Source organism: Corapipo altera, unplaced genomic scaffold (assembly GCF_003945725.1).
Source record: "Corapipo altera isolate COAL_440 unplaced genomic scaffold, ASM394572v1 23, whole genome shotgun sequence".
Lineage (NCBI taxonomy): Eukaryota > Metazoa > Chordata > Aves > Passeriformes > Pipridae > Corapipo > Corapipo altera.
Window position 1 is genome coordinate 23,062,566 of NW_020884878.1, and position 144,179 is coordinate 23,206,744.

The 144,179-nt window shown below is 36.2% G+C and overlaps 2 protein-coding genes across 4 annotated transcripts; both read right to left on the reverse strand.

Moving 5' to 3' along the window:
- Positions 1-344: 344 nt before the first annotated feature.
- Positions 345-52,897, reverse strand: SCFD1 (sec1 family domain containing 1). Of its 3 annotated transcripts, none has more exons than XM_027638099.1 (25): positions 52,801-52,897; positions 47,431-47,501; positions 46,521-46,609; positions 45,444-45,534; positions 44,507-44,629; positions 43,343-43,430; positions 40,438-40,527; positions 39,269-39,324; positions 38,216-38,301; positions 36,371-36,470; positions 33,019-33,158; positions 31,972-32,062; positions 31,547-31,620; positions 29,965-30,046; positions 22,441-22,537; positions 18,595-18,662; positions 17,646-17,725; positions 17,009-17,071; positions 15,946-16,021; positions 13,753-13,806; positions 9,037-9,089; positions 6,516-6,549; positions 5,496-5,561; positions 1,487-1,555; positions 345-547 (listed from the first exon to the last, which is right to left on the reverse strand). In XM_027638099.1, the coding sequence occupies exons 1-25, from the start codon at positions 52,829-52,831 to the stop codon at positions 524-526; spliced, it is 1,896 nt and encodes a 631-aa protein (XP_027493900.1). In that variant the 5' UTR covers positions 52,832-52,897; the 3' UTR covers positions 345-523. The 3 variants fall into 3 exon arrangements, with proteins under 3 accessions (XP_027493900.1, XP_027493899.1, XP_027493901.1); XM_027638098.1 differs by having other exon boundaries at positions 18,595-18,665; XM_027638100.1 differs by lacking the exon at positions 52,801-52,897 and adding an exon at positions 52,233-52,450 and having other exon boundaries at positions 18,595-18,665.
- Positions 52,898-53,483: 586 nt separating this feature from the next.
- Positions 53,484-75,570, reverse strand: G2E3 (G2/M-phase specific E3 ubiquitin protein ligase). Its single transcript, XM_027638101.1, has 16 exons — positions 75,361-75,570; positions 74,397-74,456; positions 72,790-72,887; positions 70,732-70,833; positions 68,770-68,894; positions 67,072-67,237; positions 66,329-66,435; positions 65,219-65,335; positions 63,682-63,806; positions 63,444-63,576; positions 62,686-62,811; positions 60,891-61,201; positions 60,060-60,241; positions 59,733-59,905; positions 57,236-57,435; positions 53,484-56,669 (listed from the first exon to the last, which is right to left on the reverse strand). Exons 1-16 carry the CDS (start codon positions 75,383-75,385, stop codon positions 56,437-56,439), a joined length of 2,283 nt encoding a protein of 760 aa, XP_027493902.1. The 5' UTR covers positions 75,386-75,570; the 3' UTR covers positions 53,484-56,436.
- Positions 75,571-144,179: the final 68,609 nt, after the last annotated feature.

Consider the following 144,179-nt stretch of genomic DNA (forward strand, 5'->3'; position numbering starts at 1 on the left):
CACCAAACAAAGACTGCACAAATCTAAGGACTTTGATTAAAATAAAAGGGTAAGAACTAGAAGAAGTAGTTCTCTAGCACTAAGGCTGTTTGTCTGTGGCCCTAAAAGGTAGTTTCGTCCTTTTCAATTTTGTTAAATAAAGATATTCTGGCTCCGAGAAGAACATATCTTTGAATATCTCAGATTTGACCTTCTCTTGAAACTATTGCCCTATTTACTGTATCAGAAACTTATACATAAGACCTTAAAAATGCCATGCTTTTCAGCCATCTCTGTCATATACCATAGCTAATACTGCATTTAAAATTTAATAATGTAAAACTGATCCCCACCAAAAATATATCAGGTTTTAAGGTTTATTTCAGAAATGCTGATATACACTGTATTAATTACACATTTTTTTAAAAGTTATCATATTAGTGAAACGGGTTTAAGTTTTAATATAATGACAAAATTAAAGATATGAAGATATCTGAATGTGGTAACAATTCTGTTGTCACACTGCCATCCAGGTGTTTCAGTCTTATTTCTGGCCAAGCTGGGACAGCTAAACATGAAGAGACAGAAAATCATTAGGTTGCTGGTCTTATTCTTTCAAACTAATATCCAGTTCATACAGTAAATATTTCTGTCCTATAAGCTTTGTTTGTCTCTGACAACCAAAAGTATGCTGTTAATAGAATATTTAATGCATACCCTCAGAGGAGAGGATCTGAGCTTCAAATCTTCAGATTTGAATAAATCTCAGAGGTAAAGGTACAGTGTACACAGTCAAGACAACAAAAATGTTAATTAAGCTGAACGAGGAGTTAAAAGCTGTTAAGTACCATTTGCCTCCTTCAAGTGCAACAAAAATTAATTTAATTCTTTAAAGTGTAGTTTTGAATAACAACTTATTCTCATCTTAGTAGAACATAAAACCATAGGTGGTGACAGCTACTGAAGGGCTGCTATTTGCTGACTACCATGAATAATTTTTATTTTGTATTTATAATGGAATGAGGCATAGAGAAGTAATGGTGATGATGATGTTTAAAAACACTAAAATACAGATTTTAGTATAGGTATGGACAACAAGCTTACACTGGGCCAGCATTTATATACATACACACACATATTTATAAACCAGGACAAAGGTTTAAAGATCTTCTAACTGTTGCAAGAACAGCCTGAACATGTTATTTGTGAATGTATCAAGAACTAACTCAATTTTTTTCACTAGGATTTCTAAAAAGGCAATTATGAACTTGTTCTCCTGCATTACCTGTGAACTCACATTCACAACACAGTCTTCAAAAGCTAATTAAAAATAATGGCTTCAAACTCCCACTTCAAGTAAACAAAATGGTTAACAAGAATATGTATTAATCCTTCACAAATTAGTTTTTTTTTTTTATTTAAAATCCATGGAGAGATGTAGAGTTATATAAGTCAATACACAGTTAAAGAAGTAATAAATATTACAGAGGTTATCAAAGTTATCTACCTGTTTTATAAACTGTGTAGCATTAAAAAGTTCGCTGCAGCCATACAGGACATGTTTGCCTTGTTTACCCTAAAAAAGAAAAATCCATAAGAAATAAAGTGTTTAACAGAGAGCAAAAGTGGCTTAAACTAATTATATACTAAAAGAACCCAGTAAAATCTTGATGATGTTGAAGTCTTACACTTTTGGCTGGAAAACGAATAGTTGCTCCACTGCAGGAAAAAAACCTGTAAATAAACTGAAGTGGAAAATAAAGGACCAGAGGCAGAAAGTGGAAAAATGGGACATCTTATACATTTAAACTCACTAGAATTCAAAGCTCTCTGACGTGTCTATGAATGGTTTCGGGAAGCTAATAACCTTAACTTGAGTAAAGCCTTACTCCCCAAAATAACTGGGCGATTTGTTAAGAATAGTGCCAACATATTTACTGTTTCTTTTGGGTTAAAGCCTGAAAACTTCCACCTGTAGTTTATTTCCATATGATAATGATATTAAAACAGCACCTTTTTTTTTAGAGGAATTCTGAAACAAAATGTTAAGTTCCCTCAGATGCATAATAAACTTAGTTTGCAGTTTAAGAGTATTCTCTAGATATAGTATGGCTACCTAAGCGCAATGTTACCATTTGGGAAGTGAAAATTAGTTTAAGTTATACATAGTTTCAGACTGAGTTTACTTCCAGTGTTGGGCTAATAACTCCCTGAGTCTTCAAAGTTCTAGCACAGGCTTGAGAAATCTGTTTCACTGTTAAATTATTTTGCCTTTTCCCATATTAGTTAGGTAAAATGTACCTATTAAAGAGCAAAATAGGAATAATTGACAAAATGACTGTTTCACATAAACTGCTAATTGTGCCATTTCAGCAGAAAGTAAGAAGCAGATTTAAACAGTCCTTAGCTGGTGGGGATGCCTATTGGGGAGATGGTAATCCTGGTTCAAGTTCCCATCTTTATTGAGTGTTTTGTAGTAATAAGCTGTTCTTGTTGCTGAGCAGGATCTTGAGCTTTCATCTTCAGACGTTTCAGGCCATTCTTTCAAATCTTGATATCTGTGTTCTAAACCAGTATTTTGACAGATTCCCCTTTCCATACTGTGATTAAGAACATTTGCTTCTGCCTTGTACTAAAATTTTAAACTATACAAATAACTGTGAAATGAGACTGTTGCCTTTCAGGCAGCTCTAAGAAACATGAAGGTACACTTCCAGTTTGTCACACTCTAAAAGTGTAATTTTAAATATGTGTATGTAATTCATGTTCATTTCTTAGTTTATTCAAACAGAGCAATATCTGTAAATAATGATTGGAGCCAAGTTGAAACTGCTTTATGTCTAAAAAACCCCAAACCTCAGTACTCTTCAAAGTCCAGTATTTCTTAATGACTGAAAAAGTATGATTGATTTAAATTTCTTGTGATTGGAACAGATTAATAAGTAGTACTTTTCTAACCATCTACAAAAGGAAATGAAAGGATATGCTACATTCTTTTGTACAAAACAGTATGCTAGCCTTCCCTTGGAGGCTTCCTATGGATTGCAATTCTGGTAACATGGTTTCAGCAAGAACTGATCTTGGCCAATATATTTATTTTAAGGTACAATCTGCCTTAATGACATTATAAATATTTGCTTTTTGATATTGTGAGATAGTCCATTCTAGCACTGAACTGCAAATAATTGGATTTGAGTGTTCCTCTTAATTCTTGAACAAAAAAACCCTCAGAATGTCAAAGATGAATGAACATTGCTTCCTGTTTTAGAAAGTTTTAAAATACTTTCTCTGTGCTTTCAGATGCAAACTGGCAAAACAGATAGTGCTTAGAAAAATAAAACAGTGAATAAAATCTCTGTGGTATCTGCTTGCAAGAACATGTTGATTTTTCTCAAGCAAGAGTTGTTGATTTTTCTCTTTTTTTTTAATCTGGAGGAAGACTGATTAAATATGAGAATAACTAATAAGCTAAATACATCTGTTGAAACTATAGATGCTGGAAGTGCACCACATGGAAAAGCAAATTGTATTGGAAAAGCCTGTAAGAGTCACCTGGGAGAGGCACCCAAGTCTCTAGGTGGTGGGAGGTAGAATTAAGGTTTTCATTAATCTTGTCTTCTGAAGAGCAAATGGCTAAGTGGAATAAAGGTGAAGGAGTCTTTCCCCTTGGGAGGTCATCTCCCACTGCTCACGTACACCGTCTGATTGGAGAAACGTACAGCAACCTTCAGCTGTGACAACTGTTCACAGGTTCCAGGAGAAGAAAAAGTATGTTCAACTTCTGACTCTCCATAAGATCTAACATTACCATTCATGTAGTTTTCAGTTCCTTCTGTATTCTCCCTCTGTTTATCAAATGACTTCCTGTTTGCCCCCTTATTTCTCAGAAACTTCAGCTTCCTGTCACTTTGTATGAAGTGCCGAGTGCTTAACTTGTCATCTTACAAATGCCCTGTATATACACGTACACAGCAAACCTCAGTTCTGTCAGTATGCAGCTATAATCAATGAAGTGTAGTAGCCTCTAGGGAATTCAGAGATTTTTTTTTAGTAAGAAGTAACAAATATACACCACAAATACACACGTTGCTGGGCATCTTTTGAATTGGTATGCTACTGAAGTGGCTTTGGGTAAACTAAGGAGTAAGCTAAACGTTTGACAACGCACTTTGCTACAGGCAGATGCCTCACTGAATTAGTTATCAAGGATGGTGATAAGTCTAAATGACTTTAATTTACATTCCTCTTCTATACTTTCCCCTATCTAGACCATCTTTGTTCCAAAATGGCTGCCTGTTAGAGGGGAAAACTCAGCACACGTGTTCTGACTTTTCATTCTTCATGATTTACCTGGACATAAAGCCCTCATGTGCTTGTTTTTTGGAAGAAGTGTTTTTCAGTGACTAATGCTCCATATTTATTCTTTTGTGTGAAAAGCCTCAATCCAGTCTACCACAGGACAGGACAATTGTACCATGAATAAGGTTAGGATCAGAAGAAAAGAATGGTATGCTGCTGGTCTTAAATAATTTTTTACCTTCTTCAAAATTTTACTAAGATTCCTTTTGTATTTTTTTTATTCCTGGAAAGTGCTGGAATACCATCCCCGCTCCCCAGGAACTGTAATGATTTAGTTACTTTTCTCCATCCACTAATTTTGTGTTCTGCTAGACTGGTCATCTGGAATCAGAGAAATCAGATCTGTTACACAGTTGGTTATGTATTTTCTTCTTTGTGCGTATCTTATGATTTCGACACAGAATTAAATGATGCAGTGTAACAAGAATCAGCTTCCATTAACTCAGGAGTGAAAACTTTTAAATGTGGGTAAGTAATAAGTGCTTAGATATTGACGCCAATCTGATATTTGCTTTGACAGATAGCATAGCATTTGTACTATGTTGGCTTTTGAAACCTTTACACTCAAGCAAGATTGTCATAAAATAAGATACTGTAATCTGCAGGTTGTATTTTGAACTGACTCCACATTCCTAAACTGCATACAAAAAAGCACTGTGGTATCTCTTTTGTAATATTTATGAAAACTAAAGAATCCTGAGCAGTTCCTTACTTTCAAGGTTACGATATGCTACAGCTGCTTTATTTAAGAACAGCAAATGAAAACTAGTAACAGGACTCTAAAACAGTATGAACAGCCAAACTGACAGCATTTAATGTATCAGTACAGAAGACAGGTTAATTCACTTAGCTACATCTGCTACAGTTTTCAACCATGCTGGTGTGTATGAAGACAAAATAAAGAAGAATGCATATTATTTACTCAATTCCAAAGTGCAACAGAGCAAAATAGCAGAAACAGGTCTTTCTTGGTCTGAATTAGTAATCCACAATTTCTACTGATTTCTTACGTACTTTTTTCCCAGACTCTGTATAAAATAAGGATTTTAAGGCTAATTTCATAGACTTGATCTTCCAAATGCTAAATATTACAGAAAACCTGCTATGACTGGTTTCTATCAGCAAGTTATGCACTACAACCAAAGAAGTACACATACCTTTATGTAGTCAATAAGATTTTGATATTCAATATAGTTGCCTCCTCCAACTATGAACACTATGGCCTAAAAGGCAACACATACATTATCAGAGTCTGCAATGAAATTCTCATAATTTCAGTAGTAAAATAGCAAATCATTAAATCCAAAACAGAAATAATCACAATTTTCTATTAAGAACTACTTGAAACATACATGGTTTCAACACATTACTTTTTTTGTGCTTTCCCTCCCCACTTACTACTGGTAATAATCTATAATATTATAGGTAAAGGCCATCAGTATTTTCTGGGCTACGCTTAAAAGAGAACAATTAATGACTAGACAAAGGAGACTTAATAGTTGTATTATTATTACTGACATTTTTGCTATGACCATCTGTTAGCCATGTATATGACACCACATGGTATTTCTTTTGTTCTGGAGGATAATTAGAACATTTGAGGAGAAATCTGAGACATCTGTATGTCTTTGCCAAGGCAAAGATTTTGCTTATGAAACTTGGTAGTCAGGTCAGGTAAGTAAGACTTCCACTATTTGCAAATATTTATGTTGAAAAATACTGAAAGTTACAGGTATTTGTATGAAATGACAACATTAATTATTTTGCTTCTTTCCTTTAATTGCAGAGACTGTTTAAAATAGTCACGTATATCAGTGCTGTTTAAGGCTGGACAGAAGATTAAATCTAGAGAGCATTCTCAAGATTTGGTATAAAAATGGGGTTTTAAATTGCTCAGTACCCAATTAGGATATTAGTAAGTCCTTGTATTACCTTCAGAAGAATTTGCTGGATTTTTTTTTCTCCAGTATTAGATCATGCTTACACAGTTCTTTGAAGATGAAAAGCCTTCTTCAGAATAACAGCTAATTATAATTAATACTAGATATAATTAGTTTTAAATGCTTTTTTTGCAAACAAGACCTCTCATTTTCTTAATCATGATTATCAAAAATGACTGGTACTTCAGGATGTATTTATTTTTAACACATTGAAAAAATAATTCCTATGTGACTTACCTCCTGGAATGGATTTTTATTTCTTGGAACTGAGCTATAAAAAAACCACACAAAAACATACAGCTCAAATTTTATTAGACATGAATATAAATATGCAAAATAAGTAATATACACATCACGTTTATGAAATACTATATAATATTAGACAAAAGTATAAAATAGAACAATAATTGCCTTTGTGCATTCATCCTCCAAGTATGTTATTTAAATTATGTGTTAGAGAAAATCATTCATTCTACAGGACTGAATACATGAGTAAATAGGAGTTTTACTTCGTCACTTTTAAGGTTGCTGTTTGAATCATAAGCTTTATGACAACAACTCTTCCAGAGTTTAAAAGCTCTAACTTATGGTGCTGTTACCTAGGACCAAATACTATGAGTAAAAAATGTCACCAGCATTAGCACAGTTCATGGCACTTAGAAATCCTGCCTACTGGAATCTTAACCAGGTAAGCCAGTCAGTTTGCAGTGGCTGGATATAGCTTCAAAATCTCAAAAACTACTCTAGGCAGGAGGTATGTAGGATTAGAATTATTTAGGGAGGAAAAGGTAAGTTACAGTTTGGTGGTACACACTCTTCCTCTCCATTTGAATTCACAGGCAGGTAGCACGGACAGTGGGAGAAACCTTGCACCTTCAGGAGGAAGGGGAAAGCGAAGAAAAGGCTATGAAGGGTCAGTCTGCCCTCCTGCCCTTTGCTCACACGCTACCAACTACCTTCCTATCTGTAGCCCCAGGCATTCAAATACATCTTATGTTCTAACACAGATTAAAAGCATTACATTTTCCCCTTCAACTTACCTTTTCTCTTATTCCAAGAAGTTTTCTCTGAGAGACCAACAAAAATTGACTCAACACAGATTCCAGTGTACCAGAAAAAGAGGTTTTAAAAGGGAATGGCTATGTCTAATATGTTGCTTTGTCCGTCATGAATATTGCAGACTCCCCATAAGCAGAAGTGTTACCCCAATGCTCTCTTTTAAATATGATATAGCAAATCCACATACATTTTGTGTCATCCTTTCAGAGGACAAGGCCTGTTTATATTTGACATAGGCTTTACACAGGATATAAAGATACTCTTTAGCTAAGACTGAATTACAGGAATGCAGTTCCTACTCTATTTAAAACATAATAGATAGCAATGCCAATATTTTTTAAAATAGGACTAGATTAGAAAATAAAATTAGTCACTTCTTAATATTGTCCCATTAATTATACTATTTGATTTCACTATTTTAAACAAGTTATACTTTATCATGCCAGCTAACCTATGTTTTTTATCATCTACATAAATATTTGAAGTGAGAATTAGACAAACCCCTATATGGTTATATTAAGAGTTTTGCTGTCATGCTCAAATATGATTTAAGGAATATAACTTCAGTTTATGCACAAAACCCAAAAAAACCCCCAAACCAGAAATTAAAAGCTTTTCCCTGCGATGACTATTACAGCTACACAGAATGGCACATTTATGAACTGCTGTAAATGCTTATTTTTACATTGTTTAGAGCAACATAAGAATTATATGGAGTGGGTAAAAAAGCATATGTACATGAGAAAAACTCTTTGGCTTTAGTGAAACAAATCTTTGCACTTTTGCACAAAATCCACCAGAAGTGCTATAAAAGCATTACAAAACAATGAAAGTTAAAATTAAAACATAAAATACTAGTGATTTTCTTCTCTGATGCTTTCAAAATCTGCTTATCTTTGAAACTACATAATCTGCAATACTTTTCAATAAAACTTACATATTATCTGAAATTTATTTATTACTTTCCATTTTTCATGAACAGATGAAGCAAGTAAATAAAACCAAGCCTGGACCTACTTTTATCCACATTTGTCCCGTAATAAACTCCTGCAACTAAATGAGTTGATGATTGTTTTCCCACAGGTTTGATGAAAATTATTTTTAGAAGGTATATTAAAATAAAGTATCTTCTCTGTTTCTAGGATATTAGATTAGGTGCAATCTATCATCCAGTTATTGATCAAAGATACAAAGCAAAAGATAAAAATGTATAAACTTCTAGTGTAATTCCTCTTCCTCTCTTTTACTGGTAAAATAAACTATATCCAAATCTCCCTTCATATGCACATGAACATAAAATGTGCACCTACCCACACAAAAGCAAATGCAGTCAACTTTTATTGGGTTGTTTTTCAAACAGTGGAAAACCACAAAGTTTCAGAGAAACCAAGCAGTACAACTATGAATAACTCTAACATTTATTATTGCTAAATACTAGTACAAATTCCCATGACTGAACTGATGTACATGTTAGCAGCATGTTCAGTCACTGGAACAAAGATTTTTTTTTTGCAGTGTTACAAGATATATCTGGTTGATCCAAGTTCCCATTGTGAATTCCTTCAACACCAACTGTCTTGACTTAGAATCAATGACTAAAATTAATTACTTGTAGTCAGCAAGTAAAATAAAACCAGATTTCTTAAGTTAGCCTTTTCACAGAGTACAAGGAAAGAAGTAAAACTCACAGTAAACTCACCTGTCACTGCCTCGTAGCATCTTGGGGTCAAAATATCGGTAGTCATCTGTCTCCTATTAAAAAGTATGTTTTTATCTCAAAAGTTTGGCATTTTTCGCTTGTATCTATTATGTTAAACATAGTTCAAACCAACACAATTTCCCATCACATAATTCAAAATTAATTGTGGTGTCCACAAATATTTATAAAGTTTGGACGTAACTGAACCAATACAGAATAAACAGCAGTGAGAAGCGGTAAGGGTACTATTAAGCTTTTTATTTCTGGTTCATCTAAAATTGACTATCACACACTTTCCAAAAAATACACTGGTTGCATAATAAATCCCAAGAGAAAGGCAGTATGCTGAAAGAAAAATTACGGTGTTATCAGCTTTATAGGAACACCACACGGTTAGTTATAAATGCTAAAATTTTCCAGCTTACAGAGATTTGCTATTGTTTTAACATTATAAAACAAAACACTTCTGTGGCAATGAATGCTAAATACAAGACAGATCAAAATCTGCTACTGTTATGTAACTTATCCTTCTCATTTCATGATTTATGACTACTATTAAACCAAAATTAAGCTCTTGAAGAAGAAATGTGTTCCACAAGCACTTGAAAAGTCTGTCTAAACTATACAAAAAAATTTTTTTCTTCACACAAAACACTGAGGCACTTCCAATATTTTTATTGGCAACAAGCAGGATTTTTACCAATTATAATGGACGAAAAACAAAACTTCTTAGTAACTCCTTTTGACAACTACTTGGCTTTCTGCTGTTTCTGCACTACATTTTCATCCAGGTACTCTGCGGACAAACTGTATGCACAGCTACAGCTGAGTTCACCTGGGTGCATACATGCAAAGACCTCTGTTTTGATGATTCTGTACTACAGAAAAAATACTTCTTGAGTAGTAGACAGATTATCTGGGGAATTTACTAGAGTCAAAGCATAACTACCTCTAATACTAAAAAATACTTAATATACATGTGGTTACACACACAGAAAATAAATCTATTTTATATTAAGAACTTTCATGTAGTTACATAAAATAACTCTCTTATCCTGAAGTTTGGCTTTTAAAAAAAATTAATTTAGATCTAATTTCACACTGAACCTCTGTAAAAAGCGTTTATATGCTCCACCGGCAATTTCAACTACATTTGTAGTCTGCTGGCAGTCATGATTTTGGCAGCTTTATACATAAAGGTGATATAATGACTTTGGAGTAATGAGAGAGCTGGGAATAGACAGAGATTAATAAACTAAAACTGAGAGGTATTTCAGAAACATTTACCTGGGGTAAAGAACTGCACTTTCTCTGCTTGTTAGAATGAATTACAGATTGATGCCAGAACTAAAAATCAGAGTTAATACACATATTACAAACATTTATTCCTGAATGTATTACTCCTGTGTTTTTTCACTGTCGGCTTGTATAAGTAGACACATGAAAAGTGGTTAAGAAATCGAAATGTTATAAATTAGTTTATTTTTTTGCTGTTGTTTAAATACACCATTCCTGTTGAAATCAGTTCTGAGGGTACAGAGAAAAGAAACTCTATTTGATTTTATTTGCTTTAAGAAACAGCTAGTTTGCCAACAAAAACAACTGTATAGCTGTTTCCTTACACACAACTGAATTTGTGTCTTCCTGAAACAATTCAAGAAGAAAATGCATACTTTTGAGATTATAAACTTAATTGTCAAGATTTCAAATTAAAATGGAAAAAATCCCATGGAAATGTCATTAACTCTCAGTATGTATTTGTTTTTCTGCAGAATCTAAGATGACTAATTTGGATTAAGGAAACCCTCTATTTTTAGAATTTTATTTTGTAATGCATGAAAGGTAATCCTAAAATATATCCCAAATTTGAAAGATACCATATACACTAAAAGGGATGGTATTAACCAAAATGCAGTTTCATTAATATAGATCACAAATAAGATCTATCTAACTCTTAAGTCAATACAAATGTACATACTGTATTCACTGAAGCTAAACCCCTTTGTAAAGCTTTACTTATCAAAGATTGTCCTAACTCAATAATCAAATCATTTTGTAGAAGATACTTAAAAGAACCTCGATAATTCTATAGTACATGAGGGTCATTTTCATACCTATGGGTTAAAATTCGTGTATACTTGACAATGAGATTTTTTTTGTTTTGTTTTAGGAAGATTTAAGGTTTTAATCAATCTATTAAGGGACACCAAAACAAAGCAAGTGTGTTAGTAGATTTATGAACAGAATATTCCTTTGTGAAAACATTATCTTAAAAGCAATTCCTTAAAAACCTGCTTTGACCAACAAATATTATTATTTTAAACCCCCCCCAAGTAACGGATTACTTTAAGGTCATCAAGGAATGCTTCTGAATAAGTATTTAAAGAAAAAAATGTAACTATAGTTAATCTACACAAATTAAAAAAAAATTACAAGATGGTATTATTGCCCATAAGAACTGTTCTAGTTGTTCCTGCTTCTGAAAAACTTGGAAAACACAGGTATAGACTTATGTGTCCTTGCTGGTAAGCTTGTCCTTGTGAGACAAAAGAAATAGCAGGGACAAGTAACTCACAAAGTGATTTACAGACAACCTTACAGAGTTTTGCATAGGGTATCATTCTAAATAGGTTTAAGATTTCAACTGATAATATTTGTGAATGTTTGTGGTACAAGTCGTACATTTTATATATTTACTTTATTGTTGCAGTTCATATCTAGAAATTAATTTAAATTATTTATGTTCATTGTAATAATTGTTTGACTTTTCAATAATCTGCTCTAATCTTGCATCACAACTTTTATTCATACACTGATCACTGTGGTTAATAAGATTTAATGAACCATAATAGAGATTTTTTTCTGTGTTGTAAAAATATTAAATCACGAGGGCTTTTTTTTCCCCTGCCTTTGTATTTTGCCTGCAGTGCAATAGTTTTCTATTCTGGGGAATAGAAAGAGACTCCAAACATCAGAAGATAAACACAGAAGCCGCCACAATGGTGTACATCTACGCATTGACTTTTCCAGATACAATTTCACTTCTGTTCACGGTACAGCAAATCTAAATATATTCCACAATGACTCTCTGGTTTGCTTCTGTTAGCTGAAATTTACTCCAAAACTTGCTGTCAATTTTCCTGCAGGCTACGAAAAGCATTTTTTAGGGCTTGCCTGTTCTCCTATGACTTGAAAAGTAGGACTCCCTGTTTCAGGCCATGAATATCAGTCTCTGACATGCCAGTGGAACATGAAGCTGCTGACTGACAGACTGGCTCAATGACTGCGTTTTTAAGTCAGAAGATCACTATTTTTTCCAAATTATCAAAGTGGTGCTGGCTGTTTTCTACTACTGTGGCAATATCAAGTCAGAACCCCCACCCTATATGACTTGTAAATTTTTCCAAATCAACTCCTAAACTTGTAGCCTAAGGAAGCTAGTGTTTATTTTGAAAAAAATTGTTTTGTTTTTCACCTATTTGTAAGTTTTCTGTAGTTTTAATTTCAGCTTTCTGTGGTAAGTGTTCTGGGTGACATCTACTGGTTGACTAGCTAAAATTAGCTCTGTACATGTTTTGCAACTCTTGCAAATAGGAACAACAATCCACTAACACTGAAAACAGTGTCAGTTCCTTTGTTTGTTAAGAGAAAGCAAATTATCACTTAAGAACCATGACGCATATCATCAATGAAGTACAGTTTAAGAGAATAAAGGACTACTTGCATGTTGATAATTTTCATGTTTTACCATTATTTTTCTCCCTTTATATATAGTTAATACCTGAAGGTGAAAGTGGACTAAGAATGTTTCGAATCTACTAACAAGTGTGAGATATTATAATTATACAATTATAATATATATAATACATATAAATATATAATATATAATATAATGTCTGATGCTGATGTCATTAAATGAGGGAGATTGATATGATGTGGCAAACACATTAAAGCTTTCTAAATAACTTTTAACAGGTGATTTTTTCAGGACAAGTATGTGAACAGGTTGGTCCTATGTAAGAGTTTTGCAGGAACTAAATACACGGCAAGAAAAATGACTGCATTGATTATATACTAGGCATAACCAGACACAGGGCTATTTTTAGATGTAAATTCTAGCAAATGCCTTGACGATCTAGCTAACACATAAGCATTTCAGAAGTTTGTAATATATAAATTTCAAATAGTCTGCGTAAATTTTCACAGAAACAAGCCAAAAAGAGGACTTTTCCCGACAACAGCCATCTCTGCTTGCAAACAGAATGACTGAATCAGTAGTAAAATATTTTTCTCTATATAGCACAGTTTAAAGATGTGGGAAATGAAATTTTCTCTAATATGCCTCTTTGTAACTACTTTACTTATGAAATTGTGCTCTTTTAAAAAGAATCACCTTGATGCAAAGAAAATTTCAACCCACAGCTTAACACAGAAATTTAGGAGCAAGAGAAGCTCAGTACAGCAGAAGAGTAATAGAAGCTCAGACCAGGAAAAAATACTAGTTCCAATGAGACACAATAAATTATCATTGTTTAGAAACAGTTTCAATAAAAAAAGTCTTAGTAAATAGTTATGAAAATGGTTCTATTCTTGAAACACAGCATGATTTGATTTAACTGCATTATCATGAAAAAAATTAGCCCCGTTATATTATATATCCCAGCCTCAAGATTTCATTTGTTCCACCTCTCTCCGTATGAATGCAGTTGTACTCACAGGGTTTGACTTCATCTCCATGAGACTGTCCAAAATGCGTGTGACTGGTAGATTCTGTAAAACATAATGTGAAGTTAATGGAATGCTGAAATGCTTCCTAAGAACTATTTGCAGGCACACTACTATTTATGGAAGAGTTTACAGAGCATTTGAAATAGTAATTTAAACATTTTCCCTCTTATATTTTGTAAAGGTTAAGCATATTTATCATCACCTAAATTACTCTTCTATACAGAAAATGCAAACATCTGAGGTGCATCTAGCCAGAAGATGAACGTAAAGTACAAAAAAAGTGTGAAGATGGGAACAGAACTGTATTTGCAGACGTGATCACACATGAACTTTTATTAAAAAAATTCTTTGCAGTTAAAGGAAAGAATTTTAAAGCTGAAGATGATAATTAAGGGTGTGATTCTAAGCAAGAACTAATGTTGTCAAAGAAATGGATAAAAAAAGCAACCCTGGCAACAAATGTTTGGATGAACTGCAAAGGAATAAAGTGAGGCGAGATTCAAGACCACTGTTCCGTATTTAAGATGGGAAATTTTAGCTTGGACAAAAGATGTGAAGTATTAAACAGTCAAACTATTTCAGTTATAATAAACTGAGGGTGAGTTTACATAGCAACAGAATTGGAAATGTGTCTTGTTGACAGAATATATCAAGAGGACATTCCAAAGGACGATCTACACACTACCCTGAAAAACGCTTAGTAAAAAACGAATGTAAATCCCCAAATGACTGAAGGAGAAATAAAGTTAACTTCAATAAAAATACCACAGACTTACATTAGGCTTAAAAATATGAGAAGAACAGCATTTTATTTGGCTAAGCTAAAATACCCAAAGAAGGAATTAAAAGCCAGAAAAGGCATATCCTGAAAACATTGGTAAATTGACTTCTTGCTCACTCAGAACTCAAAACAATGCAAGCCATTTTGTCAAGAATAATACTAACTCTTTAAAGCCACACATTTAAAATAGTGGCAAATATTAAATAAAAGAAGAACAGTAAGTCTCCTTCAGAATGTAATTATCTTCTATTATTACAAGTAAGAGTTCATCTGAACAGTTCTCTAAAAAATATAAGTTTCAAGCAAGCTACATATTTAAAAGTTTCCTCAACCATGTTTGGTGAGGAAAACTGATTTGTAACTTGTAATGCAACTTATCATATCTAGTCACAGTTAAATTCCTGCAGAATTAACTTCATTGAATAACCTACAAAAGCAAGATCCCATTTTTATGAGATAGCTGATACCTTTCATGCATAAATTATGTGTTCAACAGGGTAAATAAACAAACAATGGCAATGATAAGATTAAGTAAGACAACAAGATAAACGTTTAGTTTTCATTTTAATTAGTTCTGATATGCTGTATTTCTGAACTAAATTCTGATTCTTCAATTAAGAACTTGATGATCTTTTTCTTAGAAATATTGATGTGAAAATATTACAGAATCAAGATTATAAACTAAATATTGATTTATTGGCATCTGATGAAAGTACATATTGGAGAAAATAATGTGTCTTCTACAGGGAAGCACTTCTGGGAACCAGAATTCAAAATTTCAGCTGCAAGTTATACAACCAGTTTCTTTTTTGTTGTTGTTTGCTTTCTTTTGGGGGGTGTACATTGACATTTGCATGCAAATTATCCTCAGAAATATTTTATAAAGCTTAGTGAATATTTGAAGGTGGCCATGTCATTATAAACACACTTTGATTTTCATGCACATTACGAGATTATGGTTGCTGTACATTACTTATGTGGGAAAACTAGAAAGGCTTGAACTGTAACTGAACAGAGAATTAACACTTTTCAGCCTTTCAATCATTCTGGAATAGATTCACTTAATACATACTGTTCTAAGTAAAGACACAGATTTTTTTGTTTATGAAGGTCTAGTCTATTTTGAGTATTCCACAGCTACTCTTCTTATAATGCTGAAATCAGTCTTAATTGCACATACTGGAATCTAATTCCTTACAAAGAGAGATTCAAAGAAAATGTGAACATTATTTGTTACTTATGTAAAAACAGTTCCAAAGTGATAGACCTATCCAGAGATTTATGTTTACTTTTTTACTGTACAATGGATTTTATTCATATGATAGAGGTACTGAAATCTGTTTTCCCAAGTATTCACAATACTCACGTAACAGACTTTTTTATTGTTTTTTTAAACTTACTTGTTGCTTCAGTACCAAATTCTTCACTCCTTCCATTACAAACTGTGATCCCGTATTCATAACACGTGAAAACAGACTGAAAAAACCAAAATAAAGATGATGTGTAAGACCTTTTTTATATTTTTATTCTTAAGCTTTATACTGACATCCAATTTCCATTAATGTTGATGGGACTTAAGTACCAAGTAATTCAATTTTTCATAAAATATATTCTTTATACCACATGGCAAGCAAGTGTATGGGAATACATCTATAATCAGGCACTTAGATCCTTGCCTATTAAGAGGAGTCTTGAGCTCTAGTCTTTAGCCCACTGAATAGTTTATTTTACAACTTCAGCAAGCATTTGAGTGTTCAAGTGGGTGTCCTAATCACAGTTAACAGAGTCCTAATCAGAGTTAGCAGAGATGCTGAGCACCTCTAACAATTTTTCCAAGTGAAACAGCACCGGAATTCTCTCCAACCATACTGCGCCACGGATTCCTTATGACAGTGACAGTGCACTCCTGAAAGTAAAGTTGGTATGAGGATTCAAATCCTCTCAAGCATGGAAAGACCCAAGTCCTATACCCTGGATGGGATATATGTACCCTTAGCACAAATAACTACACCTTTCAACAAGCGGACAGACACCCTGTCCATGACATTGTAATGAAAGAGCGGTGTGTTCTTGCACCCCTGACAGTCGAAGACCAAGAGAGAACTGATTTTGAATATACAGGGCTGTTCTTATCTTCTATGTAAGGGTTAAAATGATGGCCGTCACAGATCCTGTTCCTGGTGCTGAATTCTATTCCTGTGAGAGTGAATTTAATGTATAAGTGAAGATAGCACGATATTAAGATACTTTGTGGATTTAGTCACAGATCCATTTACTTTCCTCTGTGTGTTTCCTACGCACTGTTAAGGGGAGATGAGTGCTTGTAATTGTCTGTAACTTAAAACTTTTACAAATAGGGAGATACTTTGTTCTGAGCCATGTATAGTACTAATCACACTTTCAGTACTACTAAAATAACCTAAAAGAACTCAAAGGTTTACAGAAGATTAATCAAAAGCATACCCCAATGGTTTAGGCGTTGTGTTTCCATAGCTGGTTGGAGCTGAAGCCATCTTAGTAAAAGCCCTGTGAAAGCAGTGACAGAAATCAAATATTTATCTCATGGCACATAGGGCTGTAGAATGTTCCCCCCTAGTCACCTGAAAATGAAAAAAACTTCTGCATCTCAAACTCTTTTGGGAAGTAACTATTTATTATATGCATCCCTCTTGTCTACAAATACAATAGGAATTAGATTTGATACTTAAAAAACAAACACTTTATTTTGCTACCGTGTAAAACTAGAAAAACTGATAGGCAGCATCACCCTTTGGTATGAACAAAAAAACCTTTGGAGTTTGAATTAGCACAACTTTTCATTTAATTCAGTAAGTTGTTTCTGTCTTGGATCATTAAGGGTACTACTATGTGTCATTGTTCAATAGTGTTCTTGTCATTGTTCAATAGTGTTCTGGCATTACTGGAGGTTAGTTTTAAAATAAGATTTGCATTTAGTACCGTAACAGTAAAAAATTATACCAGAATGAATGTTTAAGGACAATTTATGATGTATGAGAAGTAACACAACTCTTGAATACAATGCTGGGTTCTGTAAAATGACCCAGTTAGCCTCATATAGGATAAAAAAGAAAATACTTACTTCCATTGTTTTATGTAGCTCAAAGGAGCGAGATTACAACCTGCATCCATCAATGCTTTTTTATACTGCTCCAAATCAATCTGCAATTATGAAGTGGAGAATTACATGAGGTTGAAGGTACTCTAATATCCGTATCTAAATATTAAGTAAGCAGTGCAAAGTTATAGCATTAACCAAAGTAAGTTAAAACTAATTATGAGTCTTAATTCTATTTCCTAAGAAGTATGAAAATATAACTTAAAATAAAATTTGCCAACAGCAGTTCTCATTAAATCCTGTGCAGGAATTAAATCCTGTGCACTTTCAGATATGGAAACAGTTTTTATATCAGCATTTTTAAAAAAACCCTGACAGAATGTTGGTTTCTGTAGAATGTCACAACAGCAGATAATAAATGAAGAGGAGCTAATATACATTTATAAGAACACTTTCTATTTGCCTAACCAAACATTTTTTCCATCACATAATATTTCTACAGTGCAAGAAGATTTTTCCTTGAAATTAATAATCCTAAATTCAAAAGAAATATTAAGAAATTGTTTCCTGAATTATTCAGATATTGGCACAAGATGCATTTCTCCTTTATTCATCTGCTAGTCAACTGACTCAATTACTCTTTAATATACAAAGATAGAGTGAAAAGAGTCATATTGCTTAATCTACTTCTATTGAGCACTGGAGCAGAATAATACACAGCATGCTGAGTCTTGCAGTAACTCTGATCTAAATATTCCTTCTTAATAGCCATTCATATCCTTTGAAATGGTGGCTAAAGCTTTGTGAGTAGACTTCTTTGTAACATTATGAAATTTATTTAAAGTTTTAATATTTCCTGGCCATTTCATACTTCTCTTTAAAAAGAAGCAGAAATAACTACTTACTGCTGAAACAATACAAAAAATCCTGTCTGGTAGAATCTGATGTTGGAAGCTGTAAAGAACATACAAACCTCTGAAGGTGCCTGAGTTGAGCTTATGTAATAGATGAGAAATAATCGCATTTTATCTTCTGGGGTTCCCGCTGCAGTAAAAAAAATAATAAAGAACTTCAATTATAACTATGCTGCTACATTAATTGCTCTTCAGTAACCACATATATGTACATGCAGATCTTTAGTTATGACCACAACTGTTATGACCATAACTGTTATATCTATAACCAGGGGCTTGTTCAATGTATAAAACTGGCAGAACAACATACAGAAACGTTATTACAAGTTTGGTTAGATGTACTATTCTTTCTGAAAGTTTTACACTTTTCCCTTTTGCTTGGAGTGAATATTATTCTTCAAATAACTTAATAAATAAGTTATGCAGTGGAATTATTACTTGTTTCACGTGGAGACTGCAAGCATTAGCTAGGAGTAGGTCCATGAAAAAGTAGACTAAAGAAAAATCATAAAAGTAAAAGCCACAGCACATTTGTTTACGTCTACAACTTGCTTACACAGCTCTATGGTTGACTGTACTGAAATACTTGAGATTCACAAAAGCACTTATATGAACTTTTGGTCAGGAAAAAAAAGCCTGAATTTCCAACTTCTCTTCAGAAAGGATTTCACCTCCTGAATCATATGTTGGAGAAAAACACTTCCCATTCTTAGGAAGCATTATTAATACGACAACCAAGATTTGCCTCTCCAACCAAAATGATGACGTGGCCATGACTTGAACTATAACCTACTACAGCAGATTTTGAACACCATCTTCCATTTTGTCTAGAAGAGAATCACTGTTAATAAAGACTATAATTTCAAATGAAGATTTCAGAAGTACAACTTCTCAAAACAAACATTTCAAATTAAAATTCATTAAAAAACCTGATATCTTTAGTGCAATATAAGAATGCACTTTCTTGTATTCATGGTTAAGAAAATAGACTTTTTTTTCTGTTTTGTTTTTGTTATTTTTCCTTTTTCTTTTTCTGTTTTGTTTGTTTGTTTTGGGTGTTTTTCTCCTGCTTTGGAATGTGGATCATGTTAGCAGGAGATCATCTAATCTTATCTGCAACATTTGTTTGTAAGTGAGCATATATTTAGTTTGGCAGAAGTTAAGAGTAAGTGCCGTTAAAACGAACATTTATGACTTGGTACAATCTTCTCTGGAAAGTAGGTTTTACTAACCTTTACCAAACACCAGTAAGTCAGAAGATCAAGAACTGAAGAAACTTTGTATTTATCTAAACCAAAAGCCAGCTTTCAAGATAGACATCCACCTGGAATTCACTTAAACATTCTAAATATACAGTGTAACTGACTTGGAAACTTGGATTCTAGCATGCCCCTTTATGGCTTGTTTCAGTACTTTGCTCATCACGAAGTTTCAGTTTCAACTGGATTAGGCTGGCATGTAATAGCATTTCCTCTCCAGGCCTGTCTACTGTGCCTATAATGCTCCTAGAAAGTTTGTGCTCACAGAAGTGGTCTCACTCACATATGAGTCTAAGTGATATTTTGTCTTACTAAATAATAATAATAACAATAACAACAATAATAATAATAATAAATGTGACTGCATTATGTATACTTTACTAAATTGTAGGAAAACCACTTTGCTTGGAAGAAGTACTTTACTCTTGACATACTACTGATGTAATCATAGTAAACAGCCTAAAGACTCAGGTCAGCTGCCTGTAAAATATTCACTACTTTTTTTCTAGGCTGTAGTCTGTGACAGCACAGACAGCCAAATGGCTAAACAGTCTGAAGAAACTTAACTTAGCAAATGTAGAACAGACCAATTGTATTTTCCACTCAAAAACCAGCAGGCAGCCTTTAGGGCTACTGATTAACTACTAGCAAAGAAAAGCTAGTAGCTCCCATTTTGTCACTCCATGATACAGTAATACCCACTGAACTGAGAGGCAACTAATAGCCCTGAGTGGCAGATTAGTCCATGAAACTGTTAAGTGATCACAACTCAGTACTTTTGTGAAGAGTTCTGCAGATATCATAGTCCACAAGACAAGTATCCCCACAGATAATGCAAACAAATAGTTCACTGCTAGAAGCACTGGAAGATGTGATATATTATTCCTTCAAAATGTTTTGAGTTGGTATTTCTCAGTGAATCACACAACAGGAGTCTGGACAGTTTTACAAGAAGCACGCCCAGGAATAATCACTGTGATTTAACTTAAATCCCTCTGTTATATGAACTTATCTTAAAACTAGGCAATGCATATAAAATGCTAACATACTACTTTGAAAACCTGAATTCTTTGCTTACGAACTAAAACTCGAGCTTGCAAATCTAATCTTTCTCTTGCATAAAACTCAGGAACCTTGCTAATGGGAATGTTGACATGATACATCATGCTTGGAAAACAATTTGCTTTATACTGCAATCTAAAAAGGCATAGAAAATGTGGATTCAGGTAAAAAGTAACTGATCCAGTAGGACATACAAACAAGCATAAAAAATTTCTGTTTTCATATCTAAGTTTATGCAAACGTAAAAGCTGAATCAAAATAGTACATGAGAAGTTAATTCTTAACATTGAAAAGGACTAGGTTTGTATTGCTGCTTAATAAAAGTACAGATTATACATTTTCTTATTAGCTTCATATTAAAAATTAATGTATGTACTGAATTACAGATTGATGTTTGACATTAAATTTTCTGAAAATTTTTTAGTTTCTAGACTTGATCCAATACAAGATCTGTAAATTTTTAGCTCAAGACTTCTACCAATCTTCTACTGCCTTTGATTATATAGCACAGACACTACTAAAAGACTTTTGCAAAAAGTCAGCAGGATGTATATGCTCTTTATATAAATATGCATCATTATACAAACTCCAAGCAGACATTAAGTCCAGTAGATTACACACATAAGCATGCAGTAACAAAACATTTTCTAAAGAGTATACTGGGAAAAGAGCAGGAACCTTGGGTGTCTAAGTACGTGGGGTTTGCCAATAAACTTTGCCAATATGCAGACAGGTCAGTGTTTATAATTTAAGTTTTACAATCTGGCTCTGCAGGTTATTTTGTTCCACCCAACTGGTGTCTGATCATACTGAAATCCATCAGAGGGTTATGACATACCTCAGGTTGTGAGAGACTGAAATGCGAGCTGATGCTATGATACTACAAAAAGCTGAGAACTCATTCGGACCTCAACCTTTCACAGAAAGACCCTTAATGACTCCTGCTAATCGAGAATCTGAGTAACCTCAGTGTACAATGCTCTGTTATGTATGAACCACATCTGAAACAGAAGCTGGGATGCATTGCTCAGACAATGAAAACAGGCAGGCCATAGCTGGGTCAATGCATGCAAAGTTTCAGCTGAGTCTCAGTGAACTGGCCAATTTACATCTAGCTTCCCTTTTCTCCACTTTCTCCCTTTTATCTTTTTCCTCACGCAAGCAAGAGCTACCTACATTGCAGCCCCTTGATCTAACCAAATTCTATGAAATGCCATTTTTCATTCTGTTTGTGAGGTATATATACATTACAAAACAAGCAGTAGGATTTTAAAGGATCAGTACTCTTCAGACAACAGAATTCCATGTTATACTAACAAATACTGGAAAAGCACAAAAATTAAAATATCTTGACCTTCAGAAACAAGGAGCTGGGAAAGGATTTTACTGGAGCTGCAAATGTTGCTAATATTTTGGATATTACTCAACTGAAATCCTAAACTCTCTAGACTGTTGCTGAATATCAATCAAAAGCTATTTTCTTTACAAGTCTTGCACAGGTTGCACATAAGCTCTCTACCAACCCTGAAGTCCAAGCAGGTACAGATTTATTGTGTATACAAAGTTCAGATTTAAAGTACTCACCATCTGGGTCAGAAATCATGTCCAGAAGAGATTTATCCAGAGTAGATTTGCTCATTATTTTTTCCTCATATTCAAAATACACATCCAGTTTTCGACTCTGTTTAGGAGTAAGTGTTAGGGTTAACATCTCAACACAAAGAATATTTATTTCCTCTTTAAAAGGGTATGTAGCAAGACTGTTTTTAAAATTTTATTTTTACACAAAGTATTAGTAAAAATAACTAATCCTTGCATTATAATATGCTTCTATTAACTCTTGGGATGTTGATGTATATGTAATTATCATACTAAAAGTGAAAATGCAAGTTAAGAAAGGGATGTCCAATGTGAATATTGAACCGGAATGAAAAAATAATGGTCAAGTGACTATTATGTCAGATTTATGTTGAACCTCCAGTCTCTCAGTCAAGGAGACAATTATTCAATGGAGATAAGTGGGGGAAATTCCTTTATACATGAAGGTATCACCCCAGAGAAAAGTTGGCAATTGACAACTTGGGTTGGTAATGAAACACTACCTCAGATCAAAGACTTAGAATAGTTCATTCACAACGAAGATAGATAGGTTTATTATTATCTTTCTAACACTGGAAAACAAGTCTGTCATTATACAATGACATATAGATGTTGAGAAAATCCTCTTTTACGGAGGATGGCACAGGGACTACACAAAATTACGGAGGCAAAAGCTTTGTGGAATATATCACATGGCCATGCATTGCAACACATCTGCACAAACAAGCTTTGCACTTCTTGATCGTGGATTTACAATCTAAAAGTAGAAAAATGCAATCCAAAACTTATTTTAAAAAGTGCCATTACAATGCAAATCATTATGTGTGTCTGAACATTAACATGTAGCATCAAAACAAACATTACAACTACTCAGCTTACAAAACCTTAATATCTGGTAACTAACTAAATCCTGGTGTTTGGACATATTCAGCTATGTACTGGCTCGAAAAGGAAACTGTCAGAATAGATCTCCATCTTAATGCTTTGGAAGTGTTTCAGCTCCACAGCATACCCATTGGGAGACTGAAATGATACTGCCAGAGTGAGGCAAGAGTCACCCGTGCGTTTCTTGGGTTAAGTGATTCAGGGAATTTTGCCTGATAATGCCGAAGCATGCAAAACTGCTATGGGACCTTCTACCCACCGCAGCAGTTGTAACAACAGCAACATAAAAACTTTAGAAGTCTGGTTTTCACATGTTTCTGAATTTATTTAGAATTATTCCTGAGATCACAAATAAGAAAACGGAATATCAAAAAAGTTATTTCCCCACCGTTGAAAAAAAAAGTACTTCTCTAACCTAAGGATATTAAGATATTTCACCTTCTGAGTACTGTAAAGACCTGGAGTAGATAAATAAAAGAATATTTTTACATTGAAAGCATTTGGCAATCAGCTTATGATGCAGGTGATACAACACTTCCATTTCGCAGTCAGCATTTACTGAACTCCTTGACGAGCAATTACTTGCAAAACAGCAACTTAATTTAAACCTTTTGTGGAAGCTTGTAATTACAGTTTATAAAGTAAATTACCTTGAAGAGTGCTCAAAAAACGACCCTTTGCTACTTTAGGGGCAGAAGAATGTCTTCTGTTGATTGTCATAGTGACTGTAACTACATAGAAGGTGCTTGAAGTGAAAAAAAAAAGAGAGATAGAGCTTCTTCTAAGCTACATTTACCTTGAGCTTATGTTAGAAGAGTAGTTAGCCAAAGTTAATGTGATTATCAGTGGTTACGTTACACTAGTTTAAAGTCTGAATAGAACTGAACTACCAGCCTTTTTCCAAGTCCTAAATTCAGATGTAATTTGTTATCTGGCACATCAGACGTTCTGAGACTTCAATTCTACAGCATCTTGGAGACTATCTGCATTATAGTTTCCCATAATCTCTCTAGAGACATAAAACAATTGCAAAGAAACTACTACAATTTTTCTAGTCTTTCCATTACATTCAGTTACTTTTTGTGTTTTAACTACATTTGTATCTCCTTACATGAAGCTAAATTTAATGGTTTTAAGTTTAAATTATTTTTCCCAGACAAAAGGTATCCAATAAACAAGAGATTGTCTTGAAATGTGGAAACTTAATCTTATTAAGATAAATATATTATTGTTGAATTTGGCCATGCCTATATTATCTTAGCTGGTGATCTGTTTAAGACAAATTTATTTAGATGGCATGTAAAAATGTACAACATAAAAAGATTCACTACTTCTCTGTATTTGTTTACAGATCAACTTTTAAAGAAAATTATGTAATTCAAACATTAATTACTTTGAATTGTAAGAACAGATTCACAATTATGAACTTACTTGGAGCACAAGCTAGGTAAAATTCTTCTCAGTCACGTGCAACTTCATGACTGTTTGACTAAGACTGCTGAACAAAACAGATTAACAGCAGCAAAGAAAATTCACTGGTTGCATATATGTGCAATATATAGTATACTTTGAGCCTAAACTGAAACCTTAATGATACATATACACTCACTCTCTTAAAAAATTTTGCACAATTAGTTTTGAAACGTGAACTTAACACTCTTTGGGGAAAAAACCCCAAACAAACGGAAAATCCTAAAACTTCAGGTCCACATTTTTTTTCTATCCAATTCCTATTCTTTTTTCCATCCACAATAGGGACATCAGAGATAAGCAGCATTATACAATTTTTGAGACTCTTTTTGACGCGATGAACTAGAGACGGATCATTATGATATGTCTAATCAGCTGCTTCTTCACTAGATAACTAATGAAAGTTACTAGCAAAGGTGCTAATTAGGGCAGTATTTTTTTATACTGGTTTTTAGGAATTAGATGGACACCTAATCAAATTTTATATGGATTACTGAATAGCCTTGAACACTACTAGTTACCTTTTGATAGATATCCCAGACATGCCACACCAATCAGACAGTTACTTCTTGAAGAGCCAACTTGTCTAGGAAGTACTGGTAAGATGCAGATGTCTCATTTAATTTAAGTAAATGCAATTTTGCTCACTCAATGGCAAACTCACAGACATGCCAAGAGGAAAAGCTGGGGATTAGGAGCTAAACAACCCTGCAGATTCAATAAAAAAACACAGCAAAGGAGAGGTTTTTATGGGTGCCAAAGTGGCAAGCAAGGTGAAGAAAATCAATAATAATAAAAAATAATAAAATAAGGATGCATTTACATTTACAGTTATTCCTTTTCTGCCTCCTGCTCTTGATTTCTTACTATGACATCTTTTCCATACCAATCTCATTCAAGAGACCTTTCTGGCTGCCATTTCAGGGACAGGATCTGTATTGCAGTTAAACTGCCACACTTTACCTTGCTTTTTTTAAAATATATTTGTGAAAGCTTTCAACTTCCCATCTTTAGAAACAGGTTGTTTGTAAGCCAAAACTTATTTTAGGGAAAATTACTGAAGCACATGGGAAAGTCTACTTGAGTGCTGTACTCGAAAATGAACATAAAATTCCTTCTCTTTTAAGCAAAGAAGTGGAAGTAGGACCCATTGAAATATCTTAGAGGGTCATTTTTGTAAGGACTTGTTGGAAGCTCTCCTGTCCTTTTTACAGTACAAAAGTTCTTAACTTTAGGGACAAAGAGAGAGAACATGCAGAAGAAGAGAGAAGAAATTAAGAATCTACTTGAGGAATTTCTCAAAGATGCTGACTGAAAACCACCAGAAATAACTGCCTCCAGAACGAGTGAGGCTGGTCAGGTAATTATAGTGTGCTCCTATCAAGAGGAAGAGAAACTCTGGAAGAAGGCTGGAAGTGGCAGTCATAGCCAATTCCCTTTCACTGAACTGCACAGAATGATGATGGAAAGGTCACCATAACTGAACTCAGAAAAAGCTGTTTTTACTGGAAGGTTACTGAATGACAGAAAACCAGCATGGACCACTGCAACATATATATTTCACAAACATGTATTGTTTCTCTTCACTGAACAGTGAACAATGTTCACTTTATTGAACAACATTAGAGAATGAATGCAGCCCACAGATGACTGTGGGAGTGAGAACGTACTGGGTCTGGCTGAGATGGCGTTCATTTCCCCACAGCAGCTGTCAGAGGGCTGTGCTTCACATTGGTAGCTAGAAGGGTGTTGATAACAATTGATAACACATCAGTGTTTTGACTACTGCAGAGCAGTGCTGGCAAAAGCATCAGCACTCTCTCTCAATATTCCTTCCTCCTCCCATTGATGACAAGATCCTGGGAGGGGACACAAGTAGGCCAGCTGATCCAAACTAATCAAAGGGATATTCCATACCATATGATGTCAGCTCAGATATAAAGGCTAAGGAAAGGAGGGCGAAGGAGGCCATTCGTCATTTACAATATTTGCCTGCGGAGCAAATGCAAGTGCTGAAGCACTGCTTCTGGGGAAGTGGCCGGACACTGCTGCTGATAGGAAGTAGAGAATAAACCTTGTTACTTTCCTCTTCGCTTGTGTGCATGCAAACTTTCACTTTTACTTTATTAAGCTGCCTTATCTCAACCCACAGGTTTCCCACCATGTCCAGCTGGGAAGGGAAGTGATAGAGCAGCTTGGTGGGCACATGGTATCCAGCCAAGGTCAACCCACTACACATGGTATAAGACAAAAATGTAACCTTATTTAAAATAGAGTAGTTAAAATAGTGGAATTCCTTTATAAAATAAAAATTTGAAAATCTGAAAGGCTACTGTCAATCCCAATAATGGAGTCACTCAAATATCAGGCCTTGAGATCAAGCAAAAGCAGAGATACATAAAAAAAATTATGCAGGAATTAAAAAAAAAACCTAAACCAAACAAATGTAATTTATGACAGATAATTCACTTAAAATCTGTCATAATTCTAGCAAGAGGTTACCTAATCTATCCCCTCTCTAACTAATCATTTTAGAAAAATGTACATGTACACCTTTTTATATGTCATGATTAAACATACATCAGTAATCCTAGTATTCAAATTACAATGACATGCAAAGATAAGCATTACTTGAAACTCTAAAGTAGCTAGGTATTCATAATTCTAGCCCTAAATCTGTTTTCTGTTGGGTCCAGTCCTTCAGTCACCAGCTTCAGTAGAGAAAAAAATCCATCAGTGCAAAACAAGGATGCATTTATTCTAAGCACTGACAACAAATATTTGATGGTTCACTTAGTGAAAAAGTGATGCATACTTTCCATTATTTCACTAAACACTTAAGCCAGAAAACTGCCAGGACCCCTAAGTATGTCATTAATTTCTGGTTTCCTCTTGTTGTGTCTTAGAAAACAATCCAACAGAATGTAGAAAGCAGCTGTAAACTAAACATTAAAATATGACCACAAGAAAAATTAAATTCACTTAGTGTATCTAAAGCAAGTCTCGTAGTACTCTTTGCATTCATCCTCATATATGTAGTGAAATAAAATGCTCAAATCATTAATATAGCAAAAAAACACAATGGACAATGCATATAGTCTATTTTAAGGTACGAATGCACTCCCAGATTATTTTAAAAGAGAAACTATACTAACCTGAAGAAGAGTATGGTGCCTCGCTAGTTCCTCATGACTTCAGCACTTGCAAAAAAAATTCTCTCTTATCCTAATCTGGTTTAATTATTTAACTGTACATAAAACCTATTAAGCATAGCCTCAAGGTGCCACGAGAATTTCTTTTAAAAGTACTGGCTGAGACAATGCCCTTTTTGACAGTATTTTAGAGCAATCCATTAGGTAGCATAACATCCTGCATATTAAAATTTCACACCTCAAGACAGAAAGTTACTTTTTCTAACACCAAAGGGTTAAAAAACAGGAGAAAATGGTCAGGAGAAAGCAGTTGGAATACACTTGACATTCATTCGGTGAAAAGGCTTTAGTGTAGGCAAATTGCAACAGAAAAAACATGTGCTTCTGCATTACTTTAAGACAGTTTCCTAAATATCTGGAGATGAACTGATGCTTTCTAAATCAAAAGAAAAGATGATAGAGATGCACATATCATCAGTGTATTGAAGAAACTGCGTGGCCATTTGTCTCATAATCTTCTTCGACAGCTATACAAAAACAAGGTAAGAAGCCTGAGCACTTGCAGTTCCAGAATTAAGAATCATGGAGAAATGGATGACTAATCCTACAGAACTCCCTAATAGCAGGCTCCCTGTCAGAGCAGCGAGCCAAAGGGCTAGTTGAGTGCTGTAGTAATCTGTAGGAGGATTTCCTCCACCTCTAGTTAACTAAAAGTGTGTTGCTATCACCTAATGGGGGATGAACAAGTGCATCTGACTTCAGTCCGTTGCCAACAGGACACTGGTGATCAAAACTGATGTTACTGCCATCCTACATCTTGCTCTGAAACATGGTTTCCTTCCAACAAATAATATATAAAACACTACTGGTGTAGGCCTGCAGTATCTTCTTAGAAAAGTGAGTTTACATCAAGGCAGCAAAATACTGACATTGTTGACTTCTACTTTGTCAAGGGTATTGATGTACTGCTTTAAAATATTCAGATATGAAAATTTACAAGCCTAATACTGCAAAAGCACATAAACTGGCCCCATAGTAATAAGCTAAACAGAGAGACACACTAATATCTCTTCCCCGACTTTAAAAATACCTAAAATTAATTTATTCTTTAAGTTTCAGAATGAATCCTTTGCATATATTGTACTTTAAAAAATTCAGTAGCAGTAATAACTGAGGACAGATCTTATGCCCTTTACAAATGTTAAAGCTAGCTTAAAAACACATTGCCTTCCATGAATTATAAACAGCTTGGGGTAAAATTTTCTAATTATTGATTTTCAGTGAAACTTGGTACTTGAACTACTTTCCAAAACCAGAATTTCAGCGTTTCTGAAAGCCTCATCTATAATTTCTGTTCTCATACTGTGAAAACAGATCCATTTTCCAAGTTATCCTGGCAGTAACCATGTTCTTCACTTGATACTAAACACTCTGTGAGGTCTCTGACACAAGACCAGCATAGTTAAACAGAAAAGAGAACAAGTATCCTTCTGAAGTGCTTAAATTATGCACAAGACGTCTAACACAGACCCTGCTGGAAAGACCACTTAAGTAACTTGTGTCATAATTGCCACACCTCTGGGTATTATTTTTGTTGGTGAGGAGTCAACAGTGCCCTTCTGATAAACAGATACAGAGCAGAAAATTGCTTAGACTGAAGTCATGACTTGCCATGACACATCTCTAAAATAAACAGAACACTTCCATCAAAAACTTATTTTAGAAAGATTTCAACCCACAACAGCAGTTGTGGCCACCATTAAAAAAAGACTGAGAGGATACTAGTAAATTCTGATAAGAAAAGAATTGGTATGCATTTTCCATGCAGAGGTATTCAAAATTCATTCTCTGTCACCCTTCAACTGTAAGTAATGTTACAAAGGAATTTCTGAAAAGGTAGCACAATTGAAAAGACTCACTTTCTTATCTTCACCAGCTCAAATATATTGCTCCAGTTAAGGAGCAGTACTAATAGAAAACTGAAATTGGAGAGCAACCATACCTTTATGTGCTCCAAAACAGCTGTTGCAACATTTGTATGAAGATCAATGAGCCTCTTTTTTTCCAGAAGTTCTGGAAGAGAGCTGAAGAGATTAAATACAAACTAACCTGCCCATTTGCACTATTAGTTGAATTGTATATTGTATACAGTAGGTACAAAAAGAATTACAGAATCATAGAACTTCCTGGGTTGGAAGGAATCTCTAAAGACTATTAAAATCTAAAATTATAGAATAGGATTGGAACTAAGAAATTACAAAGTACAGAGGTAATGATTCTCATAACCATAACAGAATAACATAAAGATATAAGTCACACGTAATGTAGTAAACTAGGTTTTTGACCTTGACTAGCAAAAAATATAGATAAAGGGTAATTCAATATTTCCACTGAAAGCTTGTGACCAACAACAGATACATGCCCTGCTAACCTAAACAAATAATCTACTACATTTAGCTCATTTCTGGTACATATAGAAGTGTCAGTATCCGCTAAATAATAATACCTGTAAAAAAATCAAACTTTTTAAAATAATTATAAAATTATATTAAATAATAACATCTGTCAAATAAATACAGAATCTCTAGATGTCCTGGAATTTGTCACAGGTGCTTCTGCATAGAACATAATTCTCTATGCAGGATTTGTGATTGAAATATTTTCTTTTGCAAAATGGGAAACAGAATGGTTAAATTTACTTTGTAGAAAAATTGTTACTTAAGGTGTTATGATCTACATGATTTCCACTGCTGGCACTTGGTAACACATTTATAAAAGACTGCTTGGGATCTACACATTTTCACATCCAAAAGCACCCTGGATACTCAGTGTCTTACTCAGTTTATAGGAAGCATGGAAATACGTGCTTGCTTTTTGGAAACTGTCTGATCCATCACACATCCCTTGTAATTCCAATCAAATCCTAACTAGGCATAGCATATAAAAGAACTTTTGAAACTCACTAAGAGACAACTAACTAATGCAGGCACACTGGATTTCACAGTACACCGGGCACATCACCCCATCTATCCTCATAATAATTACTGTTTCTTCTTCCTTCTGACTGGGTCTTAGTGAAAGGTAGCAAACTAAACATCTCCCTTCTCCAAGGCATCAGTGGAACGAAAAACAAATTTACAATGAGAAACAAGTCTAAATCTCAGACTTACACTGTCATGGTGGCTAGGTCTCCAAAAGCAGGAGAGTAAATTTCTCATGCAGAGTTGTTAATAACTATAATCTTGTAAACAGATGTTATAGTAACTACATGAATCAAAATGTAATTAATTACACACTGTGTAAAGCAAGAAGATACTTCAAGAACTGGATTTCACTAACAATTTTCTTAATGAAAGAATGCAGAGCCATGTGTGGATGGTTCATACATATTGGGGAAGTTACATGTGCAAACACTTATCTTGCATTTAACTTTATCAGAACTATAAAACATTTAAACTACACTGTTGAGCTGAATAGCCTACATTTAAAGCTATTTATTTCAAAAAATATTAAAAGTGCAATGACAGAAAAAATCAGAAATAGTTCCCAGTTAATTAAACAATAATGCATTATTGATCACTTACCTGACAGCTGAAGTTAGCTTAGCTGTATTATCTGAAAGCATACTTATTGCTCCTTCATCCTCCCCTTCTATACCCTGGGTTTTGAGGAAGGGTTTGGAAAGAGGAATAAAACCAGTCATAATAAGGACAAATATCACACATGCATACAGAGTCAATACATTTAGAATCTATTTTCGCACAACGGGATTAATGTCTGGATAGTGTTTTTCAGTTAGTATGGAAATTATATAACTGCAACGCCATTAAACACAAGAAATTGAGCCTTCTCATGAAATATGGTACTTCTAGTCCTACTTTTAAGATTGTATTATGCCTAAAATTCAGCATGCACTGACAATTTTTGTGTGTGGGATGACAGGGTGTGCTAAGCATCTATAAAAGTCCTATAATGCTTTACATAGAGCACATACAGGTGATAAACTTACCATGATACTTTTAAGTCTTTTGACTTCATCTTCTTGGGCTCTGTAAGATTCCAGTTCTTGCTGAACAGACTCGGCTACCTCTGGAAAAGGACTAATGCAATACTCTGCATTAGGCTCAGTTAAATAAAATTGAAACACTAGAACCAGACCAAACCTTTTTGGAAATAACAAAACAGAAATCATGCACCAGTATCAAATCAGTGAAAATGACATCTCACTGTAGGTTTACTTAAACTTTCTAAGATAAATTCAGTTTTCGATAATTTTATGTAATTTTTGAGCTCTGTAACAAAAAGCTCATAAACAATTAACATGGGCAACGAATATTGACAATGATGTGGTTGGTTGACCCTGGTTCGAGCAGGTTGGGTCAAGCCACTCCTCTCAGCAGGACTGGGTGGGCAGAAAATAAGATGGAAAAAACCCCAAACTCATGGGTTGAGATATAGACAGTAGAAAAAATCAAAGATTGTGTGTGAAAGCAAAGGAAAACAGAAGATTTGGTTCTCTACTTTCCACTAGCAGCGATGTCTGGCCACTTCCCAGGAAGAAAGGCTTCAGCAGACAGAATGGTTGCTCCAGAAGACAAATGTTGTAAAAAAAAAAATCGAATGCCCTGCCCTTCCTCCTCCTTTCTCTTCGCTTTTATTGCTGAACAGACATCATATGTTACAGAATATCTCTTTGGTCAGTTTGGGGCAGCTTTCCTGACTACGTCCCCTCCCAAAATCTTGCCTATCCCCAGACTACTGGTGAGGGGTGATGTTGAAGAGACAGCCTTGATGCTGTGCCAGCACTGCTCAGCAGTAGCCAAAACACTGGTGTGTTACCAACACCTTTCTAGCTACCAATGCAAAACACAGCACTGTAAGGGCTGCTGTGCAGAAAATGAACTCCATCTCAGCCAGACCCAACACACCTTAAAAAACCCCTCTAAACTTATAAAATATTTTCAAATAAGCTTAAAAATAGAACTATCATAATATGAAGAATACTTAGAATTTATTTTGACTAAATTATTATAAACTGCGTACCTACACAGCTTACCTGCCCTTATGCTTTTGCCAGAATTTATCAGATGCAGTTAAATCATAGGACTTCTTATTTTTTTTCTTAGGTCTAGCACCTGCTGGAGAACTTTCCATTCCTATCGATTCTTCCAAGTTAACTCTATTCAAATGGAAATCCTAAAAGAAAGAGGAATCTTATGTAAATATTTGACAGTTTTTACTTATTTATTCAGTCTTTCATACTCAACCAGTATCTTCTAGAATATTTTCTAAAAAAATATTAACACAGCTATTTATTAGAACTTCACAAGAGGGTAGAAAACAGTTTACTAGCTAACTAGATAATAACAACAGCAATATAAGAACTCCAAAAGTATTCACAGTTACTTAAAAATACACCCAACAAGCAACAAATATTAAGCAAAGACATTTGATTGTCTCATATGTGAGCAATCTCCTGACACTGAACTTCAGTTTTCTGCACAGAAAACATGTTATTTAGCAAAAACTGTGCTCTAATAACCATCCAAAATTAAAGCATAAAGGTGCCCGTGTTGCAGACAAAAAGTGTTTCTAAGGCTGAAGTTCACTTACACAAGCATAACAAATGTATCAAAGCTGCCAAGAAGCTCAGGACAACAGCAACAGCATTATTTACTGTGAAGAGTACTTAGCTACACGGTCACAGCTCTTTCCCTAATTTTTTTTAAAAAAGTGAAATAGTGAATGTATGCTAAAGCAAAAGTTTGCAAAAAAGCTGCTGTTTCTCCATACAGTTTTTCTTCTTCCACAGATGCATGAACACAGAAATTTCAAAGGCGTCGTTTGCTTGGCAAACAATGATAAAGAGAATCAAATCTTCAGCTATACAGAATCTGTCATGAACCTTTTAGAACAGGTATTTTTTCAGAAATAAAACCCCACTTATTATGTTCATTAAAGTATACAGAAATAGATCACTGTAAGTGAAACTGTCAAATAAAATTTTAAAATTTTCCTAGTTGTCCCTTGGCAAGGACTTAAAATTAAATATTACAAATGATCCATGCCAGAATAGAAATAAAACTATCTAGAAGTAAAACTAGTAAAAGCAGCTACTCAAAGAAAACTCATGCAGTCAATGAGCACAAACCTCATCTTACAAGATGTGTTTCATGTTTTAGCAATAGAAAAGTATTTTTCAAGTACATATATTCAATAAAAACTGGAAGGGAAAAAATTTATTTGATTGCAAATTTAGCTGTAGTTTTTAATGAAGATCTATGTTTTGGCTCAATTTAACTCACCAGTGACCTGAGTTTTTAAGTTAGTTTTCACATTTACAAGGAATTTTCCCAAAATAATTCTTATTGATTAGTGTTCCTCCTCTCAACTCCCCATTTGGTCCTTATAAGGCTTTCTATCCATACCTCCCATTTTTCTGTACCCATTCCTGAAAGGTTTTTTTATTTAGAAATAGGAATCTCTTCTCATAAGCGTGTTTATGTGTAGAAACACCACGGTTATAAACTAAACAGATGCAACACTCAGCTTTGTGCCTGGGTTAGCATACAGTTCAACACTGCACAGAATTCCTGGTCTATTGTAACTGGGATCTTATATGAAAAACAATTTGTTTCAAAGTACAGCTCACATAATCAACATCTTAGTAACACTGCCACGGTTACAATTCATGGCCTCTTAAAAGGCTACTGCAGTTCTTTCACGAAATATTATGCTCAGTGCATGAAGAGCCTGGCAAGCTTGCCTTTAAGGTGAATAACTTGACTGGTTTTTAAATTAAACTTTTGCCCTTGCCATGGAATCATAGACAACTTGGTTAGAATTTCACTAAACAAATTCATAATCCTATCCACCCAGTTAAAAATAAGATGCAACATCTAACAAGTTGTTCCAGAGAAACTACTGAAGCCTGATGCAGTACAGACAAATATCCAACAATCCTCAAATCATTCTTCTAGTGTTATTCCGATACCCCAGCATATTTGCAGTACTAGTCGTCCTCAGTTTCCAGTATATGATCACTCTGCACCTTGATGCACTGAAGTCCTATCCCAACACATGCTTGAGGCCACCCAACCTTCTCCACATGGCAGATGAGCTGGAGTCAAATAGATGGAGCTTCACATGGTTTTACTACTGAGTAAGTGAGCATTTGCTGATTAAATGATTAGCAGGTGACAAACTGAAATTAGCACAGACCTTGTGCAATAGCATTTACACCTGCAGAAATTGTAATTCGGGTTTCAATACCCTACTCTTTACTATTTTTAAAAGAAACCTGCAGAAATTCAGCACTTCTACTGACAAGTCTCTAGCCAGTTATTGGAGAAAACTCAGTGCAAACTGTTCTTTTCACATATGCCTTCCCTAAAGAAACTAGGCCAAAAATTCGCTATCTGTAAAAAGCACCCTTTAAGTTAAGAGAAAGGCACTTGTCAGAAGGAATTAATCACATAAAACAGAATTTACAAATGTCCTAAAACATCCCATTAGTGCTGAAATATTTTCATTGTAGCAATGCAAGTTTCTGGACAGCACTCTATGTATGACAATACAGTTCTGTGGGATGATCAGGGAACCAAACACCTTTCACATAACAAGTTCACAATCAATCCTGTATACAAACACATATGTGCACGTGCATATTTCATGTATTTCTCTAACAGTCTCAAAAATAAACTCCAAATACTTCTCAAAGCAGATATTGAAATGATTTTCATGAGAAACTCTCAGTATAAAAGAGCTTCCAGATACTAATTATTCTTATTATTTTTTATTTACTCCATACCTACACACAAAATGCATAAATCTTAGGTAAGCAGTATTAGTTTTCATTCAAGTACATTTCTACTACTGGTATTACAAAATAAACTTGAGGAAATAAAGGCAGTTTAAGGCTCTAAGAATTTCAAAAAAATTATTTTAAAAATCTGTTTAAGATTCCTCCAGTAGGGTTATATACCCCTTGACATCTCTGTATTGAACACTTACACCACCTTGTGGAGAAAAACAGGAAAATATGTTTTTAGAAATTCAAACTAAAACCAAAATTGGTTAAAAAATACATTAAAAGCATTTATTTTTTCAAAACTGAATTGCACTTAATGGAGTTTGGATATTACAGCACATAAAGATTATGAACTACTGAAGAAAAGGCCAGGATTGCTGAATTATCTATCTTTTGAAGACATCAAGATTTCAACTTTTTAAGTATTTTAGAAATTATTGCTAAGTAAACCTTTTAGAGAAAATCTTCCAAGTGTTTTTTACTAAAATAACTTCCAAATAAAACACATAAAACAGATTTGGATCAAGAGAGAATGTGGTATTAAGAACAAACTGAGTGAAAAAATAGTTTTGGTAAAAAAAATCAGATTTATCCTTACCAGAACATCATGCACTAAAGCTTGGTATGTCCAAGTATGATGTAGAGGAGTTGCTAAATCTATGTTTCTGTCAACAAGGACTAATAGGGGCCTTTGGAAGCTGAAAAGATGAGACTGTGTTAGTACTTCTTCAAACATGATTAAAACACCCCTGTAACATCCTGAGTGATATCAGCCACCTTCTACATCATATTTCAAATTAAAAGCAGAATTGCCTACTGCTGAGCTCCTCTAGCCTTCCCCAAAGTCACTGGGGCTGATCACTGCCAGAAATTCCAGGAATCAAATCTTAGTAATGATAAAAAGATTATTTTATTTTGTATTAAGTGAACCAACATATAAATATTGAACAGAAGTCAAAACACTGAACAGCAACTAGCCTTTTAGGTATTAACTGATACATCTTTTGTGTGGATACACATTTGAGTTCGAAACAATTGTCTGAGTGGGTAATATTCGACCTTAATCCCCATTATGAACATCAAATATAAAATCTCTCTTCCAAGAGCTTTTAATTTTATTTTTCTCTTTGCTTGGACATAAAGTCTGTGAAAAAAAAATAAATTATGAACTTCTGAGATGCACTGTAGTAATTCTATCAATACTCAATTTTGTGATAAAAGAATGCATTCATGCCTAAAGGTCTTGCGTTATGGGTACATGAAAAATCTATAGCAAAGACAGGAAGACTGTGAACTGACAGAAAATTATTACCACCATTTCCCTCAAGCACATTATCCCTACAGTAAACATGCCAACTGAAGTATATCTGCACATAGTAAAAGCATGTAAATTCCTTGCAGTAAGTATTTTCACTTTAATATATCATCTCAAGAACCTTAGTCACCTTAATGATTCTGAAAACCAAACTAAAGACCTGAAGCCATTTAATTGGTTGAAGTTTCCAATGTTTCCCTTTCCTTGCATTTTAATTTTGTGGGTAATGATGCTATACTATCAGGAAAACAGCCACTGAAGGAAAAGCAGTGGTTACAATTCAGTTCCCATGAAAATGAGGGAAATGGTATTTCACAACTATTCTCCCTCCTTTTATTCCATTTTGCCGCCCTTGGTTTTTTTGTGCCTTTTATCCAAATTCTGCTCTTAATTTGATATAAAAGACTGTTTTATATCCAGTTAGGAGATTATAAACAGTTTCCTTCAGCTACAGTCTTGCCAATACATGCCTCACCTTTTCATGTACAGTATAAACTCCCATAATACATTTTCCTAAGGCAGCCTGTGGAATATTCAACTATCTGGGGACAACAGTACAGAGGGACGCTACTGAGAACACATTATCAGATGCACGGAAGCATCCACAAAGGATTCAAATGGTCATGACTTAACAGACCTTAACCATCTAATTATCCAAGTGGTAGTCCTGAAGCAGTTCTCCTCTGGTATACATAGGGATCAGCCGAGAAACACTTGCTTTAGACATAACTACAACTGGTAACAGTGTGCACAAATAAGAAAATGGGTCTTTCTTTCTTTTAATGGACTAAAGGTTGCTAACAGATATGTTCAGACATTCAAGTGCGTATCACAGTCCTGTAAACAGTGTATTTGCATAAGCTTCGTTTAGAGAGGGAACAAAATTAACTGGTTCATTAGATTATTTTTGACTTACTGCCCTAGGACCGTACACTTATTAGCTACAAAAGTTTTAAAATGGGTTATGCTAAGAGACTGAAAAACTCCTTTAAGAATATATAAATTGTTTTAATATTGAAACAAATTCTAATAAATACAGTTTTCAGTACAGTGGTGACTTATCCTAATGAGATATTTCAGACATCTGACATGAAAAATAAAATTACATAGTTATTACTAACACAGTACCTGAACTGCCCAGCTCCAAGTGTGTCGCCTGTAAAAAGACTGTTTCTGGCATCTCTTAGATTCTCTCTGAGCTTCTTATCCAATTTCTGAGGAGAGGAAAAAACAAAACCACTTTTAACAAAACAGTGGTTTGCTAACCTCTTTATCTGATCAACACTAAAAGATTTATTGTGCCGTTTTTGTAGTTTATAAAAACCTTAGCTGCAGGAAGACTAGGTCCACTGCACATGGGAAAGAAAGAAATCTTAATTCTATTTTCTCCCTCCAACATTTATATTTATATCCAGGACTACACTGAAGATATTTCCTTTATGTCCACTGATCTCTTCCCAGACAATCAGCACAATTACTTTTCCCTAAACACGCAAACAGAAAATACCAGCAGGAGGCACAAAGAGGTAGAAGCAGCAAATTGGGCTGTCAGATACTGCCACACAAGTGTTTCATAAAAATGAGATTATCCTCAATATGAATGCATGCACACTGAATGCTTAGGTTTAATGAGTATCATGGCTTCACTGACAAAGAAGATGTGAAGAAGATGGAAGAAATGAAGCACAGTGACCCCTAATGAAGACAGTGCTGTAGATATTGTTCATTGTGATTTAGTTTGTGATCATCCCTATTTGATGATCAAGTTCAATGTCAGCTTAGTCTGATTTACTAAAAATGTCTTGTACTTATGGGATTTTCCAGTAAGATAGATAAAAATTTCTTACTAAGACACACAGAAAAACACAAGGCCAGACAGCCACTTTTTAAACTGTGTAGATGTATCTTAATCATAATGTCAGAAAATCTTGATAAACTCTAGATTAGGATTATTTATATTTAAATTTCCAATCATCTCATTCCATAGCTCCCAATTTCTACAGAAGAGTTCCATGGAATTGAAATCAGAAAGGAAAATGGATGTATCTCCTTTCCAGTTTTATTTCCTTCATACGGAAAAGGATACAATAACACTAGATCTCTGTCTAGTATTGAGAAAACTAAACATGGCATTAGGAAAGTTTTAAATCAATGACAGGTGTTTAGAAAAACAGTTCTTACCACTGCCACCATTTCAGCTGCAGTTCCTCTTGAGCATCTGATTATAGGAATAGCGCCTAATAAAAGATATATTGACTTCTATGTGCATTATAATTTTCAGATTATAAATCAGTATACTTTTCATAAACAAATTTCACTAACATTCTGAGATAAATACAAACTTACTTCACATTTTTCTCTTGCAGTCTTTATCAATGAAACAAATACTATATAGAAATACTAAAGTTTTACAAAAGTAAGTGAATACCTCATACAAAACAATGAGAAATATAGTGCGCACTAGAAAGATAGCTATTGTATTGTGGAGGGGACAAACTATCTCACAAAGAAGCATTAAAAGTTATTTTCAAAAGGTCAGAAGTCCCCTGAAAACAATAGGAAGTATTATATCACCGCCACCACAATATATCCATCACCGTAGGGTAATGCTATTTTCAAAAGCACGTTTTCCATTGGCTTTCAGGTTTCAAAATATTTAGCTACTGTTTCTCACTTACCTATACAAATATGAAAATTCCAAAACCATAGAGTTTAAGTGACTGAGTAAAAAACATTCAATTTGTATCACACTAACTCTTGAAAGAACTGAACAGGTCCAAGAGAATCTCTACTGAACACACTGCCCCATAGCAATCCCCAGCTCCCCTTGTAGGAAAGCTATCTCAGACTGACCAAATTCAGTTAGAACTTAAACATCATCACTATGAAAAATGTATGAGCTAAGTATCAAGAAAACCCAAAATAAGTAAAATTAACGTACCGTCCTATTCCTTGAGTATTTCAGTTAGATTTTTGCAGGGTTTGTGTGAGTTTTTTTCTTCTATTTCTTTGAGTTTGGTTTCTTTTGAGCGCTACAAGTCCAAACTCAAAGCACTACTACCTTTATTGCAAACTAGGATCTTGTAAAAACAGTAATTCCAAATCTTTGCATTTCAGTATTCTTTTCCCATTGATACTGAAGACTAAGACTCAACTTCCATGAAGGGATAGCCTTTACTGGACTTTGCAGTGATATAAAGCAATAATTTGAGCAAGACCATTATCCCACCCTGTGAATTATTGAGATTTTGGTCACAGATTTAATTCTGTCTTTAATTTTCTATAGTAAATCACTAAACTTCTAGTTGTCTCACTGAATATGGAAAATATGCTAGAATTTGGAAACTTACCAAGTGTAACAAAAAAACAGAAGAGACTATCAACAATAGTGTCCATTATCGTTTCCATTTCTGTGTCTGTTATATCTGGTCGGTTAATGGCTAAAATAGCAAGAGAAAGAGTTAAGAATAGGGTTAAGCAAGGTTATGCCACTTTCATACAGAGAAAACAATCCTTTTCTTACCTGAGAGCTGTTAATAGTCAACAGCTTTTGTTGCAGAAGAGATTAAATCATGAAATGCCCCTCTTAGCACATATACTAGTTTCTGTTCCCTTTTTTTGGGAAAAAAATTGGGAGAAAATTATTGCTTACTGTCTGAGGTCAAACACTACATAATTGTTTCCAACTCTCTCTGACCGCATACTTTAACTTTTGGATTGTGTCAGTACTACATTACTAAATACTTCCTAGGAAACCACATGTTATGGAAGAGAAATGGCCATCCACTTGGAAAACATTTTTCAGGAAAAAAATCCTCAAAAAATTACCTGTGCAATTTAAAGAGAATGATAGTATGCAGTTATCTATATTTAAAAATTCTAAATTCCACCTCTTGAAATGGAGATTCTTTTTTTTTGCAACAAATTTACTGTCAGTCTCTAGATTAGGGATTATTATCAAGTTATAAAACATTTCATATGACAGATAAGAGAGATTTCCCTCACACATTTAGGTCAGAAGAGGAGACACATAGCAACATTTCTCTTAAATAACTAACACTGACAAGAATATAATAGCCAACAGGAAACATCAAACCAAATCTTATCACAGACCTCAAGTCAAGTACTATCTCAGGATTCATGCCATAAATTCCACCCTTGTTTGCTTTATTTTACCTTTAAAATTTCTCACATAATTGCCTGTTTTTATCTCTTTCTTCAAAAATGAATTTTAAAGTTCTAAACATTAATAAGCTTTCCATCCTAAATTTATGCATGGCCAACCATAACCATTCTTTAATTTCAAAGGTGCTTCTTTTCCCCTGAGCTTTTCTCCTCTAAGGGGAGATGGATTATATTGGCAATTTCTATCAGCAACTATACTTAGCAAGCCAAAGTTTTGCCTTTGGCTGTTAGGATGACAGCAGCAATAGAAGTTTCAAGCTTCTGAAATATCAGCACCAAAAAAGGCAGACTGTTCCCAGTATCTGTATTTTTCTGTAATGACAAAGCTTTGAAATTAACTAGGGCTATCATTCTGTAGTTACCTCCAACCAGTGGTCTCCCAGTTTACAGAGGGGAAATAACCTTATTTTTACTCTCTTGCCTTTTCCAGTTTTAAAAAGTACTCATTTATGACGGTCCAGTAATCTGCATACTGTCAGTGCCTTCTAATTTGTGTAACATGCATTTCATGAGCACATTTGTTTCTTGTACCATAGCAATCAACGCAGATATTCAGTATTACTGCTTGTTAAGTCAACCTTTGAGAAACTCCATTAATAACCTTTCAGTAAAATGTTCTATCATGTTTTCTATATGTTCCTCTCTCTCTGCTGTAGCAAGCTTAGGGGGAAGGCATTTATTATAGAGAGGTAAGCTTAGGTCTCCTACATTTGTTGTTGTTTTACAAAATTCAACAAAATGGTAAAGAATGGTAAAGAAGCATTTGCATAGCACAAAACAGGATGCCTCAAACATCGACTTTATACTAATATTACCCATATACTCTCCTTCTACACAATCATAGAAAAACAGAACCAGAGAGAGCCTAAGGGTTTATCTACTTAGTCCTCTTGCCCAAACATGAGTTAAACCCATGCAATTACTGTATCTAAACTAATTCAGAAAGATTCCCAGTCATGAAAATACTGTAACATTTATAAGTAATCTATGGTAATATTTCACTACCTTTAATGTTAGAAAGTGTTTCTAATAATAGATGAGAAACTTTCTTGTTGCAATTTAAGCTCATTACTTCTTGTCCATTACTAAACAGAGAGAATCTTTTGCGTCTTTTCTGTCTAAGAAAGCCTTTCACATAATTGAAGAATTTTATCACGCTTATTTGTCCAAAACATTACCTCTCTGTAAACACAGTCTTACAGACAGGAAATCAGGTTTCTGAAAACTAACCTGTTTTGTTATATTTATTCTTAGTTCACACATTCAGCTACATTAATGGCCACACATGGCAGTGCTGCTGCAAGAACAGTAGCTGTCTTTCATTACCCTCAGATTTACTTTGACTTACGTAGATTATGAAACTATTACAAACTGGCAGTTTCCTGCTAGGGTTTTTCTCCAAAGGCAATAAAGACCACTTCTTCCTCACCCCTGCACTCCCACTGCCTCTCTGTGTCAGATCTAGAATTCACACAATGAGACAGATTGTCTCAGTGCTCTGTTGGAAAACTCATCACTCTCTACGGGAGATCAGATTTCTGTTCGATCAGCTTTTGGAAACTGCAAATTTTCAGACTGGTTTATACATAGTGTGGCAAATTTCAGAGGCCCAAGAGAGGAAAACAAGCCACACAGAAACTGATGGGTGCAAAACATTTTCAGTCATTTTAATTCAGATTCCTTGTTAGCATAAGGAATCTTATGAGAACCAGTCTTTACATACACATGAACACATCACACAATTATTATTAAAACTCTTAACAGCAGTTTTTAGTGAAAAAAATTAAAGTCTCCTTTTCAAACAAAAATGCCCTTTATTCTGCCAATGGAATCAATCCCCAGTGTGAGACACAACCGAGTATTACAGATCCAGTTTTAAAGAAAGGTATTGACTGTGGAAATTGCGCAAGAGAGGAGAAAAATCTCACTGCTAAATGTTAGGCATACAAAGACTTCTCATCTCTACCAGATCAAAGCAAAATAAAATCACTTCTGGTTATTAGCTACAACTTCAAAAGTAAATTTCAAATTCAGACATTCTGGTAAAATTTTTATATAAATTTTACTTACCACGATATGAAACAAGTTCTTTGTTTTGGTTACACAATACAAACATGTCATCTTCTAAAGTTATAAAATTAAGATATTGATCAAACACCTAGAAATTAAGGAATAATGGTCAGAAGAGTCCAGAGTGAAGCATAAAAAAAAGCTATCTGTGATCTACTACTACCTAATCTTGAACATTTCACAGAAATGCCTATTAAAAGAAAGAAATGCAAGATATAATTTATTAATTAAAAAGCCTGTGTAAGGACTGAGTGATTAATACAAAATATTAGAGCACTGAAAAGTGCCAGAACAGTTCAACTGTTTCTGTGGATAAATTTTTAGTAGCCAAATATCACTAAAAAACACGTATGGAGGACATTTCAATATTATAGGTTCATTTTTTGTGAACATGAAGGACTACAACATAAGCAGCACTAAGCTCTCGGGCAGGAGAAAGGGAAGAGGGCACTACCTGAAAAATACATTACAGCTGATGAATTCTAACTTTTCTGTAACATACCCATACATTCAGGAAAAAAATTAAATCTCTCTATGGAATAAATTACTCATGGGACATCACACTGGAAAAACAGATTTAAGGAAGTTAGTTTACACTGCTACATCAACTTACTCCTGCTGAGGATCTAAGGTTTAAACAACACAAGTAGAGTTCATTTCATTTCACAACAGATTCTTTGTCTCATGCCAGTAGTACTAACTGGAGTGAGAAAAAGCAAATGTATTTAATTATATATGAAAATAATAACCTTATTTACAGGTTTTGGTACAGGCATCCAACAAAAGAGTAAATACCTAACACCTGCCTTTAACTCAGAAAGGTATGGGAGTGTACTCATAAGAGTGTATATGTATGAAATACTATTTAAAATGACAACTGCACTCATACTGCTCTTTTTGTGTACTTAGGAGCTAAAAGGCCACCTCAACATATATGCACTGAAGGCACTCTGTTAGCTGATGAGATCAGGAATACTCTGACACCTCTTATCATTCAGCACAAAAGTCTTGCAGCACTTGGACTTTTGACTAAGCTGAAGTATGGTACTAAGCTACATTAATGAGATGACTGTAGATTCCCTTTTTTTCCCCAGGATGCCTGACAGTAAGAATGCAATAACACCTGAAATGGTGTTAACATTAAGGACTGGGAGACTTTCTTACCTTAGCCACTTGAGTTACTGCATTAGCACCTATAGCAGCATTTGCAATATCTTCCAGTTTACTTCTTGAAATGGCAGAAATAAAGTTTAAATAATAAGATTCATAAAGCTGGTTTCGAAGATCCTAAAAAAAAAGGAAAAACACAACCCTTTTCCAGAAAAAGTACTAATATATTTCTGACTAATTAAAAAAAAAATCCATACTTTTACTACGTGGTGTTACAATTATCCACAGTCAAACTTAATTTTCAGAAGTGCTTGGCTGTCTGTTCATACAGCTCTGCACAGTGTTTTGATTACATATCCAGATATAAACAACCTAACATAGAACTGCAAAAAAACAGGAAATGAAACTTAATCTAAAAGACAGCAATCACTATTCCACACCTTACTGCTGACCAAAATTACCCTTTGCTCTTTTTTTAACTTTGGCAAAGATATCAATCTTCCATCTCCTCCCAGAGAATGTAAAAAACTGAGATTAGCCTAACCCAAGCCTCTCGCTCGAAGCAGTGTCAAACAGCACAGGTGGCTCAGAATTGTGTCCAGTCAGGTTTAGAACATCTCCAAGGATGGAGACTCCACAGACTCTCCAGGCAACCTGTTCCAGTGTTTGTCTACACTCATTAAAACAGCTTTTTCTTATGTTTAGATGGAATGTTTGTACCCACTGTCTCTTGTCTTTTCAATCCCTAAACTCTGTCTCTGAAACACATAAGACATATTCACCCTTCTATTTTCTGGGAAATTGAAGTTTTGCACGTAAACATTTCGGGTAATATTTTTATGACAAATATGTGCTTAGGTGTGGAAAATGTCAGCAAAGGTGTTTAGACATACACAAGAACTATATATAGAACAGTCACACTCCAGTGACTGCACAATTACTTAACACACTGTTGTGCCCACTCATCTGAAACATTAAGCATGCAAGTTACCTGGCACATTCTGTCAATATTTTCTTCTGTTGGCATTACAAAGTAAACAGCTGGAACATCTGGAATAGCATCCCGATCTGAATGCAAAAGCCTGACAGGAACAAAAAATCCATCTTTAATGTGCTGCTTCTCTGATATGTGTAAAATTAAAAAAGTTAAAGAAATTTTTTATTTGTACAGATAAACGTAATTTTCTACAATGTTGCCCTATATTTAGTTATATTTTTAGCAAGAATGAGACACGAAAAGAAAAGCAAAAAATCACAGTTGTATAACTTTTGGCTGAATATATTAATAGATGTCTCTGAAGTTTATTCAAAGTTTGAAAAAGGGCTTTAGAAATCTTCGAAAACAGATTATCCATTCAGAGGAAGCTAAAATACTGCATCCACAAAGTTCACATGCAAACTGTTGACATGATAAAAAAAACCTGCATATCTCATTCTATTAAACTTGCCTTTCCTGCTTAAAGGTAAGGTTCTTAGATGTTTCTCTCACGTATCTGCTAATGTGTTAACATGTTAAACCGTGTTTCTATTTCTAGCCTTCACTTAGCAAAAGTTTATCAAATTTTGAAAAAATAAATGTATCTTCAAAGTTTCTTCATGATTATTACCACAGCTAAGGGATGACAATGAGCTAAGTAAATGTAATCTGGGGAAAGAGAAATGGGAAATGTCTTAAAATAATACTTAAAGATTCCATATGTTTGACAGCAGACAATTAAATTCTATGTGTAAAATGACAAGCAGAAAACATACACAGTCCCATGAAACAGTTTGTGTCAATATAATTTTAACATATATGATTACAGAGACATTTGTAAAGACAGATTCCAAAAGAATACCTCTTGGGTAATTTTTGAACAGGGGCCTCCTGTATCTAGCAAGAAATTCTACTGAACAGTGTTTGGAACTCTCTCTCCACTCCCTGATTCTGAATAATGTCATCAGATTTTAGGAACAAGTCAGGATATAAACTTTAGTAGCTATTTTTCACTATTTTGTTCCTGATTTGCAGGAATATTAAATAAAGTTCTCTTTAGAAAAAAAATCAAAATTTTTAAAAAACACTTACAGGTGCAAAGTGATCCCCATATCTCTCAGCTCTTTCACTGACAGCAAAGGTGAGATTATATCTTGGCCAAATCTGTCATAAATGAGAACCTGAAATAGATACACATCATCTTATAAAATGCTGTAAAAAGTGGATACTGCAGAATATAGGATACAGTGGATGCAGCAACTCAGGTTTAAGAAACTACTACCCTAAGTGCTTAAACATCTACCAATTTATAATAAATCATTAATTTGTCATGGACTTCCATTTGTGCTTATGAATAAATAAAATATAAAAAAACCCAAAAAGAAACTCGGTCACAAAAGAGGGAAAAAGAACCATCACTTCTATCTTCTGCAAACTGTCTTGACAAACAAGTCTGCTGTCAGAAATTTGTTACTGTACGTGCAGAGTTTTTCTGACTGCATTTGGGAGAGGAATTAGTGAAAAAAGACAACAGATGAAGAGACAGAATATATGCTTTGTAGTAGCAACATCTTCTCATGAACTACAAGTTACATCTTAAAGGCAATAAAGGTAGCTTGAGCTCAGCTTTTTCAAGGCTAACAATAGTTCTTCCCTTTGTATGAGCTTTTTTCTGACTTTGAGTTTCCCTATAAGGTATCATGCAAGCTTCTGCCAATGGTATGAATGAGATCTAAGTATATTTAAAAAATATCCTTCTCAGTTACTCAGTAAAATATTGCCTAAAGAATCAGTTAGTCATTTAGTCCTTCAGTCATCAAGCAAACAACATCTGAACTTTTCTCAGCAGTTCTGATAATCAATTCTGTATATTTATAATACAGGAAAAAATATTTCGTACAAGTTAACATAGGGAAGATGAACTCGAGTTAGTTAAAATTTGCAAATCTGAACTTTTCTGAACACTATAAAATTCTCATATTCCTGTTCAAATAGTTCTTACCTTCCACACTGGTTCTCCTGTGCTGTTTTTAACAGGAGGGACATTGAAGTTCAGCATACGTTTCAAAGCCACTGGAAAACAAAGCCAAATTACTCTCTTTACATTTCAACAACAGTGATTAAACACATTAGCAGTGTTTTATTATACATTTCATTTGAGAGGAAAACCATCATAAAATATAAAGGCAACAAATCAAATTTTCATTACTTTTATACAGCTTTGACTGACAAGTGGCTTATGTCAGATAGAATTTATGGGGTCCAGAAGACACTGGAAAAGGAAAATAAGCAAGTTCCAAAACATTAACTCTTCTTAGTTATACAGGCTATATGACGTGGTTTGCCTTAAAAATAAGTCCAGTATCTTCCTTAAGGTGCATTCTAGACAGTAGGAACTAGTTTGCTTTATTCCCTGATCTGCTTTTCCTACTCCACTGGAACAACACTATACACACAAACAAAAAATACCTTTATGTCTGACTAAAACTGATACACATTTTAAAACATTTTGAGAAGTCATAAGAGGAAATTGCTGCTTTAAGGTGTACAAAAATGTCCTTAATTTGCAGCAGGAAAACTGTTTGAAACAGGAATGAACTTTCATGTAACTTGCCATTCAACACAGAAACCAAAGCAGATTCCTTCACCTACTGCTAATGTATAAATCTATTAAGTAATGAGTCCTTCCTCAGTTACCTGATTAAACAACACACTATGTGCTGCTCTCCCATCTTTGACTAACAGAAAAGGACTATTTGCATCATTATAAATTAGTGGCTATTCTCTTCAAACTCATAACCAAAATCATCACAAGGTTTTGCAAAGAGGAAAATCAGAGCAATGTATATCACTTTGCTCATAAATAGAAAGTAGTAGAAACAGTTAACCTTTGACCCTGGCTGAATGAAGCTTGTGAGCATACTCAGCGCAGTTCCCTGGGATTTACAGTATCACAGGACAGGTCAGGCAGGAGAGGACTTTGGGAAACCTCCAGTGCAACCTGCTGCTCAAGCAGGGTCATCTGTGAGGCTAGGCCAGGCTGCTCAGGGCTTTATCCAGTCAAGTCTCAAGGGGCGGATATCCTACAACCACACTGTGCAACCTGTGGCACTGACTGTCCTTGTGGGGAAGAAGTTTTTCCTTATATCCAGCTTGAACATCTCATTTATGTTATGTAGTTTATGCCAGTTGTCCCTCACCCTACTGCCATACACCAGTTCAAAGGAGCCTGGCTCCATCTTCTCAGTGCTGCCCATAGGTATTGGGGAGCTGCTGTTTGGTCACCCCTGAAGCCACCTTTCCTCCAGGCAGAACAAGCCCTACTGCTACAGCCTCGTCTCACTGCTCAAGCCCCTGATAACCCTGGTAGTCCCCGCTGACTCCCTCCAGCTGCTGGATGGCTTTCCTGCACTGTAGCCACAAACGGGATGTAGCATCTAGGCACCGTCTCCTGGGGCTGGGCAGGGGAAATAATCACTCCCCTCCATCTACTGGCTGTGCTCCTGTGAACATGGTCCAGGATGCTGCTATGCAGGGGTTCACTGTGGGCTCACGTTCAGCTCGCCATCCACTGAGACCCCTCGCAGGCCTTTTTGGCAGCTGCTCTCCATCCATCAGTCTGGCAATCCCAGACTGCTCTCTAGTCTGACAAAACACTGTTGCCTGTATGTTCCAAGGGGTTCTTCCTTTCTAGGTGCAGGAATTTACATTTGTCATTGTTAAATTCCATAAGATCTCTGCTGGCCTATTCCTCTTGCCCATATAGGTGCCTCTGAGTGGCAGCTCTGCCCTCAAGTAGAACAGATTCCCCTAGTTTGCTGTCACTTGCACACTTAATCAGAGTACGCTCTGACACTTCCTCCAGGTGACCAATAAGAGACTTGAAATAGGAGAGGTCACAGAATATACTCATGCGGTGCTCCAGTTGTTACTAGCCTCTAGGTACATTATGTTTGATTAATCACAACCCTCTGAGCCTGATCATCCAGCCTTTTTGCTTTATGTATCTAGTTGCTCATCCATTCAAGTCCGTAACATCCTAACCTTGATACAAGAACACAACATCAAAAGCCTTGCTGACGTCAAGGTAAATGACACACTCTACTGTCCCACTGCCTACAAGTCCAGTCATTTTCTCGCTGAAGGCAGTTAGGCTGGTCAGACATGATTTACCACACATAGATCCATGCCTGCCTTTTCCTTCATGTGACGAGAAATATTTTCCAATAGGACTCACTCCACGATTGACTCCAAAGTGACACAAAGACTGGAAGACCATTGCTGAAGACTGAGGCAAAGGCAGCATTGTGTCCCTCAGCCTTATCTGTGCCTATCACCACTAAATTACCAGGTCCATTTAGCAATGAGCCAATGTTTTTTCTCATTCACATTTTTGCTACTAATGTTGCAGCAGAAGCACTTCTCATTTCTCTAGACATTAGCTGCACTGTTCAACTTCACTTGAACTTTGGCTTTCCTAACACCATCTATTCACGCCCAGGCAATGTTTCCGAATTTCTCTTTCGCAGCCTGGCCCTGCTTCCTCCTGGGTACTGTCCTTTCAAATCACATTACTAGCAGTGAAACGTGACTTTGGGAAAATCCAAGCTAGCAGTGAGTGCTGAGTCTCCCTGGAAACTAGCATTCCACTTCCTTCATACTTTTTTATTTTCTTCTTTTTTAAACACCATGGAACAGTCCTGAAAGTTGATTACAGACTGCTCCTGGATTCTTTGGTCCCTCACCACTGGTGACATCTTTAGCCATTATGAGCAATTTTTTTTAAAGCTCTACGGTTATGTATTTTGGTACTACTGGAGCTGAAACAGCTGCTTTGCAGTTTATCATCTAAAGTAAAACTTAGCATAAGCTCTCTGTGAAGGAAGACAGTAATCAGACTAGTTATGTGCTGTGACAATCAAGATAAACATTCAGCAAGTCTCTGAGATTCTTTTTTTGTACTGATATTGCCATTTCATTTACTTTTATGCTGAATGTTCCCTGGGGCAAGGATCATATTTTTACTGTGCTTGCACAATGATATGCTTTGACTGGTTATGAACCAGGATAAAGGTCGCAACTGATGGTGTACATACGTGGTAATACAAACACTAAATGATAATAAATCTTTCCCTTTTTCCATGTATCTTTTAGTTCCTGAATCTATCTCCTTGCAAAAGATACAAAAGAAGACAATACAGGTTCAGTGGTAAAGGTTGACTGAAATAATCAAGTAACAGTTGTCAGCAAATGGACAGGGGGACTGTGTCCCCTCAGCAGGTTTGCCAATGACATCAAGCTGTGTGATGAGGTCACAGAATCACAGAATTATTTAGGTTGAAAAAGACCCCTGAGACCATCAAGTCCAACTGTTGACTGATTGCCACCTTGTCAACTAAACCATGGCACAATTGCCACGTCCAGTTGTTTCTTGAACACTTTCAGGGATGGTAACTTCACCATCTCCCTAGGCAGTCGTTCCAATGTTTAACAATCCACTCCATGAAGAAATTCTTCCTCAATAAGCTGGAGTGAAGGGATGTCATCTAGAGGGACCTTGACAGGCCTGAGAGGTGGGACTGTGCAAACCTCATGAAGTTCAACAAGGCCAAGTGCAAGGTCCCGCAGCTAGGTTGGGGCAATCCCAAGAACAAATACAGGCTGGGTAGAGAACGGATTTAGAGCAACCCTGAGCAGAAGGACCTGGGGGTGTTGGTGGATGAGGTGGCAATGTGCACTTGCAGCCCAGAAAGCCAACTGTATCCTGGGCTGCATCACAAGCAGCGTGGCCAGCAGGGCAAGAGAGGGATTCTGTCCCTCTGCTCTGGTGAGACCCCACCTGGAACACTGCTTCCAGCTCTGGATGTGGACCTGTTGAATCAAGTCCAGAAAAGATCCACCAAAATGATCTGGAGGCTGGAATACCTTTCCTATGAACACAGGCAGAGGGAGTCGGGTTTGTTCAGCCTGGAGAAGAGAAGGCTTTGGGGAGACCTTACAGCAGCCTTCCAGTACCTAAGGCAGGTTAGAACAATGCTGGAGAGGGACTTTTCACAGGGGCTTGTAGTGATAGGACAAGGGGGAACGGCCTTAAACTTAAAGAGAGTAGGTTTAGATTAAATATAAGGTAGAAATTCTTCCTTATGAGGATGGTGAGGCACTAGAACTGGTTATTCAGAGGAGCTGTGGATGCCCCATCCCTGGAAGTGTTCAAGGCCAGGTTGGATGGGGCTTTGAGTAGGTGTCCCTGCCGAGAGAGGGAAGAGGTTGGAACTAGATGATCCTTAACCCAACCCACTCCATGAACATGGTGAAGCACAATAGAAAAGAATAAAGCTGTACAGAACATGAGTGCAAAGAAATGGGCTTTATTAGACAGGTAGCAAAGAGAAGAAAAGCAAAGAATTGGAAAGGAATATCAGGTAGCACTGTCAGTGGCAGATGGACATAGGAATGAGATTGCAGAAAGGACTCCTGGTACAAAAAGATGGAGCATACTAGTCAATACTTAAGGCACACACAGAGACTCTGACTTTTTTAGTCAGATGATTTTAAACATTTCATGCTAAATAAATGCATCCAGAATCATCTATACCACCAAAGATACCGCAGTTGTCAAGGAGAAAGTGACAAGATTACAGCTCAAACTACTTTCAACTTTGGTAAGCAAGGGAAGTAGAGAGGACTGTGGAGTCGACATCCTCTATGCTTCAGGAGTATATTCAAGGCTCTACAGAGATTAAAGAGTCAATTAAGGACTCAGCAATCTGTAAGAAGGGATTGAATAACAAACCCTTTATTCACAGAAAACCTGCATCATTAGTTGTTAATCTCGTGTTCTGAATTTCTTGACGGTCAGTACGTAGCATTGTCTTAACACGAGCATCACAACAGCAGCCTTATTTAACGCTATTTCCCGTTGATCCTTCTCACGGGCAGGAGGAAACCAAGACGGAGGGTGTGCGTCCATGGTCGTGGGAGAAGACACCGTTCCCGTCCCGGGCCCGCTCAAGTTCCTCCCCGGGGGCGCCTTCCACACCCCGGCGGCACCTACGGCCGGGGCCCGGGGGCCACAGCGGGGCCGGGGCCCCTCGGCGAAAGCCGCGGCCCGAGGCCCCCGAGTAGAGGCGGCGGAGCGGCGTCCCAGCTGCCGCCGAAGCAGAGGGCGGTGGAGGGGCCGCCGCCCCCTTGCCGGGAGACCCAAGCCGGGCGAGCGGGTACGAACCCCCGGCGGAAGCGAGGTGGCGCCCACACCCTGCCCCGCAGGGAGACAGGCAGGCGCCCCCGGCGGCAGCGTGCGGCTGACCCGGCTCCCTCCCTGCCCCGAGCCCCGGGAAGGCGCCGCACGGCGGGGACCGCGGCCGGCGCTCACCTGTCTGCTTGTCCCGGATACCGGCCGCCATCTTCCCGCCCGCCGTTCCGGCCGCCCCGCCCCGCTCGCCGCCTGCGCAGCCGCGGGGACACGTGGCGGCCCCTGCGCGAGGGGCGGGCCCGGCCCGGCCCTGGCCCCGGCCCCGCCAGGTGCGCAGGGAGCGGCCAAGCGGGAACTGCTGCTTACGGTCCGGCAGGCGGGCCTGGGCTTTAGCCCGGCTGACAACGGCATTTTCCACCTTTCCCCACCCCGAGCAAAAAGCCGCAGGAGCAGTGCTTGCTCTCGCACTGAAGTTTCATGGAAGGAAGTGGAAGAGCTCGGATGCAAGCAGCTGAGCCGCACTCAGATTGAGTACATGAAAGGACTGAAGTTTCAAAACCAGCCAGCTAGCTATAAATAAAGTCATCAAGGAAAAATAGTTTCGAGTTTGCTTGCCTCTGCCCCAGGTAGCACATCTCCAGCGGCAGCCTTCCTTGGATTCTCCATGCTCTTACAGCATCCTACAGTGGGAAGAGCCCCATTCGCCCTAACACAGTTTTGGATACAAAGGTATCTGGATAAACATGCTATATATTTATATAAATCTATAGGTACACAAATGAAATTACAGAAAATAGCGATAACTTAATAGGGTTTAACCCTGTAAGTGTTAACAAAAAAAAAAAACTGCTGAAGAAAGTTCCATTTAACCCTTTATTGCACTTTGAAAATATACATAACATTTCCCACAATTACTGATTATTTCAACATTGATGCTACACCTGTCACATATAATATTGCTTGAAGATGCAACAGTTCAGGCACTGATCCTGCAGTTCAAGTTAGAGCTAAAAATATTTACAAAATTACATTTTTTTAATTACCCTAAGTTTAAAAAGAACATTGTTTATGCAATATAAAAATCAGAGGATTGAATTGTTGGTTTGGGTTCTTTTACATACATTAATGTTTCGAAAACTACTTTCTGTATGCATACGATTTGACACTTCAAAAGTTTAAGCATTTTAATTTTTCTTTTGTCCAACTAGGAACTCCCTTAAGTACAAATCAGTAAAGTTTGAGCTTTAAAATGCTATACCATATAATACAGAATCAAGATAAACTTTAAACTAATATTTTGTAGGCTGCAAAGTGGCATTTCTCTCTATTTAAAATATTTTTTAATACTATTTTCAAAATGTGTATGTAAAATGTGAGTGTGAATTAATGACCAATACTCTCAAAACCCTCAGGTCTTCTTCACAGGCTGAACATCTTAATGAAAAATGTCAAAGCTGCAGCACACAATCATTTAGACTTTAAGTATAAATGAAGTTCTCCTTTTGACTCTATTTCACTCTTAAGCCAGTTAGTTAAAAATGCTAACAGCTTTTTCTGGTAAGCATCCTTTGAATGGGTGAAAGCAAGTCAGAAATATCTTATTCCTTTGCTTTTCAAACATACAGCTAAAATACTTGAGGGTGTTTTTTATTGTATGTGCATTGTTAAGGAGACCATACTAAACCCACTAATATATTATTGTTTAGTAGAAAATTATCACTCTAGAAAATAAATAGCTTATTTGATATGCTAATTCCAGATGGATGCTTAGGGTTTGATACAGAAACTGTGGGGTGAAGTTTTGTGACCAAGCACAAAGAGCACTGCCAACAAATTTTACAGAAGATGCAAATTCCCTAAGAATATATTTAGTACATAACTAATGTATATACAATTATTCTCTCTGTTACAGAAATACTGAAACTAAGCAAATTCCCTAATTTCCAGGTGTGCCTCAGGTTATGTTTATATAAAATGAAAACTACTCAATAATATTGCACTTTAGAAACCTGCTATAATAATAAAAAACCTGACGGTCCTTTTAGCTATGTAAACTGCTCTTACATTTTAAGGACAAGGGAGACCTTTCTGTGTTTTGATGAATCGGTAGTTAGCTTATTCAATGCAATTCTAATGCACAGTTTAAATAAATTCAAGATTGGTCTATATAAACAAATGCTGAAAATGCGAAGAGGAGAATGCGAACTGGAATATACTGGAATGTCTAGACAGAGCTGATCAAACCAACAAAAAAGGAAAGAAAACTTGTCCTGAATACATAGACATCAGTATTAGAAAATGGGAACCAATTCTATGTTAGAGAAACCCTTTCAAGCAATATTAGATACTACATAATTTTACAAATTCAGTGTTTGGATATAGCATTGTATAGCAGAAGTTTTTAAAGTTAACATTTCCTACAGCTGACCTAAAGGTTAGTTCTACCTTTATATAAAACCCTTTCAACTGCTGAATTCAGAGGAAATAAGCAATAAAAGGTGTGAACTCTACTTTTGTAATCTCAGGTATGTTTTTGAAGCCCTGTATTCACATTATCTTTGTATTTCTTTCTCCATTGAAGGTTTTAAAATGTAGTTTATTTAGTTCCAAGTTCTGAACAGTTTCCCTTGTCACTGCAGATGCTGGAAGTCCAGGAATTGTCCATTAAAATTATTCACACTCTGTTTGGTACTCCTGTAAGTTGTGTACTTCTCACACAGAAAAATCATATAATATTACAGAAGACATTTATCTTTAACTAGGCAAGAAAAAGGAATACTGCACTGGGTACATTGCTCATTTTTGCAGGAGACTCATTGCTGTATTTTAAAAATACAAACATACAATATGAACCCTTATTATGCAACCAAATTTGCACCAAGCCATTCTCCTTATAATGGCAATAGACCATTCTGAAGGCTAAGACTACAAAGAAGTTATTGGAAGAATGAGACTCAAAAATTATGCGGAGAAACATGGAATATTATTGGAGGAAAAAAATAGAAGACAGTGAGAAAATGCTTAGTATATAAACAAGTCAAATTACATTCTCCAAGAGTTCATACATTAATTTTAAGGTAGACTTTAATATGCTTTTGACTAAGAACCATAAAACACTGTTAGTCCTGTGTTAATTTCTTATATTCTTAAATTTTTAATGACAGGACTTTGATGAGATTTGATTGTTTTAGCTACTTGAAAGTAGTGAGAAATATCTGATCTAAGGCTTGTAATAATTTCCTTAGACTTTGAAATTAAAAAAAGAAAAATTAAAAATTAAGGGGCAATGTGGCATACCTGCTTTTGTTACCCAGTGATGAATATAGGTCTTAATATAAAAAGATTAGCACCTCTCCCAGGATCAAGAAAGAAAGAGAAGCTGCAGCAGTTTAAAAAAGATTTCAAAACACCTGCATCACAGTTTTACTTGAAACAAAGCTCTACAGAAATTATCTTCAAGATGTACCCGACTTGCCTTTCATAAATAAGTTACTGAAGTATGTGATACAATCCACAGACTTACCTGTTACAGAGTTTGGTACTTATACTTGTCTACAGCAAAAGTAGATATTTAAAATACTTCTGCAAGAGACTGTTGACTCAAGTCAACTTCAAAAGGAGAATTATTCAAGAAATAAAGCGTATTTTCATTTGAAAATTGTTTTTCATCTTACAATATTATTACTTTTAGCATATCTTTGGAGGAAAAGTGGGAAAAGACTGAGAGCACATTGTCCAAAATACAGTAGCAAATTGGAAGTAGATGTTCCTGCAGAAAACTGAAGTTTCCAACATCCAGTTTAATAGCAAAAATACTTATTCTCTTTCAACTCTTAATGTGTTTCTGATGGTGAGCTCCATTTTATTTTTAAACTGCTGGTATGTATTTGTTATAGGGAGTTCTAAGCAATTAAGGAGTCTGTTTCCAATGGGATACCTTATATGCAAAAATTTAATAGTAGGTTCAGGATCAAAACCAATGGATGGTATAGAAGAGGAGCCTGTTACGAACAGCAGAATATCCTCAAATGTCACTACAGACTCACCACCTAAAAAAATAGGATTAGGTGTTATTTATCACTGATGGTCTATTACACATAAACCATTATCCTGCATGCTAAGCATTAGATCAAGAAAAGCCCACATAAAATCAGATCAATATGCTGAATAAATATGCAGTTCTATAGCTAAATAAGAAAATGTTTAACAAGCAAAACTCACTTGGGTTAGTTCTGAAAAATCTTAAGTGAATAGAAAAAACTCTTCTGTAAGAAAAAGATAGAAAACAGTGGGCTTTAAGACTTTAGACAAACTATCTAATAAAGGATTTTTCTGTGTCACTTGTGTTCTGTTTTCTTTTTAAATTCACAGGAACTCTAGTTCCTATCTTTCCTTTATTTACCCCTCTAAAGTTTGATTATAATTGGACAACAGTTTCAGAAATTCTAATTAGTAAGAAAGAGGGTGAAGAACAACAATTAGGAACTGACAGTGACTGCAAACCCTTGGATTTATTTATCTCACTGAATTCTATAAATCAAACCCTGTATATATATACACCAGGGTTTATATATACCCTGAACAGGGAAAGGGAGGAAAAAAAAAAATTACTTACTTTCCACATCTTGCAAATAGCCCATCCAAAAATCAGCACCTTTAACTTTATTTCCATCTGATGAGGAATGGATTGAAAAGAGATCACAAATAGTTTCTGCTGAAAGTCTTTTGGGTTTGTGGCACAATACGCTAGAGAATGCATCTGGATGCATTTGCATTTTCTCTAGAACACCAAGAGTTTTCAAACCTTGCCTAAAACTAGAAGAGGGAAAAAAAAAAAAAAGACCATGCATCAGAACTCTCCGTTTTATAAAGCTGCAAGATTGGATACAATAAATCTCCATCTGCTGTCTCCAAGTCTTGTCAATAAGGTCCACACAGTAGTCCAATTTTAGCTTGCAAAATATGTTTAACTCTCATTTTAACAATCTAGATGTTTCTATGGAGCTTTTTGGGCAGGTGAAAGAAATACCAGTGATATGCAGAAATTATTTCCTAGTACTTGACTGTATGTGCAAAGTTTACTTTTAACTTTTACATAAAACATAACAAATCTCTTTCTTACAAACATCTCTTCAGAAAACAGTTAAAATTCCTTGTCTTTAGGTAAAATGAGATGTCTTAAAAGATAGCTTTTGCTTGGCTTCTGCAGTCTGCATGTTTTTATGCTATTACTTCTCCCTGTGGCAAATGCAGATAACAGTATCCTGGGCTGTACTAGGAATTATGGTGCCAGCAGATCAAAGGAAACGATCCTTTAACTCTGCTCAGCACTGGTACGGCCACACTTGAAATGCTGTGTCCAGTGCTGGTCTCCCCAGCACAAGAGGGAAATGGACACACTGGAGAAGAGCCTAGCAAAGGGTGACTCGGATGATTAAGGGACTGGAGCATAACCCTATGAAGAAAGGCTGAGAGAGCTGGGATGCTTCAGCCTGGAGAAAAGAAGGTTCAGGTAGACTCTCAATGTCTACAAGTATTTGAAGGGAGTGTGCAAGGAAGTCAAGAGACAAGCTCTTTTAAGTGGTGGTGCCCAGTGACAGGACCAGTGGCACTGGGCACAAACTGAAACACAGAAGGTTCCATCTGAACATCAGGACCCTCTTTTTTTACTGTCCGGGTGACTGAGCACTGGCACAGGTTGCCCAGAGAGTCTGTAAAGCCTCTATCAACAGAGGTATTAAAAAGCTGTCTGGACATGGTCCTGGGTAACTGATTCTAGACGGCCTGGCTTAAGCAGGGGTGGTAGACAAGATAAGTTCCAGAAGTCCCTTCCACTGTACACACCAATCTGACTCTGTAATTTAACTACATGCATTTAAACACACTTGCCTCTCCAAAAACAAAATCAAACCAAAGCAAAGAACCCAACAACTCTGTAGGTTGAAAAAAATTTCACTTGTTACTGTGCATTGGACAAGAACATTTCAAGCAACTGGCTTTACAGTTTGGCTGCCATAATCACAATTAAAATTTTACTTAAGGTGTTTACTCATAATTTCTTACATATCAATAGGCTGAATCAATAAAATTCAGAATAAACACGTTGAAAGTGTACAGTCAGGGTGTAGAATATTTAACAGCTAAAATGACCAACTCTTTAGTTACTCTCAGTCCTTGACAGTGACAAGCAAATTCTTGTTCTACTCACTTATGCACATTTAAGCCCATTTCCAAAAATGCACAAAACCACATTACTCCATAAACAAACAGGTTAATTATTACGTTTTGCTTTCCAAATGGCAAGTTTTAAAATACAATATATATTGTTCAAATATGCCAGAGGTCCTTGACTGAAAGACTAATTGCTCTGAACTTTATTTAAAAAAAATCCTCACATTCAAAATTAGTTTTTATAGTTCTTGGAGATTAGGTTGATTCAAATTTGTCAAAGTAACACTATAAATGTTTTATATTAGAATAATTAGCATCTAATGCCTTTTTACTGAACAGATGAAGAATTGGAAGTAATGTCAGTGATTAATCAAAGAATAGTCAACAGCTGCAGCTTTTCCAGCTAATGAGGTCATCACTACCTCACGGAAACATCAATGCAAAGCTGATGTTCTAAGCAGGTCAGCTTGTTGACATTATTGCCCTCCTAATGGCAAACACAAACTCCCTGATTAGAACTCTGGAAAACTCATTAAAATTTGAAACATATGTTTAACATTTCTAAAATTTAAAGATTCTAAATTCAAACAATGCTGAGTTAAAAATGAACACAAGCTTAAGAGATTTTGTAGTCTTTGTGATGCTTTAAAAACTTAAAAGTGAAAAAAAAAAAGTTTAAAAACTGTGAATCTGCCTTCTTCACAAGGTTGAAAAAGGAATGCGACCAAAAAGTGGAACAGAGCAGATATGTAGAGAAATAATTTCAGTCCTTCAGTTTATTTAGTCCCTTCAGATAATTAATCCACTGAAAATTAGAGTACACTCTATTAGTTTAAATGAAGAATAAGTAAGAACATGTGAAAGATAGTTTTAGTGACATATTATTTAGTATTTCAGTGAGGAAAAAACCCAAGTAGCATGAAAACTCAAACAAAACAAACCTTTCTAAGGGTGAAATAATTCTCTTGATTACATGATGGATCAATATGTCATTCACCAGCCTGTTCTTCTCACACAAAGCTGTTATAGGTCTAAAACATCCAGCAGCAGCAAGGAATTCATAGCAGTCATGTACTGTAGACTGTAGGCTGGACAGACTATTTGCATATTTTATCTGTATAAAAAGACAAAAGTAGGAATTGGTTTACTACATGCATGTATATATGTGAAAAAAAAAAGCGCTTTTTAATTTCAATGAAAGTTCTATTCAGTAAGTCTTTATCTCAAAATATAGTCTCGAATTAGAAATATAACTTATTGCATATTACCATTTTTATTGTTTGTGCTACATCAACATCAGCAACATCTTCCAAAGTTGGCTTCACATTCTCTGGACCATAGACAAGACAATGAAATAGTGTTTTGGAAAAGAAACCAGGAGATGGACCGCCGTGAACCAGAGAAACTGCAATCATTTTACCAGCTTCGAAATAAAGGTTTTCTTTTACAGCTGCAAATAGAAAAATATATTTGCTATTTATGCATAGAAATGATTTGTGATCCTCACTTTTTAAAAGAAAGTGTCATAATGCAATTTCTTCTTATTTTAGGAAAGGCAACAAATGAGGTTTGCTATCTCCTGATGGCTGAAAGAATAAGATCACATTTTTACGTAGGAGTACCATATTCTTTGACTTCAACTCTTCAGCCACTATTCAAGGTTTGGGAGATGTAACTTCCTCTTCCACTTTGTACCACATGCACATTTAATTCTGAAGCACAAGAACTCAAAGAAGGTAACTTAGGGTCTCTAGGGAGCATGCCATAAGAGATAACGTCCTAGAAATTTGAGGAAAGCAAAATAAGTAGCAGAGAAAGTGAGTAAGGAAGAAAGGAATTCACTTGACAAGAATAAGTCTAATTGTCTGCTGTATTTCTTCCTTCGTTGTCATCATTTCCAACTAAACCAATTTTTTTTTGCTATTACAAATCCACACTCCAACTGCCTTCAGAATTGAAAAAAAAAAGCAAACAAAAAATCCAAACAATTTTTAGTCATCAAGATGACACTTGGGAACTAACACATACTGGCTGAAGACTAAAAAAATGTTTAAAGTTACATAGTTCTCAATGTATTTTTGAACAAAGCATTTAATTACCTTGAAAATCAAGGGACAAATTCTTTGCAGAAGAGCCCTCAAACAGTGATGAATTTTGAAGGTGAAGCAATAATAATTGGAAGAAATGGTGTTTTGATGCAGCAGAAGTATCTGTCTTTGATCTATTTTTGCAGTTTGTGAAATTTATTTCAATGGTGTTTGTAGGACTGAAGTTCCGCTGTCTAAATCCTTTTAAAGCACTATTCCAGATATCATCTGCATTGATGTTAAGCCTTGTTGTTTTTGTATTAACTTGTACCTTTAACTCCTTCAGAATATTACAAACTTCCCTTCTTCGCTCTCTTAAATGCCTATGAGAAAATTAGATGCATTTTCAGATGAAATCTCTGATTCATAATTAGCAACAGTTATACAGGAAACATTCTTACAAATCTATTAAGAAGAACACTTCTTTAAACACTGTGGCACATTCAGGTATTGCCTAAATTATATCAGTAAAATATTCAGTGTAGATTTTTCAAATTTTAACTCTGTAGTAGTAAATTTTAAAAGTACCTCTAAGAACTAGAAAAAAGGAGGTAGAAATAATTACCCTGGCATAAAACAAGTAGTGATTTTTATAAATCAATGACACCAACACAGTGACAAACAATTCTCACACTGTCAGTCTACATTTGAACAATGTAAAACGAGTGAGAAATTGAACTTTACCATTTTGTGTTAAAGCGATATTTTGCAACCAAATCAGAATAATCTTTGTCACTATAATTAAAAAGACATTTGAATAGGAAGAAATGTTGCAGTTCTCATATTAGGAAGAAATGTTGCAGTTCTCATATAAAAAATAAGACCTCTTCTTTGTTTTCTAACTTCCAACCAAATGTTTCAAATACCCGATCCACTAGAAGTAACAAATTCCTTCATCAGAATTTTTAGCTCGTAAAGCAGAATTCATCAATTAACTACTCACAGCCAGATAAAGAATTTTACATCCTTAAAATGAATATTTTATATTAAAACATGTTGTTTTAGCCTGGTTTTAGTACAATCATGAACTATGCCTATGCTACAAGCGCAAAAACCTTGAACATTCAAAACATGTCTAATTAGAAGAAAGCAACTAGGATTCTTCTTATTCCCTATTTTCTAAAGAATAACTAGCCATGCTTTAGTAAGGACGAATATACATTTCTGAGTTTTCATCCCCTTACTACCTGACCTAAAAATTCTCAATAGGTATCATTCTTTTCTCCTTGCACCCCTCTAGCATTTATAAAAAGCAGAAGCCTTTATCGAGCTATGACTCCAGGTTTTCAGTGTACTCATTCTATTTTTCCAGTGACTATATACGTACATTTATACACATACGTATATATATAAATATATCACACAGCCAGTACAACCTGGGCCAGAAGACTCCTAAGAAACCTGGATCATAACTTTATGGAACAGGTTCTAAGGGAGCCAACTCAGAGTGGACCTTTTGAGTGGAAACTGGTGGCCGTCTTGGCCACAGTGACTATGAGACAGTAGAGTTTAAAAGCTCTGTTGACAGGAGGAGAAGTGCCAGCAAAACCTCAGCTCTGGACATGAGGAGAGAAAACTTCAGGCTGCCCAGGGAATTAGTAAGTAAAGTCCCCTGGGAAAATGTTTTTGCAGGTGCTGGGGTCTGTGAGATATATATATACATATACATACACACACACACACGTAAACAAGTACATATTGGTACAATACACTCCTCCCTCCACTCCCTTTGATATTTTGTAGGAATTATGGTATAAAGCCATATGCTAGATTACTCTTCAACATAAGAAAAATTAAAAGAAAATACTTTTGCCTCAGGGACCAGTTTCCGTTTGACATCAGTGGAGGTAAGGACATTGTCACTCTGTTGGATGCTGGACGTTCTAGGTGTGAGCAAGGTGACAAGTTGTTCTGGTACATTATCTTTGGTGATCTATAAGTCAAAACAGTATTTTAAGAAGAGACACAACTGAAGAATGCATAACCACTTCTTATTTGAAGATAGCCGTATAGTTTCCCCCTACCATGAAGTCCACCAGTGCCTGAACTACAATTTTAAAAATAATAATTCAGTATTTTATTACATGGTGGTTTCCGGATCTGCTTTTAGTTGCATCCCATAGATGAGATGGAAGTTCTGACTGATACATTAAGTAAAAACTAAAATCATTAATTTCTACAGACTTGACAAAATTTTAATTCAGCACAGGAAAATATTATTATAAACATCTGTAAGTTAGATTTCTAGAACACTATTAAAATGGAAAAAACCCCAATAAACAAACTTAAAGTTTTGCCATTTGTATATGCTCAGTTACCTCTAAATTGTTAAGGTTCCTTTAGAAAGGATCTATTTTTATCAAACTAAAAAGTGGTTTTCATGCCACCAAATCCATGTAACTATTGTTCATGGCTTACTCAGAAAACTTCAGTCACTAAAAGCTCTAGTTTTAATCAATTAGCAATTTAGCGTAAGAAGTTTCTCCTACAGAATAAGCCATCACCTCCTCATGTTTGAATATTATGTAATAATCAGTTTCTGCTCGAAAACAGAAAATTACACACTGGAGTAGAAAATTGCGTTGGGATCCAGATGACTGCCGAGGGGTCTTTGGAGATGGCTCTTCCATCAAACAAGTTGTCCCATCTGTCTCTTCAGAGGTAGCCAAAGCACGCTTTTTCTTTCTGCTGTACTTCCCTGTATGATTAAATTATATTAACTAGTATATTTGCTAGCTGTAAAGTACATTTACGTAACTTAAAGTTATTGTTTAAGAAGTCACTACCACATTCATAACTTTACCTGATTTTGCCAAGATACTTCTGCATTCTATGCACTCCCAGTTTTGCTCCCATGACTTCAGAGATGAACAGGCCAAATGAGTCCCACGAGAACCACAGTACTGACAACGTTTTATTTCCCATTTACTAAAATTAAAAACTTAGTTATTTAGTATTAGACAGAAGAAAAGTTAAAATGAAGACTATTCAATAGTAAGTGCAATCCAGACACTAAACTTAACAAAACATAATTTTATCAGCCTGGTAGAAATTGTTATAGTCAAGGGGAACTTTCTTCATACAAGATGTATTCACAAGAAGAAAAAGGTAGCTCATGTTTCAGGACCTTGTATTGAATGAAGCTATGAATTAGTGTGCTCCCCTGCCTTGAAGTCAATAGTTTACAAGCAATATTTTCTCCTCATGTTGCTAGTCAGGAAAATCCTCTTTATCTTATGGGTATCCACCAGTCGACTTTTCCAAATGGTAATTTTTTTTACAGGAGAGCTCTCTTGGGAAAAATTCAAACTACTGACGTGTTGGTGAACAGATATTTTAGCAGGGCCTGTTGTGACAGGACAAAGCACTTCCAACCCAAACCATTTTATGATGCTATGATGATTCTTACATTCTGAAGAAGACTCTTCATTAATGACAGTGTTTAAGTATCTGTTATACTTTTGTCTAGATTTCTTCAATTTTGCTTAAACATACAATGGAAAAATGTGACTGATTAGTTCAAATATTGGAAGCCTAAGGTACAACTTTTAAAGGCAAAGTGCACACCTACCATGAATGATCCATGGAATGCTTGGTCAAAACCATATAAAGCAAAGCTAATGTCTACAGGGAATAACCACCACAGTACTACAGAAACAAGTCTTCAAAGTAGAGGCTCTGACAGCTTTGATCATACTCACACCAGTGAAAAATAAAAATTTCAGAAGCACACAAACAAGACAAAAATTCATGTGGAAAATGAACTTATTAAAAAAAAATTAAGCAAGTGGTAGAGCAGAATAAAGCCTTTCACATGACCTCTTATTACACTATCAGCAGTATTCTATCTGCCACTTGGCATGCAGTGGGACGGCTTGCAGCTAGATTGGTTTTACTAGCCTTTTCACAGCTAATTAATTTTCATGTAAGTCTAGTACTTTAACAATAATTACTTGTAAAGGCTCTAAGTATTTTAGCACTTATTAAATTGCAGAATTAAACTCAATGAAAGACACACAATGTTCATTTACGTACAAGCTAATCTACGTGTTATGCTGATGCACAAATTCTATTTCAGCTCTGCATCAAATGAGAACAAGGACAAGATAACCGATAAGTTTTCTTGGCTTTCATAACCTAGTTAGAGAAATTTAGTATTGAAATATGGAGTAAAACAAACACTTCATTTAGACAGTGTGCTGGCTTGACATTAAAACCTGATGCTGAAAAGTATCAAAGGATTTAAATAAATAAATTATAATGATAATAAAAGACAACAACCAAACCACACTAAAGAACTATTCTATTGTAGGTTATACTTTCCTGCTAAAGCATCATACCTATCAGGTTCATTATAGTCTCTTCCTTTCTTGCAGAGACATCTTCTAATATCACAGTGTTGATAACATTGCAGTAAGTCTTGATATGCGTTCTCTTCAAGTTCCCAAGATGCATCCCTACAAACAAGGCCGAAGATCAGATATTAGAACTCTATTTCCAATTGTTTAAATGGGTTACATATTTTTCCAAATACAGAGTATGTAATAAACACATGAATATATTTCAACCATGCAACGTTCTAAGCAACGGTTAAGACAACTGAGAGGGGGAAGAAAAAAGTCTAGTAACTAAAATAATACTGTAAAATACAGACAGACTTCTTGTGTACAGTTACTTTGATTTGAAATATTTATTATTTTTCACGTGACCTCAGTGTGCGTTTGCTCTGATTCACATTTCACTTTCTCTCTCACAAGAAACACAGATATTTGTTTAGGTAACCTACTCAAGTTACCACTGAAAATGGACTCATGAAAGGTAAACTCAGAATTTTCCAGGCCAGCATGGCAAAGTTCATAAAATATTTTGACTCTACTTCCTCTCAAAAATCTTGAGCTTCTGTCTCAAGAGGGAATTAATGGTACTCTCTGAAGAATAATAGTTATTACTTTCTGTCATATTTTGAGCCTCATCAAGTGGTGGAAGCTTATGAAAAACAACTCAGAATTTTGGAAGCAGTTATTATGGTAAACATATCCTTAGCAATACCTTGGCAGAAGATAGAAGCTGTATGGCTAAGTAACCAGTCAATTATAATTCTGTCTGGATAGAAATTCAGATAATTAGAAAACTTGGGCACAGAAAGCACACTTCCAAGCAACCTCTGTGTTAAGGCAAAATTATTGTATTTATGAAGTGCTTTTATCTTTTAATTGGATTCCTAGTTGAATCATGGCATTAAAAATGACTTTTCCGAGCTTTCTGTTTTATGTTTGAGATAATTTGACCTTTGCCAATTTTTATGCATAACTAAAAGGAAATAGGCTACTCCTTACCAAAGTGAACAATTCTACATCTGAAGGTAGAACTAAAGTTTCACATATTAATAGATGCAGTTCTATAGAGTATCAAAGTTTTTGTAGAGGAGTGATTATCACAAAATTACTTACCTTTCTGGAATGTATATGCCCATTCTCAACATTTCTTTTTGAAATTTGTCCTTGTTATTGCATACTGTGCACCTAAAGAAAAATATCCCAGCACTCAAAGCTTGATACTGTGTCAAGAAAAAAAAAAAAAACACAACAAAAAAAACCAAACCAATTATTGAATTACTACCATCCTTAAGATGCCAATAAATGTCTTAATATATCACTTGATATTGATGCAAACGGTGAGCACTTTCTCTTCCTTTAAGGGAGAGAGATCACATGCTAGATCAAGGTTCATAAACAAAAGCACAATCCTTTTCAAGTCAACCTCTCCAGACCCAGAATAAATTTACAAAAAGAACGCTGTAACTTTTTCTGGCTTTGCACTTAGGCAAAGAGAACTGATGATGGACAAATGACATTTTTAGCATTCAGATTCTGCACATAATGATTTGCAAGGAAGCAACTACCTAGGTTGAACTTCAGTTCCTAAACATAAGTGAAGGCATGAAGTGTGTATCACACATGCAGAAACATGTGGGGGTGAGGAGAGGAAAAATAAACACCATTAAAAAAAACCAAAATCCTTTTTTGTCTCTGTAACACAATTTTAGCATTGTCCTTCAAACCTATTTCCATATCAACTACCTCAATTAACATTAAGCAATTTCACACAATTTTAAGCAGCTGTTCCATTGTTTTCAAACAGAGAAGAAATGTGATCTCTGTGGATGCAAAAAGCAAGGGAGAACCTGTGTTACCTGCAAGCATTCTCGATGAAACCAAGCACTTTTACAGCAAGGACTTTTCAGTACAGTGTATGCTGGAAGATGTTCAACCAAATCCAGACATATTGTGCACTGTGATGCTCCTCTAGGTTCTTTATCCATAAAAGTTTGGACTGGTTTATGTTCCCAACAGTAAGATCTAAAAACAATAATTTACAGTTCCCTTATCAATATAACATAGAGTTAAATGTCTTAATAGCAGCTTGAATGGATGGTGCTGTGTTTTGGATCTGTGAAGAAAAGTGTTGATAGTACAGGCATGTTTTAATTATTGCTAAGCAGTGCTTGCATAGAGTCCAGACCTTTTCTGTTTCTCACACCACTCCAGGAGCAAGCAGGCTGGGGATGCACACGCAACTGGGAGGGGACACAGCCAGAACATATGACTCCAACTGACCAAAGGGATATTCTGTACCATGACATCAAGCTGAGCAATAAAGCTGAGGGAAAGGAGGAAGGAGAGACATTAATTGCTACACATGATGAAGCCCTGCATTCCCGGGGATAGCTGAATACCTGTCTGCTGATGGAAAGTGGTGAATGAATTCCTTGTCTTGTTTTGCTTGTGTGCACAGCTTTTGCTTTACTTAAACTGTCTTTATCTTGACTAAGGAGTTTCTTGCTTTTACCCTTCTAGTTCTCTCCCTGATCTGCTGAGGGTAGTGAGCAAGCAGCTGTGCTTGCTCTTCTGCCTGTCTGGGTTAAACTACAACACATGTAAACAAATTATGTATCTAGCAGAGCAAGTTAACAGAATGACAGTAAGGAAGAATCATGGTGCCAACTGATGCTCTGTAAATTACAGAGGTCATATATGTCCTTTCTCTCAAAACTTCTGGTCCAAATAATGCGTTTTTTGTACTCAGAACTCCAATTTCTTCCTGTATTTCAATGTTACCATGACATTAAAGAAGAAACTTTGAGTTTGCATACTGATTCAGCAGTCTAGGTAGTGTGATAAATTTTATAATTTAGCAAATTTTTAAAGACATAAGACATCCAAGAAGTGCAGCTCTAGAAGAAACCTTTCTGAAACTGCATAATGTTTACATGTGTATGTAATGTAATTTTTTAAGTTGAAGTGCCTGCCAGAGTTCAACCCATTCACCCTGCAAACTCAGCTCACAGTAGGCAGAATAACGCACTTGAGCATTTTGACTACAGTCAAGATGCTAGACAGATGATAGCAAAAGAAAATAAACATTTTTTTGACATTTGATGTTAAATCCATTTCTCCTGCAGTCCATCTCCAGTAAGCTTCAAAACACAACAGAATGGCACACAGTGTGTTGTGATTGCTAAGAGATACAGGTACCCAAACCTCTGCCATTTCAACAAAGGAGATAGGCAAACAAAAAAAACCCAAATCGGTCATTATGCAGTTTATTTCAGAGTCTGGAATTTAATGTTCAATTTTATAAACAATTTAACTACTTGTAGAAGCACTAAATTATGTATTTAGAAGTGTTGAGAACTTAGTTTCTAGGTATTAGGTATGCAATATAACTGTTGGCCTCCCTGTCTTCCACAAATACAATATTTTTTTCCTAGATAACCCTATGTCATTTATAATTAACAGCCTATCCAATTACAAGTCAAGAAAAAAACAAGCCATCTCCTGTATAAATACAATGAACTGAAAATGGAAACCAACAAAACTCCAAAACTCACCTGAAGTCTTCCATGAACTGGAAAATACATTCCCTTTTTATCCCACAAGGAAAATGGTAACTTCGTTTGCATTTGGGAGCTACACATCCAATCGAAGCACCCTTTTTCTTACAGATATTACATTTCTAAAAATAATTTTAGAAATAAAAGAATATTAACATCTAAAGTCCAAGTAAAATTACAGGAATTAAACCAATAGAAAGATTATAAATAGTGTGTAAGAAAGAATATCGGCTAATAGATTGTAACTATGACAAGACTAATGTGGTTTAGCTCTGTTTCAATGAGTAAATATATATAGTTATTTCACAGACTTTATGTATTGGTTTATATGCGTATTGTCTCGTGACACGTAAGTTAAAACACAAGTTATTTTACTAGTACCTATAGTTTAGTTGCATCTATAAAATTATATACTGCCAGCTTGAGGCTCAGCACAATGTCTGGAGGTATTATGAAAGTGTAATTTGCTAATATTCATTTATCTGCAACATACCCAGGGAATAAAAATATTTGCAAACTTTAGAGGCCCAGAGAAGCTGACTGTGGCTGCAGGATGCATTGTGGTAGCAAATCCCCACCCCCACAGGCCACACTGTGATCTGAGAAACGCTCTTTAGGCCTCGGCCTTGATAAACTCTACCTGGACTAAGTCTCTCTTGAGCTTATCAGAAACACTGTTCCCAGGAACTAATAGGTATCTAATGAGCTCCTGTTTTTTAACAAATATCCTTTGAAACATATTTTTCTCGGCTAAGTAACAACCCAAGAGGAATAATACTTTTGTTACTGAACCTTCAAAGAAAGTTACTGATTTTAATCGTGGCCAGGATGGAAAATTACTATGACTAAAACCCACTTTCTTGTGACCCTATAAACAGTGGTCCAAAGTGAGACCCTTTGAGCCCTCAATTCCTAGAAGATAAGGGACTAATGTGTATGTCTCAAACACTAATAACTGGATGGATATGGAGACAGCCAAGGACTGTCAGTAATACAAGACAAGAGTTGTTGGTAATAACCAAGGACTATTGGTATTAACACGACATGGGAAAGAACAAGATTTGGCTGGAAAAGGGATGCCAAGCAAAGACAGGGCAATGCTTTTCTGTAAGAAAGAACCACAACACAGTACAGTACAAGCACAGGAGTAAGTGGCAGGAAGTGAGCATGGATTATAGGGTAAGGATTAAGACCACCAAAGACCCCCAAAGCCCTCCAACCCATTTTCAGAAAGGCTGGAAAGAACGGACTGTGCATGATAACTAATTTACATAGAAAGCAAGAAGATCTATCTTCAAGGGCAGAGAAACTCATCTTTCTGGTGGAGAAACCTGTCCACAAAAAGCTCCCCTCCCCCTCAAGCCCAGGCAGCACCCCCAGGATTGACACGACTGGAGAGATGCTGAAACCAGGACTGACATTCTCTCAGCTGGATCAATACTGGAACCAGGACTGGTAATCTCTCTCTTTTCTCTCTTTCTTTAATCCTCTCTTTTAATCCTTTTCCTTTTTCTTTCTTTCTTTAATTTATCTTTCCCTCTTTAATTTCTCTCCTCCTTTTCACCCTACCCCTTTAACCAAAACCCACTGCTGTGTGCTTATATAGGTAGGTCAGGGACTAACATACCAATTTCCATGCCAAGCACATAATTTACTAACAAAACTTTCTAGTTGTTTTCAAACCCTTTGACTTTTGTCGTTCCTTTTGCCCAACAAACATTTACGAATCTTAGGTGCTTCCTGCCCTTTAAGGGTGGGTTGTCACAACTTCTGCAGGTTTTACTTTCCCTCATGGCTTCCAAAAACTCCACAGACATGTTACTTAAATGTAAAATTCAGATTCTTGAATGGGCTCGGCACACTGTCCATTGGAAAAAGAAAACAAATCCTGCAGGCAACACCAAATGCACTTAAAAGTTACTTTTTCCCTTATGATGATACCAAAGACATCACTCTTACCAGTTTTGCAGCTCTATTTACTTCTTTTCTAATATCTGTGATTAAGAATCCATCCACACCTTCGTCTTCTTCCCCTCTCTGCCAAATACCACTTGACATCAACTATGAAAAGAAATTAAGTATTTTAAAATATTTACCTACCTTAAGATTTAAAATGATGTACACTGTGCTTCTCAAGTAAGAGAGAAGTTTAGTCTAACAAAGCTTGTATGCAAATATTTAAATGATTAAAAAGCTGATCCAAAACATTTATATATTTTTGTCTGATATGACAGTAGGGAATAGTAACCAGTAACACGAAAATAAATATTTCATAACATCAAAGTATTGTGTACTACTTTAGATCCCGAGACAGTGTATTTTGCCTTCCTTTTTGAAGTATACAGACTATTCAGATAATTGTCAAACAATTACTTTCAGCATATAAATCTTCAGAGGAAGTAAAATTAAATTAGCTGAGTTAATACGAATGACAATTGTGCTGTGGAGATAATGAAGCACAGTAGGAAGTAACTGTACTGAAGTGCTACCTAAGAGGAAAAGTAATTCGCTTTAGAGGAGATTCAAATAAACACAGAATCAAGTAACTAGGCAAATCAAAAGAGCCATAAGATAATTTAGATTAAAGTTAGTTAGGTAGCTACATCACAATCTTCAAATAACTAAAGTTTCACAACTTGATGCCTTCTGTATTCTTTACAATCTCATTTTATAATTTCAACATAGCATCATTTTAAAAACAGTTTTATCAATATTTTAGTCAAATAAATGTAAAATTATGTACTAAAACCAATTAAATATATTTTCCAACTGTGAGACATTTGGCAAAGAAAAACGAAACTGCACCACTCATTGGCCTCTTTCTAGAACTCTTTTCTTATATAACATGCACTATATTTAACTAAAATCAATGGGGTTTGTTTGCTTGCTTTTAAAAGTAGACACACCATAAAAGATACTGTTATGAGCTTCCTGTAGTTAAAATATCTTATAAATTGTAAGGCTCAGGATTGCAAGCATGCCCTTTCCTAGCTGTTCTGCTCCATCAGGATAGGATTCCTATTGTTTCATATGGCCTTATATAAGACAAAATTATCGCAAACAGACCTATATTTCCTTCCAGCTGCTTCAAATTTATTTAAGAAAATAAAATTCTATCTTTGTTTAACTTCAGACAACCTCCGCTCTCCTTAGTCTTTAAAGGATTCGGTATCCAACCTATAAAGCCACCTGCAGTCAACACTCCTGAAAAAACTTGTTGAGAAAACATACCCCCCAAATTATTCCCGATACTGCTGAGACTTTTTTTAAACTTGGGGGAAAAAAATTCAAACTGTATTTATTAACAAACAAAAAATTTGTTGTGTGGGTTTGCTTTTTTTTAGGTAGTCATATTATTTTAAAGACCTGCAAAAATTTAGAATTTGAGAAATAGCTGAAGTATACCTTTAAGAATATGAAGCTTAAAAAATGTCAAGTGTGATAACTATTCAACTGCAGTTTATATCCATAGCTTTGTTTAAATTACAAACTTTTACTAATTAGTGATACTGTAGCAATATAATAAGTAGAGTATGTATTACTTAACTGAGAAGTAGGATTATTGTGTGTTACAAAGTCCTGTGTAAACTCAGAGAATAGCTCACAGCCAAAAAAGAACGAGAAAAAGAAAACCTTTCTCTACTTTTTCCCACAAGAGGTGAAATTTTCACATTCCAAGTTTTCAAACTACATTTTTTTAACAGAAGGAAATATGTAGGTGTAAACCTGTACCTTCATTGCTATATGCTATGATAGATTGGGAGAATTAACTTCATTTAAATGGACCATGAATAGAATTTAGCTTTGAATAAAAGCTTGTTGGGATTTACTTACTTCATCTGCTTCACCTGACAAGTACAAGCCTTCAAGGAAACGAGTTAAAGGTCACAGTTCAAGCTTTAAAACAACAAAACTGTTAAAATGACTGGACAGATTATTACTATTAAATACTTTTTGCACTTACATTTGTTTTTCCCAGATAAAACAGAAAACTCCAAGATCAACACCAACACTTACCAAACAGTAATAATGAACAGTAAGACTGTATTCCACAAAGGTTTTTTTCTCTCCATACTTTTCAGGGCAGTCATCTGTCCGTCCACAGAGAACACAGACTAAAACAGAGAATCATGTTTATTATCACAGTGAATGTACTGGAATTACTACTGATCAGCTATAGAGGAGTACCTTTCATTTCTTTTAATCACATGCACCTTCAAGTAGATTCCTGGATAAAGGACAGTAGATACCCCTTTCCTTAATGTTGAATTTTATAGTAGATACAGAATAGAGTACTATTTGTTCCTTCTCTAGTTACTAAAAAGAAAATACTTTCACCAGCTTGCTGATTCAGGAGAGGTCCATGAGCCAAGCTAAATTCACAAGCAGTTTGTGCTCCCAACTGAAATGTTCTTCCCCAAACGCCTGAAGATATCAAACGGCCAACAATGTCCAAGTGCATATGAAATATGTAATCTAACTGTTTTTAGTATTGTACATAAAGTCATCACCATATTAGAATCCATGAATCGACTTAACTATTTCTCTGTCTACTTATGTGATAACAGTGAAAAGCATATGAATGGTACCCTGACAGTGCCAAGTTATATGCTACCACTGCTTTTAAAACATTGAAGGCTTTGAGACAACGTTGGATTTAACTAAAACCTCGAGGATTTCTCGCTAACTGAAGTTCCTAGCCAACTAACATACCTCCACAGACATTTAACAGCTTCCCTTTTATTCACAGCAGATATATAGAAGACAGATTAACAATATTCTAACAGCAAGAACAATCATAATAGTGACAAGAATAGGGGTACTGCTTCAGCCCAAGGAAGTCCTGAATGGTACATCTCAAACACAGCTCTGTGTGATTTGGCAGCTGAATTCACAAGGTTAAAATACTGAAAAACACTGTTTTAAAAGATTCAAATTATAGCAAACAAATCCAACGAAGTTTATAAGTTGGTTCTTTTTCACGTCCTGAAACAAGTGGTTCTAATGCAATTTCACAGAATTGTTAGGGTTGGAAGGGGCCTCTGGAAATCACCTAAGTCCAACTCCCCTGCCAAGGCAGGGTCACCTAAAGCAGGTTACACAGGAATGCTCTCAGGTGGGTTTGGAATGTCTCCAGAGAAGGAGACCCCATAACCTCCCTGGGCAGCTTATTCCAGTGCTCTGCCACTGTCAATGTATAGAAGTTCTTTCTCATATTGAGATGAAACTTCTGGTGTTTTAGTTTATGGCCATTGCTCCTTGACCTGTCTCTGGACACCATTGAAAAGAGTCTGGCACCATCACCTTGACACCTGCCTTTGAGATATTTATATGCATCAATGAGATCCCCTCTCAGCCTTCTTTTGTCCAGACTAAACAGGCCCAGCTCCTGCAGTCTCCACTCATAACAGAGATGCTCCAGACCCCTAACCATCTTTGTGACCCTCTGCTGAACCCTTTCCAGTAGGTCCTTGTCTTTCTTGTACTGAGTGGGCCAGAACTGGGCACTGTAACTTGATTACTGAAACCCACCTGTTCTTTGAGCCCAAACAAAACCAGCTACACCTGGCATTATATATGCAGAATAAATATTTCTGAAACTATTTAATAAAAACTTTACTTACATGTAGTTTGACTGTCAAAATTATTTGGTTTACTCATCCTGAGTTCTTCTGGCTGGCTCTCTGTTATGAAAAAGAAACAAGGTATTAAATACATCCAGTACCTTAATGGCCATTATACACTTCTTTTACATTTTATTTAAAATTGTAAAGATGAGCATAAGCTCAATAAACTAAAAGTAGGAACTATAATAAAAGAATATTAGAATTAAACCATTATTTTGAGAGATAAGGGTTCAGAAAGCAGGATGCAAACAGCCTAAGAATATTTTTTCTGGAAAATGAAACATACAGCAGCTTTTAACTATTTTCCCAAACTAACAAACACACAATATATTTTATTTTCTAAAGACAAAATAAAGTCCAATGCAACAGCTAATTATGTACAAATGTAATTGTACAGAAGAGTTCTTACTTATTTTAAGTGGTCCAAGGACAATGTAGGTAGTAGCTGTGACTTCCGCTTAAGTAAAGATTGTACTAACACGAAGAACTTGGAATAAAAAAATAACTGTGAACTGTGTAGGGTAATGATGTAACTGAATACAGTCTCTACTGTTTGGAGAAAATGAAGGATCCTGGCCTAGTCAAAGACATCCTGATCCACAAAAAAGCCTAACAAAACAAAAGAAAACAAAAAAAAAAGAAAAGAAGAATCCAAAATTGGGAGGTACATACAGAGGAATTTATATCACTTAGAACTATGCATTTAACATTTTGAAGTGTAGAATAATTTATTCAAAAACATCGACCTAACTCACATTTCTTTCAAGCATCACATGAGCTGCCCTTTACTATGTGCCATGCCATGCATCAAAGGCCACCTTGGAAAAAAAAAAATAAACAAGCAAAATCCCTTGTTTCTTCACTGCAGCACTAAGATGATAATTCTTTATCAAAAACCTTCTAGGAACATATGTATAGATCTTTGACTTGCCTTCTCTTAGAAAGCTGAAGAAAGCATTACCTAAGTTTTGCAAGCCAAGAATCATGGGTGATTGCCTGCAGATCCATGCTTGACCTCATGCAGGTCATCCCTCCTCACACGCTGAAGTGGGCAGGGAAGAAGCCGGTAACAAATCCAAGGTCCAAACCAGAAGCCTGACAGACTCCGACCTATCAGTGGTCTGGTACTTAGTTTTGATGATTGCCAGATATCAGCTTCAGGAAGAAACCTCAGGCTAATCCAAACTATTGCAAACAAAGTACTGCAGCCATTTACTGGAGTTTTAGGATAGTTCTATTGAGAAAGAAAGATAAATAAAAGGGAGGCAGAAGTCTCAGGCATAAGGAAACTGCTCTATGCCACTGCACTTTTAGAGGACCGGAGTAGTTGTACACAAAAGACCTTTGCCAAAAAACAGTCTAAAAGGAGAACAAACCAAAAAGCACAACCAATTTAGGAGAAGAGGCTCTTAAAAGCACACACCGCACCGACAGTCAGATGACATAACCGCTTAACGTTTTCACAAAAACACATTTTCCTCTTTCTAAATTACAAAGGAATAAATATACTTAATCTGCTACAAAGGGAGTAAAAGACAACCACAAAGCTCCCACACGTTCCCCAGCATGGTCACTGTCAGTTCCACAGTCACCAAAGTCCTAGGGTAATACAACAAAAGTACTATCTGTATATGACCACACAAGACCAGATTTTGTTGTAAAAAGCTTTATCAGGTGGAAAAAGCACACATGTGGCTCGAAATCAGAAACCATCTTCCTAACTTTCCTTGGCTTCAGCAAAACACACACACACACACACAAAATCGCTATACCACTCCCACCCGCAATTCCTTCTACTTTTCTCGAATTCTTTAGAGAAATGAACCCGAAGTTCAAAGTTAAAAGTTACGCGAGAAAAACCACTGAGGCCCCACTGGGGCTTTTCACAGAAACAATGCATTTCGCATCAGTCTGTTTGTGAGACGAGAACGAACACGTTATGTCCCGGAGTCCATAAAAACAGTGTAAATAAAATATATCTACTTTGCCTAAACAGGCTAGAAAAGTCCTCAGAGTGGGTATTTAGGTTTTGCTAAATTCTGAAACTCTTTACTGCTCCGGGACGTAAGGTGTTTGGAGACTTTTAACTACAGGATGGGCAAAGAAAAGAAACCAAAAACCCCCCGAGGCACCTATCAGGCACACGTGGTATCCCCAGCACACAAAGGAACTCTCCCGGAGCCCATCCCTGCATCTCGCGTGTCCCCGATTTACACACAGCGCGGCCTCCAGCCAGCTCATCCCGCCGTTATTCCCCGGCGCCGCGTTCCGGGAGAGACCCGTCCCTCCGCATCCCCCCACAGGCGGGGCCGGGGGAGCTCCCGCCGCGTCACGAGGATCCCGGCCGGCCGGGATTCAGACAGCCCATGCTGCCCGCACCTCGGGGCGAGCTCAGCCGCGACGCCTGGCCCGCACCGGGGCCCGGGCGGGTCCTGCCACCGACGCCCGCCCGCGGCTGCACGGCCGAGTCTCCCCGGGACGCCGCTCGCCTCCCGCTAGTTTTTCCTCTCAGGAGCGTGGCTCCCTTTGGTTAGTTACTAACCCATCTCCTGCCACCAGCCAAGCGGCGGGAGCCAGGCAGCACTGACTGCCCCGAGTGCAGGCTGAGAAGCCGCCGCACGCCGCTCCCCGCAAGGCGAAGGAAGAGGCTCCCGCCCCCCTGCCCCGGCGGCTCACACCGCCCCTCCGGCGCCGCCCCGAGCCCTCCGCCGGCCGGCACCCGGCACCCGCCCCCGAGCCCGGAGCCCCCGAGGGCGCCACTCACCGCGATCCCCGCGCGCCCCAACCGACGGCCAATTCAAACCCCAACATCCGCCGCCCGCCGGAAGCTGAGCCGGCCCCGCCCCCGGCCGGGAAGCGGCCTTGGGGGCCCCGCAGCACGGCGTGGTGTGTGCCGGGAGTCTAGGGGGGGGGGGGTTCCGTTTGCTGCAGTAAAATAGTTTCCCAACTAAAGCTCTGTATGTGATGTTTGTGCTGATGTTTTGCCACCGGAGTGCCACTGGTAGTGCACTGCATCACAAGGGAGCTCATTCCAGCGGCTGCGGGACGCACGCCAGTGCTGCTTCCTTGTCCAGTACAGCTGGGCTGCCGCAGTCCCGAGGTCTACCCAGTGGGAATGCCGAGCGGGGTGCAGTTCCACACCCATACACTGGACAGTGTCCGTAGGAGATCTCCCATCTCGCCCCCACCTCCCTACCCAGGCAGGTCTCTCCAGTACCTAGCACAGACCTTTATACCCTCGGTAGCTTGGCTGTTGAATCCGGGATCTCTGCAGTAGCTCCAGACTCAAGCTCGTCCCAGTATCCAGGTCCTAGGCCACGAACCCTGTTCACTACCTACCCTGGTTTGAAGTTCGCTAGCGGCACACGCAGACAGAACACAGGGCTTACCTGGGAACCTCGGTGGGACTTGGCTAGGCAAGTGTGCTGACCAGCAGCTCGTTTTCACATAACTGCCCCCATTGTCCCACTGCCTTTTTTCTGTGCTTGTTCACACACAATGTACCTTTCTAACACAGTTAGAAATTTCCCTTTTAATCTCCTTCAGACTGGGCCCTTCAATGGGCCATCAGTGGCCCGAGATTCCGATTGGCACTGTCTCTGTCATCTCCTGTGTTTGTGTATCTGGGGCTTAGCTGGTTGCCCAAGTCTTGTATGTTAAACAGCTGTTAATCAGATACCCTTTCAGTGTGTACTTCTGAGAAAAAAAAAAAAAAGAAGAAGGATGTCTATGGATGGGGAACAGGACAGAAGGTAGAAATAGATTCTACGTAATTATTTGCTTGTTAAAAAAAAAAAATTAAAGAAATTACATTGTTTTTTCCAAATGTACCTCAATATGGTAGGTGTGCCGTTTTATCCAATAACCAACAACCTACCTGCTATATGAAAAATCCAGAATAGCTTCCGTTTTCCTACATGGATACAAATGTACATTTTGAAGAAGTGTAGAGTATCATTCTTGTCTGTATCCTCTCTAGCTTGCTGACTATTCTAATATATAAAAGGAAATGTCACACTACCAGTGGGAATGACAAGCTTTAATGTTGTCGTTTGAGAGTCGGCCCCCAGTCTGCCACATTCTGGATAACTGTCCGAAGAATTGGTCAACTGAATAAATAATGTTACTACCCCCATCTTTTTTAATATATACCATTATTTTCTTTGCTATATGCTGTTAGGTTCCATATACAGAATATTTCATTTTGGTTCAGCTGGTATGTTAGATTTATAAAATTTATTATTCTCAGTCAAAAAAAATGGAACATTTTTGTTTTCTTTCAGTCTTTATCAGTCATGCATAAGGGAGAAAAAGCTCTAAAGGAAGAATCAATGTTTGAATGTCTGTGTGTTTTCCTGGGGTTTATGGATTTTTTTTTTTAATTTAATGAGCCACAAATATTTTTCTATATTTATATAAAACTCTGACTAGCAGTACATTATCCTCTAAACATCTGAAGTATGGTAGGCTGTCTAAAACTCCAAATCACATATGGAGATGCTCAGTCATGGCATAGCTTATTAAGTTTTTAGGACCTAACCGTGATGACAGCATGTTATGCTCAATTTGCATGGTTATATATTAACAAAATTAAAAGAATAACTAATAAGGTCCTTATTCTTAATTGTTCTTAGAAAAAGATGGCCAGGCTACTTTAAAATTTTTTATATATTGTTTTTAATTATGAACTCCCTCGTTTTTTTGTTCTCACTTAACCCTTTGAAAAGTACTAGCTCATTATTTGCCACGAAACACAAGTGTTTCTTTTCCTAGCTCTCCCCTATTATATTTTCTGGTTCTTGTTTGAATGGTTTGGTATGAAGTCACTTCTGAATGTTCTCAATGTCTTTTGAGCTCAAACATACCACCTCTTGGCAGCAGGAGCTGTCTCACAAAACAGCAATTTCAAGTCTCCTGGTACTTACTGTATTGCTCTGATAATAAGCAGATATGTGAGCAGCAGTGATTAGGGGTGATATTTCTCCTGCAGCAAGACAGTGAGGCTTCCCCTTGCAGAGCTCATGTGCTGCCTGCATTCCTGTGTTCATTCCGAGTCAGGAGCCAAATGTACCTGTACAAATGCAACAACACTGTTCCGCTCCTCAGCTTTTCAGGTGGGACAGAAGCTAAATTGCTTACAATTTTTCATTTCCAAGCTAAAATTTTAATTAGTGCTTCTCTTTTGATGTATCTGGACACCGTGATCCATGGCCAGTGCTCTGCCCAGGGCAGTTGCGTTGCATAGATGAACCTGGGGAGAACAACCATGATATCGATATTGAGGTGAAAGTGATTACACATTGTATCAGCTACCCTTCCTGAAGTTGACAAAACACTTAAAATTGTCTTTCTATATGTGATGACTCATCATCATGGCTAGGCTTTGTGAATGAAGATTTGGGAATGTGATGACTAGTTGTTTTATATATCTCTGTTTCTTTACTTGATAGTTTATTGAGATTTTTAGGTTCATTAAAAAAACTTTAACAGTTTTTCCTTTTTCATCCTGTAAATAGTCACAAAACTTCTACTTCTCCCAATCCAAATGAACCTCTAGCCTGTAGGTGCAAATGTGTTGTTTTACTTGAATAGTTCATGTTTTGTTTTATGTTTGAAAGTTATATTTAAATGTCAGCTAATACTTATCTTGCAGAAACCATTTTGTAGAGTCATCGATTGCAGATTGTGGGTGATGCTGATGATACTTCATGAAGTATTTGATTAAGATGCAAATAGCCAGGCACAACATCTTTTTCAAGAGTAAGATACACCTTGTATTTTAAAGGACAGGAGAACACTCTTAGGTCATAAAGAGAGGTGGTCTTATATAGCTTCCTCAGCTCTCTGAATTAGTTTCTGTAAAGAGAAATACTTTTGGTTCAGAGACTTACAAAATATTCCAAAAGAAAAGTGTATCTTTTTTTGCACAGTAAGTAGCTTTAGGGGAAATAGTTACTTGGTAAAATGTTTTCATGTTCTACTACCACTTAGTTCTTTGCATGTTGAAGTCTTCCAGAATGTCTTAAACCTTTAAAACAGTTTAATATTTCTTGAGATGTTTGTTTGAGCATACAAATATTTAACATAACTTCGGAGATAGGTGGCTTTACTTAAAATTCCTAATCCACCTCGGAATCTTACCTATAAAGGTTAAGTAGAATATAAAACATTTTCTTTGAGCATTGAAATAAATACTTATTTTAAAGGTGGGTAGGGCTTGTTCTTTTAAGGGCTGGTATTTTCTGTTTAGTTTATTGCAAAAATCTTATACGTTTTATAAATAAGCAGAAGTAAACAAATTTAGCTGAAATCTGCTGGACCAAAATATTTCAGTTATGTAGACTTTAGTCAGCTTATTCATCCAGTAATAACTAAACAGTGAAGAGTGAAACAGGTTACCTTAAGCTGTCCAAGAAGACTCAGATGAGGGAGCAGTCACTGGACAGAGAAGTCAGTCAAAATTCAAATTAATCAAATTAATCAAAAGTGCACATTAGATGATGATTTTTTTAAATTTTAATTTGAAGAAGGTTTTTGTCTGTTCCCTTGTTAGCATGTTACTTCTGCCAAAAACTCATGGGGAGCTCTACTGGAGAGGTGATTAATACTAGTTTTTCTTTCTTAATAGACTAGGACTTATTCTTTTGCTGATCTTCAATGAGAAGACTCAGATTTTGGAAAGCATGGAAGCATTGGGAAACACATCCCTGAATTGTCATTGAGGGCTAACCGTTATTCAGAGTTGACTCTAAATTCCTTTCACCTAATGTCCAGTCAATCATATTTTCTTTTCCTTTCATACCGATGCTCTGAACATAATTCACAACTAAGATGGTTAAGTTCCTCACAATTTTTACAGATATGTACAGACAAATCTTCACACACCAAAAAAGAAGCTGCCCTGACAAAAGTGAGTTTTTGTTTTTTTTAAAATACATGTTTTTTTAAGACCTTTGTGTTTAACTGTGACAATCAAGACACTAATTTTGCCTTCATGGGCAATGATGGATCATCCTATAGGACACTTTTCAAACACTTTGTTTTCATCAGACCCAGGCAAGACAGAAACCAGTCCAGAGTACAGTAGTGGTCCTGTGCAGCACAAATGCCTTTGAATTACGTATGAATGAAGATCCTAGCTTCAAGGTCCAGAATGCCCAAGGTAACTTTGTTGATTTATGTCTTTTAAAAAGGTTTAGATGCTAATATAGGAATTTCACCACAAAACATTAGTTCTGGAGTCTGACAAAAGCAGAAGAATGGTGATGGCCTCACTGATGTCTTTGTGATTTATTTCACTTGAGAAGGTATTGGGTTTGCATGATTAGGTTTTGGAGGGAGCTGGGGGGGGAGCTACAGGGCTGGCTTCTGTTAGAAGCTGCCAGAAGCTGTCCCCATGTCTGACAGAGCCAATGCCAGTCAGCTCCAAGGCAGAGACAATCAGCAGTGGTAGTAACGCCTCTGTGATAACATATTTAAGAAGGAAAAAAAGTTATTCTGCAGATATAATTGTGTCCAGAGAAGAGAGGAGTGAGACTATGTGAGAGGAACAACTCTGCAGGCACCAAGGTCAGTGGAGAAGCAGAGACAGGGTCCAGAGACAGTGGTCCAGGCAACAGAGCTGGGATTCCCCTGAAGCCTATGATGCAGACCATGGGCTAGCAGGATGGTGCCCCTGCAGCCCATGGAGGTCAATGAGGGTGCAGAGACTCATCTGCAGCCCCTGGAGAAGAGCCATGCCAGGGCAGATGTATGCCTGAAAGAGGGCTGTGACCCCATGAGAAGTCCGCACCTCAGCAGGCTCCTGGCAGGGACCTGAGGAGACAGTGTGCCAGTTTTAGGAGCTCTGTAAATACAGACACAGAGTCTAGTTTAGAAAGGAGATATTGTTTTTTCTGTGCAGAGTGCAAGGTGGAGGTTTCCACAAATCAAGCACACCAACTATCAAAACTTTTTACTTTTTATACATTTTAACAACTAAAGGCATAAATATGCCTTGGCTACAAGTTACATAGTTCTCTTTTAATTAGCATTCTCTCTTCTAGTGGTTAATGAGTCTCTTGCTTCTCATGCTAATAAGTCTGCATGCTCAGTCTTTCTCTTCTTTTGAGTCTGTGAGTTTCTTGAGTCAGTGGTCGCTATGCCCCCCTGCCGGAGTTACCTTTTACCCAGTCGGAGCTGATTTCAGTACAATTGCTGAGTTGGCTTTATTAGTTTCTTCCTTATCTTGGGAGTTCTGACAAGTGTCCTTGTGGCTCGTAAATTCTGCATTCTTTATGTCTACTATCAGTGGTACACTCTTCTTCCCAACCTTTGTTAACCTCCCTGTAGGTCTGAGATCACTGAAGCATGTCAAGTCCCAAACCTTAACAAGGCCAACAAGTAGTTTGTCTTTCTAACACCTGGACATCACTTAGAGCTTGCTTGTTAGCTGCTATCTGATTCATGGATTAAATCTTCTTTCTTGTTGATTAGGCTTAAAACTATACAAAGATCAAACATCAAAGAACATCCTTTCTTAAGAGAATTTTTACATATTCCACATTTTGCAATAATAAGGCAGGACCTGGTTTCATAACCCCCTTCTCATTCATTGTAACTCTCTGGGCAAATTGTTAAATATTTCTGACTCTTAAGATGTTAGCCTCAAGAGGAGCCCACGCTAGAGCAGGCTTCCTGTTAGGACTTGTGACTGTGGGGAATCCACTCTGGGGCAGCCTGTTTGTGAAGAGCAGTACCCTGTGGGAAGAACTCGCACCGGAGAAGATTGTGGAGGACTGTCTCTCGTGCGAGGGACCCCACGCTGGAGCAGGGGAAGGACTCCTTTGCCGTTGAGCAGCGGCAGAAACAACCTGTGATGAACTGACCGTAACCCCTATTTCCTGCCTGCCTGGGCCATCGAGCAGGGAGGGGCAGGGGGAGGGCGGAGGGAAGGGAGAGAATGTAGAACCCTGAAAAAGGATGGAAGGATGGGGGGAAGGTGTTTTAAGATTTTGTTTTACTTCTCATTATCCTCCTCCGATTTTGATTGGTAATAAATTCAGTTAATGTCCCCAAATCGAGTTTGTTTTGCCCGTGAAGACAGTCGATGAGTGATCTCTCACTTTCTTTATATTTTTTTTCTTCCCCTATTCAATTGTGGAGGGGAACAATAGAGTAGCTTTGGTGGGTAAAAGTAAAAAGCAGGAAGGTGTCAGGGGGTTGTGATATCTGCATTTTGTTTGCCCCAATAAAGAGTCTGTGGGGGAAGGACCTGCGCTTATGAAGTTTGTGGATAGATGTAAGGGAAATATCAGATGAGCAAACAGGAGCCAAGGAAGCATTATTGACTGGTGACAAATGAGTCTGAGTCTTGATTTGTGTATTTATTACCAATGTCTTCTTTTGTATTTACAGAGAAAGAAAATTTCTTCTTAAACCTCTGTATTATTTCTTCTCAAGTCCTGAGATGAGGTTAAATTCTCAACTCTGAAATGGCTAGACAACCTGAAATCTTGATTGTTTTAATGATTATGATATATTCTGCACCTGAATTTAGCTGTGGTACACTTACATAAGGATTCTATTCTATCGAGGAAGACCTTCTTTGGAGGACAGAAATAGTTTAGGTTGAGATGTTGTCTCATAAGTGTTATCTCATTGCAGAAATTTAGAACTAAAACTCACTACCACAATCCACGATTATCCAGACTTCTCACATTCTGCAAATTGCCCAAGATATGAAAACTGGCTGGACAAAGATTGAAAATAGCAGGAGATTACTTAATACCTTGAATACATTCTTTTATTGATCATTATCAAAGGAGAAGAGCCTTTATTATTTTTAAAAATACAAATAGTTACAAATGAAGAATTTTATTATGAAACAGGCAGGTTTTTAACTAGAAGCCTGGGAAATTATGCTTATTAAGAGGTCTGTTCAGACAATTTTCCTTTCTCTAAGGTACGACTGTAATAGGAGAAGAAGGTTCTAATATACAGCTATAAGACTGCAGTACTAGAACTATGCACTGGGGATCATCTCTGTGGCATAATTTAAAAGGCAAATAGAAAAGTGCTGGTACCTGACACTGCTATTTTTAATACATTAATAAGCTGGGTTTTTTACAGCTCTGTAATGCTGCATGATTTACCATGAAATATATAGTTACTGTGTTTTTTTCAAGTTCTGCATTTGTTGTGTTGATCTACATCTCATTTATAAACAGTCAGAAGTGAGCTCATCATCAGATCAAACTACTTGTACCAAATTATTAGTTAGATGCTGTAGAGGATGTAATATATTCTAACTGACAGACCCCTTGCTAGGCTGCAGTTAGCTCATATGAAGACCTGAAGTCACCCTGTATCTCCATTATTTGAAAATTTTTAAAAAAGAACTGTTCCTCTATTTTTTTTGTTTGTTTTGATAATCCGAGAGATAACTATTCTATGAAATTCCAGCATTTGTTAACTGATTAGCTACAGAGTCACTCTCAGTTGTCTAGAGAATTATTTAAAGATGCTCTGTTCATTCACAGGCGTTGACAAGGACAGCATGTAGAATACGACTACTTTGTCCTAGAAGCAATGTACTGAACACTGAACATAATGGCTTGGGAGAAGGAATGCTAGTAGCTAAAAATTTCTTCAGTTCAGTGAATTTTCATTAGTAGTCTTGTCAAAGGAAGATAGGTTAGAGTGGGAGAGGGCTCAGGTGTAGAAATTCTGTAAATCAACTGTGGTTCATTAAAACAGCAGAGGGTAAGTGACCTTTTTTAATGACATGTAGCATTTATACTGCCTTTAGGAGACCACTCTGTTTGCCAAGTTTACTCATTCAAAATAATCTTTGGGTAATTTCACCAGTGAATGTTTTCATAATTCAAATTTTAGCTCTGAAAGCTCAGTTTACTATAGTGCTTATCCTTTGCTAAGTGTCATAGGTGTTATGGCTGTGCAGACTATGACTGATAATCAGATCAAACTTGAGTTGAACCGCAGTCCTTGTGCTTATGGAATGATGTTTATTTCTGTCAGTAACTGATATTTTTCTCGTAGTTGTTCAAAATTTATTGATAGCTTTCCAAATTATTAATTGGAAGTGTTATGTATTTGACTTTACATAGAATAGAACAGTATTTATGACATTTTTGTTGCCCTGTCATGGAAACTCTGGAGATGAATACTAGGCCTCCTTCCTGAGGTCCACCATATTGCCTGAATATAACAAGTATTATTGTAAAAATAGAAATAAAAATTAACCTTTTTTTGATGTCCAAATTCCCCCAAAGCCCCAAACCTTCAAAATGTTAAAATCATTTTTTTCTGTAGTTCCTTTGATTCTGATCACTGTAGACTTAATTTTCATTTCAATGACCCTGAATAAACATGTGGAAACCTCCCGATTACTGCTTTCCACTTCTCTCAGACTTCTCAAGCATACTTATATTTTAGTTGTTATATACACAAGAATATCCAAAATTACTTCATTTGGATTAAATGCTTTTGAAAAATGACAGTTATGGCCCTGGGGACTTGACCTGTTGTTTGGTGTTGTTCTATTTTGTTTTATGGAATAAGGTAGTCGGGAGTGGCAGTGTAAATTTCTTTATGCCATGCTGTCACTTTGATTCAGTTGTACATTGTGTGGGGTCTGAAGTCTGAAGTCTGAGTCTTTATATTGTCTCAGAGGGCTGCAAATGTGGTTACTTGTAATGATTGAGGTAGTGGCTGTAGTGATACAACTACCCCCTCTAAGTTATAAAAAAGAAAAATACAATTTCATTTCATTAATTTAATTTAATTTAATTTAATTTCATCATATCAGTCACCATTAGTCTACTGGTGATCTGAGGCAAAGCCATGCACGCAGAAAGATTGTCTCCCTCATCCTTGTTCTCTGGGGGACAACCCTGTTGGGGAAGCTGAGGTTCTTGTCCGCATTCTGGCACTAGTCAAAGTTGTCTCATTTCCCTCTCTCAGCTTCCCAAGCTAAGTGTATGAAAAATTATGTTGAATTTCTTTGCAAAATATCTTGAACACTGTTTTTGGAAGAGATGTGGGCATTACTACCCATTGATTTTCTGGATTATTGTTATCTGTTGTTGTTTCTTGGTTTGTAACAAATAAAAACTAAAGTTTGGAATTTAGTTCTCTACTGAAGCAGAGTTGCAAGTGAAAATTACAGAAAATTACCACTAGATGGAGTCAATGATTTTCTAAATTATTCTTCATAGCTCGATATAATAGAGCTGCAAAATGATTATGATCACTGAGTTAAGTGGAATATGAAAATTTATGTAGCTCCCCTGTATCTTGTTATAATTGCATTATCTGTTCTTTGAGCTTTAAAATTCTATGATTTTTTCACCTCATCTAAAAGGATTTTTTACAATTTGATGCTGAATAGCAATATTTGAATAGAATTCTTTATCAGACTTACAACATTCTGTATCAGTGCTCACTTTCCCTATTCATGTATCCAAGTTGTTCTTATGATTCTCTTCAGCCTTGTCATTTCAAAGGGTAAGTTCAATTCTAAAGTTTTCATCCTTTTCATTAATTAGAAATTGATAAATAGGGTGAATTGCCAGACTTATAGTTTTTAGTTCATGTTTAAATAAAAATACTGTTACGCTCTCTTTTGAAAAGCAACTTGGATGTTATCAACAGTCATGAAATCCCAGTTGTTAGGAGGAAATTGTGCTAAATTTACAAGCACAAAGATTCCTCTGTCAGGATCTGCAAAGTTCACCTTAGACCAGGATTACTGTAAAATTTTTTTCATGTTGCATTACTTAGTATAGTCTAGCTTCTGTAAAATAAAACTTGTTTTCACTAAAGAGTTGTCCAGACATGCCATCTTTCTTCCAATGGGCCACTTCTGAATATGTCTCTTCTGAAGTTGTGCAGAATATACAACCATTCTCGGCTTCATTTTTCTGAGGATTCTGCCCTGCAAATAGACCCAATGGGGTTATCTTTTGTACAAAATGAAAAAAGAAGATAAGGTTTCTTTTCAATAACATTGCTTTTCTTGGACTACAAGTACTAGGCAGATTTTTAGTAATTCTTGAAGAAACCGCTTCATTTCTGGCAAAACAAGTACGTGGCAGTACTTAAAAGGAACTCTCACCTTTTAGTGAATATGATCATTAGGTCATAACTCTTTTACCAATGCTGAATCTCTTCTAATACAGCTTTTACCCTACTTTGTTTCTTCTTACAATAGCGACAAAAAACCCAAATAAAAATAAAAAGCTCATCTTACATTTAATGTTTCTTTTACTAGGCACATTAGTTAATGCCTTCAGTATATTGCTTTTACTCAGCTTTCTAGAATATTAATTTATGCCAATAAAGGAAATAGTAATGATACTGAAAATAGAAGATAAAAATTTTTATATGCATACTACATAGTAAAAAAGCACACAAACAGAAAAGTATGTATTGTTTAAATACTATAGAAAAAACAATGGGAAAAGTATAATTTGAAAATCTATTGTTGGCTGTAAATAATAAAAATTATAACTATTTAAAGAAAGCAGATGATTTGCATTGTATTTTTGATTACCCTTATCATAAAGTGATATTGAAAAGAGATTAAGAGTTTTAGGTGAATCCCTTACTTGTTTGCTTTTCATCATCTTGTGTTTAGTGAAAAGGATAAAATTGATGAGGAAGAAAAGGAAACCAGACTTTTTTGATCCAAAAGCCTGTGTTTTGTTAAATATCTAAAATGTGAGCTCTATTATTCCTTTATAGTATTACTGTACAACACCAATAGTCATATTCAAACCTATCTATAGGTAGCTTTTTCTATTCAGGTTGCTAAAAGCCAGACTGAGAATTTATCTAAATTCTGTTAATTATTTTTCATAGAATCATAGAATATCCTTAGTTGCAAGGGACCACAAGGATCATCGAGTCCAACTCCTGGCACTGCACAAGACACCCCAAGAATCACACCATGTGCCTGAACATGTTGTCCAAATGCTTCTTGAACTATGTCAGGTCTGGTGCTGTGACCACTTCCCTGGGGAGCCTGTTCCAGCAATCAGCCATCCTCTGGGTGAAGAACCTCTTCCTATTATCCAGCATGAAGCTTTCCTGAAACAGCTTCATCCCATTCCCTCGAGTCCTGTCACTGGTCATCACAGAGAAGAGATCAGTGTCTGCCCCTCCTCTTCCCCTTACACGGAAGTTGTAGACTGCAGTCTCTTGTTCAGGCTGAACAAGCCAAGTGACCTCAGCCATTCCTTGCATGGCTTCCCCTCTAGACCCTTCTCCATCTTCATAGCCCTCCTTTGGACATTCTCTAATAGCTTTATAACCTTCTTATATTGCAGTGCCCAAAACTGCATACAGTACTCAAGGTGAGCAGAGTGAGACAATTACCTCAATCAGGATGCTGTGCCTGATGCACCCCAGGACACAGTTGTCCCTTTTGGCTGCCAGGGCACACTGGTGGCTGATATTCATTTTTGGTTAAGTATTGTCCGAAAAACAATTATTTTGCAGACTAGAGTCAGGTTCCTTCATTAAAACTACTGCTGCAGGGCCATAGGTTTAAAAATACACAGTACAGTTACTTTCATACACAATGAGGTAGCTAAAACTTTAATAGTTTGTGGTATCTTTTCAAATCTAAAGAAATGGCTTTATACAACAATTGCATTGAATAAAGACCACACACTAACAAATGAAATGGAACACACATGCTTAATTTTGTAAAGTTTACAAAGATTATTTTTAAAACATCGTAGGCTCACACTCAGTTTTATTGTGCATCTGATGATATAGTCATCTCTTGGAATAGTTTGTTTGATTATCCAATCAATTTCAGAATTATACTGCATGGATTTGACATGTTTGTTTTATGCATTCATAGCTGTTATCAAGAACTTTAATGGCTTACTAACCCCCACCTGTGAATAAAGCTTTTTCTTTTGTTAAACTGGAAGGATGTGGCAGAATAGAAGCAAGAAGGGTTTTTACACCTCCTCTTGTCAGTCTGAATGATTCACTAGTCGTGGTAGGCTCTATGCTCTATATCAATACAATTAAATAATCAGTACCTGTAAGTTAAATCACTTCTCACACCCACTAGTAAAAATATGACATTAAAGCTATTCCCACTATAGTTTTTTCTCTTTTCATTGAAAGTAGCTGCATATAATTTAGAGACTACAGCTACAAGACATGAAAAGTTATGTAAAACTTCTTTTCTGTAGGTAATAAACTAAACAGAAGAAAAGATACATTTCTGTAGAAGTGCGGTACGTAATTTTTATACGGACAAGACACTGAGAGATGGTAAAATATCTTTTGTTTATTAATTGTAGGCCTTGTAAATGTCATTAGGATCCTAGACAAACAGTATTTTTGACTTGAGAATTAACTGGGATACAGTAGTTATAAAAATGAACAGATAAAACATTTTTTTTAAAAAGTGAAGTATTGGTTTAGAACTTAAACTCATTCAGTAGGAAGAAAGTGCTTATTTTTACTGTGAGTTACATCTTCTAATAACCTGCATTGGGTCTTGGCAGCTCAAAAGTTCTGCTAATTCCATGTAAAACCTGTGGTCCCTATATTAGATTTCCATTAGAAACACAGATTCACAGAGTTTTTAATCTAAAGTGAAGTTATTACTAATGTGGTTGCTATAATGTAAAAATATCATTATGATTAATAAGATTTAGTGTCTCCAGACTTGTGACTTTCTTAATCTACTCTCAGCTATATTCAGGCACCATGAGAAGTCCAGCTCACTGTCTTTTTAATTCGTTTTTAATAGTGGCTTAAAGAAACAGTGAGAAAACAATAAGGTTAATCTCTTTAGGTTTATATTCTACAGTGATTTCTACTCTAGTGGTTGCTCTAGCTCCCCAACCTTGGGCTGTCTACATCTTAGAAATGCAGATAAAAGATAACTCCTATCTTTTGTTGTGCTTGAGTAGTGACTACCTAAAAAATGTAGTTGAGCCCTTTTTGGCACCATCGGCACTGGTTTACAAAATTAAGCACTTCAGGGAAGCTCTAGGTATGAAATTCAGACGCTCAGTCTAGACAGATAGTACAATCAAGCATTAGTATTTTGACACTGCAAGTGGCATTCAACATACATGAAATATATATTGTACGTTGTCTTTTGGTGACTTACGTTGTCATTTTAATGTAAGGATGGTAATGAAAACTTTGAAGTGATGCAACTGACCATTAGTGAGGAAAAGCTAGAAGAGGAAGAACTTCAAGGGTTTTTTTCGAGGGTTTTCTGTAGGAAGGTTTCATTTTGCCTTATAAAATATTGTATAGCCCTGACACTCTAGAACCTTTTTAGTATGAGAAAATATTTAAGTCTTCTTTAGGGAAAGAATTAAGTTTTTGGCTTTTAGACTTTCTGTCCTTTTGCCATGTTTAGACTGAGCACAAATGTCTAATTAAAGGAAAGATGAGTTTCTGGCTCATATTGCAGTTTCTTAGGCAGGGAAAATGTTATATGAAGAAGTTACAGGGCAAAGCAAGAAATTTTGAGGAATACATCTTGAAAAACTTATTTTGTTGGCTTGCAGTGAAATGGACTGCAGACTTCATGTACTGAAGTCTGAAAATAAATGTAATAATTTAGCGCAGTTATCTATGAAACTTGAGGAATACAATATTTGATAGTATAATGCAATGCCATTTTAGAATACAAATATGTCTTCATTATTGATAGAGTCATAGGAATAGGAGTGACCACACTGGAGATTTTTGGGACAGACAGCGTTGTTAGTACTGATGCATTATAGGAGGTGTACTTGGGCTGCAGGAAGCTTTTTTTCTTTTTTGGATGGACACCTAAAGCAAAAGCAGAAATTTGTGCTGATATTAAAACTGGCATTTTTATTAAGAGTTTACAGCTGATCTTAAATGAATAGGCAGAGTTATTTTATCTACCAGATTACTTCCGGAGGATGTCTCAGAGTAGCCAGATAGTGCAGCACTCGTTAGTCCAAGACTGCAAAGAGCCCTTCCTGCCCTGACCCCTCACATTTTCTGAAGCACAGTTCTGTTATGTGTCTTCTAGCAAGGTACAGGAGCCAACTAGCTTGCATTCATAATGCTTTCTGAGACTCTTTTAGGGACTAAACCACTCATATGCATGCTGAAGTCCTGAGTCCTGTGGCATACCATGGAAATACGGGTATGCTGAAGTGACCTTTGTTCCCCTATAAATGTGGTGTTGTTCCATAGTGGAGTTCAGTGCAGGGATGGTAGAAAGGACCAGAGAAGAGGAAAACGCACAGAATTTTTGTTCATGTCTATCACTAAAGATATCTGGTGGTATTTCAGAGTTCTCTCAGCTGAGTTTATAACCTGTGCTTCTAGACTGGCAGGGAGATTCACAGGTGTTTTATGTCAGCTGCTATGCACTGACCATACAAATTGGGATAAAATGGCTTTTGATGAGCAGACTCATGCCAAAATGAGGGATGGCCTGTGATGCCACAGATAAGGCTGATTCCCACAGCTGAAAGCTGCTTCTGACTTTTTTTTTTCCCTTTTCTTTTGCTTTTCCCAAAATGGATGCTGATGCTAGGCTACCCTTTGACACACCCTGGGAGAAGGCAGGAAAAAGAGATATGCCTGGTTTGTCAGCTGTTATCTTGCAGAGTGGCTTAACAGGTAAAAATGGTATTTGAAATATGTGCAATTAACCACGACTTATGAAGTCTGTGTGTTTGGGTAGGGTATTAGATATGAGCAATTGTTAAAACAGGTTATGTGGAAATGATGGCAAGAATGTGCTTGAGTGGAGGCTCCGGAGAGTTGGGGCAGGAGTCACACTGCCTCTTGAAGGCAGAGGCTGTAGGAAGTATGGGTTGCAGCTACTGTGAGCCATTGTCGTGGGTTTACTAGCCCCCTGGAACTAAAGATGGAGCCCGGAGTGGCAGCAGCACATGGCACGGAGTGTGCCCAGGAGCCGAGAGGAGAAGCACAGCCAGCACAGCTACCACTGCTGCTCAAATTTGCAACTCGGAGAGAGATAGAGAGAGAAGCCATGCAGAGCAGGTTTATTCTGAGTGGGACTCTGCTGAAAACTATCAGGGTATAAAGACTGAGATGAACCCCAGAACCTGTGACCGGGGTGAGGTATGGACCTGACTTGGAGGGGTCCCCCGAGAATTTATTCCCCTGGGAGGGACCCCACGTAGCAGGGAAAAGACTCAGAGCTTTAACTCTCCATGATATGTGGTGAAGATCATGGTGAAGGGAGTTGTCCCCTTGCAGCCCATGAAAGACCATTGGGGGAGTGCAGAGACCCACTGCACTCTGATGAAGAGAGACTTTAGCTATCGCTCTGAGACTTTCTTCTCCATTGATGCAGGGGGCCAAGGGGTGATTAAAAGTGTGTTCAATACTCTGTATTTTATTAGCTTTTAGTTTCTATTCTGTTAGCAATAAATTTTAATATTATTCCTCACATCGAATCTGTCTTGCCTGTTGTGAACCTCTCTCACCTTTTAGCAATTTTTTAGGGGTTTGAATCCAGCCACAGTAAACTCAAGACAGCCATTCAGGCCATGCATAAAAGTTTAGCAAGCTTGCATCCAGGCCTGAACATACAGTATTCTTTCGTTTGTGACAATACTTCGCTCTGCACCGATGCCATGCATCTCCCCAGCACAGAGGTTACAGCTGTGGCAGCACAGGTCACCCAGGGAATCAGTCCTAACAACACAAAACAGGCAAGATAATGGACTGTAACTGCTGAATTTTGTGAATGCTGAGCAAATGGCAGTGGGTGTCTGTTTCCTTTACTTGGGTAGATGTCTGTAATATCACATTTCCCAGAGTGGCTTAAATTGAACTTTGGTCTTGGGACAGTTTTTTAAACATTTTATTGTGATTTTTCCAGCCTTAATTTAAGCGGCGTTTACATCAGTAAGTGACTCGTATCAATAATTAGATCCTTACTCACACAGCTTAGTGAGCACTCTGCTTATAATATTTAAGTCAGCTATTTCCTTTCTGAGACAGAAAAAGTACTGTGAATAGTTCTGCTGTGCAATTTGTGATTCTGGTGTGTAGATATTTGAAGTAATTCTTCCTATTTCTTTATTTTTCCTTATGATTGCCAAACTCGAGGAATGTTCTTATATGTTTGAGCCATAATTTGTATGTATTTCTTTGTGTTCCTATTCTACTGAACTGTTTATTCAACAGTTAATATAAGCCGAAGGATACAAATGAAGTTGTTAGCTGGAGTGCTGACTGATTAGTTTTCCAAGAGAAGGACATCGATAGTATTATATATGGTTTTAAGATGCACAACACTGGTGATATTTATGAACACACGGTAGGTGTATATAAATGAGTATGTTTGTGGCATTTTATTGAAGAATCTGAGGTGGGTTGTCATGGAGATAAAAAGCTTCAGAATACTATTCATTGGTATTAGTTGTGTTTGCTGGGCATAAAGGTATTCATTCTGCTACTCTGAAACTTTCGTTGTAAAAACAGCTACACTTCTACCTGTTTTGTAAAGGCTATTCTAGCAGGATAAGTAAATAAACACCTGATGAGCACACTAAAGTTGAAGAAAATAAACTGTGTTCTATTTTTGATCAACATCACAATTTTAGTTTTGAAGCCATTAAGAGACTTGTCTTTTAACTGTGTAGTGTTTTTGGGCTATTTATAAGGTAGCAGAAAATTGTCAACTTCTCCAAACCTCCCTACCACCCACCAAGAAAAAAATAAGGTTCTGGTCACTGGTAAATGAAAGTATTTTCTTTAGATGGAAATGTTATAGACATGAAAAGCATCAAATATATTTTGCTGGTATATACTTTTACAGTAGTATATACACTTTCAGATTTCTCTGTATGAAAAGCTAGGAACTTTCTGGTACTCCTTCCTTAAGTAATGAGAAAAGACACTTATAGACCAGTTAACCTGTGTAAAGCATTGGTTTCTGCATGAGGTCATTGATATGTTGCTGTTAGTATGGTTGTTTTTTTAACCAATAAATCAATGAAAATGCTGCAACAAATGCTGCATACATAACATCACACACACTCTGAATGAGTAATACAGTTTTCATAACAGACTTGAAGTGATGACTATTAACTAGAATTATATATATTTATATTTAAACTGACACTACAGAATTCTTTTGACTCTTAACAGATCTGTGGAATATTTAAATGGAGTAATTGTAGTTACCAGGCCTCCTGGGATTAACCTGCTGGAAAGAAAGTGACATTTTGCAAAGAGAAAAATGAATTTATAATGTGGAAAAAAAAGCTAAAAATGAGGTTATGGTGAGCCTGTTTATAACCATTCAGGAGGAAAATATGTTTATATCAAGTCACTAATACAGTGTAGCAATGTACTTCACTTACACTTAATTATAGAGGGGCTTTGCGTACAACTTATTGGGTCCTATGTTTCCTGAAATAGAATAAGCCATACTGAAAGGAAACTTAAGCGTTATTTTATTTTTGGCAAATTAATGTTTAAGAGTTGGTTCTCTGCTATTTGTAATTTCACCAGGAATAACTTTACTAAATTCAACATACTCTATACTAATAAAGGAAAAACCCATAACAATAGCAACCTCTCCCTCTGTGGCACAAACTAGATAAATCACACCCTTTCACTTATAAGAGAGACCTATTCTGTCAGACATACTCAGATTTTCAATTAGAGTAGTTTTTTCAATGGCAAACACTGCCTGCTGAGCTCTCCTGAACTGAATGGAATCACAGAATCACAGAATCACAACATAATTTAGGTTGGAAGAGAACTTTTGAGGTCATCTGGCCCCACTCAAAGCAGAACCAACTTAATTAGGTTACTCAGTACCTTGCCTGATTGAGTTTTGAGTGATGGTGATGCCACAACTTCTCTAGGAAACCTGTTCCACTGTTTGACTATGATGAAAATATTTTTCCTACTATCTAGTTGGAATTTCCCATGTTACAATTTGTGCTCACCAACTCTCATCCTATAATTGTGTCCCCTAGAAGGACTTAGGCTCTGTTCTTCCATACCCTCCTAGTAAGTAGCTGAAGACAGCAAGAAGGTCACTAAGATCTCCCTTTGTTTATTCTTCTCAGGACTGAACAAACTGCTTCTTTCAGCCCCTTCTTGTACACTGTGTGGTCTGGTGGCTGGCTGGTACAGACAGCCAATGTCCATGGAGATTTGCTTGCTGATTGCCAAGACGAGAACTAGAAAAAAAGCACAATTAAGTGGAAAGAGCTTGTTTTAGAAGAAGGAAGTGAATAAGTATGTGTTTCTTTAGGAACTTGTGGAGATCTAATGTCAAGTGTATGTCCAATGCAACAAATAATGCCATCCATGGGCTGGCAAGGAAAACTAAGGCGTAAGAACCTATGAAATTACAATTTGAGACAAACATGGCATTCATGGGTATTGAAGTAACTTAACTAATGATCTACTTATGCACTCTGATATTGTCTACAGCACAAAATAAAAGTGAGGCATGGAGAGTGACAACTATGTCTTCCTGCATTATAGAATTTTCATTTCATCACAATTTTTACATTATGTATGATAAATAAAAAATTAACATATTTATAATATTTTTCTCACCATCCCTCAATCAGTCAGGACACCATGAGTAATTTTCTTCTAAATGCTACAGAATAATAAATCAATAATGCATCACCAAGATGAGGTGAAACTCACACGTGACCCACCTTCTCTGTTACATGCTATTTAGCAGTGTATTTTCCTGTTATTAGTTAATTTCAACTGCTATTACTAGAGAAAAAAAAATGCTGTCCCTAGTCTCTTTTCAGCAGCAAAGATGTCTTTTTTTTCTCACAACAGAATCATTCAGCCTTTACTGAAAGCTACACTGAAAGCTATAGCTCAGAAATAGTACCTGCTGCTATACTCTTTAGTCTCTCTCTTCCCTTGACCAGGCAGCAAAAGAAGATTAAAAAAAAAATCTCCACTATAAATTGCTCTAATGAACCATGCAACTTGTTAAATAAATATAAGCATTTCTTTGCAAAACAAGTATTACTTGAAGGTAATTACATGCAATTCCAAATACAAAATGACCACCCCATCTTGAGAAGTAACTGTGGTAAATGAAGAATAAATACAAGAAAAAAACCCCACAAACATGCAAAGTCCCCTTTAAAATATTTTACTCTGTTCTTACACTATCTTGTGTCTTCATCAGAGTAGTGTCAGCATCATGTAGTTGTGCATTAAGTGAAGTGTATAATGAATGGTTCATTCCTTTTTTTAACTTCTCCTCAGGGGGAGAGTTAAATGTGCACTCTTACATCCTGTTTTGGTGGAGTTTTATTTTTTAATTTTTTAGAAGATTTATGCAGAAAGTGCCTGAATTGCAGAAAGTTGTCAGAATGAAGGACTCAGGGGACAGAGAATTATAGAGCAGAACATTATTATGTATCCTAGTAACTATTCTTTTTAATCCTGTCTCAATCTATACAACCACAAAGGTGCAGAAGGAGGAATAAAGGCCTATTTCCGTTATTTCTTGAGTCTGCATGGGATTCTGCAAAGCAAGGCAAGCATTGAAAGGTTGAACTGCTGAGAGCTCTGCTGGACAGTGGGATCTTCTCTGGGTGTGGAGGAAGGTAGGAAGTGTCATCCCACCCACAAGCTGTCCTAGGGGTTTTCTTTTCAGGAGCTGCACACAGCAAAGACAAACCATTTTGGAAGGGGGTCTGCAACATAGGTCTTTGCTATCCAAGGGGCATGTACTACATACCAAACAAGAGGTGACGGGTATGTTTCTGAGTTCCTCTTGTTTGAGGCCACTTAGCACAGATACTAATTCTTCATTTCAAATGAGAAGGTGGGCAGGTATGGGAGTCAAAGGTTGAAGGCTGCATAGAGTTCTGCAAAATGTCTGCATGCCCAACACCTATATAATAGAGGAATTTTAATAAGATTTGTGTCTTTTTCTTTTTTTTTTTTGTCTTTTGGATTTCACTGTTAAGGAAAGGGAACACTGTAGCAAAACTAAGTAGAATCTTTAGATAAAACTTAGTAGATGTCTCCTTTTCCCCACTTTATTCTTTCTTGTTTTGCTGAATATTGGATGAATAGAAATACAAGAGAGAGGGAAATATTTCCCTAATATGAAAGAGAGAATTACAAAATGAGCATTCAATTTGAAGAGAATGTCAGGGAACAACAGTACCTTATACTGCACTCTGAAAAATTGTAAAAAGTACAAAGGTTCGTAACATATTGTAAAGAAAATTCTTTAGAACTTGCTCTGTTATCTTGGAGGTAACAGACGCACCATATGCCGTGTCTGGCAGTTGCTATGGCAACTACTTTTAAAATTTAAGCATGGGGAAACTATTGCCTAAAATCTCCATGACTTGGGGCCAAATCTTGCTTGATGCTGAGCACCAAGGGAGAGTAAAAAAAGATATAAAGGAAATATTAAAATATCTTTTTTGTTTGCTTCTGAAATTTTATGTTGAAATATTTCTTCTTTGTGCCAAGGGATTGCAAGCCCTGCACTCCTGAGGACACTGAAAAAGAGATGAATGGGATGATTGCAATATCTTAAATTTAATACCATGCCAACTGTTTACAATGAAAAATAGGAAAAAAACATTTGTTCCTTGAGGCATTTTACATAAAAATCATGAAATTTGTCTGAAAGTAATCTCTTTGCCACTGTTTTATGTGTTTGAGAATTCTTGCTTAGAAGTCAAAGAATAGTAAAATTTTGAAGGAAATATATGGGAAGGTAATACATCTTAATAATTTGCCAGTACTTATTAGAAGTTAGCATATGCAGATTTGTTTCCTTGGAAAAGTAGTTTCAACTTTTGAATAATGTTTTCTCTATCCCACCAGCAGCCTGCATAATGTACTTCTAAGACAAAATAGCCTTAAAATGTCAAATAAGGATGCTTCTAAGAAAAAAGCAGTACAAATAAAATTAAGAAGATCTTGTTGTTCTTCACCTAAAAAGGTCTATTAGACCATGGTACAATTAATGCGGATATAAACAAATTCAGCACCTGTGATCAAATTACATCATAAATTCTATCTTGCCCACATGCATTCTACAGGACCTCCTAGTCTGCAAAAGTGGGACATAATTTAGCCAGAAAACAATAGTTGAGTACTGTAGGTCTTAACAAAACTACCATAGAAATTGCACGTGTGGCCTGGAGTCATTCAGTAATGGTCTGAAGCAAAGTCAATGAAATTGGTGGTTATTTCTCTGTAATGTCCCAGGCTTTGTTTGAGGTGCTGTTCATGCTGCCGACCTTATATTGATACTTGTTGGATTAATCAGTACCAAAAATATGTCATGTTTTGAGCACACATCATGTAATACTGGCTTTTCAAAAGTAAATTTTAATGAGATCTTTGCAAGAAAGTGTTATTGGTCTCAAGTGTGTTTATCCCACGCTGTTAGTTCTCACTGGGGTGAGAACCTTCTGTAAGTTCCCCCTCCAAAATAATGCATCCTGTGAGCTATTATCCTGTGATTCTGGCTTTGATAAGCTGCTACAAAATTACCAGTACTATTGTTCACCAGAGAAAGAGTTAGAACTTAAAACCTATTTTAGGCACTAGTCTACTCAGGGATCTTGAAATTAATTATTTACACTGTAAAGAAAAATATGTGTTTTAAATGCCCCCTCTTCAACTACATGGATCATTTTTCTATCTTTCTTGCTTTGTCTGCTGCTCATTAATCAAAGCACCTTAATTTAACTTCTTGAAAAAATTTTTGATAGACAGCAGCAACAGAAAAGGTTAAACTGACTTGCAAATAATGTGACATTGACTAGATTATGAAAATTACAAATGCATTCCTTATATGAGAAATTATTAATATGTAGGGAATCTGAAAGAGTAGCAGAGATTGGAAGAAAGTGAGGAAAATACTTTCTTCTTTGGCTGTCAATCCTGTTTAAGTTTTAGGCAAGGAAATGTGAAAGGATCAAGACTGTACTGAAGGAGATCTTATTTAAATTGGCAGAACCAGCCCTTAAAATCGCAGCTGGTTTCTGGACCTACTGTTAAAAAGAGTTTTAGCACATTTTTGCCACTACTTCCTCTCTGGGGACATGGTGACCAGCTCATTCTGCTCTTTTCCCTGTCCACTCAGGTTTGGACTTGAAAGTCACTGCTATGTCTGTGAGAGCTGAGTGTTTGTTCCTGTCCCTGTCCTCTGGCTCTACCTCTGTACTGTCTGTCCTTCTAGAAATGTCAAATGTTTATTTGGCAGACGATTTCTTAAGGGGATACACATGGTTTTGCCAGAGAGCTGACAATTCTGGGTGTCACGCTAAGATATTTGCTTGCAAAAACTAACTTGCTGCTGAGTAGACATTAAGGCACTGATGTTCACAGTATATCTGATAGCTGGTGGAAATGAAATAATCTGTATTGACACATTTGGAAGTTTCACATCTTTTTCCGCTTAACATGCTAACGTGATAATTGCTAGACTGATGATTTTTCCTGTGACATGTCTCCTTTTGTCAATATTTAGACCTGTGTATAGAAAACTTATCTATCACACCTGGCTAATTTTCACTTAATTTAAAAATAAATGAAACATGTTTAGTTTTCAAGGTTAGCAGAACAAAATGAGATTTTTATAAACATTTTTCTTGAAACATCCTTTGAAGGATAGGAAAAGATAATGAAAAAAGTATATAAAACCTGGCTAAAAGGAAGGTAGATTCCATGAAACAGTAAATTATATTAATGTTTAAATAAAACTAATTGAACATTGAAGTCGAGACTTCATTTTGCTTACCACTTACTGCAAATGAAACCTAAACATAATGCCAAATAAAACCAGCAACAAATGCCCAGTAAAATCACTCAGCAGCACAGTCCAGGAGACAGGCAAATTTGTAGCCAAAGTGATTCTATGTTCCACTGGACATTTCTTCATAGGATTTAAATATTGAATCTCAGGGCTTTATTATCCAAAAAATTCATTCATCTAGGCTTCTATCATAGCATTTCTTTTCTGCGTGTGCAATGACTTTCACTATTAGTGATTAGGTAACAATTTGTCAGTGAAGGAGCACAGGCTGTAGTATTTTGAGTATCCTGACATAATTGTAAGCTTTAGTTTTCTTTAGCTTTGGTGCTTTTTGGAGGACTGATCCTCAGTAATGAGTGTGACCAGACTGCAAGAATAGCTATCATGACCATGGAATGAATCACTTCACCATTATTTGGAAAGGTTGAAGTCACAACATTTCATCTACATGCAGTTATCATTCTTGCCATAGTTCTGTTTTCGCACCAATGTCTTGCAACTGTGTTCTACAGCACTTCTGTAAAGAGGAATTGTTAACCTACTTAGAGCTCTTATTCCATAATACTTCTTGAATAGTTTTGCTTTATTGTGGTAAATGCTGATTTTCCAGTCACATGATTCAGTCATGGTCAGCTTTTAATTAGTCTGAATGGTTATGAATCTGAATCTTACACGTAATACAGCTGTTTCGCCTGGTTTTCAGTATTACACTTTCATATATTGTAATTTTGGACATCATCAAGTTAGTTAAGGTGTTTTTCTTCCCCACCTCTTTCTTCAGATAATGAGGACCCACCTTTGGGTTTTGCATTCAGAGACTTTTGTTTCACAATCTGAAGGATGGCTAGTATTCCAGAAAAAAGCCATTGTGAATTTGCAACATCCATCTACACGTAAAAGAGGCATAATTTATATCTTCTTCCACGAGGTCATCATAATTCCTAATTCTTCTTTAATGTGGAAAATATGTCATCTGAAAAAAATTTCTGCACATTTTTATGAAATCCAAGAAAGAATCTTTTTCTGCACAACTGCAGTCATCACGGCAGGTTTGTCTTCTAGTTACATGCTTATTAATAAACTTCTGCTGTTCTTTGCACTGTGTGGTACAACTTGTGCTGAAACATGGAAGCTGACTGCTTTTACTGCGTGTCACATGGTGCTTCTTTACTGAAAATCTCTGAAATTGTTTCCATGTGTCTTAGAAAAAAAATCTGATATTTGCCATTTGACTATATTCATATTCTGTTTTAATACCCATTTAGTAATTTTTATTTAGCAGACATTATTTCAAATATTAGCTCTTAATAGATGGTTTTAGTTTATCTTTCAAAGAGTTGTGATTGCTTACGAAATAGCTTGCCTTTGATCAGATATCGGGGATTCTGTATGCAGCTTTTACTAGTTTTTAGGCTTCATATAACTTCACCATTATCGTGTAGGCCTTTAAAATCACAAAGTGTGGGTAAGTGGAAAGGAAATGTGCTTTTGCAATCAATAGTCTTGTTAGAAATATTCTGAATTATTCTGTCTTGGAAGCCTTTCAAAGGACTCTCTCATTCTGCAGAAAGATTATGTCGTAGCTTTCCACAGACACAGCTGAGTATCTGATTTCCTGAGTGGTAGTGCTTTTTTTTTTTTTTCCCTACAAAAATCTGGAAACATTGCCTTTATTTCTTTCGATTCTCAAGTTCCTATCCAGACTTAGAGGTTTAGATGTCTTATTTTTTTCCAGAATAAAAATAAAATTCCCCCATTCCATATAAGTGTCAGAACATTTTCAGAATGTCAGTTACTTGAAAAGGTCAGGATTATAATAGTTTTGTACCCTTTCATATGACAGTACCTGTAAACTTCTAGAATAATAAAACTATAGTGCAACCCATGGATTCAATATTGTCATCTTTCAAATTTTATCACAGTTTTGTGATATGTGATGCATTTCTGTATGTTTCAGCTGCTAAAATGATTTGTATAGAGGGGGAATCTAAGGATTTGTTTTAATGAAAACATAAATTCATAACTTCATGTTTCTAAAAAATTTAATATATTATCTAGATTTTCACAAGACTTATCAAAATGGAAAGTAAATAAAATGCTAAAATATGTTATTAAATGCATAATTTCAAATCTTTATAATTTTGGTCCCAAAGCAAAGGACAGGGGGTATTTTATGATGTTTGAATGCTTGTGGCTGATAATGTTGTGAAAAAGGACACAATTTTGCCAAATCTATGTCATTTTTGGAACTACCAAATTTCTGTATACATATGTTTATCTGTAGGTATATTTGCACAGAAGTGGAACATTAGGACACTGGTAGGGAAATGTATAAAACAGAGAGACTAGCTTTGCCTTAAGACTAGACAGTGTTAAAATCACCCTCCACAGCTTTGGGAAACAGGAGTCTTGGTTTTGCATTTAAATCTGTTTGGCAATATGCACTATGTCTCCCAGCCACTTGGCTATTTGTAGAATTTGCTGTATTCAGGGGGTTTGAAATACTTTAAAGCAAATTGAGCTGAATGGGCATTTTAAACCATTTCCTGATTGGTTGTCTCCTAGCCCCTAATGTGCCTTTCTAGGTCTTAGTTATTTCCTTTTCATAAAAAAATAATTGCTCTTAAAAATGTCTGCTTGGATTTCTTTTGTAAAGAGAGCCGAACTGAGGAGCTCTAGGCAGATTAACTGGACTGAGTCGTTTAGTAGGCTCTCTGAGCTTTGAAGAATGCTTGAAAAGTATGGAAAAAAGCTCTTTTTCTTCCTATTTTTACATGGGCTAACAACTTCCCAGTCTTCTAATTTGCTGTCCTGTTGCATTAGAGTTCATTATCTTTGTGTTTCAGTTTAGTAATTCTGTCTGAGTTCCTATCCTTTCTTTCTTCTGAGTCCCTGCTGAAAATGGCAATACAAGTAACACAGCAGAAGCTTGTATACAGACAGAAGATACAATGAGAATAGTACTTCTTGTGGGAATTAAATGCTGCATCAGAGGGTTTCATTTGTAAATATCTGCAATGGAAAAGCATGTTTAAAAGTGCATTCAGATTCACTGTTTGGAGTCTCTTCTCTTTTGTACTATGCCTGCACTGTTAACATTACAAAACAAGGGATGCAGTTTGGGCTTGATTGAGGGTTAGATATGTAAATTTGGAGGAAACAAAGTCAGAACATGGTTTTAAAGTAAAAACAAAAATAACTTTTAACATACAACAGAAACACAAAGCAATTTGCAAATATTGGTTGATAATGGTTTTATAAACAGAAATTCAAACAAAGACTGCAAGTGACTTATCCAACGTTGTTTGGCCAGATAGTGGCCAAATACAGGTCTTCAAATGATAGTTCCCATGTGCTGACTTCTCAAGGAGATCATCACATTGACTGTGAACACACTTACTGTGTTCTGAGTGGAAAACCTGACCTGTCTGGTACCAGTCCAGAAGCCTTTTATAGCATAATAAAAGGTGGGGAGAATGGATATGGATTGTTTACACATGGAACTGTTAATTCAGTGAAAAGGCTATAGCTGTTTTCATAACTATATGGAGTTACAGTTACTAACTGAGAGAAAGGAAAAAGAATATACTCTGTGGAAAAAATTATACTGGCTCTTGTATGAGAATTATTCCCTTTGGCCTTGGAAGGGTCTTCCATCAACTCCTTAGCTTTTTTAAGATGAAAATTGGGAAAAGCTTAAAACGTCAACGAAGATATTTTTTTTAGTTTAATAAGAAAGAATGCAAAACCTCCAGAAAGGTACTCTTGATGTTCAAAGAGATCTTGTCAGTTCTGTTGATGACTGTATGAAAAGAAGTTGATAATTATCTGAAGAAAACACATTTCTCTCAGTTACTTTTTTTCTCATATAAAATTTCTCAGGTTAATCATAGCAGCAGATTTGCAGGGGTATGTACTGTGTGCCTTCACTTTTGCAGCACATTGTCTAAATGCTACCAAGATTCATACAGGCAATTGTTGCATTATACCTTTGCTGGCATGACTAAACTTATGTTGGATAGGCTGCAAAGAGAAAACCCCAGTAGTTATCTTAAACATGTATTTCTTGTACAGTATAATTATACCAAAGGAGTGGGTTGCCTTTTTGCTATCTATAGGTCATGTGTTTGGCCATGTTGTATATCATTTAAAAGGGACTACTGCAGGTGTTGAAGGTGAACAGGTAACTTATGGAGAATTGTGAGTGCATTTCACTTCAGCCTGATTAGCGTTTATTTGAGATAAGTAAACCTCTGCATTATTATGGAGTTCTTCAGCCAGAACAGACTCTATTCTGTGGAGCATTTGTCCTGATTTTGATCTGTACACCACTTCTCAAAGAGTGTTAACTTGTGAAGCCACTGGAGGACTTCTTGATGAGAATTTAATTTCTAACTGAATTGCCATCAAGATCAGTTCTGAAAATCATCTAGATGATAAAAGAAATCAAAAGGCCTTACTGCAAATGAAGCAGTGATCATTTTTTCTTTTCTACAGGGAATAAAAGAAATTCTAATATAGTACTGCTCTTTGGATTCTCTTTAAAATTTCCTTCAGAATGCAATAGGATAATCCTGTCTACAACTTCCTTTGCTTGGGATCATGCAGTATGATTCAGACAATGACATTTTCAATTCTGCTCAACAGGATTTATCAGCAGAAAGTGCACGGCAACATTTTTTCATTTATTTATTATGTTCCATTTTACAGGTTTTTTTTAAGGTCTTATAGCTTAAAAAGCCATGTGTTTTGCCCATTATGTTTCCTTCAAAGCTGCATCCACTAAAAGTAAAAGGAGCTTGGAAATGCTAGAAATTCAAAATTTCTTACATACTAATTTGCTCTCCTTTGGATTTCTCATAAAGACAAATCAGGCAGCACATTTCTGTGCCTTAGTTTCCTCAGCTGGAGAAGAAGGGGGAAAAAAGAAGCTGTGCTAACTCCCACATATATTGGGAGGATACATGCATTTGATAGGCTTGAATGGAAAGCTTTACATGAGAATATTTGCAATAACCAGTGCTTTACTTTGTCTGGCCTCTCAAGAAAAGAAGCGCAGGTTTAATTCTGGAAGCTAATTCTTGGAGCTATGCTGTTGTATAAATCTAACCTTGATATTATTCAGTGCTATGTTCTAAAAAACATCACATTTTTTTTCTCTCTTCCTCCTCCGCCCCACCCCCCCAATAGTACTACACCATAATTACAATTGCCGTAAAGGCAGGAGCAAAGCAATTAAATTCCCCATAGGTGTCGCATGTAATTGTTCCTAGCGAATCAGGAGATTAAACATGGCAACAGTGCACAGCACAAGATAGCCTAAACTCAGTTTTCCTACAGAACTGCAAATAGTAGCAAATCAAAAGACTGTTCTCCTTAATTACCACTGTATGAGGCATCAGGCTAAAAGCAGGCTCACTCCGTAATGTTTTCTATACAATTACAGTATGTACATACAATGCAAGCCCTTATGCACCACCTAATAGACAATACTATACACACAATTATTGGTAACTTTTATTTTACAGGGAGAAATCACTGGTGAGTCTAGGACATTGGCCTCTCAGCTTCCACAGCAAGCAATGTGTTGACTAAACTAAGGGAACAGTTTTACTTCCTGAAGCTTGTAGAGACTATTTATACTTAAACACATTTCTTCACAACTTACAGCATGTTATATTAGGTGAGAGCTTGCGAGCTGGATGGGCTGCAATCTCTGTGAGGTTTTGCAAGCTGGAGCTTGTGGAGTACTTCGCCAAGTTTACACATTTTCTCTCTCTCCGTATTCTGAAATCAGCTACCCTGCTGATCAGAAGTCCGTTTGGGACTTGAACTCAAGTCAGCAAGAGTCAAAGAGCTGAAATAATAAAAACAGTGTGGCATTTTAGGGAAGAAATTGTCATTCTTGTACATTGATGTAACATGTAGCAGTCTGATCAACATTTTTTGTTGTTGTTCTGAGGCAAAATAAGTATTGGTACAAGCTGAAATATGTGTCATTATCCTCCCTGTCACTTTTGCCAGGATTTTATATAGTTTCCCGTCATTATTTCTTTAATCAGCTTTTCAAGTGCTGTAAGGCAGCAAGCTATCCTAGTAATGAGTTTCTTCCTATTGTAGGTTAACTGCTCGTTGAGATTTCCATTCAGTTGGAGAAACCATTTTGCTCTCTGACATGTTTTTACTGATTATCAGGGTTACTGGATACACTGTGCACTGAATTTTAATTGGCACCAAGCTATATATTTTTAGTGAGAAAAATGGAAAGCGCTTTTCATTAAATCCTTGGGAATTCAAGTGCTGTCTTTGAGGATAAACTGATTCATAAGATTTACTGATTCACACATCAGAAGCAGATTATAAAGCAAGCTCACTAGAGGCATACACAAAGGAAACAAAATTGTGAAAATCCTTATTAAACATACAATTATTCGTGTTGTTACAGCAAGTATTATTTTACTTACTTATACAAGGTCACCAGCTGGATTTTAACTTCCAGCATATTCACCTGGATTTATTTATGAATTGAAATAACTGTACCAAAAAGTATCTGAAAACAGTTGCATTTTATAAAGGTTTCTTCTAGCATTATTAACACAAAGTAACAGTTATCTTTCCTTTTCAGATTAATAAAATGCAACGTTGGATGGAAAGTGAACTAAGCTTAAGCAGATTCGTACTGTTTTTTAATATGAGTAACCAGAGAGATGTACAGTTTTAAATTTCATAACAAGTGAATCAGAAAGAAATACACAAGTAGGAGTTCATCAAACATTTGTTCAATATGGTATAGTAGACAATCTCATCCACCAAGGAATCATTAAGAAATACTGTAGCTTAGGTAACATCATGCTTTTGTGGAAATAAGATACACATCTTTTGAGACCATTTTATTAGTGCAGATTATACAAAACAAAAAAATTTCATTACATATGTTAGCAAAGAACTTGCATCTATATTTATTCCTTTGGAAATGTTTTAAATACTGTAGAATGAACCAGCCTAAGAAAAATGAAATGCAATGTAGATGGTTTTCTGATTTGCATAAGGTGATAACCCACTGTTAAGCTACAAATCATGGAAAGAAAGGGAATGAAAAATATGTTAATGAACATATTGCAAAGAAACTCTGTCAATGAGTTTCTCAATACCTGTGTCTATTTTCCTTCGAACATGGCCTGATTTGTAGTTGTTTTCACAGTTATTAATAGTTTAATTTTATTAGTTCACTGCAGAAAAACCTGATTTACATCTTGTGCAATTAAGTGATGAGTCAGACTCAATCACATACTAATCTCGATTTCTTGAATGCAACATTGAAGGTGACCTCAAGATGTTTTTGACATTGAACTTACAAAAAGTGTTCTGAAAAACAAAATTTTGTATTGCACCTTAAGAAAAGTATACCCCCTAGGACAGAACTTCCCTACCTCTTTTAAAATTGATGGGGGTGACTAAATGCTTATTCCAGTGAAACCATAATTAATGAACTTCTGGTTTTACACTATTTTAAATTTTAGAAATGTAGCCAGTAGCCATCTGGTGAAAAAGGTAATCTTACACATACAGAAAGAATATTTTGGGATGGGAAATAGTCTAACTTGTGTGCTGAATAGCTATGTGGGAATTTGCTGCAGTAATTACCCTCCTATCATTAGTGACAAGTAATTGCTATAGCAACCCCACTGCCACCTGTCTCACACACTCTCTCTTTCAAACACATACACACACACAGACACACACACACACACACAGACACACACACACTCTCTCACTACATGTTCATAGTTTTGAAACAAAAGCAGAGAAGCTAGTAAGTTAATGTCATTTATTGAATCACTGTTTTTTCTAATCATCAAAATATAACCTCTTCCTCCCCTGCCAACTCCTCATAAATATTTATTAAAAGTAAAACATGTGTGTTGTAGAAAGTAGTGCTGTTCAACCAAAGTATCTCTATTCATTCAACACTAATTCTCTGAGGGAGGAGGAAGAGAATTCTCACAGCTTGATTCCTTTTTTTTATTTTATTACATACACTGGGCCTGAGACCGATTTTGCAGATATATAGGTGAATTTTAACAAGGGCAGCCATCTAATATATGTAGAATTGGTTTGATATTCACAACTAGGGCAGCTGAGATTTGCTCTCTTTCATTTAGACACATCCAAAACCACCATGTGACTCTTTGTCAGCGCCAGGTATTGCTTTATTGCAGGCAAACACTTCCAGTTTGTACACAATATTTTTAACTTGTTGGCAGTGGGTGGAGACTGAAGAACAGGCTGGCTATCACAGATTCACTATGGCTTCGTCTAACCCTGGTTCTAGTTTTCTATTTTGCTACCCCTTTTGACAGTATCAGTGGAACTTGACTTTGAAATCCTAAAATAAACTACAAGAATAAATTTCTTTATATTTGAAAGTACCAGAAGTTTGCTGTTCCCTATGATTAGACAGAGAAAAGGGGAACGGTTGCTGAGCCTTTTCTTCTGCATCTTACAAAATGCAAGCCTTACACCCACATTTACAAGCATTCTTCATAATGTGATGATCCTGCTACATCAGCATAGGACAGAAATCTGGCTAACAGCTTTGTCACCACTAGATGTCATCAAAATACCAATAAACAGGGTTTAGATGTGCAAATTTAAAAACACTAGGTCTCTCTAACCCTATCACTCAGCATGTTCTAATGTGAAGATTAAATAAAACAGCATTTGAAATATGAAAGAACAGTTAGGCAATGCAGGAACAGCATGCCTCGACATCAGGCATTTGTGTCCCACATGCTTATTCCAACACTTTTGATCAAAGGAGACCATTCACATTTAATTCTTAATATACGTATTTTTTCCTAAATAAGACACAGATTTTCTCACACTGCTCACTGCATCTAAAAATAACTCTGGGCTACAGTTCCTCATGTTGCTGAGGCAGAGAAGAGAGATGTCTAATGAAGTACAAAGGTATTCACTTTTTTCAGATAAGCAATGAAATGTATGGAATATTATTTCAGTTAAAAGTTTGCATGCAAAAAAGTAAATCCATGTAATATTTTTATGGAAGTGAATCCTACTGTTTTCATTAATTTGTTGAATACAAAAATGGATTAAAAATTTTCAGATGAACCGGATAGTAGTTGTAATTTTAAAATTACTTTACAGGCTTTTATTAAGGGCACTAAAAGCTATGTGCCTCCTTAAATCCACAGAACAACTCACTGCATCTGCTAGCAATCTGAATGTTTTATTTATTTGGTTTAAAAACTAGCAGGAAGAAACCTGATTCTGATCAGCTCACCATTTAGTGTGGAATGGTTGGGCGGTCATGTGAAGCATGGGCAGACTTCAGCTTTCAAGAAGGAAATCCATGTACTGTCCCTTACACAATTTGTCTCATTTATTTCTGATTAAATTATTCATTCCTTTTCTGACGTTCTATCTCAAGATAATATAGCCTGTCAAAATACAGGGTTTGCAAGCAGAAAGTAGTCCTCATTTCCCAGACGTGTGTAGTCCTCCTGTGCAAAATCTTTAAGGAGTATACATTAATCTGAGGGATTTGTTGGTAAATTATGTCCTGTATTTTGTCACCCATATGACTTGAATTGTTCCACATATTTGAAGATTGAAGGGGCATATATATTTTTAATGGGAAGTTTCTACCTTATAACAACTGAGAATACTTAAAAGGCAAACAATAACAAAAAAAACCCCTGTACAAACAGATAAAACATGAAATGCTGTTTAAAAAACCTTATGGTAAGATCTATCCAATAGTTTATGATGAAGAGGAGGCAGGGATTTTTAATTTCCATCAGAAATAAATCGGTGCTATAAATGAGTTGCAGGAGTTGCAGTGCTTCCTTGAAAAGTGCCAGGGGGGCATTCAGCCAGTGCCCAATACTGTGACATAGCTCTGCTCCGCTGTACGTGTGGAGAGTTTAATGTTTTACAGAAATACTGGTCTTATGAATTCAGGCACCTATTTTGAGTCCTTAAGAAAAAAATAATTCCAGAGATTTCCCTGAAGCTTACTCTTAGAAATGAACAATTCAGTCCATTATTTCTGTGCTCAGTTCAGCAAACAAATAAATTAACTTTACTTTCAGCAACAAAGAGCCATTTATACAATTTATCTTCTGAACATCAGTGCACTATGAAAGACAAAAACCTGTGATGACGAGTATTAAAATTCAGTAACTGCTCAAGACTCCAGTGTTTAATAGCACCTGAGCTTCTTAGTTTATCTCTTCCTGATCCTACCCATTTAGTGACTCCTCCCAGAGGAGGAGACAGAACTTCCTGTGGGCAGTTCTAGGAGATTGTACTCCCATAGCTTGATTGATGCTTGCAAGAAAACCCACAACAGTGCCTTCATATTTGCTGATGGAAATAGTATGCACAGCTCTTAAGTCCATGGGTAACAAGGCTGGTTATTTCTCTAATGCAGTGGAAATAACAGAAGAAAATATACAGTTCACACCTGACTGTGGGTTCTGCAGACCTAAGGATCATTCTATTAAAGTCAAAGCCCATTAGCAGTGTGTAAACATCTTAGACACTGAATGTTCATGTTGAATATATTTTTACATGTTTTCAGTTCTCATTCAAGGCAGAAATGTCAACACTTTTGCCAGACAGTAAAGGGCAGACATTAAAGGGTGCTACAATCTTGAGGCTGCCATCTGTTATCCTTGAGTGCCAGTCCTGATGGAAAGGAGAGGTGATACTTAAGAAGGATGACAACAGAGAGGCAGCAGGAGGGATTGAAGGGGAGGAGGCATTGTCAAGAATTTCTGTTGCTCTTTCACATTGAATTTACACTGAAATCTTGCACATAAATGATTTTTTTTTTTTTTTGTTCTGAAGCTGAAAACTGCTGTCCTCCCAAAATCTGCTTGGTATCTTATGAAATCTCAGTGCCTTATGCATGTGATTCAAATACAAGGAAAGGATTGATGCCATTTATAACATCTTCTACAGAAGGCATATTGATGGGGATTCATGAGTCACAAACAAATTGCACATGTGAAAGCAAACTCTATTGGAACACATTGCACTTCTATCCAGAGGCAGTTTTAGGAAGCTAAATACTACAGCTTACTCAGTATGGGGGAAAACTGCATTTTAAATGGTGGTGGAATATATTCTCTGACACAACGGATGAAGAATGTCCTTTTCCTCTTTTGCCAAAAGAGGAAGAAAAACTGTCACCCCAGTAGGATGGCAGACATTTGAGGATCCAAGAGAATGTAGATTGTGTTGTTTTCTTCCCACTGGACTTATGCTCAAATGGAGTTCCCAAGTCATTCCTAGGTAATTAGGGATGAGGAAGTCAGAATCTATTTTATATTTTCTGTCAAAGATGAATGGTTTTATTTCCTTTTCTGACCAACCGCTTCTATCCTTAAAACATCAAATCTATATTTACATCCAGAGACTTTTGGTGAGATTCTACTTTTCTAGCTGTCATGACAGATATTTGGAATCATTTTGCCTGAAAATCAGTAATTATTTGTCAGACAGAATATACTGAGTATTCAATCAGCTAATGAAGGTGGATGATTACCAAAAGACTAACCACATTCTAGAAAGTTGGTGTGGGTTTTGAACCTCTGTTGTACCTTGTGATATGATAGACCAAAATTCAAAATGAATTATACTTCAATAGGCTGAGACACTTAATATGAGTATATTTACACTGGTGTAGCTGAAAGCAAACATAGCAAATATGAAAAGCATCAGACCAAGATGTTACTCAGATCAAAATTGTGAGACTGTCTGGTGCTGCAAAATCAACCATTAAAGATCGAGGTTTCCATTTGGAAGCATCATTCAGAAAGTGAGTTAAAATATCATCCAAGATAGGTCATGTGGAAAATTATGCCAAACTAACTGGTAACTGAGTAGCAATCTGAAGATTCTTTCTATCTCCTTGCAGACTGATTGTATTTTTAAAGTGAAAAACTGGTGTGTTGTGTTCAGGGGTTCTCAGGGAAACATTCTGGCACAGGGAAAATGGAAGTTGGCCAGAAATTAAAAAAAAACAACCAACCAACCAACAACAACAACAACAACAACAACAACAACAAACCCCAAACAACAACACCAAAAAAAAAAACCAAAAAAAAGGGAGCACTCTTCATCTTGCTTTCAGTACTAAAATAGAAAACTGTGACACTTTGTAGTAAGGACAGGTTGGGATAAATTTTTATCAGTGTCATCTTTTCCCTGTCTTCGCTCTCAATTTCATTCATTCACATCTAGCTCAAGCCTTGTCCTCTTATGTCAACATGCACACCACCAATTCTATATGTGATTTATTTTACATTTTCTTCTGCTCTGAGTTTTGACAACATAATTGAACCATTTTGAGCTCATACTTAAGATCTCCAAGAGAAATTAAGCTCTGTCTTCAGAAATGTTATCCCATTTCATGTTATCCCATTTCCTCTTCCTCCTGTTTGATCATTTTGCACTCAGGACCAACACTTCAACACTGAAACTTCCATCACTTGACACTTTGAGGCTCAGGGTATTGTTCTTCTCTCTTTCCTTTCCCACATTCCCTTTCAAGATCAAAGCTTTTCCTTTGATTGAAAGCTCACTTCCCTTTATAATAAAGCCCATATCTCACCATAGCCCTACAACTCACACATGCATACCCTGTCCTGCACCACCAGCACTACTTACTGACTGAAGAGTCTGAGCATATAGCTACGAAGTCAATGATGAATTTTGCATGGAGGGAGACTGCCTGTGTTAGCTACAGACTTTTCTATCTCTTCAGTGTCCCCAAGAGAATAATGTACAGAACTATTACAATATCTTTCACAATATTTAATCAGAATCAATAATCATGAGCTTTATAGGAAGAAGAACATACACTTTATTACCAAATTTCAGTATGTTCTTCAGCAAAAAATAGTAAACAGTAGCAAAACAATCCAGAAAAACCTACCTAAACAGTAATGGAACAGGACTGCCAAACAGTTAGCCCAAGCAATAACTTGGAAAATATGTTCGAGTTTAAAAAGAAAGTAGCTGATAATCCATCACAGTAAAAATATTACTATCAATTTATCAGTGGTCATACATTGTAAGTGCTCAAAGCTCAATTTTCAGGAAGAACAGATGATATTCAACAGAATTGCTGAAAATGTTTTTTCTCAGACTACGAACACCAGCTCTTTTTCAATGGCAGAACAACCATGTGAAACATGGAAACTTTACAACATAGGAAACTTTAATGCTTTGGAATTCAATGGACATAAAATCCATTAAATTTAAGCACAGGTTACACCTTTACAGCCTCAGCACCTGAGTAGAAAATGCAGACTATACAGTTTAAAATCTGTACAGTGAATGAAAATCCACAAATACAGAATTTAATTCAGTCAAAATCATTGTGACTTTAATTCTATAAGATTTTGGTCTGCTGTTTCTGTTTATCAGACTTGGAAGGTACTGTGTTTAATTTGCATTTGATTTAATAAATTAGTTGTCCGAGAAGTAGGTTAGAGGCTGATGAAAACTGATGAATATTCATCCCTGTTATGTTATAATGGTATAACTATTTAGTAGCAAAGACTTTAAGCAATTTGAGAAAGAAAAATAAGATAGAAAAAAATATAAGCTAACTTCAATACAGGTATGTTAGTATAGTGAAGTTGTGGAGTCTTTGTCTCTGGAGATAATCTTAACACCTGACTAGACGTGGTCCTGAGCAACCTGAAATAGCTGACCCTGCCTGAGTAAGGGGTGGGACTAATGGCCTTCCAACCTCAACCGTTCTGTGATTCTGTGATCCTCCCAGGCTAATTTCTTTCATTAGCTAGAAACAGCCAAGATTTCCTATTAAAATTCTGTTGCTGCAAAATAGGATATAAAGGATATATCCTGTTTATAAATATGATCTTGTTACCACCAGGAAATAAACTGTCAGTTACTTTAATTAATTAAAAAAATAAAAACACATCTCAGATGAAAGCTAGCTTGGAAGTAGCCCAGAGGTCAGAAACTGAAATCTTTGATGTATGCTTGATTATCTCAGTCTTCAACATATGTCCTTGCATGATGCTGTCTGTAAGTTTCTGAAAATGGTGAAGACACTCCACATTTCCAGTGGGTGTAGGAACAGTGAAAACAAGCAAGAAAGTGAATTCCTGGATAAATGCAATAGAAATAGCATCTCTATGCTCATCTAAAACTTCATTAAACCAGCTAAGATTTACAGTCAGTCTAACATTACAGTGCTAAATTCATTCAGAGGCTCAACTGGCTTAGTGAAAGTGAAAACAATATTGCAAGCATTAATGTAATTTCTGAATTTGATGCTGGGCACAGATAATTTGGTGTATTATTGGTTGAGTCTGAGCATTTAAGTCTGCCTATGTAAGCTACATCAAAACGACAAAAAATTTTTGTATTAAAACCATAAGATGATTAAAACCTCTAGAACTTGTAAAATAATTCTTCCACTATTAAGGAATCTGTGCAAGAAAATAAATATTTGAAAGAGATTAAAATTATCATGTTTTCACTAGTATTTTGCTAATTGAACAAGTTTGGACCTGAATTTTTAGAGCATTTTAAATAACAAGCATAGATCCAACTCATTTCAGCCACAGCTGCGATCACTTGGCACTTCTATGAATCTGCCAAGGATGACTCAAATAGGTACCTAGAAAATGTGGCCATTTTTAGCAGCCATTAGCAGCCATATGAAAATGTTGGTGTAAGTGTCTCAATTACCATCACATTAGAACTTTGTGGTAGATGCAGTTCTCACTGTCATGATTCAAATCCGTTATCCTTCACCTACCATTTCCAGACATACCCTGGTCCTACAGACTTTCCTAGTTATATGATGGATTAATCAGTTTTCTTTTGGTCATTATTGTCCCTCACAGTTTATGCTTTATATGCTTCCAGAACAGAGTGTATTCTATTTAATTAGCCAAAATGTGAAAAAAATTCTTCCATGAACAGATAAATAAGGAACTACAAACTAACATGTAGATGTGAGGGCTGAATTAACATTGCTGAATCAACCTTATTTCTTGGGTTTCCTAAGTTTTGAACTTAGAAAGTTAACATTCTTGTACTGCAATACATACAACTTCTGATTTTATTTTTTCCTGTAGAAAATAAATAGCAAAAATTAGCTGCAAAGTTGTAATGCATATATATCTCTTGTATGTAATTAACAGAACAGAACTTTAGTAATATATCTGGAAAAATAGGTGGTAAGTAATAGGCTATTTTCTTTAAGCTGATGTTACAACCATTTTCCCAGCATGCTTCACAGGTATTTTTTCTCGCAACAGAAGAATTCCAGAGCAATTAAGTGGGAAATAGTATAATTATGTTGGCAGATTGATGCTCTGTAGCTAACGAGCCTGTGATCTTAGCAGGTGTATTAGAATGGATGCAGTTTGGAGCTGACATGCCTAAACCATTTCTGGACTTTTTAAATTGGAATACATCGGACTGTATGGGCATGTTGGTGGCTGGGTAGAGTTGAAGGATGCCTAGTGCACAAGCTCAATTATTGAGTTAGTTAAGTATGTCTATTGGTCAGGAAATTATATCACTCAATTCTAAAATCTTCTTACTAAGATCTAGTATGTGATGTTCCTTAGTACAAGATGAATTGTAATACTTAAAGTTTATAACTTGACTGTATTTGCCTGAACAAAATTGAGATTTTCCTTCAAAGTACACATGGGCTAAGAATTCCTTATGAAAGAATTTTATAATAGCAAGTTTTCATCCATGCAGTATTCGGCATCCAACACCTGACTTGAGAATTTCAGTCCAGAGTTTGAAAATTTAGCAAATTTAAATGCAAGTCAAATTTGAATATTAAAATGGTAAAGCATTAGACAACTTTAAGTCTAGATATTTAGTAAAATTAGTGTCTTTTATGTGTAGGAGCATGCATAAAATGATAATATAAAATTACTACCTTTTTGTTAGCCTACTCCTTACCTGCTTTCAAACAAATTGAAAACCATTTTGATTTTGGTTTGGCTTCTATGATCCTAGATTCTTTTCTCCCCTGTTTCTTGAAACATGTCGAATTCAGTTTTCATAAGGCCTCTTCAGAAGGGAAATGGATGTTTGCTTCTGTTTCCTGTGGTGGCGTGTATGTGACTAAATATTGTCAAGGATGTATAAATTTGTATTAATAACTTCAAAGAGGAATTAATGGGGAGATAATGCAGATATATCTCAGTTTCAGATAGAACAGATATATATTATCCCTCAGAAAAAACACTCTTCCATGTTAGTGACCTCATTACTATGAATTTCTCAAATGATGAGTAGACCAAAGATTGGGGAAAAAGTTTGATATGGTTTTATTTCATGATATTACTAATATTTTGTAATATATGGCAGTGATGAATAACCTTTCATGTGTGTTTACAAAGTAATGGCATAATTGTTCATGCTTGCATGATAATTAAATGTGTTGATGTTTACAATTAGATATAATAACATAAAGATGGTCTGAACATTTGCCAATGCATCTTCTATCAGGATCTTTTAAAAAATAATATACAGTAGCAACTAATTAGGTGACTAATCTTCATGACAGTTTACAAGTGGTCTGCATGATACACACACACAAGCAGACACGCATACACACATTTACATTCTTACCTACTTTCACAGAATGAGGTGGATAAAATTGGTACATTTTTAGTATAAGTACCTTACTTCAGCCTAAGGCATATTATCCTTGCAGAACACCTGACTGGGTTTAAATTGAAATACAATATATGTAATTGTGAAGTATTTTATAATAAAGTTTACGTTATCTGATATTATGAAAAGAAAATTTTTTTAGTGCTCTGATTTGTATGTATATTTTAGACTAGTAGCATGGATCAATCAGCTCCTGTAGAGGAATGACAAAAGGGGTCATTTAGATGTCTGAAATAGAATTTGCATAAGAATAGATGTTTTTTGTATTTTGATAAAGGTGATTCTTGTTCACTAAACCTGAAAACTTTGAATGACTTTTTTCTTACAGTGACAGTATAAAGGACAAAAAGCTATAAGTATTATCACTTCTGAAAAATGCACAACACAATCTTTAACCATTGCAATTAATCACAATTTCCTTACAGAAAAATATAAATCATGAGCTAATTAAATACCCATAAATGAATACCAATATATTTCTGTTTTCAAACGTTCTTTGGGAAATCTTGGCATAAGTTTTAAGTTTTCAAGGACTGAGGATTAATGTGGTTACTGTACACTTCTGAAGAAATAAACATTTTATTAAAACTGATCGGTAGGAAACTTAAACACAGCAGGAACATAATAACCTTTGTCCATTGCAGCTTTATAGAACCTAGAAAAGGGTACAGTCCATAAGTTCTGCTTAACACATCTGATATGTTACAGTTGTAAAACTGTAACTATGAGCAGCTAATCTAATTTTAAAAAAATAATCAGAAGTGATTATTAAGCTTCAAGGGAGCTGTGAACAAGGGTTAGTGATTGAAGAATATGTGGGACTTCCATTCGAACAGTCAAATTATGTGATCAGCCCCTATTTAGGAGCCTTTTCAATATATTTTATACCCTGGGGAATCTAGATCCAACCAAGAGCCATGGCCTGTGGTTGTTCTGCCTACATTTGCAACAGCTTGAGGTATGCCATCTCACATGGCTTAGGGAAATTGCTGCCAGCATAAGCCAAATAATTCCCTCCCTCTAGTCCTCAAGAATAGCTGGAAAGTGTAATCTCTCATTATCAAACCTTCTGCTTTATTCTGTCCTGCTGTAGCTCAGTGTCACTGGCCTTGTTCACAGTCATCTCATCTTTGTCACAGATACATTTTTGTAATGTGACAGAACTGCATTTAGTAGTCATGAACTTGACAGATATGTATCTGTAAAATAAAAAATTATAGAGGGCAAATTTGGAAAGTTTTCATCAGTTTAATGCAAAAATGTCTACATTTTTGCCCATGTAGGTTCACACATTTTAGTTGAACAGATAAAGCCTTGATTACAGTGTAACCTTATATATTCTTTACTTAAATAATAATGATTGTTTATTTCATTGTTTTTTTCTCTCCATTCCGATGATTTCTTCAAATTTATTGAATTCAATAGCTTCATATTTAATCTGTAAAATCAAACCTTGAATTTTAGATTTGTCAGGACCATTACTTTATTGCTTTCTTGTATGTTGGTAACTCTCTCCAGTGTAAGCAGATTTCACCAGGGATAAAAGAGTGCTCACTTGCCACTGTCATAAACCAGCCCAAAGGTACAATCTTACCATTCATACGCTCAATCTGTGACATAGTTTTCCAGCTAAGAACATTCAGATATAATTACTTTGCCTTATTCAAATTACTTCACCTGACTCTAATCAGCAACAGGGATGCCCTGTCTCACAACATCTGAGCAATCTGAAAACATGAGGCTTTATGGCTATCAGTACTGAATGATAATATCACTGTTGCTCAAATTGGCAAGACAAGCGTACAAACAACTGAAAGGCACATGATCTTTTGATGATTGCAAAAGCTCTCATCCCCTTCTGGTCTCTGGGAATATATTATATGAGTGTAATCAGTAGAAACAGGACCTTACTGGCTGAGTAGTAGGGGAAATGGCAGAGGACATGCTCCAACATCTCCAAATAGACTTGTTAGAAAGGACAGAACCAAAGCGCTGTTACTGGAAGATCTGAGGAAAACATTGCATTTGACATTTTATAGCAAATCAGAGACAGAATCAAGATTGAAGTAAATGTTTTTGAAGAGCAGTTCTATATATTCAAACCCTAACAATTCTACATAAGAAAATTTACACATATTTCTTTCTTTCTAATAACTTCTGCCTAAAGAGATGTTGTTAGATATTAGAGTGTGATATAAGTATAATTCATAATAATGAGAAAAAACAGGTAGAAAAAAAGATTTACCTGAATTTATATAGCCCAAACTATATACTGAGAGGTGCCTCAAAAGGCCACTACAAGAAATTGGTCTCACTTAGACAAAGCCAGTGCTTTTCTCTTTAAGTGCAATACAGCATTTTTATTTTTAAAGTAGATATATGGAGAAGAAACAGCAAAAGCTTTGCAAAGGAAGTGTTATCACATGCCTTGGTGTTCTTTCCCAACCAGATTTTGGAATCTGATTTTATTTATCCCATCATGGCTAATTTCCAGCTCTAATTCTTTTGATCAGGCCCCTTTAATAATAATTGGGGAAAAGTTTCTCTCTTGCTCTGACTGATTTCCAATATACTCCAGGTTATTTTCCTCAAAAGAACAAAAAGCAGTAGTGTAGGTAGAAACAGTTTAGGATGAGTGGGGAGAAAAGAATGACTGGACCAGACTGTCTCCCACAGTCCAATCATTGCACATTAGCTCACTTATGCTATGTATATCTTTTCTTTCTACAGATCAACGGCCACCCTGCCTTACACACTCTAGTTTTTGGAAGAAAATGTGATCTAGTGGATGATGGTTTTATAACCTCCAAATTAATTTACTGGACTTACTCCACTCTTCATACTGCAGGAAGAGATTAAAGCATGGGAATAGTTGTAAGGTTGTCACATGTAATGTTGGGAATTCTTAAGAATACCAGCTATATTCTGTCTTGGGAATTCAATGATCCATCACTATCAAAATTCCATGTTTCTGCATTTCTTATTTTTTTAAATTGTGCATTTTTATACAAATATCATAGGGACCTGCACCCATGCAGACAACATAATTAACACACAGTGCCCAGTATTGCAGATGTCAACCATGAGATTAACTAGTGCTGTTCAAACCTTCCCTATTTCGTCAGTCATTTCAAAGCTGTTATTGCAGAAATCTTACATATTTTATATCAAAAGTCATTTGACGAGCACATTCACTTTCCTCAGGAACTGTGCAGAAACGTTGTGACTTTTCATCAGTACTAAGACTTTGTTCAGTATAGAAAAAATTACAAACTCTGATTAATAAAGAAGACTACACAAATCATTTTAATATTGTGTTTCAGATTATGCCTGATTAGGCTGAAGTTTTCAGGTCCCTATAACCTTTGAACATGCATATATGCCTGGATGAAGATATATGTAATTCAGAAATGAAGTCTAAGTTGTTTACCTCTGTTATTCCAACCTTGTTTCCATCCTGCAAAGAGGTCATGGTACTGTCTGCTCCCATCAGTATTTGCGCAGCTCAGTAGGTGAGCTATACAGACTGCCAGACCACAGATCTGGCATAACATGTCACTATGACACTTGTAATGTCATTATATGATGCAATATTTTGCAATGACACCCACCACATTTCTCAGATGGCTACATTTCTCTGAGAGAAGTTTAAGGTCTGTCATGAGCTAAATTTTGCATTGTGAAAGTGGAGTTTATGAACAATCAACCTGCAGACAAGAGATTACATGGAGACTTGCAAATTCAGCTTTTTTAATAATTTTTTTTTCTACCTAAAGATATGTTTGATTTTATTGTTTTTAACACTTTTTTTGACTTACAGTTTTTCAGTGTGTCTTTCAATGCAGGTGTTATAAAGGAGAAGCCGAAGCACTCAAAACCTCATCCAGTCTTGGTTTAGCCCCATCCAATCAGCCTACTTACACTGACATTGCTTTAGATTTGAAATATATTGAAATTTAATTTAAATTGATGATTTTGTTGAAAGGTTCATTTCTGCTAACAATGATAATATAATTTTGAACTTAAAAAAATTCCTTTTCCATCTTTTTGCTTCAGTTTTTATTGTGAGCCATATTTAAGAAGGAATGGGAGTCAGTATTAAAAAAATTTTTTTTGGGGTATTGTTTTAATTTTATTATCTAAGTGATTATTATAAGCACCGCATCAGCTGTTAAGAACTCTTGAGTATTTCCTTTTGGAGAAGTGTAGAAGGTAAATAACATCTAGAAAAAAATAAAAAGGAAACTGTTTTTCAGTGTTTCAAGTGATTAGAATGGCATAAGCTAGGCCTTAGATACAGAGGCCTGTGTGATAAAGCTGAGACACGAAATAAAAGAAAACAGGCATAGAAAACTCATCAAGTAGGAATTCTGATGGGAGGGTCATCTGCCTCTGTTAGAGCCAGTGGTGGAAGCAGATAAGAAAGAGAGACTTGTACAAAATGCTGAGAGGGATTTTTCAGAGGTTAAAAATAGCGGAAGTTATCTGACTCAAATTCATCGGAATCAAGGGTCATTTGTCATGTGAGAAAGACAGGTGGGAGCACAAGGAGGTGCTTCAGCCCTTGGTAACAAACAACGTTGCAAAGCATGTCGGTTATTCATTCAAAACCTAGAAGTGGAGAATTTGTTTTCAAAATCACCTGTTTGTGGTAGGGAACATGGGTTTAGATGTTCAAACAACATTTCTCTTACAGAGATTTTTAATTCCTCATAAAAAAATTTGAGTAGATGGCAACTTTTCTTTGTTTTACACTGAACCAGTCTTGTGACAGGTACTTGGTAAGTAACAGTTATTGATTTTGATGACTATTAGAATGTAAATTTTATCCTCTTATCTAGTTTTTTACTATTTTTTAAATAAAGCAATACATACCTATTGCAGTTGGGTTCTGGTGTCCTAAATTACAATTTGTTTTTTATGCAACCAGTCAGTAATGACACTGTCCCAGGCAAATGTTGAATATCTATTTTGACTTGACTCTTAAAAATGCTGTTTTCATATTTCATAGTGAGCTGAACAGAGGAACTCTACAGGAATTGGTCTGAAACCCATTTTCTACAAACTCATTCTATACTGAGGGGGAAAGTAACATCCCTACAACTATACTGTTACCACATCATTTCATTAAAGACACATTTAAAAAGATCATACCTGTGTTCCATCTTTCACTTTTGCTCTCAGATATGATATGTTAGCTAAATTTACATAAAAATACACATGTATGTTCCTCGGTCTCTGCTAAACTCTATATTTTTCCTAGGCAAGTGACTTTTTTACCCCTTATTCTTACTGTTTCATAGCACTTATTCTTTCAAATACTATTTTTCTCTCTTGCATACTTGAATAACAGAAAGCTGCACCCACTATCACATGACCTAAATATTCACTTACAGTGAAATATTTTCAAAGCAGTGACCTTCCATGGCAGGCTACAAAATTGATAGTAAAAGCTATTCTATTGATGCTTCTCTTTTCCTTTGTTCCTTTCTCCTAAGGAAAGTAGATTGGAAATACAGCAATTATTCTGCCTGGATATTGAAAGGGATTTCTGAGCAACCTTGCACAATTGAGCTGGCACATGTAAAACCTCTTTCTGACTCACTGAGCTGGCATATACTGCTAAATCAGCATTGGCAGGACTCCAGGCAGCCTGTCACCAACACTGGATATTGCAGTAAGTACCAGTTCTGAGTATTGTATCCAAATTGGTTTTATTGAATTGTTTCATTCAGTGCTGCAAGGTCTGGCGTAAGAAACTAAAGCCTTGGACAAAAAATAAAGAGACCACAGTGAAACTAAACGTGTGCCAGCTGAGCTGCAGTAACTGAGTATGCTATTAATAAAAAGACTTTGCTTAAATTCCTTTCAATGCCCATATTTTCTTACTCAGACTTTTAAATATTTTACAAAGGTATCAATTAATTTACAATTTATCTTTATGAAACAGTTCAGAAAATAAGCACACAGACCAAAACATACAAAGGTTGATTATAAAGTGTAATTCCCATGATTTCCTCAGCAATCTTTTCTTTTCTGGAGGGGATCCCTTAGAAACTCTTCTCCTTCATAAGTAGCTAGGTAAATCTTGATGTAGTCAATTAGTCAATTTCTCATTTCAATTTAAGCTCTGCCATATTTTCTTTCACTTTCTGCAGACTAGGGATGTCCATGGAGACAGCAATCACAGTTCAGCCATTCATACAGATTTACTAAATCTGTGATAATTCAGTTGCATCTAGGCTGTATGCTTGGTATATAAATAGTGGCACCCAGTTTGGACAAGAATTATCCCACTTGAACTTAGCACACACCAAGGACTTTCCAGCATACTTGATGGAAAAAAAATAGCTAGGTCTCCAGGAAGGTTCATATATTAAATATTGTTGACTTTAGAGAGAAAGAGAAGATGGTAGAGGTAAAAATATCGAGAAATAGCACATTAGAATAATAGAGTCTGAGATCATGCATCCTGGATGCCAGAAAGCCTATAAAGCTCTAAAAAGTCTGTGAGATATTCATTGCTCTTCTTGACTGTGTGAACTGGGTTAAAGTTAGTCTCTGTCACTTTTCTAGGCTTTAATACTGGCTTTATTTGCATAATAGGCATACTCATAGGCTTTTGGAAAATATAAAAGGATCATAAGAAATTATCTGATCTACCCATCTCTTGCAAAACAGAATGAACAGCATCTGAACAAATCTTGTTGTGTCTTAGAAAATCTGGTCTTAAAAGCCTTGGGGAATGGATTTAGAGATGTTCTGAAACATTCTAAACAGTTTGTTTGGTTGACATCTAAAACCTTTTTAATTGTATGTGTCTACATTACAAGCTCTCCACTTACAGCACGGTTAGTGTCAGCTAATATGATGGGAAATGCTAGAGTGCTTGATTGTCCCTATCTGCACGTTCTGCACCTACTTTCAAATGGAATAAATCTTTCGTCACAGAAGAAGTAAATACACCTTGTTTGAGATATGGGTGAAATAAACGTGTTCATTTATAAAATAAAAAGACAATGCAGGCACTAAGAAAATAGGTACAGAAATTAAAAGATGACTACAGTTCTACATAGGAACTTCTGAAAGTTTTTCTCACCCTATTTGTATCTAGCTGTCAAGCTGAAACATACTTCGTGGTTTCTGGCTGATTTACAGCCTTACATCTTCAAGATGTATTAATGGGAAGGAATCTGTCAGTGGGGAGTCAAACTTATTTTTATAGCAGATTATCTATGAGAGTTATTCATACAGCTCCCCCTCCCTCCCACCCTTTCTGGTTTTCTTTAACTCAGTGATGAAAAGTTTCCTTTCATCACTCCATTACCTTCCCTTTCCAGCCAAGGCCTTCTGGGCATGTTGGATGCCATTATAACATGCTGAAACACTCAGTGTTGCTCAGAGGTGAATTGCTACCAAAACAAAAAGGAAAATGCTCTTTTCTACCTCCTAAAAGCTTAGTCATTGTTACCTTAATATTTATGAAGATAAATTACACTTTACATTTCATGTAAATGTGTAAATTGACAATCAAACTTCTGCACATGGGATTAATCCTTACTTTTGATTAAGATTGTGTCACTTTATTGGTTTTTGATTAAGACTGGATAATAAAAACTGACTTCGGGGTGATATTGAGCTTGAGATGAACTAAGCCATCAAACCTGTCTTTAAGGTTCATGTAGCTACTGGTGATTCTGCAGTCTGCTGAATATATTTACAGCCATATGTTATTATACTTTCAATTTATGTTGTAGTTTTCAAGGCCTAATTTAACTTTCCTGCAATTTCAGGCTATTTTTTCTCATCGTATCCAACACAGGCCAGGTTAATAACTTAGCAACTTCCTTGCTGCCTTTTCTCAGCCTTTTTTAGTTACTTTCTTCCAGCCTGTAGTCATATATCATGTTTTCCAGATCTCTGTCCATTTTACTTCCTCCTTTCTGGACTCTGGATATACACAGTTTTCTTTAACTATCATTTGCCAAGACTGGATGGAGTTCTCTGGCTGATCTCAAGCACACTGAAAAGATAAGTCAACACAACTTGGACAAAAAGTATGAGACTTACTATTGCAGATCATGTTCTGCAGATCATGTTCTCTCTCATCTCGTACTGCCCATGCCCTGCCTGTATAGCTAATCATTGCTGCTAATATGTAATACTTTGACATTTGTTCCCTCTGAACAGTAGCCCCTTTTCAGCATCACCTTTTCAGCTTACAAAAAACCTTTTGAATGCAATTATAGTTTCCATTATATATGCAACTTGTCCTAAGTTGTGTCATCTTCAAATGTGATGTCTGTTTTCTGTTCCATAGTGCAAATCAATAACAAGAATACAGAAGTAAACACAAGACAGATTCTTGTGGAACCTGTGCTGATGTATCATTCTAGTTAGATAATATGGAAGAATTTTCAGTGCACTTGGTATTGTTGTACAATAATTTACTTCTGAGGATGTTATAGTGGATAGTGCAAAAAACCTTATGAGGTCAATATAAATTACCTCTCTTACTGTATTTACATACAAACAAACTTACACATTTTTTTCAGCAATAGCATAGATATATTCAAACAATATATTTTAACACACAAAATTACAGAATGTAAATGAATGCAACTATTTCTGATAAGCATTATTTTACTCAATAAATACAGTTAAATTGATATGTATTTGTTGATACTAGAAAGGCTTCTCTGAAAAAAAAAGAGTATATGAAAATCTGCATTGAACTCAACTTCAGTGCCTTAACAGTCCATAGATAACCAAAGGAGTAGGTCTCAAGACTTCTGAAAGAAAAATGCTGAGTTTTTCAGACTCCCCTGCTGTAGTCAGCTGATTTTCTCTGTGATGTCACTATTTTTTTACACTTTCAGCTTATGAAGATGTGCATGCTGAAATCCTTAGAATCAGTTGCTCTTCTAGAACTAACTCAAAGGAATTTAGTTACCAGGCCAGTAGCCTTTCAAACCCTGCTGTAAGGAACCAGTTTTGGTTATCATTTTAGCAAAAAAGGTTTCTATCCTTATCTGTGTAATGTATCGTGTAGTATGATTCATTCTAAGAGCTTTGCTAACAAATTCTATGGTTAGACATTCATCAAAACTGAAGTATTTGAATTGCTTTGAACAGATAGCTAAAGGATGTCTTCCTATGTCTGTGAAAGAACACTGATGATGATCATATATAGCACACTAAATACCTTTGCAAACCACTCTACTCTGGATTATTCAGTGATTTTACTTTGGAAATCTTTGTAATTCCTATGACCCATACAGTTAAAAAACCCCATGAACCCACAGCTATATTTTTCCAAAAGCAGAACAAAGAAAAGAAATAACATACCTTTCACAAGGGACTTGGTATTATCCGAAACCCTATAATACAAATCTCATTCTGTTTCTTCAGTCAGTTGAGTGATTTTGGTAGGTGTGCCTAGATTTCATTCACTGACATCCTACTCATGGATTAACAGCAAAGTTAATAAACATAAAAGAGAGTGTGATGAACTACAAATATTCTGATAGTATCATGTATTTTACCCCAAGATTGTAATTTTTCAGTGATACCTGGGGTAACTGCTTCTTTGGAACCCACCACTATAGCTGAGGAATAATATATATTATATATATATTAAAAAATCCTGCTTTATCTAGCAGCAGAGAGAGGTCTCTGCCAAGGAGATCTTGTTGAACACCATAATAACTGGTTAACACTCATCTGTAAGTTTTAAAAGGATGTTTACATAATAAAATATCATAATAATTTCAGACATACAGAATATGCTATAGTTGAGATCAGCTATGGTAACCTTGCTAATACTTTGATCTTATGTGTGCTTTCTTGAGAACAAAGAATGTTTTGTTACAGATGGTTCTCAGAATATGAGATCCAACTCTGAATGGTGACAGCAATCATTCATTGTGCTATACTAAGAATACTGTTTCTGGTGACAATAAATTAAATTTCTCTATTTTAAAACACGGTGAATATTGAAGGGTTGAGCATGAGGGAGCCATAATATGAAGTACCCTAGGAGAAACACTGAAGTATTTTGCAGTGCATTTCCACTTCCAATAACAAAATATTAGTATTATTCTGTGTGTTACAATAAACACAGAAAAAGGAACATCTAAACAGGAAAAAAATTACCCAGCAGGAAAACTCAGCAAATTTCTTGCTTTCATGTTTCCAAAGGCAAAGAAATCAGAAACAGAAGGGATCCAATATACTGGTGCAAAAATCAAGCTTCTGCTTGACCCTTCTTCAGAAGAATATTCTGAGTTTTATTTAATAAAATACAGTCACACATATATTATGAACAAGAAATTCTCTACACTTTCAGTTCAGCTCCTCACTCTATAAATTGGCAGATACTTCAGGGGCACAGACGGCTCCACAGTAAGCACACCTGAAATTACCTAATAGGAGGAAAACAACTTTTTGTTAACTTTCTATATGATGGCTTGTTTATCAGTTTGACATTTTCTATGACTTTCAAATCCCAAATGTATTAGGCATTAGTAGTATTTCATAGCAATGAGTTCCCTAGGTTGAATATCTATGACATATATTCTCTTCTTCAGCTTCTTCTACACTTTCCTTCTTTCCTCTAATGAAACTGCTGATCTTTCACATTACTCAAATTTGCCAAGCCATTTGCATTTCTTCAGTAATGTGCTTTGAAAACCTTTTCTATTATTGATGTGATCTTTTTTGAGGTAAGATTGCCAGGACTGAAATCAATTTAACAGGAAAGCATACTACTAATTTATATGGCTTCAGAATTATTTATTTCTTGCTCTTTATTTATAACAAACTCTTTATTTTCCTAGTTGAATTACATACAAGGAATCCCCATCCCCACAAATGTAGTTCTATTTGAATGGAGGTACTAGAGATATTATTTGATACAGGGTCTCAAAATGCTTCTTTTTTACAGGTCATCTCATTTTAACATCCTGTGCCAAATATTAGTTTCATTCATGCTAGCAAACATCTAACAATATTTTAATGTAATATTTGTGCTTCCTATTCATTTAATGTGACAATATCCAAATAGTTCCCTGTGCAAGTTATTGAATGATTAATGTCTGTGGAAATCTAGAGGTCTGTAGATTTTACTTTATCTCAGCAACAGTAATTTGAACTTATTTGAGACATTAATAGTTCATTGACGCCCTTTAGCTCACCCTGTTAAATGTTATCTACATTCAGAGGCAGTCTATGTCTTCTCTTAAATGATACACAGTTTATTTTTTCTAAAATAATTCAGTATATTTCATGAAAGTCATTGAAATGGGGAATCTTGTGTTCTTCCTAATACAGATACTGATATGTGTTACATGTGAAAGATACTCTTCAGGAATAGCCTTGTCCTTGGTTGAGGGTTCTCTCCCACAATACTGTCTTGCATTCTTTTTTTGATGTATCATTTCATCACCCACAAAATCACTGAGAATTTAACCTGAAAATTTAATTTCCTGTCATTCTGCTACTGAGCATGACAAATGGGAGTTCTACCTATTAATATTAATTAAAATTCCAAACTAGTACAAAAAAAACAATGGCAGATTGAAATTGCAAGAATAAAAATTGCAAGAAACCACATGAACATGATCAATAGATTTGGTAGAATTGTGATAGAATGATAGATGTGATAGAATGACTATGCCTTGCAATGTCAAGGCATAGTTTAGACACTTCTGTCCTAAATCTCCACTAGGTGTGGAAGGTCTGTAAGCTGAAACTCCACTGGAACCAACGCACACTCCATTATAGTGCATAATGATCAATGAGACTTTCACTTTGCAAGCAAATTACCTGGGACTGTAGTGTTCTCTCCCGTCTCCCTAGTCTAAATTTGCGCTCAGTTTACCTCTCTATACTCAGGAAAACATAAGAAAAAATCTGCTTCTATTTGTGATAATAGGTTACAGTTTTAGAAATTATTTACTGCAATTGATGCTGTTCTAATCACAAGTATAATGAGTTATGAGGGAAGTTGTCCTTATATCTACTACAAGGTACGTTTCTGTTACTACACAAACCCATACTGAAGGTCTGGCAAATTCTAGTCTGTGCTGTTCTGAAGATGATGTATTTTGGGGATGCTTTGTCTGCTGAATCCTTTCTAATACAGACTACTTGTATAATGTGTTATGTTATGCTCCTCCACACACCCACAAATGAGCACAGAGAAACGGTGGCTTCTGGGGGAGATTTGTTCCAGGGCCCTCACAGAAGCCTGAGCCCATCAAAGATCCATATCCAGGTGACCAGAGGAGCACAGGGGCAAAAAATCAGGTGAGAAATGCAAATTAGGGACTGAAAGAAATGGACATTCTATCAAACCTATTCCAGGACAGACTGAGCCTCACTGTGCAGGTGTGAAACCCATTAAGGGTTTCAATGCTGGAGCACCTCTTGTTCTGATGGGGGTTGCTGCCTAAAGGTATGGGACATATTATCAGATACAGGAAAAGAACATTTCAGGATTGCACAGGATTTACTGTAGGATGTTTAGGGGAGGAACTAACAGCAGGAAAAGGGAGGAAATTATGTGATTTGAGGAAGTGTGTGGAAAATGGAGGAATAAGGGGAAAAAAGAGCCTGTCTTGTAAATAGTTTTCTGGTGGGTATGCTTATGTGGTCACGTTTTGTGCTTCATAAGTGCAATCTGTCCTATCTTTTTGAATTCCTCCCCCACTCTTTCTTGGGTGAGGGACTCTCTATTCTGCGAGCATGTGGAGGGGAGGAGGCTCTGAGTGTGCCAACGGGAATCAGATCATGGGTTGGAGGGTCCCTGTGTCTGTGGTGCCAGTAACTGGAGGATGTGCAGGCAAGTGAATGAGCCTGTGAACACTAGTGAAGATCAAACTGGACTAGCTAGCACGTGGGTGAAGCAGCCAAGAGAGCCGTGTGTGTGTGTGTGTGTGTGTGTGTGTGTGTGTGTGTGTGTGTGTGTCTGCTTGTCTGCCTAAGGGTGAGGCCATGGGAAGAGCTGACTGTTGGAGGAACCAGAGGAGTCCCAATCTGATCTAGAGAAAAACTGGAAAGACGGTGGAGTTTGCTGGTCTGTAGAGGTGAGAGCTGATGTTTGTGTATCTCACAGGGGAATGGCTGCTGGGGGCTTCACTGCTCTCAGGTATTTCAAGCCAGCAGCATTACCCCTTGCAGAACAAACAAATGTTTTGGTGTGAACAGTGTCATCACTCATGGCGACTCTTCTAATGTATTCCACTGTGCCCTCTTCTGACTTCCCCCCAGTCACAAACATTTCATCTAAAAGGTCACTTCATGTCTTTCCACTACAGAAAGCTGATGAACTAAAATGCTCTGCATTAGTATAATTCAAAGTCCCAGGCTAACGTAGAAAAAAATATTACAGGCTATGTACACAAGCATGCTTCTATCTCACAAATGGAAACCAGATGCAATTCTGCTGAAAATAAGCATATAATATGCAACCGGACATGTCTATCTCGTATCGGCCTTTTTAGCCACCAATGCGCTTGCAACAAACGTGGGTAGAGCCCTTCCCTTCATTTGCAAAACCTAGCCATGATGAAGCATATAATAAATAACAGACATGTTATCAATTACATCCTACATAGAATCTATAGTTGGCTCATAATTCAGAGAATGATATTTTATCCATAACTGTTTCTGCAAAGTTGCAGTGGACTGAAGATCCAGCGAACAGTCAGCAGAATGGCTGTTGCTTTGACAAATACTTGAAGACCTTCAAGTGTGAAGGTTCTGATGGAAAACCTAAACCTGTAGCCAATTACAGTATCACCTTTACATTCAATGCTGTTCACAAACAAATGGATTTCCCTTTATGCATTCTGCGTATTCAGTCATTGTGTCTCTGAGGGTAATTAAAGTGATTAGAAATAACTTTAAAAATATTTATTAATTTACAATATCTTTGTGGGTCGTTTTCGAAGTGTTCGATACACAGTTTGAGATTTCATTCAAGTTTTTAAATGACAGACTTGCCCAGCAACAACAGCGGTTCAAATCAACAATGCTTTCCTGGCGATGCTGATATCAGAGCATTAGTGTTGTTTTAAGACTCTGCCTCTGAATATAACATATAGTTTATATTTAGAAAGAAAATGCTTCTGGGATTCTGTAAATCTGCAAAATGGTCAGACTTTCATGCTGTTAACAGTCCACTGCACAGCAGCATTTCTGTGTATGACTCAGGAATAAAAAATGCTAGGTCAGCTTCAACATGCACAGAGCCAAAGAGTAGAATCTCAATCTTGGTTGAAAGGCATTTTGAACATTTGGGTAGCTTTTATTATAATTATTTTTCCCATCCTGCAACACCGGCTTGCTAACCATGAAAGAATTCAGGTGTATGCACAGCAAGCATGTGCAAACAATCTGCTCTTGCCATTCAGAAGGTGTAGAACTTGCACTATTTTGAAACTGCACACCAGCACTCTGTTCTTTACTGTGTTCTTGAAGAGATTCAGAGGCTTAAAAAAGCAAGAAAAGAACTGTCCTGTACCTAGATAAAATCTGTCTTCCTTTTTGCAGGTGTCAGATGAAATTACTTTCAAAGTAATTATTTAATTCATCAATAGATGGATATATACTTCTATATATTTTGCCCATGTCTGTTATTCCTGGTTTCTGTTAGGAAGAAAATTTTTAAAAACTGCATCAGAAAAATCTGTATTCCTGGATTTGGTACTCGCAACCTTCAAAAAAATTTTTGCACTTTAATTTTACTTACTGACTGACTAAACTTCTGCATGTAAAATGCAAACTGGCCTTTTTCATATGACAAAGTTCTCAATGTATCTTTCATGTTTCAGTATCTCATTTAAAAGGTTTGTATAGTATTAACTGATGAATACAATTGATTTATAAAGTCCACAAACCAATACCAACTTAAAAGCTATTTACTGTGTTCGTTAGAAATTTGCAGGATCTGAAAACTAGATTTCAACTTTTAAAATTGTGTTTTATGACTGTAGCTCTAATATCTGTATCTGAGTTTTCTTTCTAGTTTTTTATTATGATAGGTATATGAAAAATGGAAAGGCCATTCATGAAAGCTCAGTTAAATTTTACATAAAGAGGAAATTCATAAATTGTAAAAAAATAGGTGCTGCACAGATAAATTAATCACCATTCTTGACAGAATGCTAGTCTTACTGTCATGCTACTAATTTCTTCTGTCTTAAAACATTCTTAGCTCTTGGATTCTAAATGATGAGAAACAAAAAAAATCATACACTTAGTAGAGTGTGCTTGAGTGTTTGTGCCAAAGATTGCTTTAATTTAAATGTCTCAACTTATTTCTCTATACATGGAGCAAGCTGGAGCATAAACAGTATGAATGAGGATGTTCATTTTGCCTTACTATAGTTCTTTGACTGTAAGCTAAGTTTATATAGAGACAATCAAGACACTGTGCATGCTACGTCAGTGTTGTTTGCTCTGATTTTCATTTATGATGATGTAGGGAATGCATCTTCACTGATACTACAGCGTCCTAGTGACAATACTGTATTATTGGCACTCAGAGGCTTGATCTTATATATATACTTTCAAATAAATATGTTTAAATGCAAGCGAATATATTATATATGAGTGGACAGGGATGGCAAAGTGGTTAGTGTTTTACCTGAGTCTCATTAAAAGTGCCACTTATCAAGTTCTCCATTTGTGGGCCTGAAAAAATTTGATGACACTAACGACACAAGAGAAATGCATATCACAAAGGAACCTCTGTGTTCCACAGAAGTTGAGAGCTAAGCCTAAACAAGGTTATCCTTTTCAGATGCTTTCCTCAGTGCATTTCAGCAGTGGTGAAATTCATATTGGGCTCTGACAGAAGAGCAGCAGCAACTTGCTGTGCTGCCGGGGAGGTGAGCCAGAGCCAAAGGCAGCAGGACAATGGCCTGATGGACAAGTCCCACAGCACCTGAACAAGAGAGGCAGAGCACGGCTGGGTACAGTGAGCCAACAAGCTGGACAGCAGGAAAGTCCAGAAGAAGTAAGGCAGGTGCAAGGTCAAGCCAGGAAATCCTGGCCAACAGGTTGGGTTCAGATGTGAGGTATGTGACTGGGTACTCGCACTAATGCAGCACAGCCCAGACAGGGAACAAGGGCTATTTTCCAGCTTTAATGCAGCTCCTGAGTGTAAGGGGACAGCTTGTGCTAAGGCTTCTCGCAGCTCCTCCTCAAACAGCTCTCTGATTTGGGGCTGCACAGCTGTGCTGCTGTCAGTGCTGGCTCTGAGCCAAAGCAGCCAAAACCCCACGAAGGGGCTTTGACACCAGCTTCCTCTCTGGTTCATTCTTTCTCATTACCTGATTGCAGACAGGAAGAGAAAAACACAGATCTCACAGATTTGAGCACTGCTCAGAGTGACTTGTCACCCCACTGAAGTGAGCATTCACACTGTGTCATTATTTCCCTTAGTGACCCCGCATACCTATCAAATAGGATGTTACACTTTATATGGTCTGTACACGCTCATCACATAGCATGAGAACATGTTTAAAAGTCTCCTTATTATCTCTCTGTGATCCTTTGGCTATTGAGCTGATTTTGGCTGGGATAGACAGTTTTTTTCTCACTGGCTAATATGGGGCTGTGTTTTGGATTTGTGCTGAACACTGTGATGATAATATAGTGATGTTTTTGGTATTTCTGAGCAGTGCTTACACAGATCCACTTTTCTGCTTTATGTACTGCTAGGCTGGCAAGGAAGTTGGAAGTGCATGGGAAGTTGTGAGGAGATGCAACCAGGAGGTGACCCAAACTGACCAAAGGAATATTCTATACCATATGGCATCATGCTCATTATATAAAATGAGGGGAAGAAGGAGGAAAGGGGGACATTTGGAATGATGCTGTTTGTCTTCCCAAGTAAACATTACACGCAATGGACCTCTACTTTCCTGCGGATGGCTGAACACCTGCCTGCCCATGGGAAATGGTGAATGAATTCCTTGTTTTGCTTTGCTTGTGTATGCTACTTTTGCTTTCTCTTTTAAACTGTCTTTATCTCAACCCATGAGTATTCTCACTTTTTCTCTTTCGGTCCTCTACTCAATCCTGCTGGTGGGGGAGTGAGTGAGTGGCTGTGTGGGCCTTGGATGCCATCTGGGATCAAACCACCACACAGTTGAACTGGCTACCTTTAGAATTAGAGGTTCAACTTCATTTCAAGTTGAGAGATGGCATTAACTGCATACAAACACTGTGTTCATTTCTGTCAGTCCATTCCTTTCCTAATGCGCACATAAATTAAAAAAAATTATGAATCTAAGTAAAATACAATACCCGCCTATTTCTTTCAGGTTATTGTCTTCCAGTGTTCAGAACTTTTAAAGAATCGAGTAGACGTGTTCAATGCAACTTAAGAGCTTTTATTGTAAATGTAATATGCACATTGGTAACATGTTATGATGAATTTGAATATAATCTACCCTGGAAAAATCTACCTTGTCTCTAAAATTTGAGATGTCCTATCTCAATATTTCAATCATTACAAAGTTACTGCGGCCTCTCTTTTAATTTCTGTATGAGGTAATGAAACTCTGGAGTAATTACGATTTTATTATATGTACTTTTATTTAAGTAATTTCACTCCTCTCTGCAATCTGTTAATCAGCTTCCACATTCTACAAATCAGTATAACACTAAGTTCACTGTGGTCAAATTCACCTGAAAAAGGCAGATATAAGTATCACATAAATCTTTGCAATTTGAAGTGACACCCATAGCTCAGGGCATTATCAATGGATTAGAGTTACTATACAATATAAATGTTTATGTGTTTTGCAGTGTAATACAGATAAGACTACACAATCAAAGCTTTCACAGACATAAACAGACATCACACACTGTAATTATATTTGTCTACAAGATTAGAATAATCATAGATGACAGGTATTAGAAGATGGTTTTTTTTTCTGGTTAACCCATTGAGTATACTCACCTTAATCCAAAAGTAATTTCCATTAATGGGTTAAAAGTCTGGGTTTGCTATATAATTATGCTATATATATATATATTTGCTATATAATTATGATGGGAAATTTCTATAAAATAGACACAAAAGCAAGTTATTAATTTACGTTGTTTGTTGCCTTTTCACTTAGTGTTTTAATATGTAATATTTTGTTTTGACTCAACTCTTTACTTTCACTTTTTGTTAGATAACTTTTCAAGAGCTTCAAGCACGTGACCATAACATGACTTAAAAAATGACCCTCAGAACCAAAGGTTTATGTGTCACTTGCAACTAGCACAGTGTCGTACTGTGTGAATCAATGCATAAGGATTTTATCTTGAATCTTCTCTTTTTAGAATACAGATAACCCTTTTTATGCCAACTGTAATGAATCCTTTCTTGCACTGAGAATGCAGAAGTACTGACATCAAGAAATGAATGAGATTGAGAAACCTCACCTAGCAATAAAAAATATGAATTTCCTGTGATTTTCCCAGGGTTTTGTGAAGAGAACCTTTTGTTGTGTAGACTCAACACCATGACAGTGACAAGACACTGGAAGGCTGTGAGGAATTAAAGCATTAGAATAATGTAGAATTTGATTTACATCAGGCATAAAAAAGCTAGGAGGTGATTAATAGGGGGTAGTTTGTTTTAAAAAAAGTATAGTTTAAGAAGTGTTGATGTGTTACACAGAGGAGTAACAGGGTTAAACAGAATAAAACCAAGATGGAAATTTTTACTAAATTTTGGCTAATCTAAGGAAAGTGACACAAATGAGGGAAGAAATGGAAGCCTATGTTCTTGGAGCAACAGTTAAAATGAATTAAAAAAAATCCAAAAAGCATGCTTTTACAAAATAATCCATCTAAAACCTGTTTTAGTTGATTGAATTGGTGTTTATGTGAACTAAGACAGGAAGGAGAAAGCACTATATGCTCCCCCAAAACGTATTCTGAAGATAAATTTTTAATGGTTGTACTTCCATTACAATTTTTTAGTCCTATCATCATTAGGTATTTATCTAACCAGTGCACCACTTCCCCTACTATCAGGTACCTTAAACTAAATATAAACATACAGTTCTTACCAAAGACAACTTCCATGAAATGGTAGGTTCAGATAAGTAAGAAGCAAATGATATGATATGTAGAAGCTCAGTTATAAATTTTTTAGGTACAGAATTTACTTTTTTGCCATTAAAACAAATTATAATGAAGCTTATTTCTAATTGTCTCCAGCTACTGTGTTCATGATTCATTAGTTGTTGTCTGGTAGTAATCCTACCAGAACTAGGTTTTGCAATTTGCCTACATATATTAAGAAAATGAGCTAGCACAAAGTTTCATTGGCTTCCCTCTTGAATGAAAGAACACAAAGAGTATAGGTAAGGTAATGCCATGATTCTGGCCCTGTTGACCCCAGATGTTATCTAGGACAGTTGCCAGAAGGGAGTGGGAACCTCTATGTTAACAACCATATCATATAGTATGTAGAACATTATGTACCGTGTTAGCTGGCTTAAATTTTTTTTTCAGCACCACACCAGGGTATCTATCCCAAAGAAATCTGGCAGTATGCTGCAGTACTGTAAATTGCAGTACATTGCAGCACAGGTGCAGTACATTGCTGTACATTAGGTTGCTGTACACCCTGTTTGAGGACAGATTTTCAGAGCATTCAGAAATCCTGATAAAATGTGTCTGTTAAAAAATTCTTTCCTGGCGTGGTTCCTCTTTGAGGAAGATCTGTACCTTCCCTCAAAAGCAAAAGGATAAATACAACCAGGAAGAAATGCAAATAATAAATAAACCTAACTTTATTTCTTAATATAATGCTGCCAAGAGAGTCTTGATGACTGGGTCTTCATCTCATAATGAAACTTCAAAGCTATATTACAAATATTTTAATTATGATCTTTTGATAGGACCTTTAAAAGAAAAGAATTGGACTTTCATTGGGAGCTGGGAGTCCAAAACTGATGTTCAAAATAATTTACATTCATCTCTGGTAATGGAAGGTTTTTTTACAGTACTTTTTGAAAATACTTTGTGTGTAGTATAATCAAAGATTCTGAAGAAGGACTAAATTTTTTTCAGGAAACAAAAACTCATGCAAGTTATAAATCTCCTTTGCCTTTCTACTAGCAAAGTAGCTACTCTGAATACCTGCCATATCATTTGAAGCTGCCGAGTACATACTTGGAATTTACATCTTGCTTTACCTTTTGGTTTAAGAATTAATGACCTTTCTTAAGATACCAGAACATTCTGGACTGAAATAACTTTTATTTTTAACAGATTGTTCTTAGCAGTCTCATGGAATGAAGAATAAAGATCCTCCTTTTGTCCTTTCCTCTTAGATTTTTTCACACCTTAGTTTTCTCTTAGACCTATCATAATTGTAAATTCCTTTTCAGACTACTTCCAGACTATTGCAAAGGAACCACACACTGGAGGAGTAAGTCTTTTGCAGATATTTTTTCTTACAAATCTCTGATACCAATGCTACAAACAGGTGGGGGAGGGTGATTTCATTTTCGCCTTCTAACCATCTAACCATCTGACATAATGAAAACAGGAAAATGGAAAACATAAAGAGATAAAGTAGAAAAAGAAGCTGAGGAAAGAATTTCATGAGATTTACAAATAGAGTTTTGTCCTTCAATTTTGATTTCTAAGAGACAAAATCATGTCTGGAGCTGTTCTGTTCGATCACAGGAGATTTCAGGGAAACATTAAAGTGTTATGGCTGAAAAACTCTTGACCAGTGATACTGATGAACTCCCCTTTTCATACTATATTATACTATATTATATCTTATGTGTGAATTAACAGGGGAAGTTTTGAGGTGGGGAAGCCATTGTCTATTCGTCCCCATTTTCAGCCTCCCTGCAAAAGAAAAGATGGCGAAAAGAATCACAAGGCAGTTACACAGTAGCCAGTGCGTGTTGATGTCCTTGACAGCCCAGACTGCCTCTGTCATGCTGCTGAACATGGGGCACAACCTCCTCACTTGAACCACTGCAAGAGGGATATCTCTAGCAGAGGACATGACACAGGGAAGAGTTTTTTCCCATTCCGATTTATATTGAAGAATAATCATATTTTCTCCCCGCTTAATGTCAGAGGTTTGCTATTTTGTTTGAACAGCAAATTATTCTGGAAACTGATTAAAGCTTCTGTTTATAGTGAATGAATTGTTAAAAGGCAAACCAATCCCTTTTAAAGGCCATTTCCTCCCTCGAGTCATTCATATAGGATTCACATCGAATTCAAGGAGAAGTTAACACACTCATCCAAGGACAGTATTCACACCACAGTTAAAAGACTGTGAACTTTGTAAACCCTTAAAAGCAGTTAGCTTATATGTAGTAGAAACTGTACTCACCCCAGTATAACGCCTACAGTCTTAAATATTAGATTATAAGAATTTTACATGTTGAATTTTTTATTGAAAACATAGAAAAAGAAATTTACATTTTAAGTCTTATTGGTGTTTGAATACAGAGCACTAAAAGAATCTGTTTTAAAAAAGAATTCTTAATAATAGTCACATGCTGATACTAAAGATTTTTTGAGTATAATGAAAGGCATTCGCATCTGTCATTGAGTACTCATGAAGTTTCAACAGGAAAGATGTGTATTGTAAAAGTTTTGACCTTGAACAACTGATATATATGAAATTATTTTATTTTGGATGTGCAATACTGGTTACTTTTAAAACAAAACAAATATTTTCCTGACCATAACAGCCAAGGTTCAGTTCATATTTTGAAGAAACAAAAGACTGTTTGCTCCATGTACATGAAGCAGAGAACATAATGATAATGCAAATACTAATATGGCTTCAGCCACTTGAGTGAATGACAGTATGAAGAAATGAGTGGTTGGAGAAAGACTGTCTAGAACTACAACTCAAGTCTAAGTTAAATTTGTGAAAATTTCAGGTTCAGAATTTCAAGTCAGCTGACCTCTATCTTTGCAGTGAGTCTGATATATAGGATCACAGATTTAGAAGTCAGATAAATTTCTATTAACTATGGATATGAATGATACACATATTCTTTAACAGATGGGTAATGAGTTTTCAGAAAAGCATGGGATATTTGCTTTGGGTGGTGATCTCAGAACCTCAATGGAGCAGCAATAGCTGAGATACAGTCTTATCCCATGATAATTTATAAATATCTGGTGAGGATAAGGTTAACTTGTCTTCCACGAGTTTAACAAATACAGCAACTGCCTGCCCTCAGTGTAAGGACTGCCAGGCAGGCCAACCACACAAGAAAGAAATACAGCTTGGCTCAGATGAAAGTATCACAGCTATGTTACTACAGTGTGGACTGTGAATATTGAGTTGCTATGACTATCTACAATCAGAAGTGACTTCACTGTTATCTGTAATGGTTACACTGATAAGATTTAAAGCTGGCCAATCCCTTTTAATACAGTCAGGTAGAGACTTGCATGAAATCTCATGTTCTTTTACCTATGAAGAGACAGAGAACATTTACAGTATTATTATATAGGTTTAGAATTTTTTCATTATAATGTTTTTAAATACATCAGTGGCCAAAATTGAGAATCCCTTTTAATGAGCATTAGAAAAAAGGCCAGGCCGACAAATAAAAGCAGATGGTTTGCAAAGACAAAATCAGAATTTTCTCTAGAGCGTGAAATCTTAGGTAAAATATTTTATAAATAACACAGCTATCTGATATTTAAAAAGTAGTGCCAAAAGTTTCACATGGACATCTTTAAGCACTGAACTGTAAATACTTAAATAAACTATGCTATAGACTTATTTATCAGCAATTTGTTGTTAGACCTGGCTGCTAATGAAATCACTAAGAATTTTGCCATTGTCTTAGATAGTGGTGTTTTTTCCAAGTACAATTTCCACAAACTAGGGTGCTTGTTTCTCCGTAAATAAAAACTGAAATAAAACACAACTCTTCTGGAGATAGCTTCCAAAGCTTGCCACACTGCTACATCTAATGTTGTTAAATGGAAGAGGGACATAGAAAAGCCAGTTTTACAGTATTCTTGTCAATACTGCTTTCCATAAAGACTTATTGGGTTCTCACTGGTAACAATTCCAATCACAATTGTCTAACAGTATGCTCCTGAGTACCTATGATGTACAAAGATTATAAAAAAGGGGTGCAGTCTTCTGGTCTTCAGAAACATACCTACCAAGAAGGAATACCTATACAGTAGAACTTGGAACAAACAGTAAAAAGTGCATTGATCCTCAAAAATATTTAATGAACTGTAGCTGTAACGTGCCACACATTCACCAAGTCAGTAAATTCAAAATAAGCTTTCATAATTCAGCCTTATTTTACTGCAAAAGAGACTGATAAAAATGAATAGACTTTGAGAAAACTAACAAGAATCTTACGAAATTCAACAAGGATAAACATAAGATCTTGCACGTGGGAAAACATAATCTAGGAGTGCAGCACAGTTTGGGATCCACCAGTCTAGGAAGTAGCTCAGGGGAACAGATTCTTAGTGTCCTGGCGGACAACAAGCTCAATATGAGTGAACAGTGAGCTGCTGTGTCAAAGAAAGCCAAGAGGATGCTGAGTTGAATCAACAAGGACATCAGCAGCAGAGATAAAGAAGTTGTAATCCTGCTCTGCTCAGTGATTGTCAGGGCACATCTGAAATACTGTGGTTGGTTTTGGTCCCTGCTGTTCAAGAAAGACGTGAACAGGCTGGAGATGGTCCAGAGGAGGGCTGCAAAGGTAATCCAAGGTTATCTTGGGACTGGGAACTGGGGAGCCTGCCGTATGAGGAAAAGCTGAGAGAAGTGGGGTTGTTCAGCCTTGAGAAAAGAAGGCATAGAGGAGACCTCATCACCTAGTTCCAGTATTTAAAGGGTGGCTACAAAGAAGACAGAGACTCCCTTTTTTACAAGGAGTCACATGGAAAAGAAAAGGCAAGTTACTCCCATGGAGATTTCAATTGGACAAAATAGAAATATTTTTCACCATGAGAACAATCAGCCACTGGAATAATCTTCCCAAGGAAGTGATGTATTCCCCAACACTGGACACTTTTAAAATTTGGCTGGAGAAGATGCAGGGTCATCTTGTCTAGACTGCAGTTTTTACAAGAAAGGTTGGACCAGATATTCCTTCCAACCTGGTATTCTATGACTCCATTACTAAGTCATGAACGTGTATGGAAAAGCTGAATAATATTTCTTTCTTAGTAATTCCAAGGGTTAATACTGAAATACTCTCTCAGTTGAAGCCTGGACAGAGATTGTGAAAAAAACAATTGGATTTCTGAATAATAAATTATGAGTTTTCTTAGAAAAGTGCAAAGGCTTCAACACTGAAATTTCTGGTTCATATACAACACTTTACAACTGATTTCTGAAAATGAAAGTAGCATATTTTAATTATTTTTCAAGGCCTTAATGGAGACATTCTCACAACACTCAGTAATACATTTCTTGATTCATATTTTTGGCTATAACCCTAATTTGCATCTCTTTAAGCTAGATCATGGGCTTAGCCTTCCAAGTCCTAAAAAATGCAAGACGACATGAATAGGAGAGACTCCAAATTGAATATAATATCAACATTTATCATAATCATATAGAATTTCATGAAAGCAGCTTGATATTATTACAGAAATTATTTCATTGATAATGAAAAAAATTATTTCTGTTCTTGTTTATAGAAAAAATAAGAGAAATGAATACAAGTGCAATGGAAGGCAGTGTAAGCTCCATCTCAATTAATGAAAAATACAACACAAGGCTATTATTGTGTTTGTCTTGGATGTTGCTACATGACTGCTGATTAAGTTATACTGCTCAAAACAAGGCAAAACACCAAAACATGTAAATGCTTGAATATATCCAGTGACATTTAATAAGGTTTTCAAGGATGCAGCTAATTTTAGCACAGTACACAGTACTGGAGTAGCAAAACAAGAACTGGTTAGAAAACACTTGAGGGATTCAATGGGATCTGAAAATAATGCCCTATCACATTTTAGGGATATTTTGATATCACTCCTATCTTACTTATTCAGATTTTAGTCTTCCATGAAAAAGATGTCTATCCTGTCCTTGGGAAGACAGGACATTCTAAGAATCCCTCTGAAGCAGACTGCAATGGGAACATACAAATTTAAAGTCTCTCATTGCTGATGCATTTAGGGGTGAATGATCATTGAAAAGATCCAAAAGCATCCTCTGTCCTCTGCTTATATAAAAACAGTATTAACAAATTCCTGTTACAAAGAAAGGCAGAATCTTAGGCAGTAAAGGGATCATATAACCAGTATTTTGATATCTGGCTTTGTGCTGAAAGGGGATTCCCTGAAGTTGCTGGACAGTAGAAACCTGTTGATTGTGGTAGCAGTTCTCTCCACTGACAAAGGATGCATAGCTTGTATGGCTGAACTTCAAATGTAACCCAATTTACTGAAATGTTCCTTATTTCATTAAAATATGTGGCCCCACTTTTGAGGTGTCTGTACCAAATTGTCTTCCACCAACAATCATTATGCGAAGAACACAGCTGTTTACTCCACTGTGACCTGAGTGCCTGTCTTGCCCATTCTGTCCTGACTATCAGTTCTAGAAAGATGTGTTGTGCAAAACCCTAAATGGTGATGCAGTTAAAATACATTGAAATATTTTTGTATCATCTTCCTAGCAAGCAAAATGAATTCCCATTGAGAACAAATGTATACATTAAATTGCAAAATTGAAGGATGTAATTACAAACAGAAAATACACAAAAATAAAAGAATAAATAAAGAATTTAAAATACACAGAAACAGAAATTTTAAGAAAGAGAAATGGTAGTTTGTGTGAGCGGCTCTGAGAAGCAGAGGCGAAAAGTTAAATCCATGGGTGCTCTGAGTGCAAGAAGAGCAAGTACCAACACACAGAGCAGAACCTCCATAAACTGATGATTTCCCAATAGACTTGGCAGGAAAGGGGGATGTTACCTTAGGAGTAATTCTTGAAATTGAGATAGCCAATATGCAAATATGTAGTTGATAAATACAAGCTATTGGGTTTTGTAGCTTGCTGTTGGTACGTTAGACTTACAAAACACAACAATGGTTTTATGGACACGTTCCCAAACTTAATTCACTGAGACATTAGGAAATATGTTTGCTTTCTCTTTGTGAAGAATAGATATAGTTTTTTTCCTGCCAGATCCTAACGTTCCTTCTCATCCCTCCACCAATGCCATTTTAAGTAGTACAAGTGCTGAAGTTGGAGCTGACACTCAAGATTTGCCCCCAAATCGTGAAGATAGCATTGCAGATGAACTGTATTTTTGATGTAATCACTGGGTTTAAATTTATCTTTGCTAATGAATAAAGTTAATAGTATGGCAGATGGGACAAATCCACTTCATGAGTTAATGAGAAAATGCATAAGTATACAAACCCTAGTGTTATAAATGCTGACATGCATCCATGTATGTATTATTGAAGTATATATAGGAGAAGCTGGTCAAATATTTCAAAAGACTATTTATAAATGTTTATAAGCATTTGTTCAATTTTGCACAGCTATTCAAATTAACTATCTTTATACACCTCATTATTTGCTGCTTACAAGCACTTATGTTTCTATCAATATTCTGGAAGTACTAGTCTTGAGAAAAAAAATAAAGAAAAGAATGGTGAATAGTCAATAGTTCAATTTACTTTAAGTTATTTATTTTAAATAATGTAGATATTCTTTAAAGTGTAGAAACAAGCTATTTTTACAGTATTCTTGCCATACACAACAAAATATAAACAACTCACCAACAGCCTTAGCCGGAACTTTGTCAGTTTAAATTGTTGTTCAAGACTTTCTAATGGCAAATAAGTTTAAATACTGCAATATCCAGTGTTTAGAACTATCTAGGCTGTGCTCAGTTGAGCAACAGGAAAAAAATAACAAAAGTGACTATGCCACTTTTGTGCTAACAAAGCCCTTGGGGTAATAGAGACTGTTTTGACCTTATGGCACAATATAACACTACCTCAGGGTTCCTTTAATTTAGGCCACCCTGCAATAGCCTCTGGCAGTCAGGGATTATCAGATGAAAGCAAAACTCTTTGCTGTGAACAGAGATTCAGGAGACCTTCATTCAATTCTTGACTGTATCATAGAGTCTTTGAGCAATATTAGGAAGTATTGAAGTTTCTGTGCCTTCTGCTGCTGTATGTTGGAGCAGCAGTAACATTTACATACTTTATAAATGTGCTATGAAATTAATTTAAAATCT

Bases quoted from the DNA above. Each gene is read 5' to 3' on its own strand.
- G2E3 (XM_027638101.1), bottom strand. From the start codon at position 75,385: ATGATTCTTGGCTTGCAAAACTTAG. The intron at 72,888-74,396 runs GTAAGTAAAGTT...TCTCTGTTTTAG, and splicing joins TTTTGACAGTCAAACTACAT to TCTGTGTTCTCTGTGGACGG. The intron at 70,834-72,789 runs GTAAGTGTTGGT...TTCTTTTCATAG, and splicing joins CTGTTCATTATTACTGTTTG to TTGATGTCAAGTGGTATTTG.
- SCFD1 (XM_027638098.1), bottom strand. From the start codon at position 52,831: ATGGCGGCCGGTATCCGGGACAAGCAGACAG. The intron at 43,431-44,506 runs GTAAGAAAGTCT...CTTAATTTCTAG, and splicing joins CAGTAACTCAAGTGGCTAAG to GTGTTTGATCAATATCTTAA. The intron at 32,063-33,018 runs GTAAGCTGTGTA...GTATTGCATTAG, and splicing joins TGGCAAAAGCATAAGGGCAG to TCCTTTTCCAGAGGTAGCCG.